The sequence below is a fragment of the Triticum aestivum genome, chromosome 6A (genome assembly GCF_018294505.1).
Source record: "Triticum aestivum cultivar Chinese Spring chromosome 6A, IWGSC CS RefSeq v2.1, whole genome shotgun sequence".
Lineage (NCBI taxonomy): Eukaryota > Viridiplantae > Streptophyta > Magnoliopsida > Poales > Poaceae > Triticum > Triticum aestivum.
Window position 1 is genome coordinate 499456479 of NC_057809.1, and position 144179 is coordinate 499600657.

The window sequence follows — 144179 nt, forward strand, 5'->3', positions numbered from 1 at the left end:
GTGATTTGCAGTTTGTATGTTCATCATAGATAAAACTCGTGGACAAAGGAAAAAGGAAATTTGGACCCCCCCCTTCAATCTTGGTGATTTCCCCCTTGAAACCATGAAACTTCCTCGGTGATGGTTTGATTTATGAAAGGCGTGCATCACGACATAAGGAAAACATTCTCCAATTTTTACCAGGGCATGGTGAGGCCATACCATGGCACCAAGCCAGGCGTCATGTTCTCCAACCATGTGTTTCATTTTCTGTATAGTTGTTAACCGAGTAAATGACGCGTTTATGGTTGACTATTGCCACACATTTCCTTGAAATATCTGCCCATTCCTTGTAAAAGGCATGAGAATGTGCTAAATAACACGAGCATGGTTTTCTAGACCGTTCTTGTGCACCTTTTCATGCATCGATTGTTCGAATTTGAATTATGTCCATTAATGCCAAGAAAATGCACATAATCCCCTAAATATTGTAAATGAGCCTGGGAAAATGTCAAATTTGAACACATTGCATTTGAGGCGGTATGTTGATCGTAGGAAAAAAACTAAATGACAAACTAGGACAGAAATTAGGATTCCCCTTCAATCTTGGGGATTTTCCCTCTCGAAACCATGGAACTTCCTCGGTGATGGTTCGATTTATGAAGGGCGTGCATGACGACAGAAGCCAAACCTTCTCAAATTTTTACCAGCGCATGGTGAGGTCATACCATGGCACCATGCCTGGCGTCATGTTTTTAAGCATTTATTTCATTTTTTCTATAGTTGAAAACCCAACAAACAAACATTTGTGGTTGACTATTACCACACATTTCATCGAAATATCCGTCCATTCCTTGTAAAAGGCATGAGAATTTACTAAAGGGCATGAGCATAGTTTTCTAGGTCGTTCTTGTGAACCCTTTCATGCATCGATTGTTTGTACTTGAATTATGCGCATTAATGCCTAGGAAATGCACATAATCCCCTAAATATGGCAAATGAACCCGAAAAGTGCCAAATTTGAACACGGTGATTTGCAGGTTGTATGTTCATCATAGAAAAAACTCGTGGACAAAGAAAAAAGGAAATTTGGACCCCCCCCTTCAATCTTGGTGATTTCCCCCTTGAAACCATGAAACTTCCTCGGTGATGGTTCGATTTATGAAAGGCGCGCATCACGACATAAGGAAAACATTCTCCAATTTTTACCAGGGCATGGTGAGGCCATACCATGGCACCAAGCCAGGCGTCATGTTCTCCAACCATGTGTTTCATTTTTTGTATAGTTGTTAACCGAGTAAACAACGCATTTATGGTTGACTATTGCCACACATTTCCTTGAAATATCTGCCCATTCCTTGTAAAAGGCATGAGAATGTGCTAAATAACACGAGCATGGTTTTCCAGACCGTTCTTGTGCACCTTTTCATGCACCAATTGTTCGAATTTGAATTATGTCCATTAATGCCAAGAAAATGCACATAATCCCCTAAATATTGTAAATGAGCCCAGGAAAATGTCAAATTTGAACACGTCGCATTTGAGGCGGTATGTTGATCATTCGAAAAAAACTGAATGACAAACTAGGACGGAATTAAGGACCCCCCTTCAATCTGGGGATTTTCCTTCTCGAAAGCATGGAACTTCCTCGGTGACGGTTCAATTTATGAAGGGCGTGCATGACGACATAAGCCAAATCTTCTCAAATTTTTACCAGGGCATGGTGAGGTCATACCATGGCACCATGCCAGGCGTCATGTTTTTAAGCATTTATTTCATTTTTCTATAGTTGAAAATCCAACAAACAAACATTTGTGGTTGACTATTGCCACACATTTCATCGAAATATCTGTCCATTCCTTGTAAAAGGCATGAGAATTTACTAAATGGCACGAGCATGGTTTTCTAGGCCGTTCTTGTGGACCCTTTCATGCATCGATTGTTTGAACTTGAATTATGCACATTAATGCCTAGGAAATGCACATAATCCCCTAAATATGGCAAATGAACCAGGAAAAGTGCCAAATTTGAACACGGTGATTTGCAGGTTGTATGCTCATCATAGAAAAAAACTCGTGGACAAAGGACAAAGGAAATTTGGACCCCCTTCAATCTTGGTGATTTTCCCCTCCAAACCATGAAACTTCCTCGGATGATGATTCATTTTATGAAAGGCGCGCATCACGACATAAGGAAAACATTCTCCAATTTTTACCAGGGGCATGGTGAGGCCATACCATGGCACCACACTAGGCGTCATGGTTTCCTACCATGTGTTTCATTTTTTGTATAGCACGAGCATGGTTTCCAGACCATTCTTGTGCACCTTTTCATGCACCGATTGTTCGAATTTGAATTATGTGCATAATTAATGCCTAGAAAATGCACACAATCTCCTAAATATTGTAAATGAGTTCGGAAAAATGTCAAATTTGAACACACTTCATTTGAGGCGGTAGGTTGATCGTAGGAAAAAACTAACAGACAAACTAGGACGGAAATTTGGATTCCCCTTCAATCTTGGTAATTTCCCTCTTGAAAGCATTGAACTTCCTCGGTGATGGTTCGATTTATGAAGGGCGTGCATGATGACATAAATCAAACCTTCTCAGGTTTTAACCAAGGCACGGTGAGGCCATTGTTGGGGAACGCAGTAATTTCAAAAACATTCCTAGACACACGCAAGATCACGGTGATGCATAGCAACGAGAGGGAAGAGTGTTGTCTACGTACCCTCGTAGAACGTAAGCGGAAGCATTATGACAACGCGGTTGATGTAGTCGTACATCTTCACGATCGACCGATCCTAGCACCAAAGGTACGGCACCTCCGCGATCTGCACACGCTCAGCTCGATGATGTCCCACGAACTCACTATTCAGTAGAGCTTCGAGGGAGAGCTTCGTCGGCATGATGGCATGATGATGGTGATGATGATGCTACCAGAACAAAGCTTCAACTAAGCACCTCTACGATATGACCGAGGTGGATTATGGTGGAGGGGGCACCGCACACAGCTGGAAACAATCAACTTGTGTGTTATAGGGTGCCCCTGCCCCCGTATATAAAGGAGAAAGGGGGAGGCCGGCCGGCCTTGGGGCGCGCCAAGGAGAGGGGGAGTCCTCCTCCTAGTAGGAGTAGGACTCCCCTTTTCCTATTCCAACTAGGAAGGGGGAAGGGGGAAGGAAGGAGAGGGAGAGAGGGAGGAAAGAGGGGGCGCCGCCCCCTTCCTTGTCCAATTCGGACTCCCAAGGGGGGGCAGCCCTAGGCCCTCTCATCTCTCTCCCACAAGGCCCATGTTGGCCCATTAGTTCCTCCGGGGGTTCCGATAACCCCTCTGGCACTCCGATAAATATCCGGTTACCCCCTGAACTCATCCAGTGTCCGAATATAGTCGTCCAATATATCAATCTTTATGCCTCGACCATTTCGAGACTCCTTGTCATGTCCGTGATCATATCCGGGACTCCAAACTATCTTCGGTACATCAAAACACATAAATTCATAATACCGATCGTTACTGAATGTTAAGCGTGCGGACCCTACGGGTTCGAGAACTATGTAGACATGACCAAGACATGTCTCCGGTCAATAACCAATAGCGAAACCTGGATGCTCATATTGGCTCCTACATATTCTACGAAGATCTTTATCGGTCAAACCGCATAACAACATGCGTTGTTCCCTTTGTCATCAGTATGTTACTTGCCCGAGATTCGATCGTCGGTATCTCAATACCTAGTTCAATCTTGTTACCGGAAAGTCTCTTTACTTGTTCCGTAATGCATCATCCCGCAACTAAATCATTAGTCACAATGCTTGCAAGGCTTATAGTGATGTGTATTACGGAGAGGGCCCAGAGATACCTCTCCGACAATCGGAGTGACAAATCCTAATCTTGATATATGCCAACCCAACAAACACCATCGGAGACACCTATAGAGCACCTTTATAATCACCCAGTTATGTTGTGACGTTTGGTAGCACACAAAGTGTTCTTCCGGTATTCGGGAGTTGCATGATCTCATAGTCATAGGAACATGTATAAGTTATGGAGAAAGCAATAGCAACAAACTAAACGATCATCGTGCTAAGCTAACGGATGGGTCAAGTCAATCACATCATTCTCTAATGATGTGATCCCGTTAATCAAATGACAACTCATGTCTATGGTTAGGAAACATAACTATCATTGATTCAACAAGCTACTCAAGTAGAGGCAAACTAGTGACACTCTATTTGTCTATGTATTCACACGTGTACTAAGTTTCTGGTTAATACAATTCTAGCAGGAATAATAAACATTTATCATGATAGAAGGAAATATAAATAACAACTTTATTATTGCCTCTAGGGCATATTTGCTTCAGTCTCCCACTTGCACTAGAGTCAATAATCTAGATTATATTGTAATGATTCTAACACCCATGGAGTATTGGTGCTGATCATGTTTTGCTCGTGAGAGAGGCTTAGTCAATGGGTCTGCAACATTCAGATCCGTATGTATCTTGCAAATCTCTATGTCTCCCTCCTTGACTTGATCGCTGATGGAATTGAAGTGTCTCTTGATGTGCTTGGTTCTCTTGTGAAATCTGGATTCCTTTGCCAAGGCAATTGCACCAGTATTGTCACAAAAGATTTTCATTGGAACCGATGCACTAGGTATGACACCTAGATTGGATATGAACTCCTTCATCCAGACTCCTTCATTTGCTGCTTCTGAAGCAGCTATGTATTCTGGTTCACACGTAGATCCTGCCACGACGCTCTGCTTGGAACTGCACCAACTTACAGCTCCACCATTTAATAAAAACACGTATCTAGTTTGTGACTTAGAATCGTCTGGATCAATGTCAAAGCTTGCATCAACGTAACCATTTACGACGAGCTCTTTGTCACCTCCATATACGAGAAACATATCCTTAGTCCTTTTCAGGTATTTCAGGATATTCTTGACCGCTGTCCAGTGATCGACTCCTGGATTACTTTGGTACCTCCCTACTAGACTGATAGGAAGGCACACATCAGGTCTGGTACACAGCATTGCATACATGATAGAGACTATGGCTGAAGCATAGGGAACACCTTTCATTTTCTCTCTATCTTCTGCAGTGGTCGGGCATTGAGTCTGACTCAACTTCACACCTTGTAACACAAGCAAGAACCCTTTCTTTGTTTGATCCATTTTGAACTTCTTCCAAACTTTATCAAGGTATGTGCTTTGTGAAAGTCCAATTAAGCGTCTTGATCTATCTCTATAGATCATGATGCCCAATATATAAGCAGCTTCATTGAGGTCTTTCATTGAAAAATTCTTATTCAAGTATCCTTTTATGCTATTCAGAAATTTAGTATCATTTCCGATCAGCAATATGTCATCTACATATAATATCAGAAATGCTACGGAGCTCCCACTCACTTTCTTGCAAACATAGGCTTCTCCAAAAGTCTGTATAAAACCATATGCTTCGATCACGCTATCAAAGTGTATATTCCAAATCCGAGAGGCTTGCACGAGTCCATAAATGGATCACTGGAGCTTGCACACTTTGTTAGCACCTTTTGGATCACCAAAACCTTCTGGTTGCGTCATATACAACTCTTCTTTAAGATATCCATTAAAGAATGCAATATTTACATCCATTTGCCAAATTTCATAATCATAAAATGCGGCAATTGCTAACATGATTCAGACGGACTTAAGCATCGCTACGGGTGAGAAAGTCTCATCATAGTCAACTCCTTGAACTTGTCGAAAACCTTTTGCTACAACTCGAGCTTTGTAGACAGTAACATTATCGTCAGCGTCAGTCTTCTTCTTGAAGATCCATTTATTCTCTATGGCCTGCCGATCATCGGGCAAGTCAACCAAAGTCCACACTTTGTTCTCATACATGGATCCCATCTCAGATTTCATGGCCTCAAGCCATTTTGCGGAATCTGGGCTCATCATCGCTTCCTCATAGTTTGTAGGTTCGTCATGGTCAACTAACATGACTTCCAGAACATGATTGTCGTACCACTCTGGTGCGGGTCTTACTCTGGTTGACCTACGAGGTTCGGCAGTAACTTCATCAGAAGTTTCATGATCATCATCATTAGCTTCCTCACCTACTGCTGTAGGAATCACTGGAACTAATTTCAGTGATGAATTACTTTCCAATAAGGGAGAAGGTACAATTACCTTGTCAAGTTCTACTTTCCTCCCACTCACTTCTTTCGAGACAAACAACTTCTCTAGAAAGGATCCATTCTTAGCAACGAATATCTTGCCTTTGGATCTGTGATAGAAGGTGTACCCAACAGTCTCTTTTGGGTATCCTATGAATACACATTTCTCCGATTTGGGTTCGAGCTTATCAGGTTGAAGCTTTTTCACATAAGCATCGCAGCCACAAACTTTAAGAAACGACAACTTGGGTTTCTTGCCAAACCACAGTTCATAAGATGTCGTCTTGACAGATTTAGATGGTGCCCTATTTAACGTGAATGCAGCCGTCTCTAAAGCATAAACCCAAAACGATAGCGGTTAATCAGTGAGAGACATCATAGATTGACCATATCTAATAAAGTGCGGTTACGATGTTCGGACACACCATTATGTTGTGGTTTTCCAGGTGGCATGAGTTACGAAACTATTCCGCATTGTTTCAAGTGAAGTCCAAACACATAACTCAAATCTTCACCTCCATGATTAGATTGTAGAAACTTGATTTTCTTGTTACGATGATTTTCCACTTCACTCTGAAATTCTTTGAACTTTTCAAATGTTTCAGACTTATGTTTCATTAAGTAGATATACCCATATCTGCTCAAATCATCTGTGAAGGGGAGAAAATAGCGATATCCGCCACGAGCTTCAATGTTCATTGGACCACATACATCAGTATGTATGATTTCCAATAACTCAGTTGCTCGCTCCATTGTTCCGGAGAACGGGGTTTTAGTCATATTGCCCATGAGGCATGGTTCGCAAGTACCAAAGTGATTCATAATCAAGTGATTCCAGAAGTCCATCAGAATGGAGTTTCTTCATGCACTTTACACCAATATAACCTAAACGGCAGTGCCACAAATAAGTTGCCCTATCATTATCAACTTTGCATCTTTTGGCTTCAATACTATGAACATGTGTATCACTACTATCAAGATTTAGTAAAAATAGATCACTCATCAAGGGTGCATGACCATAAAAGATATTACTCATATAAATAGAACAACCATTATTCTCTGATTTAAATGAATAACCGTCTCGCATCAAACAAGATCCAGATATAATGTTCATGCTCAACGTTGGCACCAAATAACAATTATTTAGGTCTAAAACTAATCCCGAAGGTAGATGTAGAGGCAGCGTGCCGACGGCGATCACATCGACTTTGGAACCATTTCCCACACGCATCATCACCTCGTCCTTAGACAATCTGAGCTTAATCCGTAGCCCCTATTTTGAGTTACAAATGTTAGCAACTGAACTAGTATCAAATACCCATGCACTACTATGAGCATTAGTAAGGTACACATCAATAACATGTATATCAAATATACCTTTCACTTTGCCGTCCTTCTTCTCTGCCAAGTACTTGGGGCAGTTCCGCTTCGAGTGACCAGTTCCTTTGCAGTAGAAGCACTCAGTCTCAGGCTTAGGTCCAGACTTGGGTTTCTTCACTTGAGTAGCAACTGGCTTGATGTTCTTCTTGAAGTTCCCCTTCTTCCCTTTACCCTTTTTCTTGAAACTGGTGGTCTTGTTGACCATCAACACTTGATGCTCCTTCTTGATTTCTACCTCCGCGGCCTTTAGCATTGCGAAGAGCTCAGGAATCGTCTTATCCATCCCTTGCATATTATAGTTCATCATGAAGCTCTTGTAGCTTGGTGGCAGTGATTGAAGAACTCTGTCAATGACACTATCATCAGGAAGATTAACTCCCAGTTGAGTCAAGTGGTTGTGGTACCCAGACATTCTGAGTATATGTTCACTCACAGAACTATTCTCCTCTATCTTGCAGCTATAGAACTTATTGGATACTTCATATCTCTCAATCCGGGCATTGGCTTGAAATATTAACTTCAACTCCTAGAACATCTCATATGCTCCAAGATGTTCAAAACTTCGTTGAAGTCCCGGTTCTAAGCCATAAAGCATGGCACACTGAACTATCGAGTAGTCATCAGCTTTGCTCTGCCAGGTGTCCACAACATCTGGCGTTGCTCCTGCAGCGGGTTTGTCACCTAGCGGTGCTTCCAGGATGTAATTCTTCTGTGCAGCAATGAGGATAATCCTCAAGTTACGGACCCAGTCCGTGTAGTTGCTACCATCATCTTTCAACTAAGCTTTCTCTAGGAAGGCATTAAAATTCAACGGAACAAGAGCACGGGCCATCTATCTACAACAACATAGACATGCAAAACACTATCAGGTACTAAGTTCATGATAAATTAAAGTTAAATTAATCAAATTACTTAAGAACTCCCACTTGGATGGACATCTCTCTAACAATCTAAGTGATCGCGTGATCCATATCAACTAAACCATGTCCGATAATCACGTGAGATGGAGTAGTTTTCAATGGTGAACATCACTATGTTGATCATATCTACTATATGATTCACGCTTGACCTTTCGGTCTCAGTGTTCCGTGGCCATATCTGCATATGCTAGGCTCGTCAAGTTTAACCGAGTATTCTGCTTGTGCAAAACTGGCTTGCACCCGTTGTATGTGAACGCAGAGCTTATCACACCCGATCATCATGTGGTGTCTCGGAACGATGAACTGTAGCAATGGTGCATACTCAGGGAGAACACTTATACCTTGAAATTTAGTGAGAGATCATCTTATAATGCTACCACCGAACTAAGCAAAATAAGATTGCATTTCGTTGTTGTCTCGCCAACTATTGCTTCTATGACTATCGCTACCGCTTAGTGATAAAGTAAAGCAATTACATGGCGATTGCATTTCATACTGAGGGAGTCCTGGATTAGGGGGTCTCCGGACAACCGGACTATATCCTTTGGCCGAACCGTTGGACTATGAAGATACAAGATTGAAGACTATGTCCCGTGTCCGGATGGGACTCTACTTGGCGTGGAAGGCAAGCTAGGCAATACGGATATGTATATCTCCTCCCTTGTAACTGACCTTGTGTAACCCTAGCCCCCTCCGGTGTCTATATAAACCGGAGGGTTTTAGTCCATAGGACAACAGACAATCATACTATAGGCTAGCTTCTAGGGTCTAGCCTCTACGATCTCGTGGTAGATCAAATCTTGTAATACTCATATCATCAAGAACAATCAAGCAAGACGTAGGGTATTACCTCCATCAAGAGGGCCCGAACCTGGGTAAACATCGTGTCCCCTGCCTCCTGTTACCATCCGCCTTAGATGCACAGTTCGGGATCCCCTACCCGAGATCCGCCGGTTTTGACACCGACATTGGTGCTTTCATTGAGAGTTCCACTGTGCTGTCATCATAAGGGGGGATGTCTCATCTCGTTGTCAAGGACAACATCACTTCTGGGGGAGCCCTGGCTGTAGGCCAAACTCTCCGATTAGGCGGCTTTGTCATGACCGCCCGCTCGGCCATTGTGCCGACGATGACTTCTCGGGTCATCGAAAATAGCCTCCACATCGGCTCAAAATTCTCCGAGCATATGGACCGAATAGAGCTCTCCTCTTTGAACGAGCTCTTGGATCGCATCGCCGCTCTGGGAGTCGCTATGGACTATGATCGGATCGGGCTTAAACCCGACCAAAGGGAGATTAACTCTCTGCCGGTCACCCATCAAATAGCGGTGGTGGAGGAGCAACGCGGCGGTTCTCCCTCTATCCCAAGGACAAACTATGTCCGGATTCCCGAGCTCTCTGAGCCAGATACCCGCTCACGGGAGGACATCACCCTAACCCTGAACCTAGAATTAGGTCGCATACCGAACCCGCGGAGCAACATCTCGGAGCCCGAACTTCCAAGATCAGAAACTCCCCTGCCCCAGGATCTCAGATGGGGTCAAGGTCTGGACTTAAATCCACCCACCCACCCAGATACAAATGATCTTTCCCACATTAGGCAAGCGCCCCAAGAGACAGTACATCACTATTGGGCCAGATTCCTCCTTGTAATGAACAAGGTCAAGGACTGTCGCGAGGAAGATGCAAATTCGTTCTTTTGCAACAATTGCATAGACAAGGGAATCCTTAACGCCATAAGTCGCCGTGACATAGCAAACTTCACTGACTTGGCGGCCATAGTACGGAAATACTGTGCGATGGAAAGCGCTTGGAAAACCCAAACACAAATTTGGGACAATCCGGCTATGACAAAATCCCCAGTCCGAACTAAAAGGGTGCACTCTCATAAGTCACCCGACTTAATTACAAAGAAGCAAAAGCCCACTACAGGGCGTGGAACCGTATTGGAGGGATGGCTCAACGGGCCCTGTAAAATTCATAGTATGGCGGACACCATACCAACACATAGCCTTAGAGCATGTTGGGTACTCCGGCAGGTGGCCGAGAGCAGTGACGATCTCCTCATCCAAAACACCCCAGAACACCCTCCCACGGATAACAATACAGTATTAACAGTCTTCGAGACCTTCGCCTCAAATAATAGGCGTAAGCGAGCACTCCGCAGCCTTGCCGAAGTCTGCCACATAGCAGCAATAAATCCATGGAGCGACACGACCATTACTTTCAATGCCAGTGACGAACCTAAATTCCAAACAGCCCGAGCACCAGTCGCTCTGGTCCTTAGTCCAATTGTGGACGGCTTTCGGCTCACTAAAGTGCTCATGGACGGCGGCGGCGGATTAAACCTCATTTATGAGGAAACTCCTCAAAAAATGGAAGTAGACAGCAACCGTATTGAGCAAAGCACCACGACCTTCCGAGGAATCATCCCTAGTCGGGAGGCACGTTGCCCCAGGAAAATCACACTAGATGTGGTATTCGGCACTCCGAAGAATTACAGGTCCGAAGAAATCACATTCCAAGTGGCCCCATTCAGTAGCAGATACCACGCCCTTCTAGGGCGGGAGGCATTCACGATTTTTCAAGCCATACCCCATTTATGGGTACATGAATCGCAAAATGCCCAGACCCAATGGAGTCATCACTTTAGCTAGTGATCCGGACATAGCACTCTGCGCCGAGAACAAAACAGCCACACTGGCCCTCGAGGCATTATCTGAAGCCCTTGTGGCGGAGGAGTTAACCGCGCTGCCCTCCACAGTGGACAGTGACGACGTGATACTAGACAAAAGATCCAAGTCCACCTCCTATAAACCAGCGGATGAAATATTCAAATTCCAAGTCCATCCAACGGACCCCACAAAAACAGCGTCTATTGGGGCACAGTTAAACCCCACCGTAGACACCGCACTACGGGAGTTCCTGCGCGAGAATTGGGACATATTCGCCTGGCATCCTTTAGACATGCCAGGAATCCCATGCAGGCTAGCTGAGCATAGCCTTAACATTCTAAAAGGGTTTAGGCCGATCAAGCAGACTCTTCGGCGTTTATCCGAACCTAAGTGACAAGCCATGGGAGATGAGCTAGCCAAATTACTGGAGGCCGGATTCATTACAGAAATAAAGCATCCGGACTGGCTAGCAAACCTGGTGATGGTGCCAAAGAAGGAAAAATCCTCGCGCCTATGCGTCGACTTCAAGGACCTTAATAAGGCTTGCCCAAAGGATCCCTTCCCCCTCCCTCGCATCGACCAAATCATCGACGCTACCGCAGGACACGACTCATTATGCTTCCTCGAAGCATACTCCAGTTACCACCAAATTAAGATGGCGGAGTCCAACCAAGCCGCAACGACATTTATCACTCCATACGGCCCCTTCTGTTTCAACACAATGCCCTTCGGGCTCAAAAACGCCGGCGCAACGTATCAACGCATGATTCAGACATGCCTGGAAAAGCAGACCGGCAAAACAGTGGAGGCATACGTCGATGATGTGGTCGTTAAAACCAAACACGTCGACTCCTTAATAGACGACTCGAGGCTCACGTTCGACAATCTCTGAACATATGACATTAAGCTCAATCCGGAAAAATGCGTTTTCGGCGTACCCGCCGAAAAGCTCCTGGGCTGTATCGTCTCCAGCAGAGGAATTGAAGCAAATCCGGCCAAAATCTGGGCTCTGTCATAGTTGGCCATCCCAACTGACCTCAAGCAAATCCATAAGTTAACTGGATGTGTGGCGTCTTTAAGCCGCTTTTTCTCCCGACTAGGAGAAAAGGCACTCCCCCTTTATCGCCTTCTTTGGTGCATCGAACACTTCGAGTGGACGGACGCAGCCACGGCCGGACTGGAAGAAATAAAAGCCATCCTGGCCACCAACCCAATCTTGGTTGTGCCAACTGTTGGCGAACCAATGCTATTATATATAGCGGCAACTCACCAAGTTGTAAGCGTAGTGCTCGTCATCGAACGAGAGATGGACGGACATAAATTCCCACTTCAAAAGCCGGTATATTATGTATTCACCGTCCTCACTCCATGCAAATCATGGTACCCACATTATCAAAACATAGAATACGCGGTATTCATGGCATCCCGGAAATTACAACACTACTTTCAAGAGTGTTCAATTACAGTGGCCTCTGAAGTACCACTCAACGACATAATAAACAACCGCGATGCCACGGGCCGGATTGCCAAATGGGCTATCGAGCTCCTCCCGTTTGACATAACATATAAACCACGGCGAGCCATTAAGTCGCAAGTACTGGCTGATTTCGTAGTCGAATGGACAGAAGCTAAACTCCATAAAGAGTACGGCGCATACTCCAATTAGATCATGCACTTCGACGGCTCTAAAATGCTGGCTGGTCTAGGGGCTGGCGTCGTCCTGACGTCCCCCACCGGAGATACAGTGCAATGCGTACTCCAAATACTATATACATACTCCAATAACGCAGCCGAATACGAGGCCCTATTACATGGTCTCTGGATGGCAGTCTCCATGGGAATTCAACGCCTGGAGGTGCGTGGGGACTCGAACCTCGCAATATCCCAAATAAATGGAGACTTCGATGCCAAGGATCCGAAAATGGCGGCATATCGCAACGCCGTCCTCAAAATGTCAGCTTGGTTCAAGGGGCTTGAATTCCACCATGTGGCTCGGGAAAAAAACAACCAGGCGGCGAACATCTCCGCCCGTATCGGCACTAAACGCGACCCTGTCCCACCGAACATCTTCCTGGAAAAACTGTTTAAACCATCCATGGTATGGGAAGGGGACACCAGCAACAATAGTCCGGACCCGACCACAACCCTAGATACTGAACACTCTGACACAATCGGAGGCTCTGCCATCGAAATAACACCTTCAGCAAACGTAATAATGGCCGTTATCGCCCCGTGGACAGAACCATTCCTGGCCTACCTAACCAGGCAGGAACTACCCGAGGGCCAAAATGAGGCACGCTGCATAGTGCGGCGATCTAAAGCCTACAAGGTCCACGAGGGAGAGCTTTATAAGAAAAGCACTACCGGAGTCCTTCAAAGGTGCATCTCCGAAGAGGAAGGGCGGAAGCTTTTGTCAGAAATCCATACCGGACTTGGCGGCCATCACGCCGCAGCCCGGGCCCTTGTAAGAAAGGCCTTCCGTATAGGTTTTTATTGGCCGACGGCCCGGGCATATACGCAACATCTGGTCCAGCATTGCGTCGGTTGCCAGCTATTAGCAAACCAAAGCCATATGTCGCCTACCGCTCTCCAAACTATCCCCATTACTTGGCCCTTTGCAGTTTGGGGGCTTGATATGGTCGGACTTCTTAAAGGGGGAACCCATAAGAAAAAATACTTACTGGTCATGGTGGATAAATTCACCAAATGGATAGAAGCCAAACCTGTCAAAATGGCTGAATCCGGACCGGTGATAGACTTCATATCCGGGGTCGTACACCGTTATGGCATCCCCCACAGCATCATCACTGACAATGGCACGAACTTTACAGCCGACGAGGTGAAACTTTGGTGCAACAACATGGGCATCAAGCTCGATTATGCTTCTGTCTATCACCCGCAAACTAACGGTCAAGTCGAGCGAGCGAATGGTCTTATCATGAGCAGCATTAAACCCAGATAAGTGCGGTCCTTAAAGGATTCAAACACGCACCGGGTAGAGGAGCTCGACTCCGTACTATGGGGGCTGCGGACCATGCCGAATCGCACTACCGGATACACACCGTTCTTCATGGTGTACGATGCAGAGGCGGTTCTGCCTTGCGACATAATTCATGACTCACCTCGAGTGCGCATGTACGAAGAAAAAGAGGCCGAGCTCGGTCAGCAGGATAGTTTGGATGCCCTGGAGGAGGAGCGCGACGTGGCAAAGGCCCGTTCCGCATTCTATCAGCAACAGGCTCGAAGGTATCAAAGCAGAGAAGTACGGGCAAAAACCTATAACGTCAGTGAACTAGTTCTATGCCTGGCGGAGAAGAAAAAGAACAAGCTCAAGCCCAAATGGGAGGGTCCCTTCATTATTGACCACGTTCTGACCGGTGGAGCATACCGTCTGCGGGATGCATCGGATAATCGACTCGAGCCAAACCCATGGAATGCATCCAGACTCCAAAGATTTTATGCCTAGCGCCGGACTCTATGTTCGTCTCCTAACCTCCGTCAATTTTTTGCATATCTGTCTTTTCTCTCTTTCTCCCTTTTTACTCTCTTCAAGGCCCTTCAAGGCTATACTTGTGTCCTGGTTACACAATCTTGACGCGCTAACCGCGCTCATTATACCTGGGGGCTTCTTATACAGAAGCTTAACTAACTATTTTCGTGGGCTTTACATCCCATACATGTGTTATTCTTCCGCATGTACCTTTTTTCGCCATTATATGCATCGATATGACTTAAGTTTTGGCCAAGCTGGGTTGCCTGGCTCTTGTATTTATGCCCTATGTTCCCGTTAATTCGGCTAGGGCATAAGGGGAGCACCTCTACGATTGTTACTGCTGGGTCAGCCGGATGTGTACCTCAGACTGGGTGAAGCCAAAAGCTAGCGTTCTTAAGGGAATATTTGGTCGGTGAATAAAAGATGAATTTTATCTAATTCGAAACATGCCCCTAGATTTTTATATCCTGCGTCTCTTTCGCAGTTCTGACATGCACATTAGGGCATGCGTACCCAGGGAAAGGAACCCATAACGGAACTATTCTCCCTGGAAGATGTTTCTTACTACCTATGTAATATAACATAACTAGTTGGCTACTTGTCTGTTCAAACACTTATGACCCCTATGCCTGGTCTCCATGCATGGCCCAGTTTTTACATAACCGAGCGGGTATTCGGTGTCGGTGTTATGGGAACGGGGGTCCCCAGACTTGCTTGCCTGCAGACTGCGGCGTGACTCAAAGGAGGGCCCAGCATGGCCCGTCTTCACCAACACAAACCCAAGACCCTCGTGAGGGGCCAAGCCTCACGGGGCGGACGACGCGGAGCTTCCTCAGGCACGGCCTCGTTAGGCTGGCTCACGAGGAGGCACAGATATCAAGGTGGGGTACCTCACGAGGTGCCTGTGACGCAAGCCATGACGACTCAGGGCGCCAGGCGGGTGCCAGCCCGCGCAGCGTCCTCCTTCCCTCTTTGGTGCAAAGGGGGCAAGCGCAGCCGCGGAGTACCGAGGCATCAGGCAAAGGTTGCCATTTCGGTGCAACGAGACCAAGACCAGGAGGACTACGAGACGGAGGTCACCGTGGAGCCCAAGACGGCGTCGTCACCAGAGCTTTGCACAGGCGAAGACTGCTTTTGTCAGATAGCTGATACTTGCTGTCCCCCTTCAAATTAGCCTACCATTGTTGGCTCCCTTCCCGCTCAATATTTGGGGAGAGGACCAGGGCCTCTATAAATAGGACTAGCCACCCCCAGGGTAGAGAGGATCGAGAATCAGCCAACCCAGAAACAAGCTGGGGTCAAAATCAGGGTCGGTCAGTTGGAGGAAAGCAGAGAGAGAGAGAAAAAGGTGACTGAACTCCTCCGAGCAGTTCATCGCCCCAGCCAAGAACAGACCCTCGCGAGGCTGTTCTCCCTTGTATTGTTCATCATCATCATCCCAAGAGGCAATCCACCACACCACACACTGGAGTAGGGTATTACACCACAACGGTGGCCTGAACCAGTATAAACCCTGTGTCTCTTGTGTTGTTCTTTCCTTAGTTTAGATCCTAGCATGGCGGAGGGGTGCAGGTAGGTAGGGGGCGAAATCTCCGCGCGCACCCCAGTGTTCGAACCTCAAGGGTCTGCCGGAACCCGAAATCCGACATTTGGCGTGCCAAGTAGGGGTGCGCCAGAATTCGTCTTCCACCGCTCTGTGCCCCGTCGCGTCGTCATCACCATGCCCGGCGACCAGGAGGGCAACCCAGACCCATGGGCGACATGGCCCGCCCGCGCAGAGCTGCTCGCCTCAGGCGATCCCGTGCCCCAGGCAGCTCGCGGTCCGCAGGGCGCTGCGGGCCGCGGGCGACGCGGACAGGCTTCGACAGCTCTCACACCGCGGCAGGCGCGGTCGGCAGCAAGGGCCTCCAATCACGCCGCGACCACGACACCGTACACCCGCCGGGAGCAAGCGAACTCTAGGGCCGCGCTCACGGTCGCCCGAGAGCTGCTGCAGTGCAGACTGCTGGAGGGCGGCTGCGACGTGCTGCTGGAGCGGGTGGCAGAGCTCCTGGGCTTTGCCGCCTCAGGGGCTCACCCCTTCTGCACCCCGCTCCCATCTCCAACCCAGGGCGGCCCGCGCGGGGGCCCCGCGCGCGCCCGCGGGCTCCAAGGCTACTCCAACACCAGCGAGGCTGTCAGCACCAGACCGGCGGCGGCGCAACCCCCGCTCCTGGTCCGCGAAGAAGAAGGGCTCGATGCGACCCGCGGCCCCAGTGGACAGCCGCGCTGCCACCCCGCGGTAGGCACGTCAGGCAGGACCGCATGGCGCGTAGAGCACTACGGCGTGGCCTTCGGGGTGGCGGCGCCAGATGAATACGTGCCCGTCATGATGGACCAAGGACACTCACACGAGGGCGTACCAGGCTCGCTCCTCAGCCCAAGCCGGGGGGACGAGGCGCCAGAAGCTGAGCCCTTCCAGGAGTCTCGAGACGGTCCCACTGGGCACGCTGGAAGCAACGATTATCGGGTACCGCTAATTCTTTAGCAGGCATATGCTAACCATGGATCGCAGGAGGTGCAGGTTGCCACAGCGGGCAACTGCCCTGCTCCCACAACCTCCTACCCCTCGGGAGGAGGGCGCAGGGGGCTGCAGGAGAGGGGCAGGGATTCGACATCACCACTGCGGCGTTCGAAGCAAGGTGTTCTCAGGAGGTAGGCCCTCCGCTGGGGAGGTGCCCCAGGGCCTGCCCCCGGCGGAGGACCCGTGGTCGTCGGGGGAACCGCTGGCGACTGCTCTACCCCATCGGCGGCGTCCTGGTTTCCGGTCATCATTGATGGCACTAGAGTGTGGTGCAAGGCGGGGCCCTCATTTGGCGATATGAAGCAAGGCCAGTACCTGTGAAGAAGGCCCAGTGCCTGTGAAGCTCGCCGCCCCATGACACTCTCATGTAATAATGAGTGGGGCTGTACACGCCCCGGAGTCTCAGGGGTGCCGGCCTCAGGCCCTGGGACTCCCTCCCATGCCCAGTAGCAGCACTTAGCTCCGCGCTGGTGAGAAGACGTCCAAGACTAGACTAGGTGCCGGACGCGGCCATTTGTTTGCTTTCGTTGCTCTTCCCCTTGGTTGTCGCTTTCCCCCGTTGGATTCAAGTTGGATTCGAATTTGAGATTTGCGTGTGTTCGGGGAAGGGGTGCTTAGTCTCGTTCGAGCAATTTCTCGCGTTTTGGTTACCACTTCGCCTCAGGCGCCTCCCCTCGTGAGACCCTCGCGAGCCGGGTCAGGCCTAGCTTGCGCGCAGCCAAGACTGCTGCCGCCGCGTCCTCTTAGGAGGGTGTTTTACTGCAGATCCTACGGATTCAATCAGGGGACACTCAGGACACCACAAGCCCCCGCGGGCTGCCTCAGGGCCAGCGCGGAACAAAGGTATACTAGCCGACCAGCGCGTCGCTTAAGCCAGCCACTTGGCGTGGGCGCATGTGTGATGTAGCTTCTACTGATACGATAAACACAAGTTTTACATCAGGGCCCCCCCTCCAAAATTCTCTCACAGTCATCAGGCCAAAACCTGAGTTCTATTCATGCAGGGTAAGGAAGCAGGAACGATGTACAGTCAGTCAGACGAATCCCCCAATTCGTCCTCAGGAGCACCAACTGAGCCGTTGCTGGCGTCGCTGAACTCGCCATCGCTGTCCGCGTCGCCGCCAGTGGCATAAGGGCCGCCCATCGCGCCGTCCTCGTCGGCCGCCACGATCGCATCATCATTGTCTGAGGCGAAGGCCCTGATAAGAGCATCCACATTGTCCTCCACCCAGTGCGCCAGGTCGCCTCGGACAGCCTGGGGGACTGGGGCGATGGCGGCATCAAAATCAAAATGGGGATCCATGTTCCGGAGGTGACTGAAGACGCGGGAGAAGGCGCGCCTGAGCAGGGCGCGGCTCCTCTCCTCCACCAACCTGTCAGCCCTGGTCGACTGCGCCTCCAGCTGCGTCACCACATCAGTGAAGAACTGGAGATTGCCCGCGTAGTTGACTGCGTGCGGCTCGCCGATGGCCTCCTCACAGATGTTGCCCAAGGCCGCGTTGGCTCTCTCCCGGAGAGCGGTGAGCATGGGGCCGTGCTCATGCTCCAAGATCCGCCACTAACGTATCTCATCCGCATTATTACGCGCGACGGCCTCAGCCTCCTCCACCCGCTGGCGAAGAAGGAGCACCTCAGCCTGGGAGGTGGTTAACTCACCTCGTGCCACCTCAAGGGCGGCTCGAGAAGCATCGGCCCGCTGCGCCGCCTCCTCCAGCTTGGCCCTCAAGACGGCAGTCCTGCCTTCAGCTTCGGCCCGGATCAACCCCAGCTTCTATTCAAACTCGTGCTCGAGGTTCAAATGCGCCATCGCCACTCGACGTCCGACCTCCTCCAGGACGCGGGCTTCCTGTGCAGCAACATCATCCTCCTCCTGCGTCACCAAGCGCTCCCTCGTCTCCAGATGCTCGTACTCGCGGGTACGTTCGGCGGCTTCCAGTGTCAGCGCCTCCTCACGCTTCTGGAGCTCTGCTGAGTCGCCAGAGGCCACCTTCATCGACGCGAGGGCTGTCTCGCGCAGCTCCACCTGCTCCTCCAGCGAGTGGCACCAGGCCAGAAGCTCCCGAGCCCGCTCCTCCGCAGCCGTTCGCCACCGGTCAGCTTCCCGAGCCTCCTCAGCGGCCCGAGACCGGGCCTCCCGAGAGGCCACAAAAGACGCCTTGGCCTCTGCTTCATCAAGATCACGCTGACGGCGTGCAAGGGCGATGGCGCCCTCCAGCTCGCGCCTCTCTGCAGCCAGGCGCAGGCCCTCGGCTTCAAGGCGCGCGTCCTCATCAGCAACCTCCTCACCAAGCAGGCTCACTGTGTCAGCCGCCCTTCGGAGGAATCCTTGGCGGAGAGCGCGACGCTCCCGAGCGCGCTCGAGCATGTCTTCCACACCATCATCCGCCCCAAGCAAGCGCCGAGGGCCGCGAGTCAGCACTCCCCCTCTGGGCTGGGGGCTGGGGGCTAGCACGCTCGCGACGGCCGGGCACGCCGCATCAGAAGCCCGGCCTGGGGCCAGCCCGTCCTCAGGAGAAGAGCGCAGGAAGCGCCGCAGCCAATCGCAGTTCATGACCAGGCGAGAGGCCCATGGCAGGCTGGCTATGCCACGAGAAGGCCCGCGGAGGAGGATCGCGAGGTGCGCGGGGCCACGGTGCGCCTCGGGATGGTTCGCCTCTTCGATCGCCCTCACCACAAGGGCTCCGCTGCTCGGAGCGCTTGAGGACGGTGGAGGGGGCGAAGCCAAGGGGGACGGCTCCTCAGCCGTCTCCACAAGCTCGGCTGGAAGGGGCCTGCGGAGCAAGGGTCAGTACAAGTAACAGAAAGATCGGGAGCTGGGAAAGGAGAAGGCTTACTCATCAATGGCGAAGTACTTCCTATGCTTCAGCAGGCGACAAGGGTAATCATCGCCCAGGGCCTCCCTTCTCTTCCGGAGAGCCTCGAAGTTCACGCGGAAGCGGCCCAGGAGTTGGGCGCATGGATCAACCTTCGACGAAGACGGAGCGTCAAGGCGATCTGCGGCAGAGGCGCCTGCCTGATGTGCGCTGCCAATCGCCTCCCAAGAGACGCAGCTGGAGCCTCAGGGGCCCCAGTCGCAGGCACTGAGGGAGCTGCTCGCCACCCTCAGCCTCAGCGGCACGGGCCCCAAGAGCTGCTTCCTCGTGAGCCTCGCCCGACGCTGTCACCGCGCCGGGAGCCCCCTCGGCCTCTGGTGCCTCGTGCCTCCCTGCTCCGCCACTCGAGGATGAGTCGCCTTGGCCGACTGGAAGGGCAGTCACCACCACTGGGTTCTCGCAAGGCCCCTGAAGGCTGGCGGGGCGCGGCCCCCACTCATCAAAGATAGGCATCTGCTTCACAAAGTCGCCCTTGCTCTGGCAGAGGTACAGCAAGGCCCCTCCCTGCCGGACGCTACCGGGGTTGGGTTCCCCAGCCAGGGTCAAGAGCGCCGTCCTCAGCACCTCGGGAGTCAGGTCCTCTTCTTGGAGCCTCATACGATCCTCGCACCCACGGAAGGCCCACATCCGGCGAGAGTGGCATTGAAGAGGAGCAACACGGCATAGTAGGAACTCCTTCACCACATTGGGCGCTGTCACACCAAGCGACCTCAAGAGCGCGAAGCGGCGCCAGACAAAGACGAGCCGGGGGCTCTCAAGCGTCTCCTGGCCCCAACCCGAATTGGGGACGGCAGGTGAGGTCAGCTCCAATAGCAGGGGGCTGGGCACCCCTGCGTCCACATACAGCCACCGCTCGCGGAACCCAACCACGGGTAGGGGGAGCTTGAAGTCAATCCTAGAGGCCGCCATCTCAGGCACGGCAACGAAGCTCACGCAAGCCCAACGTTGGGTAGGGTCGACAAGATGCAACAAGAAGAAGTGGCGCAGCAAGGCAACCGAAGGAGGGATGCCCACCATAGCTTCGCAAACAAAGGCGAAGACTGAAAGGAGGGTGATGGATTTAGGACCCAGATGCATCATGTGGATCTGATAGTGGGAAAGCACGGCGTTGAAGAAATCGGAAAAGGGGGGAACCAGACCCGCCCACAGGGCGTCGGCAAGATACGGGACCTCGGTGGCTGTCCTGTCGATGGAGAAGTGGGACGCGGGCCAGGCCATCGTCCTCCCACATTCATTGAAGATGGTGGCCAGAGCCAAGCTGACCTTGCCCAAGCCCTCGGCGGGGGCCACCGACGGCGGCGGGCAAGGCAGAGACACGGGTTTCTTCCCTCTCCCCTTCTTCGTCGGAGCCATGGCGATGGGAAGGGGGAGGGAGGTTCGAGATTGAGTTGAAAACAGAAACCGGAGTTCGAGCGGAGGAAGGACAGAGGGCGCTCGAGCGATAAATGGGGAACAGCTGTGTACGACTACGGGTCCGCCTAGCACGGCGCAAGATAAGGAGGGCGTGGGGGAACAGTGCCGCCCACGTCCAATCAACCGCCATGCGGTGCCCAAGGCCGCAGGTTGTTAGGGCCCGCGGCGCTTCGCTCTTGCCCTTCCGCCTCCCTGCACGTCCAAGCCCGAGTGCGCCTTGGGCCCGGGGGCTACTGTCGGCGTTCTGGGAACGGGGGTCCCCAGACTTGCCTGCCTGCGGACTGCGGCGTGACTCAAAGGAGGGCCCAGCATGGCCCGTCTTCACCAACACAAACCCAAGACCCTCGTGAGGGGCCAAGCCTCATGGGGCGGACGACGCGGAGCTTCCTCAGGCACGGCCTCGTCAGGCTGGCTCACGAGGAGGCACAGATATCAAGGTGGGGTACCTCACGAGGTGCCTGTGACGCAAGCCATGACGACTCAGGGCGCCAGGCGGGTGCCAGCCCGCGCAGCGTCCTCCTTCCCTCTTTGGTGCAAAGGGGGCAAGCGCAGCCGCGGAGTACCGAGGCATCAGGCAAAGGTTGCCATTTCGGTGCAACAAGACCAAGACCAGGAGGACTACGAGACGGAGGTCACCGTGGAGCCCAAGACGGCGTCGTCACCAGAGCTTTGCACAGGCGAAGACTGGTTTTGTCAGGATAGCTGATACTTGCTATCCCCCTTCAAATTAGCCCGCCATTGTTGGCTCCCTTCCCGCTCAATATTTGGGGAGAGGACCAGGGCCTCTATAAATAGGACTAGCCACCCCCAGGGTAGAGAGGATCGAGAATCAGCCAACCCAGAAACAAGCTAGGGTCAAAATCAGGGTCGGTCAGTTGGAGGAAAGCAGAGAGATAGAGAGAGGAAAAGGTGACTGAACTCCTCCGAGCAGTTCATCGCCCCAGCCAAGAACAGACCCTCGCGAGGCTGTTCTCCCTTGTATTGTTCATCATCATCAGCCCAAGAGGCAATCCACCACACCACACACTGGAGTAGGGTATTACACCACAACGGTGGCCCGAACCAGTATAAACCATGTGTCTCTTGTGTTGTTCTTTCCTTAGTTTAGATCCTAGCATGGCGGAGGGGTGCAGGTAGGTAGGGGGCGAAATCTCCACGCGCACCCCAGTGTTCGAACCTCAAGGGTTTGCCGGAACCCGAAATCCGACATTCGGATACACTCCGGACTGTCGGGTCCAGAGGTCGAAGCAAAAAGGTCCGCCATGACAAATGATTTACAATCTGGCTAGGGACATTACATATGTCACTTGAACTACACTATCGCTAAGACTGATTCAATTCTTCTTCTATACCATCCAACAGGCTGTCTAGCCTACAGTCCTGTTGGGAATACTTTGCGGCTAATTCTACTTGATCATACACTAAACTGACGGGGATCTCTTTCCCATCGGGCCCCACAGGTCCGACCTCGGCCATGTGATTTGGGTCTGCTTTGGTATATTGTGTCTTCACCATAGCCCAGGCTACCCTTGCACTTGTCGGCAGGCTGATATCTTCCATAATCGGAAGCGCCGCCGTGCTCCCTTGAGCTTCTCTATAAGCTCCCCCATGCCTCCTGGCAGGGACGCGGATGGCCACAAGGCTTGGGCAATGCCCTGCATCACCTGCCGAACTTGCTCATGCAATTGTGAGAGCTCTAGTAGAAGATCACCCGAAGACCCGGGCATATCCTCCGCGGGATGACCCGTCAGCATACCTGTAGACATAACGCTGTTAGCCGGCTTCTTCGCCGAACTCCTTTAAAAGTTCGTTCAAGCACTTACTAAAAATGCCGCGCTGAAGCCGTTTATTCTCCTTCACGGAGTCCGCAAGCTGGGCTCGGACATCTTTCACTTCCACGCCCAGCCGGATATTGGAGTCTTGGAGATCATTTTTCTCCTCCCTGACTCGTGTCAGCACGCGCTCGCCAGCATTTCGCTGTCGATCATCACGTGCCGCATCCGCCTTCACGGCCTCCGGATTCACTCCGGGGCCACCTGCAACATCTATTGTTAGGTTTTCATACATGTCGCATACTACCTGGTACCCGTATTCTTCGCAACAGATACAAGTGTTACTAGGGGGACCCTTCTTGGACACCTTCAACGCGGGAACAACGGCCCCTAGCAGGGCCTTGCACTCGTCCAACTCTTGAGACAATTGGGAATTCTTCTCTATAAGAACCTGCACAAATAATGATCCTTAAACCAGTTGTGTCAACTGTTTCAAATCTTAGGGGCTACTGATACATATAATCATCAGATTTGCTTACACGTATATCCCTTACATACTGGTATGTGGCTCTGGCTAGACCATTTTGAGCAGCACAGATGTACGCGTCTCCGGAATTGAAGGCATCAAATGCCTCTGGTGAGAGACAAGCGTCACGGAGTACGACCCGGCGACGCCTGTGATTCATGGCGCTCTCCACTTCGGAATTTTGTAGAGGATAGTCTGTCTGCATCCTCTGTAGGAGGATCATCTGGCGTCTGCCCCACATGAGCTTGCCTCCATGCAGCCCTGAGCCGACTATGAGGCTTCGATTCCGATATGTAGCGTTTCTCGTGCTTAGAGCGCACAGGGTAGTTGAAGCTTGTGCTGGAGTCTCCATGAGCCTCCTTTTTGCCCCGCCGCCCTGGGCTGCGGGGCACGTGTAGGATCGAAAGTATGTCTAGAGGGGGGGGTGATTAGACTACTTGACCAAATAAAAACTTAACCTTTTCCCAATTTTAGTTCTTGGCAGATTTTAGCTATTTTAGGACAAGTCAAGCAATCATCACACAATTCAAGCAAGCATGCAAAGAGTATATTGGCAGCGGAAAGTAAAGCATGCAACTTGCAAGAATGTAAAGGGAAGGGTTTGGAGAATTCAAACGCAATTGGAGACACGGATGTTTTTCCCGTGGTTCGGATAGGTGGTGCTATCCTACATCCACGTTGATGGAGACTTCAACCCACGAAGGGTAACGGTTGCGCGAGTCCACGGAGGGCTCCACACACGAAGGGTCCACGAAGTAGCAACCTTGTCGATCCCACCATGGCCATCGCCCACGAAGGACTTGCCTCACTAGCGGTAGATCTTCACGAAGTAGGCGATCTCCTTGCCCTTACAAACTCCTTGGTTCAACTCCACAATCTTGTCGGAGGCTCCCAAGTGACACCTAGCCAATCTAGGAGACACCACTCTCCAAGAAGTAACAAATGGTGTGTTGATGATGAACTCCTTGCTCTTGTGCTTCAAATGATAGTCTCCCCAACACTCAACTCTCTCTCATAGGATTTGGATTTTGTGGAAAGAAGGTTTGAGTGGAAAGCAACTTGGGGAAGGCTAGAGATCAAGATTCATATGGTAGGAATGGAATATCTTGGTCTCAACACATGAGTAGGTGGTTCTCTCTCAGAACATATGAGTTGGAATGTGTATGTGTTCTGATGGCTCTCTCATCGAATGAGAAGGAGGTGGAGGGGTATATATAGCCTCCACACAAAATCCAACCGTTACACACAGTTTTCCAATCTCGGTGGGACCGAATCAACAAACTCGGTCGGACCGAAAAGGTAAACCTAGTGACCGTTAGAGATTTTCGGTGGGACTGACATGCAACTCGGTAGGACCGATATGGTTAGGGTTTGGGCATAACGTAATCTCGGTGAGACCGATTACACAAACTCGGTGAGACCGAGTTTGGTAATTAGCTAACCAGAGAGTTGGTCAGGCAAACTCGGTGGGACCGATTTGCTCTTTCGGTGACGAGGACTCGGAAAAAGTTACAAAAGGGAAACACTGAGTTTACATTGCAATCTCGGTGGGACCGATTCGCTCTTTCGGTGAGACCGAAAAGTTACGAAAGGGAAACAGAGAGTTTGCAATCCCATCTCGGTGAGACCGAGATCCCTATCGGTAGGACCGAATTGCTAGGGTTTGGCAGTGGCTTATGACAAGTGAAACTCGGTGGCGCCGGATAGAAAGAATCGGTAGGACCGAGTTTGGCTTAGGGTTTAGGTCATATGTGGATATGGGAAAGTAGTTGAGGGTTTTGGAGCATATCACTAAGCACATGAAGCAAGAGGCTCATTAAGCAACACCTCATCCCTCCTTGATAGTATTGGCTTTTCCTAAAGACTCAATGTGATCTTGGATCACTAAAATATAAAATGAAGAGTCTTGAGCTTTTGAGCTTGAGCCAATCCTTTGTCCTTAGCATTTTGAGGGTTCCACTTTCACATCCATGCCATGCCAATCATTGAGCTTTCCTGAAATAGTCATCTTGGAATAGCATTAGCTCAATGAGCTATATGTTGTTATGAATTACCAAAACCACCTAGGGATAGTTGCACTTTCAATCTCCCCCTTTTTGGTAATTGATGACAACATATAGATCAAAGCTTCGACAAATGATAATAAGCATGAAATATATCGTCGCTTTGAGAAGTATGTGACAAGTAAGAGCTCCCCCTAAATTTGTGCATATTTAAAATTTGCTTTGGACTGCAAATGCACAAAGAGTTAGAGTCATGGGTTACTCTTCCATGTCACATACATCTTGGTGGAGCGCTTAAAATGATAAGAATGAAATACATGCACTCATCACCAAGAATAGTGAATGATCACATAAGATAGATAAGATGATAATATTAAGCAAACATTAAGTGTAGCTTATGATCAAACACATGATCATCAATGTCTCACGAGCAATGACATAGTATCTCACACAAAAGCAAACAAGTTCGAAAAACCACCAAATAAACAAGAGAGAATAAAGCAACACTCTCTCTCGAAGCCTATGATCTATACATTTTCTCCCCTTTGGCAACAAGTTACCAAAAAGTTCCTAGAAAATGCATAGTGCTAAGTCGACACTCAGGCTTGATCTTCAGGTGGTGGTGGAGTCCGGAGCACTCCAAGGACGAAGGCTTCGGTAGATGCTGAAGTAGACGCTGGAGTTGGAGCTGAAGTAGATGCTGGAGCTGGTGGAATTGAGGCTATGGCTGGTGCTGAGGTGGTGGCTCTGGTGTCAGCAACTGGCACGGCAGATGACCTCGGGCCTCGTGGCACTCTGGCAAAGGTATGAGTGGTAGTCCTGCCTCTCCTCTCCTGCATGTCCTCCTGGAGCTGCTCCACTGTAGACTGAACTTCTGTTACCTTGACATCCAAGTCATAGAACTTCTGTTCCATGATTCTCTCTAGGCTTTGCTGATTCTGAGTGAGAGTGGCTAGACTTTGCTCAATCCTCAGCGTGGATGCAATCAAGTAACCAAGCTGCTCTTGTTTAGTCTTCAAGAAGTATTCAGATGCCTCCTCTTGGGTAGGCATCTTGGCAGCTTTTCTCCTTCCTTGCCTTCTCCTTCTTTGCAAATGCTTGGGCAGATGATGGCTCGTTCTCAGTCATGACAACTTGATTGTCCTCGAAATCTGGACGGATGGGCAGGTGTTCCTTGTCCAATAAGTATATGCCCGTGCCCATCTTAGAGTTGATGAGCTCCTGAATCTGTGGGGCATATCCACAGCTCCTCTTCTGGTCTGCTGCTGTCCTCTTGATTGTTTCAATCATAAGGCTCATGACTTTGAATTTCTGTGGCACGTCAAAGATATGAAGCAAGTTGATCGCATGGCCCTGATCATCTTGTGATCTCCAGACTTGGGCAATAGGGTGTGCCTAAGAATCCAGTTGATGGTTGGCAGCCCTGACAGAAGATAGTGTACTGAGCCAAACTTGAACGTATCAAGTGCTTCATTTGGAATCTCCTTGTACATGTTTGACATTGAGTTGTGGTCCATCTTCTTCTTGGCATAAATGTCCAAGTCATCGTCATGCTCTTCTGGGGCATTAATCAGCTGAGCCCATTCAGCAACTGTAGACTGGTACCTCGTACCCTCTGACATCCATACAATCCTGCCATCTGGATAGAAATGGGCTGTGGAGTAGAACTGCATGATAAGCTCCTCGTTCCACTTGGTGAGCTTCTGCCCAACAAAGTCGCTACTCCACAAGCTATGAAGCTGTCCTGCACTCTAGGATAGTGCTCCTCATTGTCCTTGATGTATGTCCAATCAACCCAACACATATCACAGACAATGGGCTTCTTATCTAACATCACAGTCTCATAGAAATCCTGCTGCTCCTTGGTGTGAAACCTGTAGTCCACGGCAGTCCTTCTCCTTGAAGCATACAGGTCTGCTTCTCTCCACTTTCTCAGCCCTGAATCTCTCCTGAGCTTCATGTCCTCAGCCACAGGATGAGCATCGTTGTGGTCTGGGATCTTGGGCTTTAGCTTTCTCAGGACATTTTCTTCTTCTTCTTCAGCAACAGTCTCAGGCACTGGGGCCTTGTTCTTTTCAGCTGCAGGAATGCTCCTTGTATTCCTCTTTGGTTTGGCTTGGAGGCAGCTTGGTCCTTAGATGCAGTAGCCCCTGACCTTATGGCATCACCCATTAGCTTGGGTGCCTTGGGCGCTGGTGCAGCTACCTCTTCTTCCTCTTCTTCTTCCATGATGGAAGCTTTTCCAAGCACTCTAGCAACAGTCTTCTTCACCCTTTCCTTTCTTTTCTTGCCCTCAGCTGCAACTGGCTCTTGGGGAGTGGGGCTTCTCAGTTGAGGCTCTAGCCTTTGACATGGGCTGCCTGCCTGCTGGCCTTTTGATTTTTAGACCTGGCTTAGTGCCTTGAGCTGGCTCAATTCTTTTGGAAGTGGCCTCTTCCTCTGCCACATAGTCCTCATCTTTAGAGTCTGAAGTTTTCTTCTTCCTTTGTCTCGTGGCAGCCTTTGGCAAATTGCTAGGAGTGCTCCTGCTGCCTTCATCAGATGAACTGGAGGGACTAGTGCCCTCCACTCATCACCACTTGCTGCTCTGACATATTTTGGCTATCACTTTGATCAGACATGCTGCAAACTGACTGCTGACCCTGTGAATAGATTATAGATGAGATAGAGTGGATGAGCATCACAAAATGCAGAGATTTTTGCAAAAGAATAATTCAAAAACTTAGTTTTAGTTTCCCACTGAAAGCATCTCGGATCTACCGATTTCTAAACTCGGTGATACCGAAAGCAGTTTTTGGCACCTAAACTAGTGAACTCGGTCAGACCGAGTCACAGTTCGGTGGCACCGAGACTGCTAGGGTTTCACAGAGTTCCAAAATCGGTCACACCGATAAGTAATTCTCGGTCAGACCGAGTCTCACTTGTGCAATGGCATAAGCCAAATCGGTGGGACCGAGTTTTTCAACTCGGTGGGTCCGAGATGGTTTCGGCGGAAACCTAACCCTAAAATTTTCGAATTAAACCTAATCTACGAGTTCATTGACTGGATAGAAGTTTACAAACGTGGCAAGAATCATGATGATCACAATGTGCTAAGAATCGGATTGGGGAATAGCACAAAGATCGAGTCCATACCCTAGTTCGGCGGAGACTCGCTACGGCGGCAACGGCGGGGTTGAATTTCCGTTGACGGCGATGGAGACCAGCGACTGGAGGCGGCTGGCAGCGAGGAGACGATCCGGAGACCAAGTTGGCAGAGCAGGCTATCGCGCGGGCGAAGGGGTTCGGAGAAATTTCCAAATTTTTGCCCGTGACTATATATAGCCCGACCCTGTCGGTGTGACCGAGTGGAACAACTCGGTGGCACCGAGATGCAAAACTGTATACAGTTGTTGCAACTCGGTGTGACCGAATGGTTCAAATCGGTTGCACCGAGATCGAAAACCTAGATCAACTTAATGATCTCGGTAGGACCGAAAGTAGGGTATCGGTCAGACCGAGAATCATAAAGAGGTTTTGGAAGTTTAAGTCTATGACGAATCGGGGACTCCGAGCGCTCCTCACACAGAGTGGTTCGAATCTGACTTGATCAAATTTTGTGATGTAGCATGAATAGAGTTTGAGACGAGAAAAGCATAGATAGCTAGAGGAGGTTCTTAGGCATTCTTGTCCATCCACTTGGCAAAAGGAAATAAAACCAAACAATCAAAACAACAAGTGGATGTCCTCGAATGAGTAAAATATGCAACCAGCATGCTCACACAATAAGATGGCAAATGAAATATGTGACAAGGCATGCACAACCAATTCTAGCATCTATCAAGCAATTTGCATGACAAGGTCATCTATATATGAGTATATTGACTTAGGAGTCAAGTGAGAACACTTGATCATAGGTCATACTCATCGTTTAAGCTCAAGTGGGGTTACCACTTTTACATAAAGCATTGTTGTGTTCACATCTTTAGAGTTGCTTTAGCTCAAGTCTTAGAGTAAAGCTCCCCCTAGATGTGATATCCCCCCTTAGAGGGATGAACTAACCTTGGGTTTTGTCGATGATGACTTCATGTAGATGTTGAAGATGTGGATGCTCAATGTTGATGTAGATCACTTGGAGCTATCCATTTGAGTGAATTGCACTTTCAATACCTACATGGGTTAGTCCCACAAGGAACAAACAAGGATATCCATAGATATAGAGTGATGCACACACAAGATGATGTCCATGAAAACTTTTAGGTTACCTTGTCCCTTGTCTTACCAACAAGAGGGTTTGTGACTCCTTGAACTAGTGCAAGATGTGGAAGTTGATTGCACTTGTTCTTGCCAAAATGATAAGAGTGAAGTATGTTGGCGGAGTCACCCTCAAGAACTCTCTAGTTCTTCTTCTTTTGGATCCACACCATCTTGATGGGAATCCTTGGATTTGTAGTCATAGTTGATGAAGTGGAACTTGAAGTAGTCTTGGGAATCCACTTGACTAAGGTCTTAGGAGCTTCTTCAAATGCATCAATTTCCTCTTGAAGCTTGTCCTTGCCTTTTTGCTTGTAGTCTTGTGGTGGAAGATCATCTTGAGCTTGTGTCCCCTTGAAAGAAGTATCATACTTCTCTTGTTGAGGAACAAACTTTGTCTTGGGGTATTGATATTCTTCCCACTCAACTCCATTGGCATTGAACTTTCGTTCAAAACCAACACCTTGATTCTTCCGGTGCATTCCTTGCTTGCGCACAATTTCCTCGAATTGCTTACTCCCGGCGAGGCTTTTGTACACTCCTTTCTCTATAATTCCCTTCAATAAGCTATTTTCTTGCTCAAGTGTAACTTGGCTAAGAGAATCATTAGTGGAATCAAGAGAACTACTAGAAGCAACAATATTGGATTTAGCATGATCATTGTTACTGCTAGAGGAAGAATCTTTCTTGTTCTTGTTACTAGACTTGACTTGAGGCATGTAAGTGGATAAGAGTAAACGCTTGGCAATGTAAGAAGAACTTTTCTTGCGGAGATCATCATTGATTGCTTTTAAGAACTCATGCTCTTGCTCAAGATTGAGCTTTTCAAAGCGTAATTTCTCATGAGCTCTTAAAAGTTCTCGATGATCTTCGAAGATAGTTTCATGAGCTAACTTAAGAGTGTTTAGTTCTTTAGTTAGAGCCTCAATCTTCTCCTTATCATTGTCATTCATTTTATCTTGATTAGCATGATTAATTGACGTTTCATCATAGTATTGATCACTAGAGTTGTCAACAAGCAAATCATCACCTAACAAGTCATCTTCATCACTATTGAAATCAACATACTCGGGGTGTGTTACCTTAGGACCTTTGGCCATGAAGCATCTTCCAATTCCTTCATTTGGTGAGTCAAATATATCGTAGGAGTTGGTTGACACAAGTGCTAGACCGGCAACACCTTCATCTTGAGTATCTTCGGAGTCGGAGTGATAACTTCTCTCGGAGTGGCTGTCGGAGTCGGAGCCGGATACACATTCACCAACATGAGCTTGATGTCTTCGTTTTGTGTAGCTCCTTGATGAGTTTTCCTTCCTTTCCGAATCCTTGCTTCTCCGTGAGTATCTTTGTTCATAACGATCATCTCTACTCCTTCTCTCTCTTGGTGGTGATTCTTTGCTTCTTCTTTTTGGAGAATCTTCTCTTCTCTTGCAGGGAGCCGTACACTCATTGGAATAGTGTCCGGGTCTTCCACAACTGTAGCAGTTTCGCTCTCGACTAGAAGATCTTTTGTCATTGTAGGACCTTGACTTGAAGCTTCTATCTTTGCTTCTACTCTTGTAGAACTTGTTGAAGTTCTTCACCATTAAGCTCAATTCTTCATTGAAGTTTTGTTTCTCACTTGATGATGTAGGGGCTTCACATGAGGCTTTGTAGGCACCACTTGATTTGTTGTGAAGTTCCTCTTTATCCTTAAGTGACATCTCATGAGCAACAATTCTTCCAATCACCTCCGTTGGCTTGAGATCTTTGTAATTGGGCATCATTTGGATCAATGTGCACACGGTATCATATTTTCCATCCAAGGCTCTTAGAATCTTCTTGATGATGAATCTATCAGTCATCTCTTCACTTCCTAAGCCGGCAATCTCATTTGTGATGAGAGCAAGCCTAGAGTACATTTCAGCGACACCTTCACCATCCTTCATTTTGAACTTGTCAAGTTGACTTTGAAGCACATCTAACTTGGATTCCTTGACGGAGTCGGTACCTTCGTGCATATCAATCAAAGTGTCCCAAATTTCCTTTGCATTCTCAAGACAGCTGATTTTGTTGAATTCTTCGGGGCACAATCCGTTGAAGAGAATATCACAAGCTTGAGCATTGTATTGCAACATCTTCAACTCATCCGCGGTAGCTTCACGGTTTGGTTCTTTCCCATCAAAGAAGTCACCTTGCAAACCAACACACACAATAGCCCAAACGGCAGGGTTATGTCCAAGAATATGAATTTTCATTTTATGCTTCCAACTAGCAAAATTAGTACCATCAAAGTAAGGACCTCTACGGTGATAATTTCCCCCGCTAGACGCCATACTCTCCTAGGTTGTGAAACCAAGGCTATGACCACCAAAAGCTATGGAGATCAAAGCAAATGGAGACCAAAGCTCTGATACCACTTGTAGGATCGAAAGTATGTCTAGAGGGGGGTGATTAGACTACTTGACCAAATAAAAACTTAACCTTTTCCCAATTTTAGTTCTTGGCAGATTTTAGCTATTGTAGGACAAGTCAAGCAATCATCACACAATTCAAGCAAGCATGCAAAGAGTATATTGGCAGCGGAAAGTAAAGCATGCAACTTGCAAGAATGTAAAGGGAAGGGTTTGGAGAATTCAAACGCAATTGGAGACACGGATGTTTTCCCGTGGTTCGGATAGGTGGTGCTATCCTACATCCACGTTGATGGAGACTTCAACCCACGAAGGGTAACAGTCGCGCGAGTCCACGGAGGGCTCCACCCACGAAGGGTCCACGAAGTAGCAACCTTGTATATCCCACCATGGCCATCGCCCACGAAGATGGTCGCCGCGCAGGGTGTTGCCCCGAGGGTGACGACCGTGGCTGGGAACCCAGCTCCGGCGATGATGGAGAGGGCAGCGCTCACGCGGCTGGCGGCGCTCGGGGTTCCTCAAGCTTCTTCGGTTCTTCATCAGGCGGCGACTCTTCTAGCGGTGGCCGCGGTCAGCCTCCACGCCGTCGTATCTGCTTGGGAGGTGGCAACGTGTCCGCCCGCCGTCGCGCCCTGGTGAAGCGTGAGAGGGAGTCCGCCTGAGCTCCGGAGGCAGCTCGGACCTTCCCTGTGGGCCGGTGTGAGGCGAGCTGCACCAGATTTGTCCTTTCTTTTCCTTTTTCCTGCATAACAAAGACAGTAGCGTGGAGCCCCGCGGGGGCGTGTTTGGGTTATTGCTGTTAATCATCATTTTGCTTTTGTTATTGTACCTTCCGGCTACCCGCCCGCGCGTGGATAATTCTCGGCCCCGGCCGTGGGGGGCGACCGACCCAGGCCCTTTGTTTGTGTCGCGGTGCCCATGGGGCACGGACTGGAGGGGTGCTCCTGTGATGGGCCCAGGTCGCGAACCCTTTGAATGACCAGGGTAGGAACACTCGCGAGGGCGCTCGGCTGCCCCCTCGCGAGGCCTTGCACAAGAGAAATCGAGGTAGGGGAGCGAAAAGACGGAGAACCACAAGCCAAAGACGGCAACAACTTCAATAAAACTTCGAATGAGAAGGAACGAGCCAACTGCGGAATACAAATGAAAAGCCGCATCCGGCACCTAATCTAGTCTTCGATGTCTTTTCACCAGCGCGGAGCTAAGTGCTGCCACTGGGCGTGGGAGGGAGCCCCAGGGCCTGAGGCCGGTGCTCCTAAGACTCCGGGGCATGTACAACCCCAACTCATTATTACGTGAGAGTGTCATGGGCGGCGAGCTTCACAGGCGTTGGCCTTCTTCACAGGCTCCGGGCCTTTTCCAAAACGTGATAGCTTCATAGGCATTCGCCTTCTTCACAGGCTTCGGGCCTTTTCCAAAATGCAATAGCTTCACAGGCATTCGCCTTCTTCACAGGCTCCGGGACTTTTCCAAAACGTGATAGCTTCATAGGCATTCGCCTTCTTCACAGGCTATGGGCCTTTTCCAAAACGCGATAGCTTCATAGGCATTCGCCTTCTTCACAAGCTCCGGGCCTTTTTAGGGGTAGAACCTCCAGAGGTGCAGGATGTTCCATGCGTTCTGGACTGGCACCCCCTGCTGAGTCTCCAAGCGCGCGAAGCCGGGCCTGGAATCATGAACAACTTTCAACGGGCCCTCCCACATGGGAGAGAGCTTGTGCAGCCCCTCCCTGGAGAGAACCCGCCTGAGCTCGAGGTCTCCTACCTCGAGAGTTCTGGGTCGGATGTTGCAGCAGTGATATTGCCGCAGTGCTTGTTGGTACCTCGCTCGTAGCGCGGCTTCTCGGCGATGTTCCTCCCCCAACACGAGGTCCATCCCCCGCATGGCGTCCTGCTGCGCCTCGGTGAACGCCAGGACCTGCGCGGAGCGACATCTGACCTCGTGAGGGAGGACCGCTTCGGCTCCGTAAACCAGGAAGAACAGGGTCCCTCTAGTCGGCTTGGTCGCGGTTGTGCGGATGGACCACAACACGGACTGAAGCTCGTCGTACCAACCTCTGCCGCAGGCCTCCAGCTTCTTCTTGAACGTCCTGGTCTTGAGGCCCATTAGGACCTCCGTGTTGGCTCACTCGGCCTGGTCGTTGCTTCGGGGGTGCGCCACCGAAGCGTAGCATATCTGCGTTCCAAGGTTAGCACAGTATGTTTTGAAGAGGTTACTGGTGAACTGCAAACCGTTGTCCGTGATGATGCGATTCGGCACCCTGAACCGGCTCACGATGCCCTTGATGAACTTGACCGCGGAACCCGCGGGAATGGTGCGGACAGCCTCTACTTCAGCCCACTTGGTGAACTTGTCCACGACGACGTAGAGGTAGCGGTAGCCCCCGGGCGCCCGAGGAAATGGGCCCAAAATGTCCAGCCCCCAGACTGCGAATGGCCATGAAAGGGGTATAGTCTGCAAGCCTCTTGCTGGCTGATGGATCTGCTTGGCGTGGAACTAGCAGGCCTCACAAGCTTTCACTAGTTCGACGGCGTCATTGAGCGCAATGGGCCAATAAAACCCACTGCAGAACGCCTTGCCGACGAGGGTCCGTGATGATGAATGATGTCCACAGTCTCCGCCATGTATATCTTCCAGCAGTTCCTTCCCTTGCTCCCTGGAGATGCAGCGCAAGGATACATCGTTTGGCCTCTTCCGGTAGAGCTCTCCATCCTTGATGCAGTATGCCGTGGCCTGGCGTGCCACTCGCTCCGCGTCCTCCTCCTTCTCCGGCAGGGCCCCTTGCGTTAGGTAACTCCGAAGCTCCGTGATCCAACATCCCTCCCGAGGTTCCGTCGTCAGGAGCAGGCGTGCTCCTGAGGCCGGGCCACAGGCCGGAGCCCCTGAGGTAGGTGGCTGGCGGAGCTCTTCCCGGGGCTAAGCTATGTTCGATAATGACGGCAGGGCTGAGGGCTTGAAGAGCCGCTCCTCGAAAACGCTAGGCTCCTGAGGTAACCGCCTGGACGCCCGTTTGGCGATGTCGTCGGCCTCCTGGTTGGTGCCACGAGGCACATGCTGCAACTCCGACCCCCAGAACTGCTTCTCCATCCTGTGGACCTCCGCTAGGTAGGCTTCCATGTGCTCATCCTTCGGCTCGTACACCTTGTTGGAGAAATTGACAAGGAGCTGCGAGTCACCCTTGATGGTGAGGAGTTTCACCCCCAGGGCAGCTGCGGCCTTCAAGCCCGCTATTAAACCTTCATACTCCACTATGTTGTTGGAGACCTTTTCACCTTGCTGGGAGCAGAGCTGCACGGCGTAGTAGAGCTTGTCCTGAGTGGGCGATATAAGCACCGCCCCAGCCCCAGCGCCATGCCTGGAGAACGCCCCATTGAAGTACATGACCCAGCCTTCTGGCACTTCACTTCCCTGGGATAGGGACCAATCCTCGCCGGCCTTGAGGCCTGGCGCCTCCGTCCATTCTGCCACAAAATCCGCCAACGCTGATCCTTTGATGACTCTGTCGTGCTGAATCCGAGCTGAAACGCTTGCAGTTCTATGTTCCACTCAGCGACCCTTCCAGCTGAATTAGGGATCCTGAGCACTCTCTCCAGGGGGTATGATGAGACGACCTTGATGGGGTGACCCTGAAAATAGTGCCGCAGCTTGCGCGAGTCCACCAGTAGTGCGAGGAGGAGTTTCTGAGGCATGGGGTACCACACCCTTGCATCCCGCAACACCGTGTTGACGAAGTACACTGGGTGCTCAACGAGGTGGGGTGCGTCAGTGCTGGTGGCTCCCTTCGGAGACCATGGCGCCTCTTGAGGCAATGAGGCCTCCTGAGACTGGCCATCTGGGAGAGGGGCCCCTTCCGCCTCCGGTGCGCCCCTCTGCGGTGGCTGATCCTCCTCAGCCGCGGTGGCAGTTTCTGCGGGCCTTCCTTGTCCCTGTTCTGCCTTGTTCCGGGCTGCTACCGCGGTTTTGATTCGGCGCTCCTCTCTGACTGCCACCAAGGCTGCGCTGGCGGAGTAGGGAGTGGCGGCGAGGTAAAGCACCAGGGGCTCTTGAGGGCACGGAGCCACCATGACCGGTGGGCTGGTCAGGTATCTCTTGAGATCGTGGAACGCCTTGTCGGCCTATTTAGTCCACTCGAAGGGCCCCTTTTTCTTCATTAGCTGGAAGAAAGGCAGCGCTCGTTCCCCCAACCTGGAGATGAAGTGCCCTAGCGCGGTCACGCGCCCTGTGAGCTTCTGCATTTCTATGAGGGTCTTTGGCGGGCTCATGTCTTCCACCACCTTGACCTTCTCCGGGTTAGCCTCGATGCCTCGGTGGGGCACGAGGAAACCCAAGAGCTTGCCCGAGGGGACTCCGAACACACACTTCTCTGGGTTGAGCCGTAGGTTCACTGCGTTGAGGCTCGTGAAGGTTTCCTCCAAGTCTTGTATTAAGGTCCTGGCCTACCGAGACTTTACCACAATGTCATCGACGTAAGCCTCAACATTCTTCCCGAGCTGCGGGCCCAAGGTGATGTGCATCAGCCGCTGGAAGGTCGCTCCTGCGTTACGCAGCCTAAATGGCATGCATGTGTAGCAGTACACTCCACATGGGGTTAGGAAGGCTGTCTTCTCGACGTCTTCTCGACGTCTTCTACCGCCATCATGATCTGGTGATACCCAGAGAATGCATCCAAGAAGCATAACAGGTCACATTCCGCAGTGGAATCAACGATCTGGTCGATGCGGGGGAGCGGGAACGGATCTTGCGGGCATGCTTTGTTGAGGTTGGTGAAGTCGACACACATGCGCTCCTTCCCTCCCTTCTTTGGCACAACGACAGGGTTGGCCAACCAATCCGGGTATCGGACCTCACGAATGACCCCAGCGGCTTCTAATTTGCGGGTCTCTTGGACGATGAAGGCCTGCTTTTCTATGGACTGCCGCCTGGCCTTCTGCTTCACAGGGCGAACATTGGGGCATACGTTGAGATGATGCTCGATTACACCCCTAGGGATCCATGCCAACTGGTCAGGCTCCCAAGCGAATACCTTCTTGTTTGCGCGCAGGAACCCGTCCAGGGCCTTCTCCTGCTCGGGTTCGAGGTCGGCGCCTATGGTGAAGGTGGCGTTGGTGGACCCGTCCTCATCGACGGGTATCTGCTTGGTTTCTGCCTTGTCTTGGGTGAACAACTATTTCTTCTTGGTGGGTGCAGCCCCCTTGGGCCCGGGGGTCTCCAAGTCGGCGGGTTGTGCCGATGCCGCCGTCTTGAAGGCGAGCTTGAGTGCCCGCAGTGCGTCTTCGGTGTCCCCATGCACAGTGAGGACACCGCTGCTCCCGGGCATCTTCATGAGGTTGTACGCCGGGTGCGTCGCGGCCATGAACTGGGCAGCGCTGGGTAGCCGAGGATGGCGTTGTAGGGGAGGCCGATGGGGGCGATGTCGAAGTCGACCAGCTCCGTGCGGAAGTTGTCATAGGTGTCGAAGGTTACTGGGAGCCGGATCTGTCCCAAGGAGCTGGACGACTCGCCCCCAACGCCTGAGAAGGGCCGGCTGGGTTGTAGCCGTTCCAGGGGTATGCAAAGGAGGTTGAAGGCCTTGACCGAGAGCATGCTGAGGCCCGCGCCGCCATCAATGAGGGTCCTGGTGACGGCCACCTGGCAGATGGTGGGGGTGCACAGCATGGGGAGCGCACCCGAGCAGGCTGAGTTGAAGGGGTGGTCCTCCGAGCTGAAGGTCAGGCCGGTCTCGGGCGCCGCCCGGTCCAGGGGAGCCCCTGCCGCGTGGAAGCGGCGCTGACCCGGCAGATGAACGGCTTGACGTGGTGACTCGTAGGCGGCGCCTGCGAGCCACCCAAGAGGGCCGCGATGACCGGGGGTGTTGGTGCAGCGCGATGGGCGGGGGAGAGGTTGCGAGGCTCCATGGGCGCGCGGAGCGCGCGGGACGAAGAACCAGCTGGGGTGAGCGAGGGAGTTGCGGTGTGGCCGCCTTGCCGCACGGACAGATGCCGGGACAATGCTTTCCGCTCGTCCCCCGCCGGGCCGGTGGCAGCGTTGACGGCAGGTGACGGGGAACGGTGAGGACGCCCGCCGACAGGGGCCGTCTGGGCGACGCTGGAAACGAGCGCGGCCCGGCGCTCGATGCGGGCCCGACGAGCGTCAGACATGGGCGTGATGGTTGGAGGAGAACGGGGTGGTGGAAGACGAATCCCGGCGCACCCCTACCTAGCGCGCCAAATGTCGGATTTCGGGCTCCGGCAGACCCTTGAGGTTCGAACACTGGGGTGCGCGCGAAGATTTCGCCTCCTACCTACCTGCACCCCTCCGCCTTGCTAGGATCTAAACTAAGGAAAGAACAACACAAGAGACACATGGTTTATACTGGTTCAGGCCACCGTTGTGGTGTAATACCCTACTCCAGTGTGTGGTGTGGTGGATTGCCTCTTGGGCTGATGATGATGAACAATACAAGGAAGAACAGCCTCTCAAGGGTCTGTTCTTGGCTGGGGCGATGAACTGCTGGGAGGAACTCAGTCGCCCTTCTCTCTCTCTCTCTCTCTTTCTTTTGCCCTCGGTCCCCCTCCGATGTGGGTGGCTGGTCCTATTTATAGAGGCCCTGGTCCTCTTCCCAAATATCGAGCAGGAAGGGAGCCAACAATGGCGGGCTAATTTGAAAGGGGACAACTAGTACTAGCTATCCTGACAAAAGTAGTCTTCGCCTGCGCAAAGCTCTGGTGATGACGCCGTCTTGGGCTCCATGGTGACCTCCGTCTCGTAGTCCTCCTGGTCTTGGTCTCGTTGCACCGAAATGGCAACCTTTGCCTGATGCCTCGGTACTCCACGGCTGCACTTGCGCCCTTTGCACCAAAGAGGAAAGGAGGACACTGCACGGGCTGGCATCCGCCTGGCGCCCTTGGTCGTCATGGCTTGCGTCATGGGCACCTCGTGAGATAACCCGCCTTGGCCTCTCCGCCTCCTCGTGAGCCAGCCTAACGAGTCCGTGCCTGAGGAGGCTTCGTGTCATCCGCCCCGCGAGGCTTGGCCCCTCGCGAGGGTCTTGGGTTTGTGTTAGTGAAGATGGGCCGTGCAAGGCCTCCCTTCGAGCCACGCCGCAGGCCGCAGGCAGGCAAGTCTGGGGACCCCCATTCCCAGAACACTGACACCCCTGCCTCCTGTTACCATCCGCCTTAGACGCACAGTTCGGGACCCCCTACCCGAGATCCGCCGGTTTTGACACCGACACATACAATAAAGCGACAACCATATGGCTCCTGCCAGTTGCTGATAACTGTGTTACAAAACATGATCATCTCATGCAATAAAATTTAGCATCATGTCTTGACCATATCACATCACAACATGCCCTGCAAAAACAAGTTAGACATCCTCTACTTTGTTGTTGCAAGTTTTACGTGGCTGCTATGGGCTGAGCAAGAACCGTTCTTACCTACGCATCAAAAACCACAACGCGGTATAGTGATTGCTTTTTGATCTTCAGAAAGAACCCTATTCATTGAATCCGATTCAACTAAAGTTGGAGAAACTGACACCCACCAGCCACCTATGTGCGAAGCATGTCGGTAGAATCAGTCTCGCGTAAGCATATGAGTAATGTCAGTCTGGGCTGCTTCATCCAACAATACCGCCGAATCACGAATCAACTAGTGACGGCAAGCAATATGTATATACCCATGCCCACAACTCCTTTGTGTTCTACTTGTGCATACAACATCTACGCATAAACCTGCTTGGACGCCATTGTTGGGGAGCGTAGTAATTTCAAAAAAAATCATACGCACACGCAAGATCATGGTGATGCATAGCAATGAGAGGGAAGAGTGTTATCTACGTACCCTCTACATTGTAAGCGGAAGCATTACGACAACGCAGTTGATGTAGTCATACGTCTTCACGATCGACCGATCCTAGCACCAAAGGTACGACACCTCCGTGATCTGCACACGTTCGGCTCAGTGATGTCCCACGAACTCCTGATCCAGTAGAGCTTTGAGAGAGAGCTTCGTCAGCACGATGGCGTGATGACGGTGATGACGATGCTACCGGAATAGGGCTTCGCCTAAGCACCGCTACGATATGACCGAGGTGGATTATGGTGGAGGGGGCACCCCACACGGCTGGAAACAATAAACTTGTGTGTTCTAGAGTGCCCCCTGCCACCGTATATAAAGGAGCAAGGGGGGAGGCCGGCCGGCCTTGCGGCGCGCCAAGGAGAGGGGGAGTCCTCCTAGTAGGAGTAGGACTCCCCTTTTCCTATTCCAACTAGGAAGGGGGAAGGGGGAGGAAGGAGAGGGAGAGATGGAGGAAAGAGGGGGCGCCGCCCCCTTCCTTGTCTAATTCGGACTCCCAAGGGGGGGTGCAGCCAGCCCTAGGCCCTCTCCTCTCTCTCCCACAAGGCCCATGTTGGCCCATTAGTTCCCCTGGCTGTTCCGATAACCCCTCCGGCACTTCGATAAATATCCGGTGACCCCCGAAACTCACCCGGTGTCCGAATATAGTCGTCCAATATAGCAATCTTTATGTCTCGACCATTTCGAGACTCCTCGTCATGTCTGTGATCATATCCGAGACTCCAAACTATCTTAGGTACATCAAAACACATAAACTCGTAATACCGATCGTCACCGAACGTTAAGCGTGCGGACCCTACGGGTTCAAGAACTATGTAGACATGACCGAGACATGTCTCCGGTCAATAACCAATAGCGGAACCCGGATGCTCATATTGGATCCTACATATTTTATGAAGATCTTTGTCGGTCAAACCGCATAACATTTGTTGTTCCCTTTGTCATCAGTATGCTACTTGCCCAGGATTCGATCGTCGGTATCTCAATACCTAGTTCAATCTCGTTACCAGCAAGTCTCTTTACTCGTTCTGCGATGCATCATCCCGCAACTAACTCTTTAGTCACAATGCTTGCAAGGCTTATAGTGACGTGTATTACCGAGAGGGCCCAGAGATACCTCTCCGACAATCGGAGTGACAAATCCTAATCTCGATCTATGCCAACTCAACAAACACCATCGGAGACACCTATAGAGCACCTTTATAATCACCCAGTTACGTTGTGACGTTTGGTAGCACACAAAGTGTTATTCCTGTATTCGGGAGTTGCATGATCTCATAGTCATAGGAACATGTATAAGTTGTGGAGAAAGCAATAGTAACAAACTAAACGATCATCATGCTAAGATAACAGATGGGTCAAGGCAATCAAATCATTCTCTAATGATGTGATCCCATTAATCAAATGACAACTCATGTCTATGGTTAGGAAACATAACCATCATTGATTCAACGAGCTAGTCAAGTAGAGGAAACTAGTGACACTCTATTTGTCTATGTATTCACACATGTACTAAGTTTCCGGTTAATACAATTCTAGCATGCATAATAAACATTTATCATGATATAAGGAAATATAAATAACAACTTTATTATTGCCTCTAGGGCATATTTCCTTCTGCCATACCAGGGCACCATGCCAGCCGTCATGTTTTTCAAGCACATATTTCATTGTTCTATAGTTGATAACCCAGTAAATGACGTGTTTGTGGTTGACTCCATTGAAATCTCTGCCCATTCCTTGTAAAAGGCTTGAGAAATTACTAAATACCACGAGTACGGTTTTTCTAGACCGTTCTTGTGCACCCTTTTCATGCACCAATTGTTTGAATTTGAATTACGTGCATTAATGCCTACAAAATGCACATAATCCCCTAAATATTGTAAATGAACCCAGAAAAGTTCAAATTTGAACACGGTGATTAGCAGGGTTTATGTTCATCGTAGAAAAAACTCATGGATGAAAGACAAAGGAAATTTGGATTCCCATTCAATCTTGGTGATTTACTATCGCACACGGTTCATCTCTGTCGCCTCTGCGAACCATGTGTGTTCACTCACACATGCAAAAGGAAAAGAAAACCCTCGCCCACTTCGTCCCCACTCACTCGCCGCGGACTCCTCTGCAACTCTGCACCCTAAGCTCGACGGCTGTTGGCGGCGGCCGTAGGTCGCGCTCCAAACGGCACCGGATTTCGCCTCCACCGCTTTCCGCCACCTATCTGCACCAACATTCTAGACTCTAGTCGATTTTGGTTTTCTGTGGGATTGGGACGGGGATTTTTCTCATGGAGAAGGTAATCAACTTAATTACCTAAATATTCGCTCATCTCTTATCGCAGTCCGTCCGTCGCTGTTAATCCACCAGCGGAAATCATCATGGAATCATTTTTATTCTAGCTGATTCATGGGTGTTCATTCATGTGTGCACAATGCACTTACAAATCGGGCAACTGTGGTCATGGCCAGTCAGAAACGAAGTTCTATCTCACCATTCGGGATGACTTTAGGGAGCACTCGGTATGTTCAATCTCAACCTACCACGATCGGCATGGCCTAAATTTGTGAACATATACCATCTGTTGCTACATTATCTATATATTTGCATCAAATCTTTGTTACATTATCTATTTTTAATTCTATATTTTTGTACTTTGCTTGCATCTATATATGGATATGTTCTATCAGTTACTCCCATATTTGCATCTTTCTCGGTTGTTTCAATATATCTAATTTACGATCTTAATTTTAATTTCAGGCAGTACATCCCTTGCTTTGCAAGAACAGGAGTAGAAGGAAATCTTGGGCTTTACTTTGCTGATGACTCCCAGGATGTCATATTGACAACGCAACATGGGTTTACAATGACGGTTAGCGTAAAACTTGATAAAGATGGTCACTCCTATTTTAATGCGGACCTTTGGGGAAAAATGTCTAAGTGTTATGAACTGAAAGCTGGCAATAAAATTCTAGTGCGTGCACCACAACCTGGTCTAATTAACATGGATGTTTACTTCCCCAACGTCATTAGCCGATCAAAGTCTGATCGAGGTTAGTGTCCTTTCAACTTTCTCCATGATGTCATATTACTATTTAAGCAACCAATTGATCATTATTCAAGCAACCAATTGTGATATCATATTTTGACTCCGTTCCTAGGCAGTAACAAATTATGTTTACAAATTTATGCGCACTATATATTCTGATGCCATGTTCTGAATAAATAATACCTTTCCACCTTTTAAGCAGGATATGTTGGATGCATAGTGAACGATCTGTATGTTACGTACTAAGTGTACCAAATTTCACTGGAAGGACTTGAAGCATGTCATAAACTTTGTTGATAATCTGACAGAGATAGCACAGCGTATGAACGCTGGATTTTGGATGGGATTAATTAGACCTATGGTGCACACACTGAACATGACCAATTGTGTGCACAAAGTGCTGGTAAAAAGTCTTATTTTAATGTTGATGCTCATAAACTATATATATGTTCAACGATATGTTAGAATTGTTTTTTATTCTACATGTCAACAGAAATTGCCCCTTGTAGCCGTTCCTGGATCGATTTCCCGGCGTGGTCGAATTACACTTGTGCCTGCTAATAACGCCAAAGTGATTGCAAGGTACTGCATTTCCCGCAAAAATGGAACCATTCAAATTAACAAGTTCTCGTTTCTTGTGGCAATGCATCCATATTGGAAAATTGGAGACACTGTTCTAATCATGCTCTACCAAGGCACATGTGGGCTCTTCCTTTTCATTGACGAGATGCCGAGTCGCCCTGATCAAGCTGCTTCCAGTGGATAGTTGTGGTTGTTGGCCCTCAGCCTCTTAAAATGTGCTAGCTGTTACTATATATGTTAAGTATGTAGATATGGACCATATGGTTGTTGGCCCTTAGCCTCTTAAAATGTGATAGTTGTTACCATGTTAAGGATGTAGATATGGACCATATGGTTGTCAAAACCGTGTTACGAAGATGTGTAACCACTATATATATATGTTACTCAAATGCTGTTACCCAAGTTCATAAATTTTCATGGAAAGTATTAGTATCGTATGCAGTTCATTGAGTTTAAGTGTGTGCCCGATGTCCAGAAGGCATTTGCATATTAACTGTCCATATTGCAAATTCACACACATTTTCACATAAGGAAACGTATGTGTAACATACTAATCATTGCACACGAGTACTCGCAGACGCATCGTGTGCGATACTCCTAGCTACCGCAAGCAACTAGTTTGCATTTTTCAAAGTTTTTTGTACACACAGAATCACACACGAAGTAACTGTATTGACTGTCTGTGTTGTAATTTATCATCGCAAACAGTTCATCTGAGTCAGCTGTTTGCCATTTATCACACACATCTTGTTTACACGACTCGTTTGTGTTCTTTTGGCTCATCGCAAACAGTTCATCCATGTGAACTGTATGTTGCATATCACACACATCTTGTTAAGTTGAACCGTTTCTATTGTTGAAAGCACAAGTGCTCCCTAGGTGGTTTTGGTAATTGATGACAACATATCTCTTGTTGGACTAATGTTTCTATCTATTATGTTTCAGATAAGTTCAACAATGGAGTGGCATGGACTAAAGGTTGTGGGAACTCCTTCAAGATGCTAAGGACAAAGGATTGGCTAAAGCCTCAAGCTCAAGACTCTTTATTTTACATTTTAGTGATCCAAGATCACATTGAGTCCATAGGAAAAGCCAATACTATCAAGGAGGGATGAGGTGTTGCTTAATGAGCCTCTTGCTTCATGTGCTTAGTGATATGCTCCAAAACCATCAACTACTTTCCCATATCCACAAATGACCTAAACCCTAAGCCAAACTCGGTCATACCGATTCTTTCTATCCGGCGCCACCGAGTTTCACTTGTCATAAGCCACTACCAAACCCTAGCAAATCGGTTCTACCGATAGGGATCTCGGTCTCATCGAGATGGGATTGCAAACTCTCTGTTTCCCTTTCGTAACTTTTCGGTCTCACCGAAAGAGCGAATCGGTCCCACCGAGATTGCAATGAAAATTCAGTGTTTCCTTTTTGTAACTTTTCGGTCTCACCGAAAGAGCAAATCGGTCCCACCGAGTTTGCCTGACCAACTCTCTGGTTAGCTAATTACCAAAATCGGTCCCACCGAGTTTGTGTAATCGGTCTCACCGAGATTACGTTATGCCCAAACCCTAACCATATCGGTCCTACCGAGTTGCATGTCAGTCCCATCGAAAATCTCTAACGGTCACTAGGTTTACATTTTCGGTCCGACTGAGTTTGTTGATTCGGTCCCACCGAGATTGGAAAACTGTGTGTAACGGTTGGGTTTTGTGTGGAGGCTATATATACCCCTCCACCTCCTCTTCATTCGTGGAGAGAGCCATCAGAACACATACACAATTCCAACTCATATGTTCTGAGAGAGAGCCACCTACTCATGTGTTGAGACCAAGATATTCCATTCCTACCATATGAATCTTGATCTCTAGCCTTCCCAAGTTGCTTTCCACTCAAATCTTCTTTCCACAAAATCCAAATCCTATGAGAGAGAGTTGAGTGTTGGGGAGACTATCATTTGAAGCACAAGAGCAAGGAGTTCATTACCTACACACCATTTGTTACTTCTTGGAGAGTGGTGTCTCCTATATTGGCTAGGTGTCACTTGGGAGCCTCCGACAAGATTGTGGAGTTGAACCAAGGAGTTTGTAAGGGCAAGGAGATCGCCTACTTCGTGAAGATCTACCGCTAGTGAGGCAAGTCCTTCATGGGCGATGGCCATGGTGGGATAGACAAGGTTGCTACTTCGTGGACCCTTTGTGGGTGGTTGCTTCTTCGTGGACCCTTCGTGGGTGGAGCCCTCCGTGGACTCGCGCAACCGTTACCCTTTGTGGGTGGAGCCCTCCGTGGACTCGCGCAACCGTTACCCTACGTGGGTTGAAGTCTCCATCAACGTGGATGTAGGATAGCACCACCTATCCGAACCACGGGAAAAACATCCGTGTCTCCAATTGCGTCTGAATTCTCCAAACCCTTCCCCTTACATTCTTGCAAGTTGCATGCTTTACATTCCGCTGCTCATATACTCTTTGCATGCTTGCTTGATATGTATTGTGTATGTTGAAATTGTGCCTAAAACTCCACTCAAACCAAAAGGGCCTAAAAATTGCAACTTTAGCACTAAGTGTCTAATCACCCCCCCCCCTCTAGACACATCTACTTCTGGATCCTACAGTTGTGTTCCCTAATCGAAAATAGTTCGTCCGATTTAATCGTATGCCGTATATCACACACACATTGATATGGCTGCCCATTTCTGTTGTTCAACCTCATCGCAAACAGTTCGAATGGATTAACCGTGTGTTCTGCATCGCACACACATTGTTATGGCTGCCCATTTCTGTTGTTTGGCCTCATCGCAGACAGTTTGGATGGATTAACCCTATGCCCTTCATCGCACATGCAACTAAAACCTGAACCGTGTTTGATGCACACATCATCGCAAACATTTTGCACCTTTTTGGCGGTTTTTTTACACGACCGTTTGCGATTATTGCATCGCACGCAGTTTCGGCAAAGGGTCTCTGATCGTAGTGTCGCGTTAGCAGTATCCTGCAGCAGTGCCTACTCCTACTAGGAGTAGGTTTCCCCCCTTTCCTAGTCCTAATAGGAGGGGGGAGGAAGGGGAAGAGAAGAAGAAGGAAAGGGGCCCCGGCCCCCTCCCAATTCGAATTGGGCTTGGGGGGGCACCCCCACCTCTTGGCTGCCTCCTCTCTCTTCCACTAAAGCCTGTGTAGGCCCATTATGTCACACCCTAGCTAGTCATGCATCAGAGTGTGTGCATCATGTTTAAAATTCCATTTAATTGAAATGGGGATCTGTGAAACCCTCAGAATCATTTTGAAAATGACCCAAATAAAAATTTCTCCAAAAGGGTCCAAGAAAATGCTCATGTTGCTCTCTGAAAATATTGGACAGAGATAAAAGTCAAACCAATATTTTTAAGAGCTCATAGGTATTTATTTTGGGCATTTGGAATTAATGCATAAATATTTGCTTTGGAAATATATTAATTATATATATTAATATATGTCCAAATATTATGCCATTTATAAAGGAGCTCTGAAATATAATATCTAGCCCCTGCAAAAATTGGCATAAGTTAAATAAATGATTTAATATATTATTTAAATCAAAACAAATGTCAGAAATTAGAAAACAGAAAAAAAATAAAAGGGAGAAGCTTACCTGGGCTCCTCCCTGTGCAGCCCAGCCAGCTGGCCGGCCCAGCCAGCAGCCGGCCCAGCCCACCTCCCTCCTCTGTCGTCTTCGTCCTCGACAGAGGGAGGGGAGTGTGGCCGGCGCGCGCGCGCGCCACCGCGCCACGCCACCTCTCTCCCTGCTTGCCTGCCCTCCCCTCCTCGCTCGATGCCCCGGACGACGCCACACGTCCCCCCTGCTCTCTCTCACTCTCCCCCGGCTCTTCCCTCCTCTCCCTCGCTCTCTCTCTCTCACGGCCGAACACCACCGTCGCCGCCGTTCGCCATAGCAGCCGTCTCCGGCCACCCCTCGCTCCCCCGACTAGCTCAGAAGCTCCGCCACAACCCCCTCTTCCTCCCCACCACTCCACGGGCCTCCGGAAGCCCTGCATCGCCGCCACGTCGCCGTTCCCCTCTTCGGGCTCCGACCATCATCGCCGTCGAATTCGCCGTCTCCAGCGCGTCTCCGAGCCCGCTTCGACGCCCACTGCAACCGCGGTGAGCCCCCGAGTCGTTTCCCCCTTCTCCCCTGGTCTCGTTCGATCTCTAGGCCTTAGCCCCACCTTGGCCGAGAGCTCCACGCCGCCGGCAATGTCGCCGTCGTGGCCACGGTCACCGTAGCGCCCAACCGAGCACACTATCGTGCTCCACGCCTCACTAGGAGCACGCAGCACGCACCAACGCCTGCCCAAACACCCTGCAACACCGACTCCGACCGCACCCGAACTCCGGCCGCCGCTCACGAGCTCGCCGTCGACGGTACCGGCCACCCCGGGCTCGGCCACCACCACCGTTCGACGCGCGGGAGCAAGAGCTCTCCAACGAGCCCAAGCACGGCCTCGCCCGTGCCCTGTAGCGCGATCCCGCGTCGCGCCGCCGTCTCGGGCCTCGCCGGCGTCGTGTCACCGGTGGGTTTGACCCACTTTGACCACAGCAGGACCCCCCCTGAGTCCCTGACAGGTGGGCCCAGCCCTGTAGCTAATTAGGATTAGCGCTAACCACTGTTAGTTAACCCCCTGACACTGACCAGTGGGCCCCAGCGCCACTAATCCCTAATTAGGATTAATTTAAACCTGTTAAACCCCCCTGTCACTGACGTGTGGCCCCCACACGTCAGGTTTGACCTCAGCCAGCCGCAGTTGACCACTGTCGTCATGCTGACGTCATGCTGGCGCAATAATTATATTTCTGGATTTAAATTTAATCAGGAAATTCCAGAATATTATTTAAACTTCAAAAATTCATAACTTTTATTCTGTAACTCCAAATCAGACAAATTATATATGAAAAATGATCAGAAAAATCCAATCTATCCATCTGTACTATTTTCATGCATGATCAAACAAGTTAAATTGATGTTTTAAGCAGAACAAGGAAAAGCACTTTAAGAGGCCATATTTGAATTTGAAATTTGAATCTTTGATTCAAATTTGTTCAAATCCTTCTGGTTTTAGTTGCATTAGCCCAACACACTCATATTGCTATGTTTCATGCATGCATCATATTGTTGCACATTGTTTGGTGATGGTTGTGTATCGGTGTCCTTTGCGACAGGTTCTGCCTCCGAGGAGTATCGTGATTACCCTAACGAAGAACCGTATCAGTGCATCGAACCATCAGGCAAGCAACCAGCCATTTGATCATATCGATACAATCCCATGTTCTCGCTCCTGCTCTCTTTTACTGCATTAAGACAACGCGTTTCAAACTGCTGTGTGCTACGGTAGTTGAACCCATTTCCTCTGCATGACCTGTCATTGCCACAGTAACTAGATGAAACCCACTAGCATGTGTAGGAGTTGATTGAGCCATATGTATGTGTTGTTCCTACCTTGCTATGCCTGCTATGCTTAGAGTCGTGTCAGGTCTGGTTCATCTGGGTGATGGCTAGAGTGAAATGATTATGTCGGAAATGAGAGTGGTGTGGTGAACACGATTTGGTAAAGGTATCGATGAGAGGCCATGTAGGAGTACATGGTGGGTTGTTTCATTGAAGCCGACCTTAAGCACTGAGATCTGTATGTGTGATTTAAGATACAGCTACTACCATGCATTGGGCCCTGAAATATGACCCCGCTCGACTTCTTATTCACCCTAGCTCTCTGTCCAGGAGTTGCAAGTAGTTTCTGGTGTTTGTAGCCTACTGGAGGCCGTGGACAGCGCTGACCGTAGGGGTGGGCTGTGATGCGGTAGGTACGTGGCCGGGTGTACCGAATACCCGTTAGGTATCTCGGGAAACCTGTTCACATCGTTCGGGGCCGTATGGGAAACCTCGGCCGGACTCCCTGCGGATGGAACCTGAATAGGCGATAAACCTGGACTAGAGGCTTAAGTGTTTAGGTAGGTCGTGGTCTACACCCACGTCGGCTTTCGCTTGAAGTCTGCCGAGCACATATCGTGTGCAGACGCTAAGTGGTGGAAACATGTATGAAGAAGTACACCCCTGCAAGGTTATCATGATCTATTCGAATAGCCGCGTCCGCGGTAAAGGACTACTTGGTTGCCTATACAGTTCATAGACAAGTAAATGGAAACTACTAAAAGCCTCAAGATAAGTGTGAGTGCCGAGGATGGCTCTTCCGTAGGAAGACGGAGGTGGATCCTCGGTAGTGTATTGAAGTGGTGAGTAGTGGACTCGTGTGCGCAAAACCATTTCAAGTTGGAGTATCGTAGGATAGCCTAGCCAAGAGTCAAAGCTGGCTTGCTGCAATAACTCCACCAACCCTTCTTGATAATGTGCATGTATGTAGGATCTGATGTAAGTCTTGCTGAGTACCTTTGTACTCATATTGCTATAATCTACATTTTTACAGAAGACGCTGCAACCCCTTCTGATGGGTTCTATGTAGACGTTGACATCAACGAGTAGGCTAAAGACCCAGGTGGTGACCCTGAGCTTGTGAAGGACCTTGTAGTATAGCTAGGCTTCCAAGCCTCCTTTATTTTACTAGTTGTCTGTACTCAGACAAGTTACTTCCGCTGCTGGCTTGTATGACTGTATGACTTGAATGCTGGGTCGTGTGACCCGTACCTTTGTGTATGTTATGTATGGCTCCCTGAGCCTTAAATAAAGTACTTGTGTCGTAGAGTCATGTTGTGATGCTTCGTTGTATTCGCACATATCGAGCATATTGTGTGTATGATTGAAATGCTTGGTATGTGTGGGATCTGACTATCTAGTTGTTTATCTTTAGTAGCCTCTCTTACCGGGAAATGTCTCCTAGTGTTACCGCTGAGCCATGGTAGCTTGCTACTGCTCTGGAACACTTAGGCTGGCCGGCATGTGTCCTTCTTCGTTCCTGTGTCTGTCCCTTCGGGGAAATGTCACGCTTTGAGTACCGGAGTCCTGCTAGCCCGCTACAGCCCGGTTTACCGGAGTCCTGCTAGCCCAGTGCTACAGCCCGGACCCACTTGCTGATGACCGACACGTTCGAAGCTGGGTCATGGATGCCTGTCCCTGTAAGTCTGTGCCACTTTGGGTTTACGACTAGTCATGTCAGCCCGGGCTCTTTATCATATGGATGCTAGCGACACTATCATATACGTGAGCCAAAAGGCGCAAACGGTCCCGGGCAAAGGTAAGGCGACACCCGTGGGGATACCGTGCGTGAGGCCGCAAAGTGATATGAGGTGTTACCGGCTAGATCGATGTGACATCGAGTCGGGGTCTTGACGGCGTTGGCATCTGAGCCGGACTGCCTGTAGGTTCTCCAAGCCAAACTGGTCGATGTTGAGTCTAGAAATTCTTTAGTTATATGTAGGGGAATTGTTTGTGGGTTGGAACGTAAGGCTCTTTTTACTCCTTTATCTTATGACATTCTGATCTGAGTCAGTCCATTCTTCCACCGGGGGTTAAGGAATTAGGATCTATACTCTCTATCAGGATCACGTGTTACTAATCAGTAGTACCTTATAAGTTTGATGGATACAAGCCTAGTTCAGTTCTACTACCACATTATGTTGTTAGAATGGATTCAGAACTTTGACATGATGATGTTGAGTGTGTACGAAATCCTTTGTCAAATGTCTCAAAATCCTTCTTGAGCATTTACAGCTGTTATGCTGCCGAAATTTTGCTAGAAATTCTAATGCCTTTGCATTATGATTGTGCTTTCAGATGGCCACTCGCGACCCCAATCAAGTGGTTCGCCTGACTCGATGCCTAGATGTACCCGGCCATACTGCCAAGTTGGTCAGGGTAATGACTGAGGCTGGATACCGCTGGTATCCCGAGTACACGGTCGAAGAGCAATTCCGAGACTTTAATCAAAGCCAGTATCTCTGCACTGTCAGGATATTTCCATCTTATCCTGGATCCACCGAGCCTCTTCACTGCTCCTATGGACTCGGGGTTACTGTTGAGATGGCTGTGCAGGACGCCGCCTACTCTATGATGACCATTATGCGAGTCAGATCTGGTCTATTTCGGGACTCTGATTTCCGGTATATGCCAGGATCACTTCCGGGAGCACAAGGGTATCTCCAGGCTATCTATGCTGACCCCACTCAGGAGGATTCACGGACTTGCACCACTGCTGAGATGCTCGAGGATAAGGACCGTGAAAATCGGGCCTTGAGGTTAGAGCTCTTCAATACCCGTGCTGACCACTGGGCCACTTTGACTCGGTTCGCACCGGCGGTGCAAGCTGGATTTTCAGATATGCGCGATCTCTATCCTGTGAGATCTGCTCTGCCAGACGTGATGGGTTGGCGTGATGTAGGAGGCATCACCCCACCTCGCGGTCCCCGCAGGCCACCGTCTGTTGGTCCAAGGCCTCATCCTAGCCCCTATGGTCCACAAGCTCCGCAAGATCGTCTGTTTCCGGATGATCATGTTGAGCTTCCAGGCTATGGAGGTGACTTCTACGAGGACTACTACGGATCGGTCTGAGTTAGTGGTAGTATCACTAGTTCGCACTAGTTGTGTCGTCTATCGTCCCGCGTGACTCGTGGGATATGACCTAGTTTGTACTCTTTCCGGAGGTGTAGAAAAATAATGTATAGGAGCTTGGAATGCCTCCGATGAGATGTAATCCTCTTTTCACCGTAATAGTACTTTGTTTGGTCTTGTACTAAACCCTGTATGGTGTGTATGACGATGGAATAAAAGAAGCAGTTTCTGTATCTACCATGTCATACGGATGATCATCTTGCATTTCGAGTTATTCCTTACATTTTTATCCTTTGTCGGAATTTTATCATTCTGACTAAATCATCGTCTTGTTTACCTAGGATGGTCAACACGCGCACTAACCCTGCTCCTCAAGAGTAGGCCGAAGGCAGTGAAGGCAGGAATGAAAATCTGCCTCATCCTCCTTCACTAGCCGAGGTTATGATGGAAGTTGAGAGAAACAAGCGGGAGACCAACCGTTTGTTGGAGCGTATTGAACAGAATACAGCGCACCATCAGAGGACTAACGTGGTGTCACTCAGTGATTTCATCAAATTACATCCACCCACGTTCCACCACTCCGTCGAGCCTCTCGACGCTGATGACTGGCTTCGCAGTATTGCTCACAAACTGCGTTCCGCACTGGTAGCGGAGGCTGACAAGGTCACCTTTGCTGCATATCATCTTGAAGGCCCCGCCAGTCTATGGTGGGAGAATTATGGAGCTATGCGCCCAGCGGGCCATGTCACTACTTGGGCTGAGTTCAGCGAGGCTTTCCGTGAACATCACATTCCGGAGGGTCTCATGGACCGTAAACGTGAAGAATTTTGCAGTTTCACCCAAGGCCGACTTTCTGTGGATGCTTACAGCAGGGAGTTTGGTAATCTCGCACGATATGCAACCGAGGAAGTTTCCACTGACGCCAAGAAGCAAGCAAGGTTCCGTAAGGGCCTTAGTCCTGAGCTTCGCCGCGACCTCCGTCTGCATGAGTGCACATCTTTTCAGAAACTTGTCAACAAGGCCATCAGTGCTGAGACTGGTCAGACTGACTATGACGCAACACGCAAGCATGGCCGTGATATGGGTTCCTCATCCGGTGCTGGTCCTCAGAAGCGCCGCGTGTGGGTGCCCAACACCGCCCTGCCACCCAGGTTCACACCGAGGCCATCTTTCCAGGCGCCTCGCCCTGTCCAACAGTCTGCACCGGCCAAGCCCTATGGGGGTCCAACTAACAATGCTCCTCCACGTACCAGTTCCGTGACTTGTTTCAAGTGTGGGGAATCTGGTCACTATATGCGTGAGTGTCCCCAGACCAACCCCAATCAATCTGCTAAAGCTGTTGGCCGTGGCAAGCCGACAGGGAAAGTGTTCCACGCCAAACCGGTCACCGCTTCACGTGGCCATGTCAACTGTATCTCTGCCGAAGAAGCTCAAGAGGATCCCAACGTCGTTCTCGGTACGCTTCTTGTTAACTGCCACCCGGCATCTGTTCTTTTCGATACAGGAGCCTCTCATTCATTTATATCCGAGAACTATGCTCGTTTGCATAACGTTGCATTCTGTGACTTGCCATCCACTATGGAAATTTCTACTCCCGGGTCTAGATGGCAGACCTCTAGGGTAAGTTATGGAAATGAAATCCAAGTCGACAGACTTGTTTTCCTTGCATCTTTGATAGCCCTTAAATCTTCAGATATTAATATCACTTTGGGTATGGACTGGATGTCAGCTCATCAAGCCAAAATTGATTGCTTCTCTAGGACTGTTCAACTCACCCATCCTTCGGGGAAGATAGTCAATGTCTTGACCCGAATAGCCAAGCGACAATTATATTCTCTTAACGCCAGCCCTTTGCCAGACCTTGAGGACATTCCGGTAGTCCGTGACTTCCCGGATGTTTTTCCAGAAGAATTGCCAGGTGTTCCACCTGACAGGGATGTTGAGTTCGTAATAGACCTCATTCCAGGAACTGTTCCGATTGCCAGAAGACCTTATAAGATGGCACCCCTAGAACTAGCCGAGCTTAAGAAACAACTCGATGAGTCCTTGAAAAAGGGTTTCATCCGACCTAGCTCATCTCCGTGGGCTTGCCCCGTCCTCTTCGTCAAGAAGAAGGATGGTACGGACCGGATGGTTGTAGATTACCGACCTGTCAATTTGGTCACAATCAAGAACAAATATCCACTTCCCAGGATCAACGACCTGTACGATCAGCTCGCTGGATCCTCAGTCTTCTCCAAGATGGATTTGAGGTTGGGCTACCATCAAATCAAAATCAAAAACGGGGACATTCCTAAAACGGCCTTTGTTACTCGTTATGGCCAATACGAGTACACCGTCATGTCCTTCGGTTTAACCAACGCTCCAGCCACCTTTTCTCGGTTAATGAACTCAATCTTCATGGAGTATTTGGATAAATTCGTCGTAGTTTATCTCGATGATATACTCATCTACTCCAAGAACGAGGAAGAACATGCCGAACATTTAAGGCTAGTGTTGAAGAAACTTCGAGAGCATCGCCTTTATGCCAAATTTTCGAAATGTGAATTCTGGTTGTCAGAAGTGACCTATCTGGGTCATGTAATATCTGGTAAAGGTATTGCTGTTAACCCTGAGCGAGTTCAAGCCGTCCTTAATTGGACTCCACCTGAATCGGTCAAGCAAGTTCGGAGTTTTCTGGGCTTAGCGAGCTATTGTCGTTGCTTCGTCGAGAACTTCTCCAAAGTTGCTAAACCTCTAACCGAACTCCTCAAGAAAGATAAGAAGTTCGAGTGGACTCCACAATGTGAGCACAGTTTTCAGGAACTGAAAAGACGCCTGACCTCTGCTCCCGTACTGGTACCGCCAGACTTCTCCAAGGACTTTGTTATCTACTGCGACGCCTCGCGACAAGGACTAGGTTGCATTCTCATGCAAGATCGACACGTAATTGCCTACGCTTCACGGCAATTGCACCCACATGAGGAGAATTATCCTACTCATGATCTAGAGCTTGCAGCCGTAGTCTATGCACTTAAGACCTGGCAACATTACCTCCTCGGTAATCGTTGCGAAATATTCACTGATCACCAAAGCCTGAAGTACATCTTCACCCAACCGGATCTGAATCTCAGGCAAAGACGTTGGGTTGAATTGATCACAGACTTCGATTTAGGAATAACCTACACCCCAGGGAAAGCCAACGTCATGGCTGATGCGCTAAGTCGTAAATCTTATTGTAACAACCTGATGTTACAACAAAGTCAACCGCTTCTCCATGAGGAATTTCGGAAGCTTAACCTTCACATTGTACCTCAAGGTTTTCTTTCCACCTTGGTGGCGAAACCTACTCTTACGGATCAAATCATCGCTGCCCAAAAGCGAGATAAGGGAATATCTAAAATCAAAGAGAACATTGCTAGCGGAGGTGCTAGTTGTTTCTCCACAAATGATCATGGTGTTGTGTACTTTGAGAACCGTCTAGTGGTTCCCAAGAACCAGCATCTACGGCAGTTGATCCTTAAGGAGGCTCATGAATCTCCTCTCACTATTCATCCCGGTAGTACTAAGATGTATCAGGATCTACGCCAGAGGTTCTGGTGGACTAGGATGAAGAGAGAAATTGCTCAGTATATTGCTAATTGCGACGTCTGTCGTCGTGTAAAAGCAGAGCATCAACGGCCTGCTGGCACCCTTCGACCCCTAGCTATTCCTGAATGGAAATGGGATAAAATTGGTATGGATTTCATTACCGGTTTTCCCAGGACCAAGAGAGGGAATAATGCTATTTTCGTCGCGGTCGATCGTCTTTCCAAAGTAGCCCATTTCCTACCTGTTCGTGAGAGTATAACCGCTAGTCAGCTGGCAGACTTATACATCTCCCGAATAGTGTCTCTCCATGGTGTTCCTTTGGAAATTAACTCGGATCGAGGAAGTCTTTTCACCTCTCGATTTTGGGAAAGTTTCCAAAATGCTATGGGAACCCGTCTCTCCTTTAGCACCGCCTTCCACCCTCAGTCGAGTGGTCAAGTGGAACGCGTCAACCAAATTCTACAAGACATGCTTCGAGCCTCTGTTATCTCGTTCAGAATGGACTGGGAGAAGTGCCTTCCATTTGCCGAATTCGCTTACAACAACAGCTATCAATCTAGCTTGGGTAAAGCCCCTTTTGAAGTTCTCTATGGACGACGGTGTCGAACACCCCTTAACTGGTCAGAGACCGGGGAAAGACAATTCTTTGGCCCGGATATGATTCAGGAAGCAGAAGAACAAGTTCGTATCGTTCGTGAAAAGCTGAAAACAGCCCAATCCCGTCAAAAGAGTCAATATGACCGAAAGCATAAGGCTATGACTTTCTAGGTTGACGAGAAGGCTTATCTTCGGGTCACCCCTCTGAAGGGAACCCATCGTTTCGGTATCAAAGGCAAATTGGCTCCTCGTTACATTGGACCTTTTCGCATTCTCGCCAAACGAGGAGAAGTTGCCTACCAGCTGGAACTACCTCCGCATCTCTCCAGAGTCCATGATGTCTTCCACGTTTCTCAACTCAGGCGTTGCTTCTCGGATCCTATCCGTGAAGTGGACCACGAAACGCTTGATCTCCAAGATAATCTTACATATCGAGAGTACCCCGTTCGTATCCTCGATCAGGCCGAACGTATCACCCGACGTCAGAACATCAAGTTCCTCAAAGTACAATGGTCGCACCATTCTGAGGATGAAGCAACTTGGGAAAGGGAGGATCGTCTTCGACTCGAGTACCCCACCTTCTTCCCGGAGGAACCCAAATCTCGGGACGAGATTCTTTTGAGTGGGGGTGAGTTGTCACACCCTAGCTAGTCATGCATCAGAGTGTGTGCATCATGTTTAAAATTCCATTTAATTGAAATGGGGATCTGTGAAACCCTCAGAATCATTTTGAAAATGACCCAAATAAAAATTTCTCCAAAAGGGTCCAAGAAAATGCTCATGTTGCTCTCTGAAAATATTGGACAGAGATAAAAGTCAAACCAATATTTTTAAGAGCTCATAGGTATTTATTTTGGGCATTTGGAATTAATGCATAAATATTTGCTTTGGAAATATATTAATTATATATATTAATATATGTCCAAATATTATGCCATTTATAAAGGAGCTCTGAGATATAATATCTAGCCCCTGCAAAAATTGGCATAAGTTAAATAAATGATTTAATATATTATTTAAATCAAAACAAATGTCAGAAATTAGAAAACAGAAAAAAAATAAAAGGGAGAAGCTTACCTGGGCTCCTCCCTGTGCAGCCCAGCCAGCTGGCCGGCCCAGCCAGCAGCCGGCCCAGCCCACCTCCCTCCTCTGTCGTCTTCGTCCTCGACAGAGGGAGGGGAGTGTGGCCGGCGCGCGCGCGCGCCACCTCTCTCCCTGCTTGCCTGCCCTCCCCTCCTCGCTCGATGCCCCGGACGACGCCACGCCTCCCCCCCTGCTCTCTCTCACTCTCCCCCGGCTCTTCCCTCCTCTCCCTCGCTCTCTCTCTCACACGGCCGAACACCACCGTCGCCGCCGTTCGCCATAGCAGCCGTCTCCGGCCACCCCTCGCTCCCCCGACTAGCTCAGAAGCTCCGCCACAACCCCCTCTTCCTCCCCACCGCTCCACGGGCCTCCGGAAGCCCTGCATCGCCGCCACGTCGCCGTTCCCCTCTTCGGGCTCCGACCATCATCGCCGTCGAATTCGCCGTCTCCAGCGCGTCTCCGAGCCCGCTTCGACGCCCACTGCAACCGCGGTGAGCCCCCGAGTCGTTTCCCCCTTCTCCCCTGGTCTCGTTCGATCTCTAGGCCTTAGCCCCACCTTGGCCGAGAGCTCCACGCCGCCGGCGATGTCGCCATCGTGGCCACGGTCACCGTAGCGCCCAACCGAGCACACTATCATGCTCCACGCCTCACTAGGAGCACGCAGCACGCACCAACGCCTCCCCAAACACCCTGCAACGCCGACTCCGACCGCACCCGAACTCCGGCCGCCGCTCACGAGCTCGCCGTCGACGGTACCGGCCACCCCAGGCTCGGCCACCACCACCGTTCGACGCGCGGGAGCAAGAGCTCTCCAACGAGCCCAAGCACGGCCTCGCCCGTGCCCTGTAGCGCGATCCCGCGTCGCGCCGCCGTCTCGGCCTCGCCGGCGTCGTTTCGCCGGTGGGTTTGACCCACTTTGACCACAGCAGGACCCCCCTGAGTCCCTGACAGGTGGGCCCAGCCCTGTAGCTAATTAGGATTAGCGCTAACCACTGTTAGTTAACCCCCTGACACTGACCAGTGGGCCCCAGCGCCACTAATCCCTAATTAGGATTAATTTAAACCTGTTAAACCCCCCTGTCACTGACGTGTGGCCCCCACACGTCAGGTTTGACCTCAGCCAGCCGCAGTTGACGTCATGCTGGCGCAATAATTATATTTCTGGATTTAAATTTAATCAGGAAATTCCAGAATATTATTTAAACTTCAAAAATTCATAACTTTTATTCTGTAACTCCAAATCAGACAAATTATATATGAAAAATGATCAGAAAAATCCAATCTATCCATCTGTACTATTTTCATGCATGATCAAACAAGTTAAATTGATGTTTTAAGCAGAACAAGGAAAAGCACTTTAAGAGGCCATATTTGAATTTGAAATTTGAATCTTTGATTCAAATTTGTTCAAATCCTTCTGGTTTTAGTTGCATTAGCCCAACACACTCATATTGCTATGTTTCATGCATGCATCATATTGTTGCACATTGTTTGGTGATGGTTGTGTATCGGTGTCCTTTGCGACAGGTTCTGCCTCCGAGGAGTACCGTGATTACCCTAACGAAGAACCGTATCAGTGCATCGAACCATCAGGCAAGCAACCAACCATTTGATCATATCGATACAATCCCATGTTCTCGCTCCTGCTCTCTTTTACTGCATTAAGACAACGCATTTCAAACTGCTGTGTGCTATGGTAGTTGAACCCATTTCCTCTGCATGACCTGTCATTGCCACAGTAACTAGATGAAACCCACTAGCATGTGTAGGAGTTGATTGAGCCATATGTATGTGTTGTTCCTACCTTGCTATGCCTGCTATGCTTAGAGTCATGTCAGGTCTGGTTCATCTGGGTGATGGCTAGAGTGAAATGATTATGTCGGAAATGAGAGTGGTGTGGTGAACACGATTTGGTAAAGGTATCGATGAGAGGCCATGTAGGAGTACATGGTGGGTTGTTTCATTGAAGCCGACCTTAAGCACTGAGATCTGTATGTGTGATTTAAGATACAGCTACTACCATGCATTGGGCCCTGAAATATGACCCCGCTCGACTTCTTATTCACCCTAGCTCTCTGTCCAGGAGTTGCAAGTAGTTTCTGGTGTTTGTAGCCTACTGGAGGCCGTGGACAGCGCTGACCGTAGGGGTGGGCTGTGATGCGGTAGGTACGTGGCCGGGTGTACCGAATACCCGTTAGGTATCTCGGGAAACCTGTTCACATCGTTCGGGGCCGTATGGGAAACCTCGGCCGGACTCCCTGCGGATGGAACCTGAATAGGCGATAAACCTGGACTAGAGGCTTAAGTGTTTAGGTAGGTCGTGGTCTACACCCACGTCGGCTTTCGCTTGAAGTCTGCCGAGCACATATCGTGTGCAGACGCTAAGTGGTGGAAACATGTATGAAGAAGTACACCCCTGCAAGATTATCATGATCTATTCGAATAGCCGCGTCCGCGGTAAAGGACTACTTGGTTGCCTATACAGTTCATAGACAAGTAAATGGAAACTACTAAAAGCCTCAAGATAAGTGTGAGTGCCGAGGATGGCTCTTCCGTAGGAAGACGGAGGTGGATCCTCGGTAGTGTATTGAAGTGGTGAGTAGTGGACTCATGTGCGCAAAACCATTTCAAGTTGGAGTATCGTAGGATAGCCTAGCCAAGAGTCAAAGCTGGCTTGCTGCAATAACTCCACCAACCCTTCTTGATAATGTGCATGTATGTAGGATCTGATGTAAGTCTTGCTGAGTACCTTTGTACTCATGTTGCTATAATCTACATTTTTACAGAAGACGCTGCAACCCCTTCTGATGGGTTCTATGTAGACGTTGACATCAACGAGTAGGCTAAAGACCCAGGTGGTGACCCTGAGCTTGTGAAGGACCTTGTAGTATAGCTAGGCTTCCAAGCCTCCTTTATTTTACTAGTTGTCTGTACTCAGACAAGTTACTTCCGCTGCTGGCTTGTATGACTGTATGACTTGAATGCTGGGTCGTGTGACCCGTACCTTTGTGTATGTTATGTATGGCTCCCTGAGCCTTAAATAAAGTACTTGTGTCGTAGAGTCATGTTGTGATGCTTCGTTGTATTCGCACATATCGAGCATATTGTGTGTATGATTGAAATGCTTGGTATGTGTGGGATCTGACTATCTAGTTGTTTATCTTTAGTAGCCTCTCTTACCGGGAAATGTCTCCTAGTGTTACCGCTGAGCCATGGTAGCTTGCTACTGCTCTGGAACACTTAGGCTGGCCGGCATGTGTCCTTCTTCGTTCCTGTGTCTGTCCCTTCGGGGAAATGTCACGCTTTGAGTACCGGAGTCCTGCTAGCCCGCTACAGCCCGGTTTACCGGAGTCCTGCTAGCCCAGTGCTACAGCCCAGACCCACTTGCTGATGACCGACACGTTCGAAGCTGGGTCATGGATGCCTGTCCCTGTAAGTCTGTGCCACTTTGGGTTTATGACTAGTCATGTCAGCCCGGGCTCTTTATCATATGGATGCTAGCGACACTATCATATACGTGAGCCAAAAGGCGCAAACGGTCCCGGGCAAAGGTAAGGCGACACCCGTGGGGATACCGTGCGTGAGGCCGCAAAGTGATATGAGGTGTTACCGGCTAGATCGATGTGACATCGAGTCGGGGTCCTGACACATTAAGCCCCCGGGAGGTACCAGTAACCCCCCGGTACTCCGGTATATGCCCGAACTCATCTGAAACCATTCCAGTCTCCAAACATAACCTTCCAATATATCAATCTTCATGTCTCGACCATTTCGAGACTCCTCGTCATGTCCGTGATCACATCCGGGACTCCGAACTACCTTCGGTACATCAAAACACATAAACTCATAATACCGATCGTCATCAAACGTTAAGCGTGCGGACCTTACGGGTTTGAGAACTATGTAGACGAACGTCTTCATGATCCAACTGATCAAGTAGAGAACGAAGGCACCTCCATGATCTACACACGTTTAGATCGGTGACATCCCTTGAACTCTTGATCTAGTTGAGGCCGAGGGAGAGTTTCGTCAGCACAATGGCGTGGTGACGGTGATGATGAAGTTACCGACGCAGGGCTTCGCCTAAGCACTATGACAATATGACCGAGGTGTAAAACTGTGGAGGGGGGCACCGCACACGGCTAAAGATCAACTTGTGTGTCTATGGGGTACCCCCCTCCCCCGTATTTAAAGGATGCGAGGAGGAGGCCGACCGGCCCTAGAGGGCACGCCCAAGGGGGGAGTCCTTCTCCAAGTAGGAATCGACTCCCCCCTTTCCTAGTCCAAGTAGGAGAAGAAGGAAGAAGATGGAGAGGGAGAGGGAAAGAGAGGCCGCGCCCCCTCCCCTAGTCCTATTCGGACACCCCTTGGGGGGGGCACCACATCTTGGCTGCTGCCCTCTCTCTCCCCTAAGGCCCATTACTTTCCCGGGGGGGGGGGGGTTCGGTAACCCCTACGGTACTCCGGTTTTATACGAAACTATTCGGAACACTTCCAGTGCCCGAATAACATGGTCCAGTATATCAATCTTTATGTCTCGACCATTTTGAGACTCCTCGTCATGTCCGTCATCTCATCCGGGACTTCGAACAACCTTTGGTACATCAAATCACATAACTCATAATAAAAATCATCATCAAAAGTTAAGCGTGCGGACCCTACGGGTTCGAGAACTATGTAGACAAGACCGAGACACATCTCCGGTCAATAACCAATAACGGAACCTGGATGCTCATATTGGTTCCTACATATTCTACGAAGATCTTTATCGGTCAAACCGCATAACAACATACGTTCCTCCCTTTGTCATCGGTATGTTACTTGCCCGAGATTGGATCGTTGGTATCATCATACCTAGTTCAATCTCGTTACCGGCAAGTCTCTTTACTCATTCCATAATGCATCATCCCACAACTAACTCATTAGTCACATTGCTTGCAAGGTGTATAGTGATGTGTATTAACGAGGGGGCCCAAAGATACCTCTCCGACAATCGGAGTGACAAATCCTAATCTCGATCTATGCCAATTCAACAAACACCATCAGAGACACCTATAGAGCATCTTTATAGTCACCCAGTTACATTGTGATATTTGATAGCACACAATGTGTTCCTCCGGTATTCGGGAGTTGCATAATCTCGTAGTCATATGAGCATGTATAAGTCATGAAGAAGGCAATGGCAATAAAACTAAACGATCATAATGCTAAGCTAACAGATGCGTCTTGTCCATCACATCATTCTCTAATGATGTGATCCCGTTCACCAAATGTCAACACATGTCCATGGCTAGGAAACTAACCCATTTTTTATTAACGAGCTAGTCAAGTAGAGGCATACTAGGGACACTCTATTTGTCTATGTATTCACACATGTACTAAGTTTCCGGTTAATACAATTCTAGCATGAATAATAAAAATTTATCATGATATAAGGAAATATAAATAACAACTTTATTATTGCCTCTAGGGCATATTTCCTTTAGCGTCCCACTTGCACTAGAGTCAATAATCTAGATTACACAGTAATGATTCTAACACCCATGGAGTCTTGGTGTTGATCATGTTTTGCTCGTGAGAGAGGCTTAGTCAACGGGTCTGCAACATTCAGATCCGTATGTATCTTGCAAATCTCTATGTCTCCCTCCTTGACTTGATCGTAGATGGAATTGAAGCATCTCTTGATGTGCTTGGTTCACTTGTGAAATCTGGATTCCTTTGCCAAGGCAATTGCACCAGTATTGTCAAAAATATTTTCATTGGACCCAATGCACTAGGTATTACACCTAGATCGGATATGAACTCCTTCATCCAGACTCCTTCATTTGCGTCTTCCGAAGCAGCTATGTATTCCGCTTCACACGTAGATCCCGCCATGACGCTCTGCTTAGAACTGCAGCAACTGATAGCTCCACCATTCAATAAAAATATGTATCCGGTTTGTGACTTAGAGTCATCTGGATCAGTGTCAAAACTTGCATCGATGTAACCGTTTACGACGAGCTCTTTGTCACTTCCATAAATGAGAAACATATCCTTAGTCCTTTTCAGGTATTTTAGGATATTCTTGACCGCTGTCCAGTGATCCACTCCTGGATTACTTTGGTACCTCCCTACTAAACTAATAGCAAGGCACACATCAGGTCTGGTACACAACATTGCATACATGATAGAACCTATGGCTGAGGCGTAGGGAATGACTTTCATTTTCTCTCTATCTTCTGCAGTGGTCGGGCATTGAGTGTGGCTCAACTTCACACCTTGTAACACAGGCAATAACCCTTTCTTCGACTGATCCATTTTGAACTTCTTCAAAACTTTGTCAAGGTATGTGCTCTGTGAAAGTCCAATTAAGCATCTTGATCTATCTCTATAGATCTTGATGCCCAATATATAAGCAGCTTCACCGAAGTATTTCATTGAAAAAATATTATTCAAGTATCCTTTTATGCTATTCAGAAATTCAGTATCATTTCCAATCAACAATATGTCATCCACATATAATATCATAAATGCTATGGAGCTCCCACTCACTTTCTTGTAAATACAGGCTTCTACAAAAGTCTATATAAAACCATATGCTTTGATCACACTATCGAAGCGTATACTCCAACTCCGAGAGGCTTTCACCAGTCCATAAATGGATCGCGGGAGCTCGCGCACTTTGTTAGCACCTTTAGGATCGACAAAACCTTCTGGTTGCATCATATACAACTCTTCTTTGAGATATCCATTAAGGAATGCAGTTTTGACATCCATTTGCCAAATTTAATAATCATAAAATGTGGCAATTGCTCACCTGGTTCGAACAGACTTAAGCATCACTACAGGTGAGAAGGTCTCATCATAGTCAACTCCTTGAACTTGCCGAAAGCCTTTCGCAACAAGTCGAGCTTTGTAGACAGTAATATTACCGTCAGCGTCAGTCTTCTTCTTGAAGATCCATTTATTCTCTATGGCTTGCCGATCATCGGGCAAGTCAACCAAAGTCCACACTTTGTTCTCATACATGGATCCCATCTCAGATTTCATGGCCTCAAGCCATTTCGAAAAATCTGGGCTCATCATCGCTTCCTCATAGTTTGTAGGTTCGTCATGGTCAAGTAACATGACCTCCAGAAACGGATTACCGTACCACTCTGGTGCGGATCTTACTCTGGTTGACCTACGAGGTTCGGTAGTAACTTGATCAGAAGTTTCAAGATCATCATCATTAGCTTCCTCACTAATTTCTATGGGAATCACTGGAACTATTTTCTGTGATGAACTACTTTCCAATAAGGGAGAAGGTACAGTTACCTCATCAAGTTCTACTTTCCTCCCACTCACTTCTTTTGAGAGAAACTCCTTCTCTAGAAAGGATCCATTCTTAGCAACGAATATCTTGCCTTCGGATCTGTGATAGAAGGTGTACCCAACAGTCTCCTTTGGGTATCCTATGAAGACACATTTCTCCCATTTGGGTTCGAGCTTATCAGGTTGAATTTTTTTTCACCTAAGCATCGCAACCCCAAACTTTAAGAAACGACAACTTGGGTTTCTTGCCAAACCACAGTTCATATGGGGTCATCTCAACGGATTTCGATGGTGCCCTATTTAACGTGAATGCAACAGTCTCTAAAGAATAACCCCAAAATGATAGCGGTAAATCAGTAAGAGACATCATATATCGCACCATATCTAATAAGGTGCGGTTACGACCTTCGGACACACCATTACGTTGTGGTTTTCCAGGTGGCGTGAGTTGCGAAACTATTCCGCATTGTTTCAAACAAAGACCAAACTCATAACTCAAATATTCACCTCCACGATTAGATCGTAGAAACTTAATTTTCTTGTTACGATGATTTTCCACTTCGCTCTAAAATTCTTTGAACTTTTCAAATGTTTCAGACTTATGTTTCATCAAGTAGATATACCCATATCTACTCAAATCATCTATGAAGGTCAGAAAATAACGATACCCACCGCAAGCATCAACACTCATTGGACCGCATACATCAGTATGTATTATTTCCAATAAGTTTGTTGCTTGCTCCATTGTTCCGAAGAACAGAGTCTTAGTCATCTTGCCCATGAGGCATGGTTCGCAAGCATCAAGTGATTCCAAAAGCCCATCAGCATGGAGTTTCTTCATGCGCTTTACACCAATATGACCTAAATGGTAGTGCCACAAATAAGTTGTACTATCATTATTAAACTTATATATTTTGGCTTCCATACTATGAACATGTATATCAGTACTATAGAGATTCAATAAAAATAGACCACTCATCATGGGTGCATAACCATAAAAGATATTACTCATATAAATAGAACAACCATTATTCTCTGATTTAAATGAATAACCGTCTCGCATCAAACAAGATCCAGACATAATGTTCATGCTTAACGCTGGCACCAAATAACAATTATTCAGGTCTAAAACTAGTCCCGAAGGTAGATGTAGAGGTAGCGTGCCGACCGCGATCACATCGACTTTGGAACCATTTCCCACGCGCATCGTCACCTCATCCTTAGAGAATCTTCACTTAATCCGTAGCCCATGTTTCAAGTTGCAAAAATTAGCAACAGAACCAATATCAAATACCCAGGCGTTGTCAGCATCATGGGAACGGGGGTCGCCAGACTTGCCTGCATGCGGCCCATTGCGTGGCTAAGCCAGCAGGCCGTACGGCCCATCTTCGTCAACAAGGCACCCAAGACCCTCGCGGGGGGCCAAGCCTCACGAGGTGGACGACACAAGACCTCCTCCGGAGCGTCCAAGTCAGGAAAGCTCACGAGGAGCGGAGATTATCAAGGTGAGGCGAACCTCACGAGGCTCTCGTGACGTGAGCCATGACGATCGACACCAGGCGGACGCCGGGTGGGTGCTAGCGCGCACAGCGTCCTTGTTTCCTATTTGGTGCTAAGGAAACCAGCGCATGCGAGGAGTACCGAGGCATCAGGCAAAGGTTGCCATTTTGGTGTAACAAGACCAAGACCAGAAGGACGACAAGATGGAGGTCATCGTGGAGCCCAAGACGGTGTCACCACCAGAGCCTTTGGCAGGCGAAGACCACTTTTGTCAAGATAGCTTGTGCTAGCTGCCCCCCTTCAAATTTGCCCGCCATTGTTGGCTCCCTTCCTGCTCAAGACCAGGGCCTCTATAAGTAGGACTAGCCACCACCATAGGCGGGGGACGAGATCTTAGATCACTCTCACCCACACAAGTTAGCCAAGCACAAGAACACCTCAACCTCAGGAGGCTGCTCTTCCCATTGTATTGTTCATCATCAGCCCAAGAGGCAATCCACCACCACCACACTGGAGTAGGGTATTACACCACAACGGTGGCCCGAACCAGTATAAATCTTGTGTCTTTCCATGTTGCGAGTTCATCGAGTTCATCCACGAGATCTTAGCGAGTTAGGGCGTAGATCGGTGGGAGGAAAAGACTTCGCGCCCACCCCAGTGTTCGAACCTTAAGGGTTTGCCGGAACCCCACATCTGACATTTGGCGCGCCAGGTAGGGGTGCGTCGGAGCTTCTTCTCCGACAACCGACTTGCAGACGCTCTGCGGCCGCTATGTCCGACGACCCAAGAGCTGACTCCGACCACTGGGCGGGCTGGCCAGCCCGACCGGCGCCGCCCGCCTATGAAGACCTCAACACCGCGCTCCAGGAGGCACGAGCGCCGTCCAACCCGGCGGGGCGCGGGCGACGAGGAGGGGCGTCATCTACCCCCACTCCATGGCAAGTGCGGGCCGCAGCCAGAGCAGCAAGCCATGCCGCAGCGACGGCGCCGCTCTCACGGTGGGAACAAGCAAACACGCGGGCAACACTCACCGTGGCAAGGGAGCTGCTGCGGTGCCGGCTGATGGAAAGCGGCCAGGACACACTGCTGGAGCGCGTCGCCAAGCTGCTGGACGTGACGGCCTCGGGAGCCCCGCCCTTCTGCCATCAACTTTATCCTCAGGCCGCTACAGAGATTCTCAGCGGGCTACGCCGCGACCATGCACCATCAGGCACGCCAGGGGGCTTCGTCAACACCAGCATGGCCGGCAACGTCGGGGGCTCTACCACCCCCGCACCGCCTGCAGCAAGCATGGGCACAAGCGTCGCCTTCCATGGCCCAAGTGGGATGCCACGCTACCACCCCCAGGACGTCACGCTGGGCCGGGCGACATGGAGTGTGGGGCACCACGGTGAGGTGTTCGGGGTAACAGCCCCAGAAGCCTATGTGCCCGGCATGACGGACCAGGAGTACACGCCAGAGGATGACCCCGACTCGTTCGTTGGAGAAGATTGGGAAGAAGGGACGCTAGGAGTTGAGGCCTTCCAGGAGCTGCCGGGGAACCACCACGACCGCGCGTGCGACGACCACTACAGGCTACCCCTAATCCCTCAGGAGCAAGCTTATGCTAACCATGAGTCGCAGGAGGAGCAGGTCACCGCAGCGGCAAGCGGCCCCAGCTCGACGGCCCCCTGGCAGCGGGAGGATCGCGTTGGGGGCTGCAGGAGAGAGGCCGGGAGCCAGGCCCCTCCCCAAAGCGTACAAGGCTAGGGGATACCCGGAGGTAGGCCCTCTGCCGGGGAGGCTTCGACGACCCTTCCCCCGGCAGAGGACCTGTGGTCGCCGAGGGAATTACTGGCATCCCCTTTCCCTCCTTTGTGTCATTGTGGTGACCGGTCGACATAGGGGAGGTCGAGGGCGGCGCAAGGAAGGGCCCTCGTCTGGTGATATGAAGCAAGGCCGGTTCCTGTGAAGAAGGACCAGTGCTTGTGAAGCTCGCTGCCCGTGACACTCTCACGTAATAATGAGTTGGGGCTGTACACGCCCTAGAGTCTCAGGAGCGCCGACCTCAGGCCCTGGGGCTCCCTCCCACACCTAGTGGCAGCACTTAGCTCCGCGCTGGTGAGAAGACTTGAAGACCTGAAAACTAGACTAGGTGCCGGACGCGGCATTTTGCTTTGGATCTCTCTTTCTGTGGCTTTGCTTTCTGGATCTGGATTATGTTGAAGCTCAATTTTTATCGATGTGCGTGGGGGGTGCCTTTTCTCGTTCGATCCATTTCTCGCCTTCCGTATCTCGTTTGGTTTGGGACTCATGTCCATCGCCTTTCCCTCGCAAGCTCCTCGCGATCTAGACTACGCAAAGCGCACGCTCGTCAAGCACGCGCTAGCGCTGCGGCTGACGCTCACCTCTTGAGGGGCCCCCTCAGACGGAACGATAAGCTCCACAGGATTCTTAGAAGCTCGTCGCTTCACGACCCAACCCAGAGCCGGTGCTGACTAAGGTAAACCACGACGGGAAGCTCACCCCCGGCCTCATGAGTTCACGAGGACACATACCCACATCGCATAGGAAAGTAAAAACTGCAATTTGCTTACATGAGGGGCTCCCCCTCTCAAAATGCTCTTACAAGTCTTCCAGGGACGTGCCCGAGTTCTGTGTACAGGATGAAACAACAGGAGAACATGGGATCAGCCAGAAATATCACTCGCTACATCACCCGCGGAGGCATCACTCTCGTCATCGTCATCTTCGTCGGTGTCGTCCCCGCCGTCGGCGACGCCCCCATCGCCGTCGTCAACCACGTCGCCTTCGTCTGCGACAACCACCACCGCGTCATCCTCCTAGGTGAAGGCCCTGACCAACGCGTCCACATGGTCCTCTACCCAATGCGCCAGGTCGCCCCGGATGGCCGTGGGTACGGGGGCAATGGCGGCTTAGAAGTCAAAGTTGGGGTCGGCATTCAGGAGGTGGCTGAAGACACGGGAGAAGGCATGTTGAAGCAGGCCACGACCCCTTTTGTCCACAAGCTATCGAGCCCTGGCAGATCGAGCCTCCAGGCACGTCACCACCTCGGTAAAGAAGGTCAGGTGGCTGGCATAGTCGTTCGAGTGGGGGGCCGGAGCATTCTCGTCACAGATATAACCCAGGGCGGTGTTGGCCCTGTTCCGGAGGCCTTGAAGCATAGGAGCATGCTCGCTCTCTAGCGTCCGGTGCTGGAGCACCTCCTCCCTGTTTTGCCGTGCGATGGCCTCGGCACCGTCAACCCGGTTCCGGAGAGAAAGCAGCTCAGCGCGGGCGGAGTCCAAGTCCTCCTGCGCCAAAACCAGAGCAGCGGTTGTGGCCTCCGCACGCCTCTCGGCCTCATCCAACCTAGGCCAGAGGGCGGTGGCTCTGCCCGCATCCTCCAGACCCACGAGCTTCAGCTTCAAGTCGTACATGCCCTCTAGATCTGCGTGAACCTCGGCCACTCTGTGATTGATCTCCTCCTCGACTCCGGCCTCGTGGTCCCCGACAGTGTCTTCTTCCTGAGCAACTTGATGTTCCCTCGTCTCCAGTTGCTCAAGCTCGAGGCTGTGCTGCACGGCTTCCAGGGCCAGCGTCTCCTCGCACTTCTGGACCTCCTCTTCCTCCGCGAGCGTCCCCCTCAGCGATGCAAGAGCGGCCCCGCGTGCATCCACCTGCCGCTCGAGGGACGCGCTCCAGGCCTGGAGCCCCCATGCACGCTCTTCCGCTGCCTCGCGACGGCGATTGGCCTCGCGAGCCTCTTCTAAGGCTCGCGAGCGGGCTTCATGGGAGAACTTGAGGGACGCCTCAGCCTTTGCGTTCTCGAGGTTACGCTGGTAGTGACCAAGGTTGATGGCCACATTCAGCTTGCGCCGCTCCTCCACCAGCCGGAGACCTTCAGCCTCACGACGCGAATCGACACCAGTAAGCTCTTCACCAAGGCGGCTCATCGCGCCCATCGCCTCCTGGAAGAGCTCATGACGAACCATGCTCCATCGGCGCTCAAGCTCGAACGATCGACCCGCCTCGTCCTCCACCTCGGGTGCAGTGGGTGGAGCATCAAGTGGTGCGCCACCTCCCGGCGAGAGGCTGGGGGCTGGCGCCGCGCCTGACGTCAGCCCGTCCTCGCGAGGAGCCCAAGCTGATCAGTGCCTGCCGCTTGAAGAGGAACCGAAGATCGAGGTCAACCAACGGATGTTCAGGAGCAAGTGAGGAGTCTTGGGAACGCCCGCCGAGCTCCACACCAGGTCGTGGGGGAGGGGCAGCCGAACCGCGGACTCAGCACGCCACGAAGGAGAGGACGCTCCCCTGACCGCCCCTGCTCCAAGGGCGGCTGGCAGGCTAGGAACGCTCAAGGTTGATGGGGGAGTTGATGAAGGAGGAGGCAGCCTCTCGGAAGATGCAATAGCTTCAACGGAAGGAGCCCTGAAAGACAGACGGCAGAATAAGAAGACCACACGCAGGAAGCCACAGCAATGAGATGCTTATGCGTCAATGGCGATATACTTCCGTCGCTTCAACGACCCGAAGATATTGCTGCCACTGGGGATCCCTTCCTCTTGCGGAGATCCTCGAAGTCCACACAAAGACGACCAAAGCGCTGGACGTGACGGCCGGTGCACGGCGGACCCGAAGAAGAACCAAGAGGGATGGCTCCAGAGGAGCTCGATCGTGGCGAACATCCCTGCGCCCTCTCACTGCAACCTCCCGAGGCTCCTGGAGCCTCAGCCTCGGGAGCCGCATGCCGCTTCTCCTCAGCAACCAACGCCTCAGGAGGGGGTTTGCAGGCCCCCGAGGACGACGCCCCCGGATCACCGCTCGTCATGTGCTCCTCGGCACTTGAGCCGCTGGCCCCCGTCGGAGCTGCCCCCCCCCCCGCACCATCACTTGGGGCGAGCTCGGCACCGGTGGCAGGGAGGGGGACCACGATGATGGGGTTCTCGCGGGACCCCGTCAAGCCGACTGGGCGCAGCCCCCACTCATCAAAGGAAGGCATGTTCGCGGCAAGTGTGACTTTGTTCTCGCAGCAGTACAACAGGCAGCTATTCCTGAGCATCTCATCCAGCAGAGGGACACCTGATAGGACCGTGAGCACTATTTGCCACGCCGCAAGAGGAAGCCCTTCCTCCTGAAACCTCATGTTGTCCTGGCTGTGGAGCAAGTCCCACATCGGGCGGATTGGCGCTGAAGTGGAGCGACTCGACGCCTGACAAACTCCCTCACCACCATGGGCGCAGTCACGCCGAGGTCCTTCAACCACCTCATCCTGGCCCAAACAGGGGCAAGGCAGGGGCTGGTGAGCTTCTAATGACCCTAGCCGGAGTTCGGAATAGCAGGCCCCACCGGAGCTTGGAGCAGAGGGTTGAGCACGTCGGCATCAACAAACATCCATCGAGTATGGAACTCGCTCGTGGATGAAGGAAGCTTGAAGTCGATCCCCGCATCTGCCGTCGCAGCCATGGCCTGGAAGCCCACGCACCTCGAGCTCTGTTGGGGACGAGTGAGATGCAGCGAGAAGAAGTGGTGGAAGAGTGCCACGAAAGGAGCGATGCCCACCATGGCCTCGCACAAGAAGGCGAAGATAACAAGAAGGGTCACGGATTGAGGGTCGAGATGGAGCATGTGGATCTGATAGTGCTCAAGCACCGCGTCGAAGAAAGCAGAGAAGGGAGGAATCAGGCCATCCCAAAGGGCCTCTATGAAGATCGGAACCTCGGTGGCTGCCTGAGCCATGCGAGTGCGAGACGCGGGCCAAGATGCCATCCCTCCTCACTCGTTGAAACTGGAGGCAAGCCTGGGGCGCACCTTGTCCATGGCCTCGTCGTTGAGCACCCGGGGCCGGCCGAGCACCGGCTCGAAGGATGGAGGCGCAGTTGGCGAGGACAGAGGTTTCTTCCCCTTCTCGGTTTGTTTCGGCGCCATGGCGGAGAAGCAGGCGGAGCGCAATCAGATTGGGAGGATGGAGCAGGGCCTCGAGGACGTAGGGAGATTGGAAGAGTCAGGCGCGGCGAAGGAAGAATAACTGAGTAAGAAGCAGGGGCCGCATAGCCAGGCGGATTCAAGGGCAGCGTGGGGAAGTGGAGACGCCCACGTCCAATTAGCCACCACGCGTCAACCAAGGGCGCGGGATTTTGGGGCCCTTGGTGCTCTGTACTTGGCCCTTGGCTTCACCGCGAAGCCAAGCCTGAGCGCACCTTGGGCCCGGGGGCTACTGTCAGCATGCTGGGGACGGGGGTCCCCAGACTTGCCTGCTTGCGGCCCGCTGCGTGGCTAAGCCAGCAGGCCATACGGCCCATCTTCGTCAACAAGGCACCAAAGACCCTCGCGAGGGGCCAAGTCTCGCGAGGCGGACGACACAAGACCTCCTCTAGAGCGGCCAAGTCAGGCAGGCTCACGAGGAGCGGAGATATCATGGCGAGGAGAACCTCACGAGGCTCTCGTGACGTGAGCCATGACGATCGACACCAGGCGGGTGCCAGTGCGCACAACGTCCTTGTTTCCTCTTTGGTGTTAAGGAAACCAGCGCAGGCGAGGAGTACCGAGGCATCAGGCAAAGGTTGCCATTTTGGTGCAACAAGATCAAGACCAGAAGGACGGCAAGACGGAGGTCATCCTGGAGCCCAAGACGGCGTCACCACCAGAGCATTTGACAGGTGTCGGTGTCAAAACCGGCGGATCTCAGGTAGGGGGTCCCGAACTGTGCGTCTAGGATCGATGGTAACAGGAGGCAGGGGACACGATATTTTACCCAGGTTCGGGCCCTCTTGATGGAGGTAAAACCCTACGTCCTGCTTGATTACTCTTGATAATATGAGTAGTACAAGAGTTGATCTACCACGAGATCAGAGAGGCTAAAACCCTAGAAGCTAGCCTATGGTATGATTGTTGTATATGATCTATCGACTAGCCTGGCCACGGTTTATATAATGCACCAGAGGCCTAGGATAACAACAGTCCTAGCCGAATATGCCGGTGGGGAGGAGTCCTTGTCTTGATCACCAAGTCTTGTGGAATCTTCCATGTATGCGGCAGCTATCCGAACTGGCCCATGAGTATACGGCCATGGGGGTCCTCGGCCCAATCTAACAGATCGGGAGACAACATGGTGAGTACACCCTAGTCCAGGACACCGTCAGTAGCCCCCTGACCGGTCTTCAAGTTAGGGACGCTCCTCAATTCTTCTGAACCGTTCTTCATCTTCGGTTGTCGGTCTTGAAAACTGGTTCAACAAATCTTCTCATCTTCGATCTTGAGGATCGCCGAAATGCATTCGACGAGTTTGCACGTCGGGTATCTGAGGAGCCCCTTTAAGTTTCCGGCCTTTATCAATGCCTTGTTATTTTTATGCCACACCTCGGGTTTGAAGTTGTTCCCAGGAGGCAGTGTCCTCTTGCGTCCGAGCTCTAACGCTGGACTGCATTCGAGATATCCTTTGCAGCCGAGCACCAATGCCGGACTACTTCCGAGCTCCAACACCGAAATGTATCCGAGCTCCAACGCCGGACTGTGTCCAAGCTCCAACGCCGGACTATATCCAAGATGTCATAAATCATCTTGGTCCAAAAAAGTTGAAGGAGTTTAGCCGAGCTTAATGCTAGAAATGCCCTCTATGGAGCCAGCCACTAGCGCCCGAGCTTTATGCCGGACTGCTTCCGAGGTGGTGCACCACCCCGACTGTGGGCCAATTTTTTGTCAATATTTTTGATTGGTGCAATTTATTCTCTGCCGAGATATATAGCCAGTAACCCTCAACGTGTGTATCGTTTTAAAACCCGAGATGCACTTGAAGGATGATGTAAGACCACTGATCCCAGTAGCCACTTAGACTCAGGTTGATTTGCAAAATCGGCTTGAGGATCAAGTCCTAGCTCGGCAGAATACTTCGGGATACAAAAAGCGGTGTGCTCAGTCCTCGAGACTCAGATTGGGTGCGCCGACCAACCTGAGGATCATAATCTCCTCAAAAACTATATTGCACTTAAAATTTTCTGCATTGGACAGGCAATGCAGTAGCCCCCGAGACACTGGTCGGGTGGCAACACCATATCAGGGGATCGATGTGCCCCTTTAATATTTGTAAATAATAAGCCCAAAGCCCAGTAGCCCCCGAGCCTTAATGTGGGCACGGGTGGCCAAATTAAGGATCGATATCCATAGCAAAATCACAAACTATGTGTAATGACCCTATGTATCCAAGTACTTTACATCCTTAATGCTTGGATCCGCATTGTACAAAACTTTGTTGACCGACCATCGGCTTCCACCTCCTCGGCTAGTAGCCGAGGAGTGTTTGTCCTACTTTATAAAGCCTTTATGAGGGCAAAGATTTATGACAAACAAGGCAATCTGGCCATGCGGTTTTATAAACAAAGGTACGCAGACAGATATGTTATATTATTGTTTAACATAAGAAATGTCTTCCAAAGAAAATAGTCCCGCTATTGGTTCCTTTCTTTGGGTTGTCATGCTATGCATGATTATGAAACCTCAGCTCTAATGTAAGAGCAAAATATGGAGGATTTAGTTTGGGAGGCCAGTTAGTAGCCCCCGGTAGTGTTCGGCGACAGTCGAGGTCAAGCCGTAAACACTTCGGCCATTGTTATGAATGGCCCGTCATTTAACACCGTCACCGGATCGCTGACCAGTTTACGCTTATTGTGACAGTCAGTTTTTGGCTTTCTCCACTGAGGTGCTTAACCATGTGAGCTGGAAGCACAATCGCAGTGGTTCTCCCTTTGCACACCTAGCTGAACAAAGCGGAACGTAGGAGACAAGCGCAGGAGCCGGGCAACCCAACTATTGACCGAAGACACAATTCGAAACCAATGCATCTATTGTGAGAACCGAGAATGTTTTTGCCGAATCTATAAAGGTGGCTGGCATTGCATTGTGAGACTTGTGCTAGAAACACACAAATAGTTTAAAAGTGCCAAAAAGCTTGGAAAACCAAAAAATGCCAGTAAAAACATGACGTCCGAACAAGATCAAGTTTTCGGTGCCAATCCAAAAATTGGAAGAGAAAGAAAAAATTGTGCTTCTGTCGTGTTTTGACAACGACCAAGAAGAAAACACATTTACAGCTCATATATAAATTTTAAGAGCCCCCAAGTGACTTGGGTAAGAATTTTATGTATAATGATTGTATGTAACCGAAGTACTTATATCATATTTGTGTTCACCCGAACTTTAAACGCGTCTTAACCAACCATCGGCTTCTCCCTCTTCGGCCAAGGGTCGAAAAGTGTCATGTACTCCGCCTGTCGAGAGTATCGACGGTGTTTCTGACGACCAGGCAATCAGGCCATAAGGCTGTAACAGACAAAGCACGCTCAAGGAACATATGCTACATTACTAACGAAGTGTAAGAAGCATCTTGGAAGAAAATAGTACCCCCCACCGATACCTTTCTTCGGTGCTCATTATTACTATGAGACTTGTGCAATAGATTTTTTGTACTCATGAGTTCCGTTGTGTGCCGACCATGATTGAAAACAATAAGAGCGCTAGCTTTCGGCTTCACCTAGTCTGAGGTCAAAGCTCGGATGACCCGGTCGTGACAATCGCAGAGGTGCTCCCTTTACTCCCTAGCTGAACAATCGGGAACGTAGGGGTAAGCACAGGAGCCAGGCAACCCAGCTTGCAAATCGCTTAGGTTAATATGGTACATATTATGGCGTAATACACGAACAAGGAACGAAGCCGTACAAGTATAATCATATGCAAGAGGAAAAGCTCCATCAAGGGAGCCCCCAAGTAAACGGGGTATTTGAATTTGTGTGTCACAAACAAAGTTTTGACAAGGAGATTCTCTACAAGCAACTTTCTTTTCAAAAAGGTATAATGCTTGTTCGAACCGAACACAAGTTAAAAATTTAAAACTTTGAGCATGAAGGCAACTTAGCTGGTTAATGTGTTCGGTATTGATGACGCGGCCCGAGCTTGATGCGGGACAAGGTTCCATCCCCCATGCCGGTCCCAAGGTGGCGGAGCAAAGAGCTCGGCACTCCGAAGTGGTGACATAGCACGGTCAATGCGGGCCAGTAGAGTGATTCCGAAGTCCCTGGCATGGGGTAATGAAGTGTTGACGAAGCCCCCCGTCCAGCCGAGGTGACGTGGTATGTCAGTACGCAGAGTTGACGATACTGCCCAACCCGAATCATTTTCCTGTGCACAAAAAATAGTGCAAACCGGAGATAACAGTAATAATAATAAATAAATAAAAATCGTTGCATAATAAATAATTTATGCAAAGTGAGTAATAAAATAAATAAGGCCTAGCGCCGAAGTCAATGTCGATGCAGGGCGTCGGTGTGATGCGGTAAAGGCGTGGCAAAGCCTGAATTCATAGGTTGGTCCGAGTTCCGGATGCGGCGTTCGCCGGACCAAGTACGGAAACTGACCGAACCACCATGCGATCGTCGTTAATGTGGCCATGATTTGATAGACCTGTGTACATATGATGAACAAACCAGAGTAATAATTCCTTGGGAAAAATGAACCCGAACAAGCAAAAAATACTAGGATTAATAGCATCTGGTTTATTTGTTGTAGCAATTCGAGGAAAGGTGATTCCGAAAATTGGGACTCAATCCGCACACCCATTGCCTGATGGGTGATAAAGCGACGGTATGGCGATGCTGGCAAAAGGTTGGCTCGCCGAGGCAAAGCCCTCGATCCAGTTAACGTGACGGAGCTGGTCGACTAGTGACGCCGAAGTCTCCAGAGTAGGTTGATGAAGAGATGGCGAAGCCCCCGGTCCAGCCGAGATGTCGAAGCCTCGATGTCAGCCAATGAGTCGAAGTAGGTCGGTGTGATGGACACCAGCTTGAAGAAGCAATAGTGCGGCCCTGCAGATGCAGGTCGTGACGTGGTCGATGTCGGCTTGATGAAGTGACCATGCGGCCATGCCGGTATGCCCGCTCCGTGTAATTTGTGGGGCGGCGATGTTGGTGATGATTTATCCTACGCGATGTCAGACTCTTGTTCGGCTTGCCGAGATGATGATCCGAAGAAGTTGAGCTTGGCTCAACAAAGTGACGACGTGTCTAGCGCAGGTCGGCAGCCTTGGAGCAATATTGCCGGACTGGTTTGACACCAGCATGATGATGAAGATGACCTCAGGGGAGGCTTAAAAATTTGCGGGCATGTGTTTAAAAACAACGCACAATACCCTAGAAGAGAATTCCTCTAAAAAGGTTGTCCAATATCACGATCATAAAGAAACATGAATTCGGGTCGGATCCGTATTCGCGCAGAAAACAGATTCGAAAATTGGTCCACTCATCGGAAGGTTTCCGGAGTTTGAACCGTCGGATCGAGCTGAAATTTGGAAGGGTGGTAGATACGGGAATTCCGCAGTAGATGAACGGTTGGATCTTCCAAAGGACCTCCGAGATGGGCTCTGAAGACCACGCCCTAAACTCATCCAGATTCCCGTCCAGATTTGACAGGGCTCCGGTATATCGTAGATAGTCAGAGATTCCTCCATCGGAACTCGACGAAATTTTGCATGGCTGTTGTAGACGTAATTCCGCACTATTCCACTGAAGCAATCGTCAAACCGACGCTCGAGAAGGTGGTGACGGCGAATACAAGTTCGCTGTCCATAAAAACAGCACGGCCGCCCGAGTGCAATGTTGACGTTGAGCCCTCGAGCTCCATGGATGACTCCTCTATGATCATGATAGAGATCAGAGTTGATGTTGAAAAAGTCCCCCGTCCGAACATGATGATCGGAGATGGAGCACGGTCCTCGGTCGAGCCAAGCTGACTAGTCGAGCCGGCGACGAAGTTGCTGGCCTCGCGGTTGACCTGCGGGTGAGCCTCTCCCGATCACATAGCGGAACTCTCAATGAAAGAATCAATGTTGTTGTCAAAACCGGCGGATCTCGGGTAGGGGATCCCGAACTGTGCGTCTAGGATCGATGGTAACAAGAGGCAGGGGACACGATGTTTTACCCAGGTTCGGGCCCTCTTGATGGAGGTAAAACCCTACGTCCTGCTTGATTATTTTTGATAATATGAGTAGTACAAGAGTTGATCTACCACGAGATCGGAGAGGCTAAAACCCTAGAAGCTAGCCTATGGTATGATTGTTGTATATGATCTATCGACTAGCCTGGCCTCGGTTTATATAATGCACCAGAGGCCTAGGATAACAAGAGTCCTAGTCGAATACGCCGGTGGGGAGGAGTCCTTGTCTTGATCACCAAGTCTTGTGGAATCTTCCATGTACGCGGCAGCTGTCCGAACTGGCCCATGAGTATACGGCCATGGGGTCCTCGGCCCAATCTGACAGATCGGGAGACGACGTGGTGAGTACCCCCTAGTCCAGGACACCGTCAGTAGGCGAAGACCACTTTTGTCAGGATAGATTGTACTAGTTGTCCCCCTTCAAATTTGCCTGCCATTGTTGGCTCCCTTCCCGCTCAAGATTTGGGAAGAGGACCAGGGTCTCTATAAGTAGAACTAGCCACCACCATAGGCGGGGGACGAGATCTTAGATCACTCTCACCCACACAAGTTAGCTAAGCACAAGAACACCTCAACCTCAGGAGGCTGCTCTTCCCATTGTATTGTTCATCATCAGCCCAGGAGGCAATCCACCACCACCACACTAGAGTAGGGTATTACACCACAACTGTGGCCCGAACCAGTATAAATCTTGTGTCTTTCCGTGTTGCAAGTTCGTCCGCGAGATCTTAGCGAGTTAGGGCGTAGATCGGTGGGAGGAAAAGACTTAGCGCGCACCCAGTGTTCGAACCTTAAGGGTTTGCCGGAACCCCACATCCGACATGCGCTACTATGAGCATTAGTAAGGTACACATCAATAACATGTATATCAAATAAACCTTTCACTTTGCCATCCTTCTTATCCGCCAAATACTTGGGGCAGTTCCTCTTCCAGTGACCAGTCCCTTTGAAGTAGAAGCACTCAGTCTCAGGCTTAGGTCCAGACTTGGGATTCTTCACTTGAGCAACAACTTTCTCGCCGATCTTCTTGAAGTTTCCCTTCTTCCCTTTGCCCTTCTTCTTGAAACTAGTGGTCTTGTTGACCATCGACACTTGATGGTCCTTCTTCATTTCTACCTCCGCAGCCTTTAGCATTGCAAAGAGCTCGGGAATTGTCTTATCCATCCCTTGCATATTATAGTTCATCATGAAGCTTTTGTAGCTTGGTGGCAGTGCTTGAAGAACTCTGTCAATGACACTATCATCAGGAAGATTAACTCCCAGTTGAGTCAAGTGGTTGTGGTACCCAGACATTCTGAGGATATGTTCACTGACATAACTATTCTCCTCCATCTTGCAGCTATAGAACTTATTGGAGACTTCATATCTCTCAATCCGGGCATTTTCTTGAAATATTAACCTCAACTCCTCGAACATCTCATATGCTCCATGACGTTCAAAACGTTGTTGAAGTCTCGATTCTAAGTCGTAAGGCATGCCACACTGAACTGTCGAGTAGTCATCAGCTTTGCTCTGCCAGACGTTCGTAACATCTGGACTAGCTCCTGCAGCGGGCTTAGCACCTAGCGGTGCTTCCAGTACGTAATTCTTATGTGCAGCAATGAGGATAATCCTCAAGTTACAGACCCAGTCCGTGTAGTTGCTACCATCACCTTTCAACTTAGCTTTCTCTAGGAACACATTAAAATTCAAAGGAACAGTAGCACAGTCCATTTATCTACAACAACATAGACATGCAAAATACTATCAGGTACTAAGTTCATGATAAATTAAAGTTCAATTAATCATATTACTTAAGAACTCCCACTTAGATAGATGATGTCTACTACAACCTTCTTCTTGGAGACGTTGTTGGGCCTCCAAGTGCTGAGGTTTGTAGGACAGTAGCAAATTTCCCTCAAGTGGATGACCTAAGGTTTATCAATCCGTGGGAGGCATAGGATGAAGATGGTCTCCCTCAAACAACCCTGCAACCAAAAAGTAAAGAGTCTCTTGTGTCGCCAACACACCCTATACAATGGTAAATTGTATAGGTGCACTAGTTCGGCGAAGAGATGGTGATACAAGTGAAATATGGATGATAGATAAAGGTTTTTGAAATCTGAAATTGCAGCAAGGTAGCAAGTGGTAAAAGTGAGCGTAAACGGTATTGCAATGTTAGGAAACAAGGCCTAGGGTTCATACTTTCACTACTGCAAGTTCTGTCAACAATAATAACATAATTGGATCATATAACTATCCCTCAACATGCAACAAAGAGTCACTCCAAAGTCACTAATAGTGGAGAACAAACGAAGAGATTATTGTAGGGCACAAAACCACCTCAAAGTTATCCTTTCTGATCGATCTATTAAAGAGATCGTACTAGAATAACACCTTAAGACACAAATCAACCAAAACCCTAAAGTCACCTAGATACTCCAATGTCACCTCAAGTATTTGTGGGTATGGTTATACGATATGCATCACACAATCTCAGATTCATCTATTCAACCAACACAAAGAACCTCAAAGAGTGCCCCAAAGTTTCTACTAGAGAGTCAAGATGAAAATGTGTGCCAACCCCTATGCATAAGTTCACGAGGTCACGGAACTTGTAAGTTGATCACCAAAACATACATCAAGTGGATCATGTGAATATCCCATTGTCACCACAGATAAGCACATGCAAGACATACATCAAGTGTTCTCAAATCCTTAAAGACTCAATCCGATAAGATAACTTCAAAGGGAAAACTCAGTCCATTACAAGAGAGTAGAGGGGGAGAAACATCATAAGATCCAACTATAATAGCAAAGCTCGTGATACATCAAGATCGTGCCGAATCAAGAACACGAGGGAGAGAGAGAGAGATCAAACACATAGCTACTGGTACATATCCTCAGCCTCGAGGTTGAACTACTCCCTCCTCGTCATGGAGAGCGCCGGGATGATGAAGATGGCCACAGGAAAGGGATTCCCCCCTTCGGTAGGGTGTCAGAACGGGTCTAGATTGGTTTTCGGTGGCTACTGAGGCTTGCGGCGGCGGAACTCCCGATCAAGATTATTTTCTGGAGGTTTCTGCATTTATAGGAATTTTTGGCATCGGGAACAAGTTAGGGGGGTCCCCGAGTCGTCCACGAGATAGGACGGCGCGCCCAGGGGGGTAGGGCGCGCCCCCACCCTCGTGGACGGCCCAGGACTCTTCTGGCCCAACTCTTTTACTTCATGGGCTTCTTTTGGTCCATAAAAAATCAACAAAAATTGGCACGTCAATTGGACTCCGTTCGGTATTCCTTTTCTGTAAAACTCAAAAACAAGGAAAAACAGAAACTGCCACTGGGCTCTAGGTTAATAGGTTAGTCCCAAAAATCATATAAAATAGCATATAAAACATCCTAGATGGATAATATAATAGAATGGAACAATAAAAAATTATAGATACGTTGGAGATGTATCAAGCATCCCCAAGCTTAATTCATGCTCGTCCTCAAGTAGGTAAATGATAAAAACAGAATTTTTGATGTGGAATGCTACCTAACATAATTTCAATGTAATTTTCTTTATTGTGGCCTGAATATTCCGATCCGAAAGATTCAAGACAAAAGTTTAATATTGACATAAGAATAATAATAATACTTCAACCATATTAACAAAGTAATCATGTCTTCTCAAAATAACATGGCCAAAGAAAGCTATCCCTACAAAATCATATAGTCTGGCTATGCTCTATCTTCATCACATAAAATATTTAAATCATGCACAACCCCAATGACAAGCCAAGCAATTGTTTCATACTATTGATGTTCTCAAACTTTTTCAATCTCCACGCAATACATGAGCGTGAGCCATGGACATAGCACTGTAGGGGGAATAGAATGGTGGTTGTGGAGAAGACAAAAAGGAGAAGACAGTCTCACATCAACTAGGCGTATCAATTGGCTATGGAGATGTCCATCAATAGATATCGATGTGAGTGAGTAGGGATTGCCATGCAATGGATGCACTAGAGCTATAAGTGTATGAAAGATCAAAAAGAAACTAAGTGGGTGTGCATCCAACTTGATTGCTCACGAAGACCTAGGGCATTTTGAGGAAGCCCATCATTGGAATATACAAGCCAAGTTCTATAATGAAAAATTCACACTAGTATATGAAAGTGACAACATAAGGGACTCTCTATCATGGAGATCATGGTGCTACTTTGAAGCACAAGTGTGGAAAAAGGATAGTAGCATTACCCCTTCTCTCTTTTTCTCTCATTTTTTATTTGGGCATTTTCTCTTTTTTTATGGCCACTTTTTTATTTGGTCGCCGGAGGAGGAATTCTGCAGCCCTCCGCCGTGTCTGGCCTCGCCGGCGTCGAGTCACCGGCAGGTTTGACCAAGTTGACCAGGGTTTGACCCCCCTGGGTCATTAACATGTGGGCCCGAGGCCCTGCTAATTTAGTTTAGATGCTAATTAAATTTTAGCTAACCACTAACTCGCTGACTGTGGGCCCCGGCCCTTCTAATTACTTTAGTTAGGATTTAACTAAACCTTGGTTAGCACTGAGTCAATGACAGGTGGGCCACACCTGTCAGGTTTGACCTGGACGGTCCTGTTGACCAGCTAACGTTAGCATGACCTAATGCTGACGCAATAATACATTTTCTAGATTTATTAATAATCAGGAAATTCCAGAAAATGCCCAAAACTTCTAAAAATCATAGAAATTCAACCGTAACTCCAAATGAAAAGATTTATATATGAAAAATTATCAGAAAAATTTAAGGAATCCATCTGTACCATTTTCTTGCATGTTTGAACAATGTTTGTCATCTGTTTTGGACAAAACAAATAAAGGGCATTTAAATAATCATATATGGAGTTGGAATTTGAATCATGTATTCAAACCAACTTCATTTAAATCATAGCTAGATGCATTAGCTCAAATCACAGCATATTGCCATGTCATGATCATGCATCATATTTGTGGCATTGCATTGATTGTGTTCTTTCTCAGTTGCCGGTGTTTGTCCCCTCTTGATAGACGTGGTTCCGACAATGTGATCGATGATACCGATGAAGAACTATACTATCTTCAGAAGTGCCAGGCAAGCAAAACCCCCTTGCTCATTCCGATACAATCCCACTCTCTCGCTCCTGCTCTCTTTTACTACATTAGGACAACAATGATTCAACTGTTACATGCTGCGGTAGTTGAACCCCTTTTCCTCTGCATGACCTGTCATTGCCACAGTAAATAGATGAAACCCACTAGCATGAGTAGGAGTTGTTTGAGCCCTGATGTGCCTACTCATTCGTGCTTGTATGTCATGCCTGCTACTGCTTAGAGTTGAGTCAGGTCTAATTCATCGGGGATGAATTGGAATGTGGTGAACATGTCCTACCGTTGAGAGCTAAGTGTGTGAACACGATTTGGTAAAGGTAGCGGTGAGAGGCCATGTAGGAGTACATGGTGGGTTGTCTCATTGCAGCCGTCCTCAGGAACTGAGTTCTATGTTTGTGATACATGACTAGTTACTACCACACATTGGGCTCCGGGCGCTCCAAGCTCTCTCGACTTATTAATCAACCTGATCTCTGTCCAGGAGTTGCAACTAGTTTTTGGTGTTTGTAGGTAGTGCTAGTAGTCTACTAAGTGGCACCCGGTATAGGTGGGCTTGGGACAGACTAGGCACAGTGGCACGGTGTACCAAGTGGCACCCGGATGGTGGGCTTGGGAACCCTGCTCACATCGTTTGGGGCCGTGAGCAACACCCCGGCCGGATCTCCTTGTGGATGGAACCCGAATAGGCGATAAACCTGGATGAGAGACTTGTTGGTTAGTCAGGTCGTGGCCGACTCCCTCGCTAGGCTTCCGCTTGAAGGTTGCCGAGATACACGATGTGTACATGGTGGTAAGTGGTGAGAGCATGTGTTAAGAAGTACACCCCTGCAGGGTTATCATTATCTATTCGAATAGCCGGATTCCTCGGATATGGAAACTTGGACCCCTTGCATAGTTCATAGACAAGTGAAAGTGGATACTCTAAAATGCGCAAGATAAGTGTTAGTGCTATGGATGGCGTTCTCGTATGGAGACGGGAGTGGATCCATAGTGGAGTATTGATATGGTGAATATGTGGACTTGTGTGCGCCACCTCAAAGAGTTACTTGCAGTCGTAGTTCAGGATAGCCACCGAGTCAAAGCTGGCTTGTTGCAGTCAAATTCCACCACCCCTTTGTTGATACCGATGCATATATAGTTAGTTCTGATGTAAGTCTTGCTTACATTTGTACTCATGTTTGCTTATTTTATGTTTTTGCAGAGAGACTTCAGTCTCGCTAGTAGTTCCATGTGAACTTCGACGTTTAGCTTGTTACCTCAGCTACGATCTTGTACCCTTGGGAGGGTCTTATAGATAGTCAGGCTTCACAGCCTTGTTCATTTGTAGACGTCTGCACTCAGACATGTTAAGCTTCCGCATGTGCTTGTTGCTTGTATGCTCTGTATGTTGGGTCATGAGACCTGTTGGTGTCAAAACCAGCGGATCTCGAGTAGGGGGTCCTGAACTATGCATCTAGGACGGATTGTAACAGGAGGCAAGGGACACGAAGTTTTACCCAGGTTCGGGCCCTCTTGATGGAGGTAAAACCCTACGTCCTGCTTGATTGATATTGATGATATGGGTGTTACAAGAGTAGATCTACCACGAGATCAGAGAGGCTAAACCCTAGAAGCTAGCCTATGGTATGATTGTATGTTGTGATTGTTGTCCTACGGACTAAAACCCTTCGGTTTATATAGACACCAGAGAGGGTTAGGGTTACACAAGGTCGGTTACAAAAGAGGAGATATCCATATACGTATTGCCTAGCTTGCCTTCCACGCCAAGTAGAGTCCCATCCGGACACAAGACGAAGTCTTCAATCTTGTATCTTCATAGTCTAACGGTCCGGCCAAAGGATATAGTTCGGCTGTCCGGAGACCCCCTAATCCAGGACTCCCTCAGTAGCCCCTGAACCAGGATTCAATCACGATGAGTCCGGCGCGCAGTTGTCTTCGGCATTGCAAGGCGGGTTCCTTCTCCAAATACGTCAGAGAAGAATTTGAATATGAGGATAGTGTCCGACCCTGCAAAATAAGTTCCACATCCCATCGTAGAGAGAATAACGTTTTCACGGATCTAATTTGCTAGCTTGTTGCGGCAACATGACGTCATGCCATGGACCGGTGATTATTCGAACCGTTTCTTTTAACCAGCCCCGCACATAACGCGAGGCAGTTTTTCGACACGTCTTGTCAAAGCAGAGATCGTGTCCCCTTATTATGGGGTTCTCATTGATACGGGCGTGGGTAACCCAACCGCGCCATCAATTGCCGCGCTTGGGGGATAAGCGAGTTTGACCAGGCAAGTGGGGATGCTTAATTTTGTCCGCCCATATAAAGGGATAAGGATTCACCTTTCTATCCATGCCTTCTTCCTCCTCTACTCATCCGCTCCCGCACACTCGAGCTCTAGCGCCCAAGCTCTCACTTCCATCTCAACCTTCTCCAACCATGTCCGGAGCGGGAGACAAGTGGATGGTCTCCTCCGTCACGGAGGGAGACGTCAAGAAACTGAGGAGAGCCGGATACCTGCCCGACGACATCGCGCACCGGCTCCCAGATGAGGGACAGCTCATCCCCACCCCCAAGCCCCATGAGAGGGTGGTATTCCTCACCCATTTCCTCCGCGGACTGGGATTCCCTCTCCATCCCTTCGTCCAGGGGCTCATGTTTTATTACGGCCTGGATTTCCATGATCTGGCCCCGAACTTCATCCTCAACATCTCGGAGTTTATCGTCGTGTGCGAGGCCTTCCTCCGCATCAAGCCCCACTTCGGCTTATGGCTGAAGACCTTCAACGTCAAGCCGAAGGTAGTGAGCGGCCTCCAGGCGGATTGCGGAGGTGCCATGGTGGGCAAGATGCCCAACATCACATGGCTCGAGGGCTCCTTTGTGGATACCATAAAGGGGTGGCAATCGGGGTGGTTCTATATCAACGAGCCGCGCGACCCCGCATGGGTAGCGGCCCCCGAGTTCCGATCTGGCATCCCCATGCGGCTCACCTCCTGGAAAGAGAAGGGCCTGTCCTGGGGTAATTCAAAAGAGCCGACCGGACTCCAGACATGTATTCAAAACATGGTGGACAAGAAGCTCAAGCTCATCAACATAGTCCAGGTTATGCTCATCCGCCGGATACTCCCGTGCCAACAACGGGAGTTCACCTTGTGGGAGTTCAACCCGGCACAGCACCAAACTCTGAATAGGCTCTTCGACACGACTCATGAAGATGCCTGGAGGGTGCTATTCAAGGGCGCCGCGGTCCCTCCCCCCATTACTGAGGATCGCGGATTCAGCGCGAACCGCCAAGCCAGTGCGGTCGATGATAGTAGCAGCCATCAAGCCTAACGGCGACGACACAGAGGAACTCTCAATGAAAGCACCAATGTCAGTGTCAAAACCGGCGGATCTCGGGTAGGGGGTCCCGAACTGTGCGTCTAGGCCAGATGGTAACAGGAGGCAAAGGACACGAAGTTTTACCCAGGTTCGGGCCCTCTTGATGGAGGTAAAACCCTACGTCCTGTTTGATTGATATTGATGATATGGGTGTTACAAGAGTAGATCTACCACGAGATCAGAGAGGCTAAACCCTAGAAGCTAGCCTATGGTATGATTGTATGTTGTGATTGTTGTCCTACGGACTAAAACCCTTCGGTTTAAATAGACACCGAAGAGGGTTAGGGTTACACAAGGTCGGTTACAAAAGAGGAGATATCCATATACGTATTACCTAGCTTGCCTTCCACGCCAAGTAGAGTCCCATCCGGACACAAGACGAAGTCTTCAATCTTGTATATTCATAGTCTAACAGTCTGGCCAAAGGATATAATCCGGCTGTCCGGAGACCCCCTAATCCAAGACTCCCTCAAGACCCATGTTTGTAGTATCTCGCTCCTCGGAGCCTAATGAATAAATACTCTGAGTCGTAGAGTCTTGTTGTGATGCCATGTTGTATTGCACATATTGAGCATATTGTGTGTATGATTGAAATGCTTGGTATGTGTGGGATCTGACAACCTAGTTGCTTATCCTTGGTAGCCTCTCTTATGGGGAAATGTAGTCTTGTGCTTCCATGAGCCATAGTAGTCCGCTACAGCCCGGTTCACCGGAGTCCTGCTAGCCCAGCACTACTGCTCCGGAACACTTGACTGGCCGGCATGTGATTCACTTCATTCCTGTGTCTGTCCCTTCGGGGAAATGTCACGCAGTGACATCCAGAGTCCTGCCTAGCTTGCTACAGCCCGGTTCACCGGAGTCCTGTTAGCCCAGTGCTACAGCCCGGATTCGCGCGCTACTGACCGACATGCTCGATGTTGATTCATGTATGCCTCTCCCCGTAAATTAGTGCCACTTTGGGTTCACGACTAGTCATGTCGGCCCGGGTTCTCTGTCATATCGATGCTAGCGACACTATCATATACATGAGCCGAAAGGTGCAAACGGTCCCGGGCCATGGTAAGGCGACACCCGTGGGAATACCGTGCGTGAAAGATCATGGATGTCGCCTAGAGGGGGGTGAATAGGCGTTTTAAAATAATTACGATTTAGGCTTGAACAAATGCGGAATAAACCTAGCGGTTAATTTGTCAAGCACAAAACCTAAAACAACTAGGCTCACCTATGTGCACCAACAACTTATGATAAACAAGATAAGCAACTATGTGATAGCAAGATATATGACAAGAAACAATATGGCCATCACAAAGTAAAGTGCATAAGTAAAGAGCTCAGGTAAGAGATAACCGACGCACGCGGAGACGATGATGTATCCCGAAGTTCACACCCTTGCGGATGCTAATCTCCGTTTGGAGCGGTGTGGAGGCACAATGCTCCCCAAGAAGCCACTAGGGCCACCGTAATCTCTTCACGCCCTCGCACAATGCAAGATGCCGTGATTCCACTAAGGGACCCTTGAGGGCGGTCACCGAACCCATACAAATGGCAACCCTTGGGGCGGTCATCGAACCCGTACACTTTTGCAACCCTTGGGGGCGGTCACCGGTACCCGTCAAATTGCTCGGGGCGATCTCCACAACCTAATTGGAGACCCTGACGCTTGCCCAGAGCTTTACATCACAATGATTGAGCTCCGAACAACACCAACCGTCTAGGGTGCCAAGGCACCCAAGAGGAACAAGCTCTAGGGTGCCCAAACACCCAAGAGTAATAAGCTTCTCAAACTTCACTTCCACGTATCACCGTGGAGAACTCAAACCGATGCACCAAATGCAATAGCAAGGGCACACGGAGTGCCCAAGTCCTTCACTCTCAAATCCCACCGGAGCAACTAATGCTAGGGAGGAAAATGAGAGGAAGAACAAGAAGGAGAACACCAAGAACTCCAAGATCTAGATCCAAGGGGTTCCCCTCACATAGAGGAGAAAGTGATTGGTGGAAATGTGGATCTAGATCTCCTCTCTCTTTTCCCTCAAAAACTAGCAAGAATCCATGGAGGGATTGAGAGTTAGAAAGCTCAAAGAAGGTCAACAATGGGGGAAAAACGAGCTCAAGAGATAAGGTTCATTGGGGAAGAAGACCCCCTTTTATAGGTGGGGAAAAATCCAACCGTTATGCTCACAGCCCGCATAGAGCGGTACTACCGCTCCAAGGAGCGGTACTACCGCTAGGGCAGAAGTACCCCTTTGAAAAACAACAGCGAGGAGGCAAAAGGCCAGAAGAACTGCCGGAGCAGTACTACCGCTCGTCCTCACGGTACTACCGCAAATGGTATCGGTACTACTACCTGCAACCGGTACTAAAAAAATACATCCGGGCCTACCACCGCAAGACTTGGGATGAGTTTTTGGTCCGGAGCGGTACTACGTTGTAGGAGCCGCGGTAGTACTGCTCTGGAGCGGTAGTAAAAAATCACATCCGATCCAATTCGCGGTAGTACCGCTGCAGCCATTTCAGAACACTAAAACTGCCACAACTTTTGCAAACAGACTCCGAATTCGATGAAACCAAGTTTGTTGGAAAGCTAGAGACAAGGGCTAAAACAATCTTCAAAGAAATGTCAATAAGAAGAAAATGAGAAAAGGCCCATAAGAAAATGGTGAGAACCCTTCCTCGTAAAAGACCGGTAAAACCTCCAACACCGAAAACATCATAGAAGATGCATGCGAACTACGTTTTCGATGAACTCAAGCTTGTCATCAAGATGACCATAAGCTCTAAGACTCACAAAGAGAACCATGCAATGGTTTGAGCTCTCTACTAATGATACGATCAAGCTACCAACTTGAGAGCCCCCCTTGATAGTACGACAAACGATGGTATTGAAGAGGAATACAATCAGTCAGAATGACTATGTAATTTAATTGAAATTTATAATGCCTTCTAGCCGGATTATAGATCGTTTGTCATGGCCGACCTTATCGCTTCAGCCTCGAGACCTGACGGTCCGGAGTGTGTCCAAATTTCCATGCGGTTATATAAGAACCGGGGAATGCATGGAGACCAGGCGTAGGGTTCATTAGTTAGTAAGAAACATCTTCCAGGGAGAATAGTTCCGTTAGGGGTTCCTTTCCCTGGGAGGCATGCCCTAAAGTGCATGCCCACTCTGCGAAAAAGACGCGGTAAAAAGCATCTGGGGGTGCATAAATAAATAAGTGAAAAGATCATCTTTTAGGTCACCGACCGAATATTCCCTTAAGAACGCTAGCTTTCGGCTTCACCCAGTCTGAGGTACACATCCGGCTGATCCGGCAGTAACAATCGCAGACGTGCTCCCTTTACCGCCTAGCCGAATAATCGGGAACGTAGGGGTAAGCACAGGAGCCAGGCAACCCAGCTTGGCCAAAACTTAAGTCATATCGATGCATATAATGGTGAAATAAAAGGTACATGCGGAAGTGTAACACATGTGTTGGGCATGAAGCCCGTATAAATAAGCTTCTGTTAAAAGAAGCCCCCGGGTTTAATGAGTGCAAATAGCACGTAATTTGATGAGCCTCTAAAGGCTATGAGAGAAAGGAAGGGGAGAAGGAGAGAAATGTAAGACAGAGGAAGGAGACGAACACAGAGTCTGGCGCTAGGCATAGAATCTTCGGAGACGGGCTGCGTTCCATGGGTTCGGCTCGAGTCGGTTATCCGATGCATCTCGCAGGTTGTTTGCTCCACCAGTCAGGACTTGGTCAATTATGAAGGGACCTTCCCACTTGGGCTTGAGTTTGTCCTTTTTCTTGTCCGGCAGGCGTAGAACTAATTCGCCAATGTTGTAATTTTTGGCCCGTGCTTCTCTGCTTTGGTATCTTCGAGCCTGCTGTTGATAGAATGCGGAACGGGCTTTTGCCACGTCACGCTCCTCCTCCAATGTGTCCAAACTGTCCTGCCGATCGAGCTCAGTTTCTCTTTCTTCGTACATGCGCACTCGAGGTGAGTCATGAATTATGTCGCAAGGCAAAACTGCCTCTGCGCCGCACACCATATAGAATGGTGTGTATCCGGTGGTGCGATTTGGCGTGGTCCGCAGCCCCCAGAGTACGGAGTCGAGCTCCTCTACCCAGTGCGTGTTAGATTCCTTGAGGGACCGCACTAATCTGGGTTTGATGCTGCTCATGATAAGACCATTTGCATGTTCGACCTGGCGGTTAGTTTGTGGGTGATAGACGGAAGCATAATCGAGCTTGATGCCCATGTTTTTGCACCAGAGTTTTACCTCGTCGGCCATAAAGTTCGTGCCGTTATCAGTGATGATGTTGTGGGGGACGCCGTAACGGTGTACAACCCCGGATATGAAGTCTATCAGCGGTCTGGATTTGGCCGTCTTAACAGGCTTGGCTTCTATCCATTTGATGAACTTATCCACCATGACCAGTAAGTATTTTTGCTTGTGGGTTCCGCCTTTAAGGGGCCCAACCATGTCAAGCCCCCAGACCGTGAAGGGCCAAGTGATGGGGATAGTTTGGAGGGCGGTGGGTGGCATATGGCTTTGGTTTGCAAAGAGCTGGCCACCGACGCATCGTTGGACTAAGTCCTGGGCGTCTGCCCGGGCCGTCGGCCAATAAAATCTTGTACGGAAGGCCTTGCTTACAAGGGACCGAGCTGCAGCGTGATGACCGCCGAGTCCGGCATGAATTTCAGCCAGGAGGTTCCGCCCTTCCTCTTCGGAGATGCACCTTTGAAGGACTCTGGTAGTGCTTTTCTTATAAAGCTCTCCCTCGTGGACTTTGTAGGTTTTGGATTACCGCATTATGCAGCGTGCCTCATTTTGGTCCTCGGGGAGCTCCTACCTAGTAAGGTAGGCGAGGAATGGTTCTGTCCACGGGGCGATGACGACCATCATTACATGGGCTGAAGGTTTTATTTCATTGGCAGAGCCTCCGATTGTGTCAGAATGTTCGGTGTCGGGCAGTGTGGTTGGGTCCAGGCTGTTATTGTTCGGCTCCCCTTCCCATACTACAGATGACTTGAATAGCCTTTCCAAGAAGATGTTGGGGGGGACTACATAGCGTTTTGCACCGATGCGTGCTAGGACATCTGCCGCCTGATTATTTTCCCGGGCTATATGGTGAAATTCAAGCTCCTCGAACCGAGCTGACATTTTTAGGACGGCGTTGCAGTAAGCTGTCATTTTTGGATCCTTGGCATCGAAGTCTCCATTTATTTGGGATATTGCAAGGTTCGAGGCCCCGCGCACCTCTAGGCGTTGAATGCCCATGGATACTACCATCTGGAGACCATGTAAAAGGGCCTCATATTCGGCTGCATTGTTGGAGTCTGTGTACATAATCTGGAGTACGTATTGAACTGTGTCACCTATGGGGGATGTCAAAATGACGCCAGCCCCTAGTCCGGCCAACATCTTGGAGCCGTCGAAATGCATGATCCAATTTGAATATGTGTCGTACTCTTTAGGGAGTTCGGCCTCCGTCCATTCTACGACGAAGTCGGCCAAAACTTGCGACTTGATGGCTCGCTGTGGCTTATAAGTTATGTCGAACGGGAGGAGCTCAATGGCCCATTTTGCAATCCGGCCCATTGCGTCACTGTTGTTTATAATATCGTTAAGTGGTACTTCTGAGGCTACTGTTATTGAACACTCTTGAAAGTAGTGTCGTAGCTTCCGGGATGCCATGAATACCGCGTACGCAATCTTTTGATAATGCGGGTACCGTGATTTGCACGGAGTGAGGACAGTGGACACATAATAGACCGGCTTTTGAAGGGGGAATTTGTGTCCGTCCGTTTCTCGTTCGACGACAAGCACTGCGCTTACAACCTGATGTGTTGCTGCAATGTACAATAGCATTGGTTCGCCAATGTTTGGCGCAGCCAGGACTGGGTTTGTTGCCAATATGGCTTTTATTTCGTCGAGTCTGGTCGTGGCTGCATCCGTCCATTTGAAGTGTTCAGTGCGCCAAAGGAGGCGGTAAAGGGGTAGGGCCTTTTCTCCCAAGCGGGAGATAAAGCGGCTTAGAGCCACCATGCATCCAGTTAACTTTTGTATTTGTTTGAGGTCCTTTGAGATATCCAATTGTGACAGAGCTCGGATCTTGGCTGGATTTGCTTCAATTCCTCTACCGGATACAATGAAGCCCAAGAGCTTCCCGGCTGGGACGCCGAAAACGCATTTTTCCGGGTTGAGCTTGATGTCGTATGTTCGGAGGTTATCAAATGTGAGCCTCAAGTCGTCTACTAGATATTTGACATATCTTGTTTTGACGACCACATCATCTACATATGCCTCCACTTTTTGCCGATCTGGTTTGCCAGACATGTCTGAATCATGCGCTGATATGTTGCGTCGGCGTTTTTGAGCCCGAAGGGCATTGTGTTGAAGCAGAATGGGCCGTATGGTGTGATAAATGCCGTTGCAGCTTGGTCTAATTCTGCCATCTTGATTTGATGGTAGCCGGAATATGCGTCGAGGAAATACAACGAATCGTGTCCTGCGGTAGCGTCGATAATTTGATCGATGCGGGGGAGGGGGAAGGGATCCTTTGGGCAAGCCTTGTTAAGGTCTTTAAAATCAACGCACAGGCGCCAGGATTTGCCCTTCTTTGGTACCATCACCAGGTTTGCTAGCCAGTCCGGATGTTTTATATCTCTGATGAATCCGGCCTCCAATAGCTTTGCTAGCTCCTCTCCCATGGCCTGTCTCTTATGTTTGGAAAAACGCCGAAGAGCTTGTTTGACAGGTTTGAATCCTTTTAGGATATTTAAGCTGTGCTCGGCCAGCCTGCATGGGATTCCTGCCATGTCTGAAGGGTGCCAGGCAAAAATGTCCCAGTTCTCTCGTAGGAACTCTCGCAGTGCGGCGTCTACATCAGGGTTTAACTGTGCCCCGATGGAAGCTGTTTTATTGGGGTCCGTTGGATGGACCTGGACTTTGACTATTTCGTCCGCCGGTTTAAAGGAGGTGGACTTGGATCTTTTGTCGAGTACCACATCGTCCCTATTCACCGTGGAGCGCAGCGCAGTCAGTTCCTCAGCCGCTAGGGCTTCGGATAGTGCCTCGAGGGCCAGTGCGGCTATCTTGTTTTCGGCGCGAGTGCTATGTCCAGATCACTAGCGAGAGTGATGATCCCGTTAGGCCCGGGCATCTTGAGCTTCATGTACCCGCAATGGGGTATTGCTTGGAAGACTGTAAACGCTTCCCGCCCTAGCAGAGCGTGATAACCGCTGCTGAACGAAGCCACATGGAACGTGACCTCTTCGGACCTGTAATTATCCGGCGTGCCGAACACCACATTTAGTGTGATTTTTCCTGTACAGCGCGCTTCCCGACTAGGGATTATTCCTCTAAAGGTTGTGCTGCTTCGCTCAATGCGGTTCCAGTCTATTTCCATTTTTTGAAGGGTTTCCTCATAAATGAGGTTCAATCCGCTGCCGTCATCCACGAGTACCTTGGTAAGACGAAAGTCGTCCACTATTGGACTGAGGACCAATGCGGCTGGTGCTCGGGCTGTTCGGAATTTAGGTTCATCACTGGCGTTAAAGGTAATTGTAGGATCTAGAAGTAGATGTGTCTAGAGGGGGGTGATTAGACACTTAGTGCTAAAGTTGCAATTTTTAGGCCTTTTTGGTTTGAGTGGAGTTTTAGGCACAATTTCAACATACACAATACATATCAAGCAAGCATGCAAAGAGTATGTGAGCAGCGGAATGTAAAGCATGCAACTTGCAAGAATGTAAGGGGAAGGGTTTGGAGAATTTAAACGCAATTGGAGACACGGATGTTTTTCCCGTGGTTCGGATAGGTGGTGCTATCCTACATCCACGTTGATGGAGACTTCAACCCACGAAGGGGAACGGTTGCGCGAGTCCACGGAGGGCTCCACCCACGAAGGGTAATGGTTGCGCGAGTCCACGGAGGGCTCCAACCACGAAGGGTCCACGAAGAAGCAACCACCCACGAAGGCTCCACGAAGAAGCAACCTTGTCTATCCCACCATGGCCATCGCCCACGAAGGACTTGCCTCACTAGCGGTAGATCTTCACGAAGTAGGCGATCTCCTTGCCCTTACAAACTCCTTGGTTCAACTCCACAACCTTGTCGGAGGCTCCCAAGTGACACCCAGCCAATCTAGGAGACACCACTCTCCAAGAAGTAACAAATGGTGTGTTGATGATGAACTCCTTGCTCTTGTGCTTCAAATGATAGTCTCCCCAACACTCAACTCTCTCTCATAGGATTTGGATTTTGTGGAAAGAAGATTTGAGTGGAAAGCAACTTGGGGAAATCTAGAGATCAAGATTCATATGGTAGGAATGGAATATCTTGGCCTCAACACATGAGTAGGTAGTTCTCTCTCAGAAATAGGATGCTGGAAGTGTAGGCTTAGTCTGATGGCTCTCACCACGAATGAAGAGGAGGTGGAGGGGTATATATAGCCTCCACACAAAATCCAACCGTTACACACAATTTTCCAATCTCGGTGGGACCGAATCAACAAACTCGGTCAGACCGAAATAGGAAACCTAGTGACCGTTAGAGATTTTCGGTTGGACCGACTGGATCAACTCGGTGGGACCGATGTGCTAGGGTTAGGGTAAATCCAAAACTCGGTTTGACCGATTACTCAAACTCGGTGGAACCGATTTGGGTAATAAGTGAAACAGAGAGTTGGCCAAGCAAACTCGGTGGGGCCGATTGCATATCTCGGTGGGACCGAAAATATTGCAATAGGTAACAGAGAGTTTGCAAGCCCATCTCCGTGAGACCGAGATCCCATCGGTGAGACCGAACTGATTAGGGTTTCTGGCAGTGGCTATGACAGGTGAAACTCGATGGCGTCAGATAGGAATAATCGGTAGGTCCGAGTTTGGCTTTGGGTTTAGGTCATATGTGGAAGTGGGAAAGTCGCTGAGGATTTTGGAGCATATCATTAAGCACATGAAGCAAGAGGCTCATTAAGCAACACCTCATCCCTCCTTGATAGTATTGGCTTTTCCTATGGACTCAATGTGATCTTGGATCACTAAAATGTAAAATGAAGAGTCTTGAGCTTGAAGCTTTAGCCAATCCTTTGTCCTTAGCATCTTGAAGGAGTTCCCACAACCTTTAGTCCATGCCACTCCATTGTTGAACTTATCTGAAACATGCTAGATAGAAATGTTAGTCCAACAAGAGATATGTTGTCATCAATTATCAAAACCACCTAGGGAGTACTTGTGCTTTCAGTAATAGCCGTGTCGCTCCATGGGTTTATTGTTGCTACTTGGTAGACTTCGGCAAGGCTGTGGAGTGTCCTTTTTTGCATATTATTTGATGCGAAAGTCTCGAAGACTGTTAATACCGTATTGGTGTCTCTGGGGTGGCTTTCTGTGGCCTCCAAAATTAGGAGATCTTCGCCAATTTTGGCCACCTGCCGGAGTATCCAACATGCTCTAAGGCTGTGAGTTGGTGTGGCGTCCTCTGTACTATGAATTTTACAGGGTCCATTAAGCCATCCTTCCAGTACGGTTCCATGCCCTGTAGAGGGTTTTTGCTTTTTAGTGTTTGATCCGGGTGTCTGGCGATGATGCACCCTTTTATTTCGGACTGGGTTTGTATTCAGGGCTGGATCGTCCCAAAATTTCATTTTGGATTTCCAGGCGCTTTCCATCGCATAGTATTTTCATACAATGGACGCCAAGTCAGCGAAGTGTGTAATATCACGGCGACTTATGGCGTTGAGGATTCCCTTGTCCGTGCAATTATTGCAGAAGATTGAGATTGCGTCTTCCTCGCGGCAGTCCCTTATCCCGTTCCTAACCAGGAGGAATCTGGCCCAGTAATGATGTACTGTTTCTTCGGGCTCTTTCCTGATTTGGGATAGATCGCTTATGTTCGGGTGGGTGGGTGGAATTAAATCCGAAGCCTCACCCAATCTGAGGCTCAGAGGCCGAGGAATTTCCGAACTTGAAAATTTGGATTCCTCGATGTTGTCCAGTGAATCCAGCCCGTCGCCTGACTCTAAGTTCAGGTCTTGAGTGATATCCTCCCCTCCACGGGTATCCGGCTTGGAGGGATCGGGAATCCAGACGTAGCTAGTCCTTAAGATAGATGAAGGGTCGCCGCACTGTCCCTCTACCACGGCAACGTGATGGGTGACTTGGGAGAGTTAATCTCTCTTAGATCGGGTTTAGGCCCAATCTGGTCGTAATCTGTAGCGACTCCCAGGGGCGACGATGCGATCCAAGAGCTTGTTTATGGAGGAGAGCTCCATTGGATCTAACTGCTCGGCGAGTTCCGAGCTGACATGAAGATTGTTTTCGATGGCTCGAGAGGTCATCGTCGGCGCAGAAGCCGAACAAGCAGTCATAAGAAAACCACCTAGCCGGAGGGTTTGGCTGACAGCCAAAGCTCCCTTAGCAATGGTGCCGTCTTTAAAGACGGGGCGAGGCATCCTTCCTGATGGCGACGACACAGAAGAACTCTCAATGAAAGCACCAATGTCGGTGTCAAAACCGGCGGATCTTGGGTAGGGGGTCCCGAACTGTGCGTCTAGGCCGGATGGTAACAGGAGGCAAGGGACACGAAGTTTACCCAGGTTCGGGCCCTCTTGATGGAGGTAAAACCCTACGTCCTGCTTGATTAATATTGATGATATGGGTAGTACAAGAGTAGACCTACCACGAGATCGGAGAGGCTAAACCCTAGAAGCTAGCCTATGGTATGATTGTTGTTCTGTATGTTGTCCTACGGACTAAAACCCTCCGGTTTATATAGACACCGGAGAGGGTTAGGGTTACACAAAGTCAGTTACAATGGTAGGAGATCTACATATCCGTATCGCCAAGCTTGCCTTCCACGCCAAGGAAAGTCCCTTCCGGACACGGGACGAAGTCTTCAATCTTGTATCTTCATAGTCCAGGAGTCCGGCTGAAGGTATAGTCCGGCCATCCGGACACCCCCTAATCCAGGACTCCCTCAACCTTCTTCTTCAATGGGCAAGATCTAACATGATGCCCTTCTACTTTGCACTTTAAGCAAACAATCTTGGCCGAATTCTTGACTTGTTCTTGGCCCTTCTTTTTGTTCACTTTGGACTTATTCTTCTTGTTGGAGTTGAATCCAAGTCCACCTTTGTCATTGGGGGATTTTTGCACACTCAAGATATTGTTGAGTGTGAATTTTCCTTCATGACTCTTTTCCAAGTCTTTCTTCAAAGAAGTGACTTGGGCCTTGAGCTCTTTGATTTTCTCTGCATGGTTAGTCTCAACACAAGTACTAGAGGAAGTATAAGCTTCATCGTTAGAGCAACAAGGCAAGGAAAGCAATTCATCACAAGATGTACCAATGTTATGCATGGATGAATCGTGAGGACTAGCACAAGGCAATATAGCATTTTGACCAAAAGTAGTGCTAGTATCCACATGAGGCTCACTAGATGTTACCTTAGCAAGCATGTCCTCATGAGCTATCTTTAGCACATTATGTGATACAAGAAGATCATCATGAGAGCTTGTGAGGTTTACATGATTTTCTTCCAACGTCCCATAATTGCTAGATAGCAACTCAAGTTGAGCCCTTAGCTCAACATTCTCCTTTAATATGGATGCTTCACAAGAGATAGAGTTAGTAGCACAAGCATCATCATTAGCAACAAGAGGAGAAGACAACTTGGCAAGCTCTTTTGAATATGAAGCTTTAAGTTGAGCATGAGACTCGGTGAGTTTGATGAGCTCACCCTTGATGACCCTTGTGCCATTTTTAGTTTTGAAATCATTGGCCACCTCGAGTGCTCTATCATGAGGTTCCTTTATTCTAGATAATTCTAGAGCAAAGGTCTCCTCAAGAGATTCGGATGTGGTTTGTTCATGTTCAAGAGCTTGAGATAGCTCCGCGATCTCATTTGCATAACCACGCTCATGAGCTTCCATTTTCTCAATGGTGACCTCATTCTCCTCTAGATGAGATTCCAACTCCTCAATGTATTTCTTGCCTTCAATGGCAAGAGACATGATTTCCATGAAGTTGGAACGAGCAAGTTTATTTTTGTGAAGAGCTTTAAAAATCATTTCCCCCTTAGTTTTTAAGGAGGCAACATTATCATTCTCTTCATCATAATCAACATCATCATCACTGTTGCCATCATCACAAGATATATTGGGATTCAAAGTGGGAGATACCTATGAAGCCTCGACCATAAGGCAAAATGCAATAGATGATGATGAAGGATCCGTTGAAGCACTATTCAAGACCACATCTTGTTCCATGGGGTGTTGGGTTTCCTCTACATTGTTATCACAACAATTCGAGCACATATATGCATTTTTATCATGGCAACAAGACATAGTAAACATATCATCATGGGATTTAGTCAAGCAATTTCTACATGATATGCAAGGACTATCAACACAAGCATGTGAAACATTTGGAGTGCTAGAAGTGTTAAAGCCCAAAGAAGGAGCATTGCAATAAGATAGTGATGAAGGATCATCCACAATAAACATACTATCATCATTGCAATGACCAACACTACTCACCATATCATTACCTTGTGGAAGCCACATGTAGGTGAAGTAGAAGAAGTTGAGAAGACTATACGGCCGGATGTGGAGGGAGAACAATCATCCCCACAAAACTTGGACACGCCATATTTATCTTGAAGCTTTGTCCACAACTCATGAGCATCCCGGAACGGCATGAGTTGAAATATAACTACATTGCTCAAAGCATCGAAAAGCACATTAGAAGCTTGAGCATTGAGATAAGAGTTTTTCTCATCCTCTAAAGATAATCTTTGAGGATCCTTTGGAGGAGAAAAACCCATATCTACAATTCGCTCTAAATTTGGGTCCATGACCCTAAAGAGATTAAGCATGCGAATTACCCAAACATCAAAATGTGTGCCATCGAAACTAAGAGTGTGAGAGAATCCTAATCCCCTAGTCGACATCTTTACTCTCTAGGCGGTTAAGCCTAACAAAGAGAGACGAGGCTCTGATACCAATTGAAAGATCGTGGATGTCGCCTAGAGGGGGGTGAATAGGTGTTTTAAAATAATTACGATTTAGGCTTGAACAAATGCGGAATAAACCTAGCGGTTAATTTGTCAAGCACAAAACCTAAAACAACTAGGCTCACCTATGTGCACCAACAACTTATGATAAGCAAGATAAGCAACTATGTGATAGCAAGATATATGACAAGAAACAATATGGCCATCACAAAGTAAAGTGCATAAGTAAAGAGCTCAGGTAAGAGATAACCGAGGCACGTGGAGACGATGATGTATCCCGAAGTTCACACCCTTGCGGATGCTAATCTCCGTTTGGAGCGGTGTGGAGGCACAATGCTCCCCAAGAAGCCACTAGGGCCACCGTAATCTCCTCACGCCCTCGCACAATGCAAGATGTCGTGATTCCACTAAGGGACCCTTGAGGGCGGTCACCGAACCCGTACAAATGGCAACCCTTGGGGGCGGTCACTGAACCCGTACACTTTGGCAACCCTTGGGGGTGGTCACCGGTACCTGTCAAATTGCTCGGGGCAATCTCCACAACCTAATTGGAGACCCCGACGCTTGCCCGGAGCTTTACACCACAATGATTGAGCTCCGAACAACACCAATCGTCTAGGGCGCCAAGGCACCCAAGAGGAACAAGCTCTAGGGTGCCAAACACCCAAGAGTAATAAGCTTCTCAAACTTCACTTCCACGTATCACCGTGGAGAACTCAAACCGATGCACCAAATGCAATGGCAAGGGCACATGGAGTGCCCAAGTCCTTCTCTCTCAAATGCCACCGGAGCAACTAATGCTAGGGAGGAAAATGAGAGGAAGAACAAGAAGGAGAACACCAAGAACTCCAAGATCTAGATCCAAGGGGTTCCCCTCACATAGAGGAGAAAGTGATTGGTGGAAATGTGGATCTAGATCTCCTCTCTCTTTTCCCTCAAAAACTAGCAAGAATCCATGGAGGGATTGAGAGTTAGCAAGCTCAAAGAAGGTCAACAATGGGGGAAAAACGAGCGCAAGAGATAAGGTTCATTGGGGAAGAAGACCCCCTTTTATAGGTGGGGAAAAATCCAACCGTTATGCTCACAGCCCGCACAGAGCGGTACTACCACTCCAAGGAGCGGTACTACCGCTAGGGCGGAAGTACCCTTTGAAAAACAACAGCGAGGAGGCAAAAGGCCAGAAAAACCGCTGGAGCGGTACTACCGCTCGACCTCACGGTACTACCGCAAATGGTAGCGGTACTACTGCTTGCGAGCGGTACTAAAAAAATACATCCGGGCCTACCACCGCAAGACTTGGGACGATTTTTGGTCTGGAGCGGTACTACCGATGTAGGAGCCACGGTAGTACTGCTCTGGAGCGGTAGTAAAAAATTACATCCACTCCAATTCGCGGTAGTACCGCTGCAGCCTTTTCAGAACACCAAAACTGCCACAACTTTTGCAAATGGACTCTGAATTCGATGAAACCAAGTTTGTTGGAAAGCTAGAGACAAGGGCTAAGACAATCTTCAAAGAAATATCAATAAGAAGAAAATGAGAAAAGTCCCACAAGAAAATGGTGAGAACCTTCCTCGGAAAAGACCGGTAAAACCTCCAACACCGAAAACATCATAGAAGATGCATGCGAACTCCATTTTCGATGAACTCAAGCTTGTAATCAAGATGACCATAAGCTCTAAGACTCACAAAGAGAACCAAACAAGAACCAAGAAAGATGATGCAAGGATGCAATGGTTTGAGCTCTCTACTAACGATACGATCAAGCTACCAACTTGAGAGCCCCCCTTGATAGTATGGCAAACGATCCTATAACCCGGTCTCCAAACTACCACCATGAGACCGGTAAAATAGAAAACCTATCAAGGGCAAATCTTTGCCTTGCACATGGTCCACTTGAGCTAGATGATGACGATCTTGACTCCCTCAAGTTGGATCACCTTTCTTGATTGCGTTGGCTCGATGAAGACTAGATGATTGCTCCCCCATAGTCCACTATGGGTGAGCCACTCTTCGGCACATCTTCACAAGTCCATTGTCACCACAATGGACGGCAAGCTTCAAGCACTTGATCTCTTCGCGATGATCCACTTGAACTTGCACACGGCAATCTTGATGACGATCACCACTTGATGTCATCCTCTCCATGGGTTGAGTGATATCTTCCTCTTGACACAAGCCCATGAACACGTACCTAACCCCACGTAGAACTCTCACATAGACCATGGGTTAGTACACAAAGCACAATGGACAATGCTTACCAAACCATGGGATCACTTGATCCCTCTCGGTACATCTTCTACGCTTTGTGAGTTGATCAACTTGATTCACTCTTGACTTAGTCTTGATCAACCTTGAATCTTTCCAACTCTCTTCATTTGGATGATGTCTTGAAGGTAAACATGAATGATCACACAATCTTCTTCTTCAAGACATGCTTGCAATAAGCTCAACTCTCACATGACCAAGCTTTGGATAATTCCTTAATAGCACCTTGGTCAACACAAACTCTCCTTGAAACCAACACATGTACTCTGATCACACGATCTTCTTCTTCTTCAAGACATGCTTGCAATAAGCTCAACTCTCACATGACCAAGCTTTGGATAATTCCTTAATAGCACCTTGGTCAACACAAACTCTCCTTGAAACCAACACATGTACTCCAAGAAAAGCCTATGGACAAAACCTTCAAATATAACTCAAGGCAACCATTAGTCCATAGAGATTGTCATCAATTACCAAAACCAAACATGGGGGCACCGCATGTTCTTTCAATCTCCCCCATTTTGGTAATTGATGACAATCACTTTCAAGAGAGTTTATACAAGTAATTATGCATCACCATGCACTGCAACAACCAATAATGCATGCGAATGAGATGCAAAAGCTAAGGAAACATAAACCAAAGCTTCTCCACACAACTCTCTGAAACTTCTCCCCCATTGGCATCGATTGCCAAAATGGGCGAAAAGCTTAGAGGGCCAATATAGATTGTGGTCCTCCATAAATTGTGTATTTCTCAACAAGAGAGTGGAATGCAATACACACATCCAACGGTAAATACTTGGAGGAAGATAAACTATATTGAGGCCCAAAGATTGCAAAAGGAAGATATGCCACAAAGACATAACAAAGAGAGAAACAAGCAATCAAGCAATCAAAAGATATCTATTGAAGCAAGCTAACAAAAGATACCAATTGAACCAACTAGGCCAATGATCCTACGAGCCACATGAATAAAAGATATTATGATATGAGCAAAGGAGTGTTCTAAAGAAACTAGAGAGGCTCCCCATGATTTGTGCACACATAAAAATATTTGAATATGGAAACAAAGTGCACAAAATAGGATCATAGCTCCCCCAAAATCAATAGAAACTTACAACAAGTGCAAGTGAGCATATAGGAAACTAAGCCTAGTACATGTAACAAACACATGGTTGAGCAATAAGTGAAAGAGGCAACTTAAGAATGGGCTCAACCAAAATGATGTGTGTGAGTCAAGGCAATGCACTTGAGAAGACTAATGTACGGATGAGCATTAACCATCAATAAAGTCTTGAAAGAATGAGGCAACACAGTGCAAGGCCTATCATTCCCACACACAACAAGCAAATGGGTTCACAAGATTACTAATAAGCATATAGAGAACCTATGCTTGTGACAACCCGCGGTGAACATAGAAGATGAAAGGCGCGTCAAGACGAGGGATGCCAATTAAGATGGAAAAAACCTCGTAAAGAAAAGCATGAGGAAAATAATGTTCACCACACAAGAGCGCATCAAGATGCAACGATAGAAGACACGCACTCAAGGCAAAAGCTTTCACGGAGCCACCAAAGAAATAAGATAAGAAAGACAAGGTGGACATGAAAGAAAGGATATCAACTAGATATGCAACTTATCTCAAGTGTATAAGATTCTAGGTAGAAGAAATCATGATGATATATATCTACAAAGAAGGATGTACACCCGAAATAGTTACAACACGAGGAACAAGATATCCAAAGGGAGGTCATACATATACCAATAAGATATTTGCTTGGAAGTATAGCACATGGCTAGATATGGTCTTATAGTATATAAATGAATTCCTACCACACACCCATCAAAGACATCACAACTAGCAACAAGACATCATTGTTGGGATGCTTTGAGAAAGGAAACAAGTATCACAAGAAAGAATGGATAACATGCCATGATACAACCTACACAAGGTTGATGCAAGAAATGTGTGCATGAAGTATATGAAGATACTTGTTACCGAGATAATATTGGAAGGATGTAGTAGATACCAATTGAAGGTACAAAGTAGTTAATTGATCATCCTAGCTTGACTCCAATAAGCACATGGTGACAACACCTTCCTTGTGAGTGAGCCGAGCATCCAATGCATCTCCACTTGTTCCTAGAACAATAACACAAACAAAATGGTACCCAAACTCATTGGGACCAAAGAGTTAGAGAACCAACAACACATAGGACAAACTCCACATAAATATGTGCATATAGATATGAAAATGAATTTCATGCACATCTCATCCAATTTGAGACTTGGTGGAGTTTCCCCTATATATTGGGTCAAAGAAAGAAAGCATGCCAAAGATACTACACAAAGTTAATATGCATGCTCAAGACTTTCAAGAACCGATACCAAATGACAAGGAAAAACCAAGTGAAGAAAAGATACCAAATGAATAAAACATCACTTGGAGGATATCCATAAAAGATACATCAAGGAATGAGATATCCATTGATACACTAAAAAAAGGTATCAAACTCCCAAAATAGAGGATGGTTCCAAACAAACCAAGCTCTCTACAAAGTTTCATGATGGCACAAAGTACCAAAATGAAAACGGCTTGCCTTCCACCAACACACACTTGATAAGGATCGCAAGACAAGTGTTTTATAGAAAATAGGATAGCTCCCCCAAGACTAGTGCATTGAGAGAATTTGCATTTGAATACAAAATGCACAAGGTGGGATCACCACTTTCACTATATCTAGAAAACACTAAACAAGATCCACAAGTGGTATGGAAGACAAAGGGAGATGATACAAACCTTGGAAAGAGAAAAGGCAAATAAAAAACAAAAGCCAATGTAAAGATGATCAATAAATTCTACCACAAAAGTGAGTACCAATTGTCAAAAGACAAGAAGTAAATGGAAATAATTCCCGGTGGTAGATAGCAAGGATATTCGACATCATCTCACACCATAAAAAAAGCAAATTGCAACTAGTAGAGCTAACATGCCACCTAGGAACAAGATAATTTACAATATCAACTCTAGATGACAATATCTCAAATGTACACATTTTCTAGGCTAGTAATATACACATAGCTTATTACTTCTCCATAATGTGATACCAATTAAAGATAGACAAGAGGCAATTAAAGGATCCAAAAAGAGATAATTAATGGACTATTTATAATTTGAATTTCTCATGAGAAGACATACCACATAGTGACTAGATAAGCTTGCAATATCAATACTAAGTGGCATTCCCCATGTACCCACCTTTATAGGATTGTGAAGTGCACAAAGCACATCACTCCCCCATAATGGGATATTCCATTAATCTCTCACAAGAGCCAACTAAGAAATAAACAAGATGCAAAAGGCTCAACGCATGACACACACGTACATGATGTGCAAACCAACACACACATACTTGATTGCTCAAGATAATCAAGTTGGAAGCACAACATATACAAACACATGCAAGGAACAAAACCAAAACATGCAAGGGGGCAAGTAACTTTCAATGTAAGCAATTGAGGTACAAGTTACCGCAAGGAGGCACATTGGATATAAGATATAATCTTGATGATTCAATTGACTTGGCTTGAGACAATTAGAATGATGAAGTCCCCTTAATTCTTCATAAAGTAGCCAAGTCTCCAGTGCCCTCCAACAACACCTATTGATCAAGTTTGAGCTTGTTGGTCCCCAACCAAGTTGGGTCCTAACAGGTTAGTCACAATAGGCTTGGCTACCCAAATGGTTCTCTTATTGACACCACTTTGAGTACCAACAACTTTGGCAAACACATTGCCAACCTTATCCTTCCCAAGAGAATAGATATCATCAATAATAATTGGGTTGGATAAGTTACCACTAGTGCATTAAGATGCGAGGTGACCTTTCTCACGACATAAGTAGCAACGTCTACTCTTCACTTTCTTCTCACTTGATTTCTCAACTTGAGAAGCATTAGCTTGAAGATTCTTGGGAAGAGGACTTTCTTCAACTTGTGGTTGAGCATGAGATCGAACTTGTGGCTGCTTCCCTTGTTGCTTGTCACTAATGGCCTTTGTCGGTGTCAAAACCGGCGGATCTCGGGTAGGGGGTCCCGAACTGTGCGTCTAGGCCGGATGGTAATAGGAGGCAAGGGACACGAAGTTTACCCAGGTTCGAGCCCTCTTGATGGAGGTAAAACCCTACGTCCTGCTTGATTAATATTGATGATATGGGTAGTACAAGAGTAGATCTACCACGAGATCAGAGAGGCTAAACCCTAGAAGCTAGCTTATGGTATGATTGTTGTTTTGTATGTTGTCCTACGGACTAAAACCCTCCGGTTTATATAGACATCGGAGAGGGTTAGGGTTACACAAATTCGGTTAAAATGGTAGGAGATCTACATATCCGTATCACCAAGCTTGCCTTCCACGCTAAGGAAAGTCCCTTCCGGACACGGGACGAAGTCTTCAATCTTGTATCTTCATAGTCCAGGAGTCCGGCTGAAGGTATAGTCCGACCATCCGGACACCCCCTAATCTAGTACTCCCTCAGTAGCCCCCGAACCAGGCTTCAATGACGATGAGTCCGGCGCGCAGATTGTCTTCGGCATTGCAAGGCGGTTTCTCCTCCAAATTCTATGTACCTATTGAATAAAGTCCGGTTTCTTGTAAATGTTGCGCTCCTTGGCTTCTACACCCAATAATGGCCGTCTCCCACGTGTCAAACGAATATGAAAAGTCTGATTGTTTTTACATCCACACCCCTAGCCGCGTAAATGAGCCGCCCATTTAAGGGGACGAGGATTTAGATCCAAACCACACCTTCTCCCCTTCGCGAGTGTTCATCAGAGCGCATCCGACAAAGGTCCATACCACCATGGCCAACCGTCGCAACTCCTCCTTCCGCCCTTCCAGCCCTCAGCCTGGATATTGGGAGAGATGCTCCATCCCGCATAGCGAGCTAGTGACGTCCAGACCAAGGGATTTCTCCCCCCGGCCTATATGGTCCCGGTTCGAGCCGGTCTTGCCATCTATAATGGCGAAGAGCAAGCAGAGAGTGCCCCTAATCCCTCCAAAGGAGAGCGGGTATGCCTCGTCCCTTATTTAATAAGAGGGCTCGGATTTCCAATCCATCCATTTCTCCGGGGGCTCCTGGAGTTCTACGGCCTCCAGCTACACAATCTTATGCCTGCCTCCGTATTGCATATCGCGGGCTTCATAGCCCTCTGCGAGCTATTTTTGGGTGTTGAGGCTCATTTCGGGCTGTGGAAAGAGCTATTCTACCTTGTGCCCCATTCTCAGAAGGGGTCGATATATCAAGTGGGCGGAGCCGAAGTGTGGCGCATCGCCGGGACCGGATATCTATCCGGAACCCCAAAGAAGGCGTCCGAGGACTGGCCTTCGGAATGGTTTTACATAGAGGATGTCCCGTTGCCGGATCATGTCCGGATCGACCTCCCTGAGTTCGATAGTGCTCCACTAAAGAAGCGCCTAAGTTGGCGTCCACGGAGCCCTCAGAGGGAAAGTGACAAGGACGTCCGTTACCTAATGGGCCGGATAAGATTGTTAGCTCATTCCGGACTGACCATGATCGGGGTCATGGCCGCATGCATCATGCGAGGGGTGCAGCCGCTACAGTACAGAGGCCACCCCATGTGGGATTTCAACGGGGAGGACGACGCCACCCGCTACGGCCGTAAGGGACCGGATTCGGCTGCGGCCCTAACAAAGACCTTGTCCGCTTTATACAAGGGAGAAGAGGAGGAATTTCTCCGCGTCAACCCACAGGGTGGATTTTCTATGTACAATCCCCCAAGCTGGGTAAGTGGTTTACTTTCCCATCTGTTTTATATTCCCATTGTTAAATATTCAGTCTAACGACTTTAACGCAAGAACTGCGCCAGGCTGTTAAAGAAATAAACAGCCCTCCTCCACAACCCGAGGACCCAGGACGGTCCCTCGACCCGGCCTCTCAAGAGGATCCGGACTTATTTGTGGAGCTGATTGATGGAGTTTTCCATCAATTGAGCATGGACAACGCCTTGGTGGCCATTACGGCCGATTACCCAGGGCTAATCCCGGCCTCCCAGGTAACTGAGATCGAAATCCCAGTACCCCGAATAGGGGTCCGCCCTCTCGTGTTTTCAGTTTCCTGATTACAACCGAGCTTTGCAGGGGAGGTTTTCGAGACGGGAGGCCGAACCTGTGCTGACAAGCCAACGAGGGGCCGCAGGGCCCCGTGGGCAGAAAAGAGGTGCAGTCCAGACCGAGGCGTCAGCGCAAAGGTATGGCGTGCCCCCTTATCCCAGGTGTTATACATTCAAGGCATATTAACACTCGTGCTCTCTTCAGGACAAAGAGACCTTGCCGGACTATATCCGGAGAGGCTGCCAATCGCGCCTCCACCAGCCAGGCTCCAAAGCCTGGTCCGGAGGTGGAGGCGAACACAAGGCGCGCACCGGACGCTCCTCCGACGAAGGATGTGGACAGGTTGTCTGCCACCAACTCTGAGGTGGAGAGTGCCATGAACCACAGGCGTCACCGGACAATTCTTCGCGACGCTTGTTTCTCCCGAGAGGCATTAGATGCCTTCAATTCGGGAGATGCGTACCTCCGTGCCGCTCAAAATGGTCTAGCCAGAGCCACGGAGCAATATGTAAAATACATACGGGTAAGAAAATTTTGGTAATTATATATATATATATATATATATATATATACTAGTAGCCCCCGAGACTTGAAACAGTTAGAATAACTGATTTAAGGATCATTTGTTATGCAGGTTCTTACAGAAAAGAATTCCCTACTGTCCCAGGAGCTGGAAGAGTGCAAAGCCCAACTTGAGGCCGCACTAGCCGTGGCAGGGGAGCCCAAGGAGACCCCCTCTGGTAATATACACTTCGAAAGATAAGTATTTTGCGAAGCACGGCATGGGTGCGAATCTGACAAATGAAATTGCAGATGGCGCCGGATTGAGTCCGGAAAGGCAACAACTCCTACGCCAGCTGAAGGCTGGTGAGAAGGTGCTGACAAAGGTGAGGCGGGAGAAGAACAATCTCCAAGATGCCAACACCAAGCTGGGCGTCAACCTGAAAGATGTTCGTGCCCAGCTGTCAAACTGCGTAAAGGAGAATCAGCGGCTTCGGCGCGGCATATTTAGTAAGTGCTTGAACGAACCTTTGAAAAAAAGTTCGGCGGGGAAGTCGACTAACAGAGTAATGTCTGTAGGTGTGCTAACAGGTCGTCCTGCAGAGGAGATGCCCGGTTCTACGGGTGACCTTCTTCCCGAGCTCTCGCAACTGCTCGAGCGAGTTCGGCAGGCGATGCAAGGCGTCGCCTAGGCCTTGTGGCCATCCATCTCCATGCCTGAAAGTCTTGGAGAGCTTGCGGAGAAGCTAAAGGGAGCACGGCGGCGCTTCCGATTGTGGAAGATATCGGCCTGCCGTCAAGGCGCTAGGGAGGCCTGGGCCATGGTGAAGACGCGGTACACAAAGGCTGACCCCAACCACATGGCCGAGGTCGGTCCTGTGGGGCCCGATGGGAAGGAGATCCCTGTAAGCTTAGTATACGGCCAAGTAGAATTGGCCGCAAAGTATTCCCAGCAGGACTGTAAATTAGACAGCCTGTTAGATGGTATTGAAGAGGAATACAATCAGTCAGAATGACTATGTAATTTAATTGACATTTATAATGCCTTCTAGCCGGATTGTAGATCGTTTGTCATGGCCGACCTTTTCGCTTCAGCCTCGGGACCTGACGGTCCGGAGTGTGTCCGAATTCCCATGCGGTTATATAAGAACCGGGGAATGCATGGAGACCAGGCGTAGGGGTCATTAGTGCGTGAACAGACAAGTGCCCGACTAGTTATGTTATATTACATGGTTAGTAAGAAACATCTTCCAGGGAGAATAGTTCCGTTAGGGGTTCCTTTCCCTGGGAGGCATGCCCTAAAGTGCATGCCCATTCTGCGAAAAAGACGCGGGAAAAAGCATCTGGGGGCGCATAAATAAATAAGTGAAAAGATCATCTTTTAGGTCACCGACCGAATATTCCCTTAAGAACGCTAGCTTTCGGCTTCACCCAGTCTGAGGTACACATCCGGCTGATCCGGCAGTAACAATCGCAGAGGTGCTCCCTTTACCGCCTAGCCGAATAATCGGGAACGTAGGGGTAAGCACAGGAGCCAGGCAACCCAGCTTGGCCAAAACTTAAGTCATATCGATGCATATAATGGTGAAATAAAAGGTACATGCGGAAGTGTAACACATGTGTTGGGCATGAAGCCCGTATAAATAAGCTTCTGTTAAAAGAAGCCCCCAGGTTTAATGAGTGCGAATAGCACGTCATTTGATGAGCCTTTAAAGGCTATAAGAGAAAGGAAGGGGAGAAGGAGAGAAATGTAAGACAGACAGTATATAAAAAATGGACAGAGGAAGGAGACGAACACAGAGTCCGGCGCTAGGCATAGAATCTTCGGAGACGGGCTGCGTTCCATGGGTTCGGCTCGAGTCGGTTATCCGATGCATCTCGCAGGCGGTACGCTCCACCAGTCAGGACTTGGTCAATTATGAAGGGACCTTCCCACTTGGGCTTGAGTTTGTCCTTTTTCTTGTCCGGCAGGCGTAGAACTAATTCGCCAACGTTGTAATTTTTGGCCCGTACTTCTCTGCTTTGGTATCTTCGAGCCTGCTGTTGATAGAATGCGGAACGGGCTTTTGCCACGTCACGCTCCTCCTCCAATGCGTCCAAACTGTCCTGCCGATCGAGCTCGGCTTCTCTTTCTTCGTACATGCGCACTCGAGGTGAGTCATGAATTATGTCGCAAGGCAAAACTGCCTCTGCGCCGTACACCATAAAGAATGGTGTGTATCCGGTGGTGCGATTCGGCGTGGTCCGCAGCCCCCAGAGTACGGAGTCGAGCTCCTCTACCCAGTGCGTGTTAGATTCCTTGAGGGACCGCACTAATCTGGGTTTGATGCCGCTCATGATAAGACCATTTGCATGTTCGACCTGGCCGTTAGTTTGTGGGTGATAGACGGAAGCATAATCGAGCTTGATGCCCATGTTTTTGCACCAGAGTTTTACCTCGTCGGCCGTAAAGTTCGTGCCGTTATCAGTGATGATGCTGTGGGGGACGCCGTAACGGTGTACAACCCCGGATATAAAGTCTATCACCGGTCCGGATTCGGCCGTCTTAACAGGCTTGGCTTCTATCCATTTGGTGAACTTATCCACCATGACCAGTAAGTATTTTTGCTTGTGGGTTCCGCCTTTAAGGGGTCCAACCATGTCAAGCCCCCAGACCGCGAAGGGCCAAGTGATGGGGATAGTTTGGAGGGCGGTGGGTGGCATATGGCTTTGGTTTGCAAAGAGCTGGCAACCGACGCATCGTTGGACTAAGTCCTGGGCGTCTGCCCGGGCCGTCGGCCAATAAAAGCCTGTACGGAAGGCCTTGCTTACAAGGGACCGAGCTGCAGCGTGATGACCGCCGAGTCCGGCATGAATTTCAGCCAGGAGGTTCCGCCCTTCCTCTTCGGAGATGCACCTTTGAAGGACTCCGGTAGTGCTTTTCTTATAAAGCTCTCCCTCGTGGACTTTGTAGGCTTTGGATCGCCGCACTATGCAGCGTGCCTCATTTTGGTCCTCGGGGAGTTCCTGCCTAGTAAGGTAGGCGAGGAATGGTTCTGTCCACGGGGCGATGACGGCCATTATTACGTGGGCTGAAGGTGTTATTTCATTGGCAGAGCCTCCGATTGTGTCAGAATGTTCGGTGTCGGGCAGTGCGGTTGGGTCCGGGCTGTTATTGTTCGGCTCCCCTTCCCATACTACGGATGGCTTGAACAGCCTTTCCAAGAAGATGTTGGGGGGGACTACATCGCGTTTTGCGCCGATGCGTGCCAGGACATCTGCCGCCTGATTATTTTCCCGGGCTATATGGTGAAATTCAAGCCCTTCGAACCGAGCTGACATTTTTAGGACGGCGTTGCGGTAAGCTGCCATTTTTGGATCCTTGGCATCGAAGTCTCCATTTATTTGGGATATTGCGAGGTTCGAGTCCCCGCGCACCTCTAGGCGTTGAATGCCCATGGATACTGCCATCCGGAGACCATGTAAAAGGGCCTCATATTCGGCTGCATTGTTGGAGTCTGTGTACATAATCTGGAGTACGTATTGAACTGTGTCTCCTGTGGGGGACGTCAAAACGACGCCAGCCCCTAGTCCGGCCAACATCTTGGAGCCGTCGAAATGCATGATCCAATTTGAATATGTGTCGTACTCTTTAGGGAGTTCGGCCTCCGTCCATTCTGCGACGAAGTCGGCCAAAACTTGCGACTTGATGGCTCGCCGTGGCTTATAAGTTATGTCGAACGGGAGGAGCTCAATGGCCCATTTTGCAATCCGGCCCGTTGCGTCACGGTTGTTTATAATATCGTTAAGTGGTACTTCCGAGGCTACTGTTATTGAACACTCTTGAAAGTAGTGTCGTAGCTTCCGGGATGCCATGAATACCGCGTACGCAATCTTTTGATAATGCGGGTACCGTGATTTGCACGGAGTGAGGACAGTGGACACATAATAGACCGGCTTTTGAAGGGGGAATTTGTGTCCGTCCGTTTCTCGTTCGACGACGAGCACTGCGCTTACAACCTGATGTGTTGCTGCAATGTACAATAGCATTGGTTCGCCAATGTTTGGCGCGGCCAGGACTGGGTTTGTTGCCAATATGGCTTTTATTTCGTCGAGTCCGGCCGTGGCTGCATCCGTCCATTCGAAGTGTTCGGTGCGCCGAAGGAGGCGGTAAAGGGGTAGGGCCTTTTCTCCCAAGCGGGAGATAAAGCGGCTTAGAGCCGCCACGCATCCGGTTAACTTTTGTATTTGTTTGAGGTCCTTTGGGATATCCAATTGTGACAGAGCTCGGATCTTGGCTGGATTTGCTTCAATTCCTCTACCGGATACAATGAAGCCCAAGAGCTTTCCGGCTGGGAACGCCGAAAACGCATTTTTCCGGGTTGAGCTTGATGTCGTATGTTCGGAGGTTATCAAATGTGAGCCTCAAGTCGTCTACTAGAGATTCGACATGTCTTGTTTTGACGACCACATCATCTACATATGCCTCCACTGTTTTGCCGATCTGGTTTGCCAGACATGTCTGAATCATGCGCTGATATGTTGCGCCGGCGTTTTTGAGCCCGAAGGGCATTGTGTTGAAGCAGAATGGGCCGTATGGTGTGATAAATGCCGTTGCGGCTTGGTCTGATTCTGCCATCTTGATTTGATGGTAGCCGGAATATGCGTCGAGGAAACACAACGAATCGTGTCCTGCGGTAGCGTCGATAATTTGATCGATGCGGGGGAGGGGGAAGGGATCCTTTGGGCAAGCCTTGTTAAGGTCTTTAAAATCAACGCACAGGCGCCAGGATTTGTCCTTCTTTGGTACCATCACCAGGTTTGCTAGCCAGTCCGGATGTTTTATATCTCTGATGAATCCGGCCTCCAATAGCTTTGCTAGCTCCTCTCCCATGGCCTGTCTCTTAGGTTCGGAAAAACGCCGAAGAGCTTGTTTGACAGGTTTGAATCCTTTTAGGATATTTAAGCTGTGCTCGGCCAGCCTGCGTGGGATTCCTGGCATGTCTGAAGGGTGCCAGGCGAAAATGTCCCAGTTCTCTCGTAGGAACTCTCGCAGTGCGGCGTCTACATCAGGGTTTAACTGTGCCCCGATGGAAGCTGTTTTATTGGGGTCCGTTGGATGGACCTGGAATTTGACTATTTCGTCCGCCGGTTTAAAGGAGGTGGACTTGGATCTTTTGTCGAGTACCACATCGTCCCTATTCACCGTGGAGCGCAGCGCAGTCAGTTCCTCAGCCGCTAGGGCTTCGGATAGTGCCTCGAGGGCCAGTGCGGCTGTCTTGTTTTCGGCGCGGAGTGCTATGTCCGGATCACTAGCGAGAGTGATGATCCCGTTAGGCCCGGGCATCTTGAGCTTCATGTACCCGTAATGGGGTATTGCTTGGAAGATTGTAAACGCTTCCCGCCCTAGCAGAGCGTGATAACCGCTGCTGAACGGAGCCACATGGAACGTGACCTCTTCGGACCTGTAATTATCCGGCGTGCCGAACACCACATCTAGTGTGATTTTTCCTGTACAGCGCGCTTCCCGACTGGGGATTATTCCTCTAAAGGTTGTGCTGCTTCGCTCAATGCGGTTCCAGTCTATTTCCATTTTTTGAAGGGTTTCCTCATAAATGAGGTTCAATCCGCTGCCGCCGTCCATGAGTACCTTGGTAAGACGAAAGCCGTCCACTATTGGACTGAGGACCAATGCGGCTGGTGCTCGGGCTGTTCGGAATTTAGGTTCATCACTGGCGTTAAAGGTAATAGCCGTGTCACTCCATGGGTTTATTGTTGCTACTTGGTAGACTTCGGCAAGGCTGCGGAGTGTCCTTTTTCGCATATTATTTGATGCGAAAGTCTCGAAGACTGTTAATACCGTATTGGTGTCTCTGGGGTGGCTTTCTGTGGCCTCCGGAATTAGGAGATCTTCGCCAATTTTGGCCACCTGCCGGAGTATCCAACATGCTCTAAGGCTGTGAGTTGGTGTGGCGTCCTCTGTACTGTGAATTTTACAGGGTCCATTAAGCCATCCTTCCAGTACGGTTCCATGCCCTGTAGAGGGTTTTTGCTTTTTGGTGTTTGACCCGGGTGTCTGGCGATGATGCACCCTTTTATTTCGGACTGGGTTTGTATTCAGGGCCGGATCGTCCCAAAATTTTATTTCGGTTTTCCAGGCGCTTTCCATCGCACAGTACTTTCGTACAATGGACGCCAAGTCAGCGAAGCGTGTAATATCACGGCGACTTATGGCGTTGAGGATTCCCTTGTCCGTGCAATTATTGCAGAAGATTGAGATTGCGTCTTCCTCGCGGCAGTCCCTTATCCTGTTCCTAACCAGGAGGAATCTGGCCCAGTAATGATGTACTGTTTCTTCGGGCTCTTGCCTGATTTGGGATAGATCGCTTATGTTCGGGTGGGTGGGTGGAATTAAATCCGAAGCCTCACCCAATCTGAGGCTCAGAGGCCGAGGAATTTCCGAACTCGAAAATTTGGATTCCTGGATGTTGTCCAATGAATCCAGCCCGTCGCCTGACTCTAAGTTCAGGTCTTGAGTGATATCCTCCCCTCCGCGGGTATCCGGCTTGGAGGGATCGGGAATCCGGACGTAGCTAGTCCTTAAGATAGATGAAGGGTCGCCGCACTGTCCCTCTACCACGGCAACGTGATGGGTGACTTGGGGAGAGTTAATCTCTCTCAGATCGGGTTTAGGCCCAATCTGGTCGTAATCCGTAGCGACTCCCAGGGCGGCGATGCGATCCAAGAGCTCGTTTATGGAGGAGAGCTCCATTGGATCTAACTGCTCGGCGAGTTCCGAGCTGACATGAAGATTGTTTTCGATGGCTCGAGAGGTCATCGTCGGCGCAGAAGCCGAACAGGCGGTCATAAGAAAACCACCTAGCCGGAGGGTTTGGCCGACAGCCAAAGCTCCCTTAGCAACGGTGCCGTCTTTAAAGACGGGGCGAGGCATCCTTCCTGATGGCGACGACACAGAGGAACTCTCAATGAAAGCACCAATGTCGGTGTCAAAACCGGCGGATCTCGGGTAGGGGGTCCCGAACTGTGCGTCTAGGCCGGATGGTAACAGGAGGCAAGGGACACGAAGTTTTACCCAGGTTCGGGCCCTCTTGATGGAGGTAAAACCCTACGTCCTGCTTGATTAATATTGATGATATGGGTAGTACAAGAGTAGATCTACCACGAGATCGGAGAGGCTAAACCCTAGAAGCTAGCCTATGGTATGATTGTTGTTCTGTATGTTGTCCTACGGACTAAAACCCTCCGGTTTATATAGACACCGGAGAGGGTTAGGGTTACACAAAGTCGGTTACAATGGTAGGAGATCTACATATCCGTATCGCCAAGCTTGCCTTCCACGCCAAGGAAAGTCCCTTCCGGACACGGGACGAAGTCTTCAATCTTGTATCTTCATAGTCCAGGAGTCCGGCTGAAGGTATAGTCCGGCCATCCGGACACCCCCTAATCCAGGACTCCCTCAACCTTCTTCTTCAATGGGCAAGATCTAACATGATGCCCTTCTACTTTGCACTTTAAGCAAACAATCTTGGCCGAATTCTTGACTTGTTCTTGGCCCTTCTTTTTGTTCACTTTGGACTTATTCTTCTTGTTGGAGTTGAATCCAAGTCCACCTTTGTCATTGGGGGATTTTTGCACACTCAAGATATTGTTGAGTGTGAATTTTCCTTCATGACTCTTTTCCAAGTCTTTCTTCAAAGAAGTGACTTGGGCCTTGAGCTCTTTGATTTTCTCTGCATGGTTAGTCTCAACACAAGTACTAGAGGAAGTATAAGCTTCATCGTTAGAGCAATAAGGCAAGGAAAGCAATTCATCACAAGATGTACCAATGTTATGCATGGATGAATCGTGAGGACTAGCACAAGGCAATATAGCATTTTGACCAAAAGTAGTGCTAGTATCCACATGAGGCTCACTAGATGTTACCTTAGCAAGCATGGCCTCATGTGAGCTATCTTTAGCACATTATGGGATACTAGAAGATCATCATGAGAGCTTGTGAGGTTTACATGATTTTCTTCCAACATCCCATAATTGCTAGATAGCAACTCAAGTTGAGCCCTTAGCTCAACATTCTCCTTTAATATGGATGCTTCACAAGAGATAGAGTTAGTAGCACAAGCATCATCATTAGCAACAAGAGGAGAAGACAACTTGGCAAGCTCTTTTGAATATGAAGCTTTAAGTTGAGCATGAGACTCGGTGAGTTTGATGAGCTCACCCTTGATGACCCTTGTGCCATTTTCGAGGTGCTCAAAATCCTCAAGGAGTCTAGCATGAGCAACTTCAAGCTTAGCATTTTTAGTTTCGAAATCATTGGCCACCTCGAGTGCTCTATCATGAGGTTCCTTTATTCTAGATAATTCTAGAGCAAAGGTCTCCTCAAGAGATTCGGATGTGGTTTGTTCATGTTCAAGAGCTTGAGATAGCTCCGCGATCTCATTTGCATAACCACGCTCATGAGCTTCCATTTTCTCAATGGTGACCTCATTCTCCTCTAGATGAGATTCCAACTCCTCAATGTATTTCTTGCCTTCAATGGCAAGAGACATGATTTCCATGAAGTTGGAACGAGCAAGTTTATTTTTGTGAAGAGCTTTAAAAATCATTTCCCCCTTAGTTTTTAAGGAGGCAACATTATCATTCTCTTCATCATAATCAACATCATCATCACTGTTGCCATCATCACAAGATATATTGGGATTCAAAGTGGGAGATACCTATGAAGCCTCGACCATAAGGTAAAATGCAATAGATGATGATGAAGGATCCGTTGAAGCACTATTCAAGACCACATCTTGTTCCATGGGGTGTTGGGTTTTCTCTACATTGTTAGCACAACAATTCGAGCACATATATGCATTTTTATCATGGCAACAAGACATAGTAAACATATCATCATGGGATTTAGTCAAGCAATTTCTACATGATATGCAAGGACTATCAACACAAGCATGTGAAACATTTGGAGTGCTAGAAGTGTTAAAGCCCAAAGAAGGAGCATTGCAATAAGATAGTGATGAAGGATCATCCACAATAAACATACTATCATCATTGCAATGACCAACACTACTCACCATATCATTACCTTGTGGAAGCCACATGTAGGTGAAGTAGAAGAAGTTGAGAAGACTATACGGCCGGATGTGGAGGGAGAACAATCATCCCCACAAAACTTGGACACGCCATATTTATCTTGAAGCTTTGTCCACAACTCATGAGCATCCCGGAACGGCATGAGTTGAAATATAACTACATTGCTCAAAGCATCGAAAAGCACATTAGAAGCTTGAGCATTGAGATAAGAGTTTTTCTCATCCTCTAAAGATAATCTTTGAGGATCCTTTGGAGGAGAAAAACCCATATCTACAATTCGCTCTAAATTTGGGTCCATGACCCTAAAGAGATTAAGCATGCGAATTACCCAAACATCAAAATGTGTGCCATCGAAACTAAGAGTGTGAGAGAATCCTAATCCCCTAGTCGACATCTTTACTCTCTAGGCGGTTAAGCCTAACAAAGAGAGACGAGGCTCTGATACCAATTGAAAGATCGTGGATGTCGCCTAGAGGGGGGTGAATAGGTGTTTTAAATAATTACGATTTAGGCTTGAACAAATGCGGAATAAACCTAGCGGTTAATTTGTCAAGCACAAAACCTAAAACAACTAGGCTCACCTATGTGCACCAACAACTTATGATAAGCAAGATAAGCAACTATGTGATAGCAAGATATATGACAAGAAACAATATGGCCATCACAAAGTAAAGTGCATAAGTAAAGAGCTCAGGTAAGAGATAACCGAGGCATGTGGAGACGATGATGTATCCCGAAGTTCACACCCTTGCGGATGCTAATCTCCGTTTGGAGCGGTGTGGAGGCACAATGCTCCCCAAGAAGCCACTAGGGCCACCGTAATCTCCTCACGCCCTCGCACAATGCAAGATGTCGTGATTCCACTAAGGGACCCTTGAGGGCGGTCACCGAACCCGTACAAATGGCAACCCTTGGGGGCGGTCACCGAACCCGTACACTTTGGCAACCCTTGGGAGCGGTCACCGGTACCCGTCAAATTGCTCGGGGCAATCTCCACAACCTAATTGGAGACCCCGACGCTTGCCCGGAGCTTTACACCACAATGATTGAGCTCCGAACAACACCAACCGTCTAGGGCGCCAAGGCACCTGTCAGGACCCCGACTCAATGCCACATCGATCTAGCATGCAACACAAATCGACGAGATGACGTTGTGAGATTCTCGGGAAATGAACTACGATAGCAAGCTCCAAAACATGAGCTGGTTCCGCTACAAACATGTGAACACGTTGTTCCAGACAAGCATGACCACAAAGTAGTCTTATAATAAAAACACTACCGAGTTCAGGAGGGGGAACCATCAGCGAGGGTATCGAAGTCCTTACATAATTCCGGATTAGCTCTTATGAAGGAACTCCTTCTCCTTGAACAAATCAATCAGTGGCTTGGTGTGCTAGGGATACATATAGATTGAAGGTTGCAAGTCTTCAAACCACAGAATTCTTTGCACGTGTGCATGACTGATTTGGAATGATTCCAAAGAAAGCAACATTGACTTTCTCGAATCCACGGCGGCAACTTGCATCAGATGCACATGAATTAAAGGAAGTCACTACCTTCATCCAAACATATGCTTCATGAGCTAGCATGAACAAATGCTTTCAAAAGTTTCCAACACTAGCTTAATGTTCAACAAAATCATGGAGGAGATAAGGCTGTTGTCAATGGGCTCAACAACAATTCATCTAGGTTTCCTTTTAAAAGGAATTCCATAGTTAAGTGAACACGGTGATAGCATTGGTCAGACCAAAGATGTAATGGTGTATGCTCGAGGGATCAACCACGAATAAGACAACATTACGAGCATCGTTGGTACTGATTTGATTTGAAGATAGCCCACACTCAAATCAAAGGATTGATAAGACAATAGGTCCAGCAACTGATCACAAGGACCAATCGATGAAGATATCATCTTTCTTCAACACACACTACACAAGAATATCCCTTTGGAACGAACTAAGTCAGGCAAGCTTTTATCTTCCAACTCTCCAAGTTGTTGTCTAGCTTAACCAACTAGCTCAGGGATATCTAACACTGATTCTTGGAGAAAGGGTGGTTTACAAGAAACCAACTTGATCACGAGCTCAACATAGCGGTCAGGTGACAACCTGGTAATACTTCCGAGAAGATCTTCGGAAAATCACGAACCACCGATATGTTACTAAGCTCGAGAACAATCTTGCTTTTCAGGGCAAGATGATATGATCAAATGAGCGAGGACTTGACAAAATCCTAACTCATCAATCAAAGAGTGCACCAGGAAATAAGGACTAGGTAGCACGATCGATCTTAGAATGGTGATTCAATAACCAACACACTAAGAATGAGGTTATTGTCCTTTAACTACCAAGCAACGAGGTTGCTGGGAGTATTGATTTCACACATCACAATTCATTTGTCGGTATTCCGGTTGCATCAACACGAAGACCGAGGAATGACTAATGATGGCAAGAAGTATCACTGTACCAAGATTTCATAGGATGGTGTGCAATTCCTATAACAATCCCGATATAAAGATGGTAATACTCCAAGGTAGAACAGAACAAAAGCTGGATTAGCAATTTGATCTGCGGAGCACAGCTTCTTTGACCCAATCCTGGATATGGAAGAGGTACTGGAGTTTGTTTCTCCTAGTCATTCTGCGATAGAACGGCTTGACGGACCACAAGAGTAATAGGCATCGATAAACGAACGCACGCATACTCTTGACTATCAATTGATAGACGAGGGCCAGAAAACAACTAAAGAGGGACAACTCAAAAGAACATATGATTTTCCAAGTTGTGAATGCATGGACTAGCATGTCGAACGAATTCAACATATTTCTTCCGGATAACCCATGTAGAAAGGTAGAACTGGCAGAGTCACAATATAGAATCGATAACCCATCGAGAGCACTCTGATTGTGATCTTTCGATCAGCGAGGAACATCTGCCATAACGGTTCATAGTATTTGGAAGAAGGAAATACCATGGACCTCGAGGACTAATGCTAGGGTTACTAATATCCTGAAGGAACTAGCAACACTATCAACATGATTTAAGTAGAGTGAATCTCGGTTCAAGAACCCAGGAACAGAATACCTACTACTAAGTAGCATCACGGAATGCTTTCGAGAATAAAGGCCAGAATCTCACACTGGGAACACAAAACGTTGCTAGATTACTAGGTGACTCCCTAAATACCTAGGGTCATAATAGTAACTCCAACATAAATGTCAAGGCAATAGAATACCTCAACTCAACAATTAGTGTGATTGAGCTGGCATAAAGGAACATCGAAACCAGAGGGAAAGGATTTTGCAAATGCATCAGACTATTTAGAAACCTGGAATGACTCGGACAGCATAACGGCTGTAAATGCTCAGAAAAGATTTGAGACATTCACAAAAATGGTGGCATAACCACTCAGAAACACAATATCAAGGTTTCGAGATCAACAGTTAACGTACGGAAGTAGTATAAACTGAACTCAAGCTTAAATCCAACAATCTTATAAGTCTACGGATAAGTAACACGTGATCCTGATAGAAAGAAGAGATAGCCTAGTTCTTAATCCCCGTAGGAAAGATAAGATGACTCAGATCAGAAAGGCATAAGGTATAAGGAGTAAAAAGAGCCTTACGTTCCATCCCACAATCAATTCCCTTATATAGCTAAAGAATTTCTAGACTCGACTTCGACCAGTTTGGCTTGGTAATCCTACAGGCAGTCAAGCTCTGATACCAACGCTGTCAGGACCCCGACTCAATGCCACATCGATCTAGCATGTAACACCTCATATCACTTTGCGGCCTCACGCACGGTATTCCCACGGGTGTCGCCTTACCTTAGCCCGGGACCGTTTGCGCCTTTTGGCACACGTATATGACAGTGTCGCTAGCATCCATATGATAAGGAGCCCGGGCTGACATGGCTAGTCGTAAACCCAAAGTGGCACAGACTTACAGGGACAGGCATCCATGACCCAGCATCGAACGTGTCGGTCATCAGCGAGTGAATCCAGGCTGTAGCACTGGGCTAGCAGGACTCCGGTGAACCGGGCTGTAGCGGGCTAACAGGACTCCGGTATTCATCGCGTGACATTTCCCCGAAGGGACAGACACAGGAACGAAGAAGGACACATGCCGGCCAGCCTAAGTGTTCCGGAGCAGTAGCAAGCTACCATGGCTCAGTGGAAACACTAGGAGACATTTCCCGGTAAGAGAGGCTACTAAGGATAAACAACTAGATAGTCAGATCCCACACATACCAAGCATTACAATAACATACACACAATATGCTCGATATGTGCAAATACAACATGGCATCACAAAATGACTCTACGACTCAAGTAGTTTATTCAATAGGCTCCGAGGAGCGAGATATTACAAACATGGGTCTCATGACCCAACACTCAGAGCATACAAATCAAAGCACAAGCGGAAGCTATCATGTCTGAGTACAGACGTCTATAAATGAAAAAGGCTGAAAAGCCTGACTATCTACCAGATCCTGCCGAGGGCACAAGATCGTAGCTGAGGTAACAAGCTAAACGTCGAAGTCCACGTGGAACTACTAGTGAGACTGAAGTCTCTCTGCAAAAACATAAAATAGGCAAACGTGAGTACAAATGTACCCAGCAAGACTTTCATCAGAACTAACTACATATGCACCATTATCAACAAAGGGGATGGTGGGGTTTAACTGCAGCAAGCCAGCTTTGACTCGGTGGCTATCCTGAACTACGACTGCAAGTAACTCTTTTGAGGTGGCGCACACGAGTCCACATATTCACCATATCAATACACCACTATGGATCCGCTCCCGTCTCCCTACGAGAACGCCATCCATAGCACTCACGCTTATCTTGCGTATTTTAGGGTATCCACTTTCACTTGTCTATGAACTATGCAATGGGGTCCAAGTTTCCATATCCGAGGAATCCGGCTATTCGAATAGATAATGATAAACCTGCAGGAGTGTACTTCTTCACACACGCTCTCGCCACTTACCGCCCTGTACACGTCATGTACCTCGGCAACCTTCAAGCGGAAGCCGGGCGAGGGAGTCGGCCACGACCTGACTAACCGAACAAGTCTCTAGTCCAGGTTTATCGCCTATTCGGGTTCCGTCCGCAAGGAGATCCGGCCGGGGTGTCGCTTACGGCCCCAAACGATGTGTGCAGGGTTCCCAAGCCCACCAACCGGGTGCCACTTGGTACACCGGGCCACTGTGCCTAGTCTGTCCCAAGCCCACCTGTACCGGGTGCCACTTGGTAGACTACTAACACTACCTACAAACACCAAAAACTAGTTGCAACTCCTGGACAGAGATCATGTTGATTAATAAGCCGAGAGGGGTCGAGTTACCGGAACCCAATGTGTGGTAGTAACTGGTCATGGATCACAAACACAGAACTCAGTTCCTGAGGACGGCTGCAATGAGACAACCCACCATGTACTCCTACATGGCCTCTCACCGCTACCTTTACCAAATCGTGTTTACACACTTACCTCACACACAGTAGGACATGTTCACACGCCTCTGATTCATCCCCATGAATCAGACCTGACTCAACTCTAAGCAGTAGCAGGCATGACAAACAAGCATGAATGAGTAGGCACATCAGGGCTCAAACAACTCCTACTCATGCTAGTGGGTTTCATCTATTTACTGTGGCAATGACAGGTCATGCAAAGGATAAAGGGTTCAGCTACCGCAGCAAGTATCAAATATGTCGTTGTTGTCCTAATGCAGTAAAAGAGAGCAGGAGCGAGAGAGTGGGATTTTATCGGAATGAACAAGGGGGTTTTGCTTCCCTGGCACTTCTGAAGATAACATTGAGTCTTCATCAGTGTCAACGATCACAACGTCGGGACATCGTCTACCGGGAGGGAACAGATACCGGCAACAAGGAAGAAATACAATCAATGCAATGCACAATATGATGCATGCTCATGACATGGCAATATGAATGTGCTTTGAGCTAATGCAACTAGCAACAGATTAAATGAAGTTGGTTTGAATATAATATTCAAATTCAAACTCCATATGTGATTATTCAAATGCCATTTAATTGATTTGTGCTAAACAGCAACTATAAGTTGTTCTATCATGCATGAAAATGGTACAGATGGATTCCTTGAATTTTTCTGATAATTTTTCATATATAAATTATTTAATTTGGAGTTACGGTTAATTTTCTATGATTTATTGAAGTTTTAGGCATTTTCTGGAATTTCAGAATTAAATTAAATCCAGAAAACATTACTGCGTCAGCATGACGTTGGCATGACGTCAGCAAGTCAACAGAGGTCGGTCAGGGTCAAACCTGACGTGTGGGGTCCACACGTCAGTGTCACAGGGCTGCTTAGCTCACTGACAGGTGGGACCGGTCAACGGCCACATCAGCTAGGTCAACTCCGACGCGTGGGGCCACTGTGGTTAACTTAAACTAAACAGGGGTTAACCGTGGTTAGTTAAGGGCGTGGGGCCCATATGTCAGTGAGAGATAGGGCTGTTAGCAGGGTCATTAGCGACTAAGTAAGTGCGCCACGTCGGCGTCACCGGAGACCAGCCGGCGGCGACCACAGGACACGGCGGGGGCACGCCGGACTTGCGCTAGAGGCGTCAGCTTGGCGCGCTGAGGGCACCAGGGGATGGCCCTTGCTCTCGCGCATCCAGAGGACCAAGTGGGAGGTCGTGGGGTCGCCGGAACTCATGCCGGCGACGAGCTTTGGCGGCGATGGTGTTCGGTGGCGCTCGGGCGCGTCGCTACGGTGCATCAGTGAGCAAATGGAGAGGCTGGGCAGCACCTGCTAGTCATGGGGAGCACTAAGAGCAGCTCAGTGAGGCCAGGGGAGCACGGAGGCTATGCGTGCAGCAGCAATGGCGGACGGTGGCTTCGGTGCTCGTGGGGAACGGCGCTACGGCACGGAGGGGAGCATGCTGAGTTAGGGGAGAGGGTCAGTGACTCACGGCGATGACGAGGGGACGCTCGGCGAGGTCGGGGACGGTCCGGAGCCGGCGAATTTGACGAAGATGGCCGGCGGGTCCGAGGTAGAAGACGACGGCGATGGCGGCGATGCAGGGCTTCCGGAGGGCTGTGGATCGGTGGGGAGGAAGAGGGGGTCGAGGCGGAGCTCCTGGGTGCATCGGCGAGGCTAGGGGTGGCCGGTGGCCATGGGTACGGCGACGATGACGGCGAGCTCCGCTCGGTCGCGGGAGGGGAAACAGAGGAGCGAGGGGGAGGGAGGTCCAGAGAGCGAGGGAGAAGTGAGAGGGGGTCGGGGACGTCTCCGTGGCGTCGCGAGGAAGTCGGGGAGGCTGCCACGGCGAAGCAGGAGGTGGCCGGCGTCGGCGCGCGTGCGTCCAGCACGCAGCTGCTTCGGGGCGAGGGGGAGGAAGATGACTGGCAGCTGGGCTGCACAGTAACGGGCCGCGCAGAAGCTGGGCCGGCTACAGGTAAGTGGCCCAGGTACGGGTCTTTCTCTCTCTCTCCTTTTCTAATTATCTCAGTTTTCTATTATTCTGTAAATTTAGGGCTTTATTAAAAATACTCAGACACTTTCAAAAATCATGAAACTAATCATGGCTACTGTTTAGAATATATCCAACAGTAAACATTTTAGTTTATGATTATTTGAGCATTTGAAATATTTAATAGCATTTAAATGCCCAAATGAAAATACTATATGATTTAATTCAGTGACCAAATATGTCCTGCAAAAATATAAACCATTTTTGGTAGATGCTTCCACCTCAAACCAGAAATGTTGAACATTTTTAGAGGACATTTTGAGTTCAATGAAAAAGGTTTTATTTTGACCCTAGTTGAATTCATTTGGTGCTAGGGCTTAGTCAATCCCCATCTCAGGTTTAAATGAAATTTAAACATGATGTAACACTCTAATGCATGCACTAGGCATTGTCAGAACTAGGGATGTGACAACTCACCCCCACTAAACAAGAATCTCGTCTCGAGATTCAAGCGTAGGGTAAGGTGAAAGGGGAACGCAAACTAGCATAATCTTCACGATCCAGTTGCACTTCAAATGGACGTTGATTCGTTCACCACCATTGTCTCGAAGTCTTGCTCTGAGAACTCCAACTAACATGACAACGAGAGGAAAAGAGAGACCCTAAAAGAATGGTTCTTCTCGAAGGTCGAACAACTCAGGATTAACTCACGGAATGAGACATAGCAACATCTCTCGAGCTGAGAGGCGAAGCACACATCCATAGGAATGGAGTGAAGCAGATGACGAAGGTTCACTAGGTAGACCACAATTTCACGCTTAAGAAGGTGGTAATCGATTGTCAACGTAGCGAGGAGTTGAGTTGCCATGATACCATAACGATACACCTTAGAGAAGGTGACTCGTAGAGATATCCCCTTAAGTGGCAAAAAGAATTACTTTTGATTCAGAGATCATTGAAACTCTTTAAACCAGCCTAAGGCAATTCTCGAGCGATCATTTGGAGGGGGTCGGTAGAATGGCATCCTCGGACTTGGATGATGTGGATTACCTTGTTGAAGACAACGTAATGGATGAATTTGCTTATCACCGGAAATGGAAGAGACCCATGGTAGAATGGCACATTGGCGGTGCAAGCTGGGAACAAAATGCAAATGCTGGGAATGATTCTGGTAACTGGGGAAGAACCCAACAACAGAGAGTGAATTCACTGTTTGAAAAGATCATAGCATTGCCGAGGAAACTGAGAGCAAACCCAGTTAGTGCCGATGATAACACCTAGCGCTTGTGCGTGCTCTCAAGAACTTGAGCATTTCCATATTCATCAAGGTTTTACCAACATCCGTGTCAAGGATCCTGGCAACACAACATACCACCATGATGAACAACGATGGACGATGCAGATGCATAGGAAGATAACACCTTCTCAGATTTCACCCTTGACGGGGCCAAGGAATAAAATCTGGATGATCGACCGAGAGACATTTAGCACTCCGCTTCTAATGTTCTCCTTGATGTGCTAGTGTACCCATTCATAGATATGGTTTGACATCTAGAACATCAAGTAAAAGGTCGGACTTCAGGAACACAAAAATCCATAGGGGCAACTAGGGAGTAAACCCTACGAAATCCCTATGGGGAGGTGGCCAACTTCCTCAAACAAGATACTACAATAATAGGTCTTTCGGCTGGGTGGTGCTGACCACGACATCCACTTTACCGGTTTTCGAGGGACCGATATTATAGTTCTTGGGAAATGTTCCAAACCATCATATCTGCCTGAGATTCAGATCTGGTTGGTGTCAGGATATTCCAGACTCATCGAGTCTAGGAAGAAAACGGAAAGTTTGCAACACAAATCGACGAGATGACGTTGCGAGATTCTCGGGAAATGAACTACGATAGCAAGCTCCAAAACATGAGCTGGTTCTGCTACAAACATGTGAACACGTTGTCCAGACAAGCATGACCACAAAGTAGTCTTATAATAAAACACTACCGAGTTCAGGAGGGGGAACCATCAACGAGGGTATCGAAGTCCTTACATAAGTCCGGATTAGCTCTTATGAAGGAACTCCTTCTCCTTGAACAAATCAATCAGTGGCTTGGTGTGCTAGGGATACATATAGATTGAAGGTTGCAAGTCTTCAAACCACAGCATTCTTCGCACGTGTGCATGACTGATTTGGAATGATTCCAAAGAAAGCAACATTGACTTTCTCGAATCCACGGCGGCAACTTGCATCAGATGCACATGAATTAAAGGAAGTCACTACCTTCATCCAAACATATGCTTCATGAGCTAGCATGAACAAATGCTTTCAAAAGTTTCCAACACTAGCTTAATGTTCAACAAAATCATGGAGGAGATAAGGATGTTGTCAATGGGCTCAACAACAATTCATCTAGGTTTCCTTTTAAAAGGAATTCCATAGTTAAGTGAACACGGTGATAGCATTGGTCAGACCAAAGATGTAATGGTGTATGCTCGAGGGATCAACCACGAATAAGACAACATTACGAGCATCGTTGGTACTGATTTGATTTGACGATAGCCCACACTCAAATCAAAGGATTGATAAGACAATAGGTCCAGCAACTGATCACAAGGACCAATCGATGAAGATATCATCTTTCTTCAACACACACTACACAAGAATATCCCTTTGGAACGAACTAAGTCAGGCAAGCTTTTATCTTCCAACTCTCCAAGTTGTTGTCTAGCTTAACCAACTAGCTCAGGGATATCTAACACTGATTCTTGGAGAAAGGGTGGTTTACAAGAAACCAACTTGATCACGAGCTCAACATAGCGGTCAGGTGACAACCTGGTAATACTTCCGAGAAGATCTTCGGAAAATCACGAACCACCGATATGTTACTAAGCTCGAGAACAATCTTGCTTTTCAGGGCAAGATGATATGATCAAATGAGCGAGGACTTGACAAAATCCTAACTCATCAATCAAGGAGTGCACCAGGAAATAAGGACTAGGTAGCACGATCGATCTTAGAATGATGATTCAATAACCAACACACTAAGAATGAGGTTATTGTCCTTTAACTACCAAGCAACGAGGTTGCTAGGAGTATTGATTTCACACATCACAATTCATTTGTCGGTATTCCGGTTGCATCAACACGAAGACCGAGGAATGACTAATGATGGCAAGAAGTATCACTGTACCAAGAGTTCATAGGATGGTGTGCAATTCCTATAACAATCCCGATATAAAGATGGTAATACTCCAAGGTAGAACAGAACAAAAGCTGGATTAGCAATTTGATCTGCGGAGCACAGCTTCTTTGACCCAATCCTGGATATGGAAGAGGTACTGGAGTTTGTTTCTCCTAGTCATTCTGCGATAGAACGGCTTGACGGACCACAAGAGTAATAGGCATCGATAAACGAACGCACGCATACTCTTGACTATCAATTGATAGACGAGGGCCAGAAAACAACTAAAGAGGGACAACTCAAAAGAACATATGATTTTCCAAGTTGTGAATGCATGGACTAGCATGTCGAACGAATTCAACATATTTCTTCCGGATAACCCATGTAGAAAGGTAGAACTGGCAGAGTCACAATATAGAATCGATAACCCATCGAGAGCACTCTGATTGTGATCTTTCGATCAGCGAGGAACATCTGCCATAACGGTTCATAGTATTTGGAAGAAGGAAATACCACGGACCTCGAGGACTAATGCTAGGGTTACTAATATCCTGAAGGAACTAGCAACACTATCAACATGATTAAGTAGAGTGAATCTCGGGTTCAAGAACCCAGGAACAGAATACCTACTACTAAGTAGCATCACGGAATGCTTTCGAGAATAAAGGCCAGAATCTCACACTGGGAACACAAAACGTTGCTAGATTACTAGGTGACTCCCTAAATACCTAGGGTCATAATAGTAACTCCAACATAAATGTCAAGGCAATAGAATACCTCAACTCAAAATTAGTGTGATTGAGCTGGCATAAAGGAACATCGAAACCAGAGGGAAAGGATTTTGCAAATGCATCAGACTATTTAGAAACCTGGAATGACTCGGACAGCATAACGGCTGTAAATGCTCAGAAAAGATTTGAGACATTCACAAAAATGGTGGCATAACCACTCAGAAACACAATATCAAGGTTTCGAGATCAACAGTTAACGTACGGAAGTAGTATAAACTGAACTCAAGCTTAAATCCAACAATCTTATAAGTCTACGGATTAGTAACACGTGATCCTGATAGAAAGAAGAGATAGCCTAGTTCTTAATCCCCGTAGAAGAGAAGATGATGACTCAGATCAGAAGGCCATGAGGTATAAGGAGTAAAAAGAGCCTTACGTTCCATCCCACAATCAATTCCCTTATATAACTAAAGAATTTCTAGACTCAACTTCGACCAGTTTGGCTTGGTAATCCTACAGGCAGTCAAGCTCTGATACCAACGCTGTCAGGACCCCGACTCAATGCCACATCGATCTAGCATGTAACACCTCATATCACTTTGCGGCCTCACGCACGGTATTCCCACGGGTGTCGCCTTACCTTAGCCCGGGACCGTTTGCGCCTTTTGGCACACGTATATGACAGTGTCGCTAGCATCCATATGATAAGGAGCCCGGGCTGACATGGCTAGTCGTAAACCCAAAGTGGCACAGACTTACAGGGACAGGCATCCATGACCCAGCATCGAACGTGTCGGTCATCAGCGAGTGAATCCAGGCTGTAGCACTGGGCTAGCAGGACTCCGGTGAACCGGGCTGTAGCGGGCTAACAGGACTCCGGTATTCATCGCGTGACATTTCCCCGAAGGGACAGACACAGGAACGAAGAAGGACACATGCCGGCCAGCCTAAGTGTTCCGGAGCAGTAGCAAGCTACCATGGCTCAGTGGAAACACTAGGAGACATTTCCCGGTAAGAGAGGCTACTAAAGATAAACAACTAGATAGTCAGATCCCACACATACCAAGCATTTCAATAACATACACACAATATGCTCGATATGTGCAAATACAACATGGCATCACAACATGACTCTACGACTCAAGTATTTATTCAATAGGCTCCGAGGAGCGAGATATTACAAACATGGGTCTCATGACCCAACACTCAGAGCATACAATCAAAGCACAAGCGGAAGCTATCATGTCTGAGTACAGACATCTATAAATGAAAAAGGCTGAGAAGCCTGACTATCTACCAGATCCTGCCGAGGGCACAAGATCGTAGCTGAGGTAACAAGCTAAACGTCGAAGTCCACGTGGAACTACTAGTGAGACTGAAGTCTCTCTGCAAAACATAAAATAGGCAAACGTGAGTACAAATGTACCCAGCAAGACTTACATCAGAACTAACTACATATGCATCATTATCAACAAAGGGATGGTGGGGTTTAACTGCAGCAAGCCAGCTTTGACTCGGTGGCTAACCTGAACTACGACTGCAAGTAACTCTTTTGAGGTGGCGCACACGAGTCCACATATTCACCATATCAATACACCACTATGGATCCGCTCCCGTCTCCCTACGAGAACGCCATCCATAGCACTCACGCTTATCTTGCGTATTTTAGAGTATCCACTTTCACTTGTCTATGAACTATGCAATGGGGTCCAAGTTTCCATATCCGAGGAATCCGGCTATTCGAATAGATGATGTTAACCCTGCAGGGGTGTACTTCTTCACACACGCTCTCGCCACTTACCGCCCTGTACACGTCATGTACCTCGGCAACCTTCAAGCGGAAGCCGGGCGAGGGAGTCGGCCACGACCTGACTAACCGAACAAGTCTCTAGTCCAGGTTTATCGCCTATTCGGGTTCCATCCGCAAGGAGATCCGGCCGGGGTGTCGCTTACGGCCCCAAACGATGTGTGCAGGGTTCCCAAGCCCACCAACCGGGTGCCACTTGGTACACCGGGCCACTGTGCCTAGTCTGTCCCAAGCCCACCTGTACCGGGTGCCACTTGGTAGACTACTAACACTACCTACAAACACCAGAAACTAGTTGCAACTCCTGGACAGAGATCATGTTGATTAATAAGTCGAGAGGGGTCGAGTTACCGGAACCCAATGTGTGGTAGTAACTGGTCATGGATCACAAACACAGAACTCAGTTCCTGAGGACGGCTGCAATGAGACAACCCACCATGTACTCCTACATGGCCTCTCACCGCTACCTTTACCAAATCGTGTTCACACACTTAGCTCACACACAGTAGGACATGTTCACACGCCTCTGATTCATCCCCGATGAATCAGACCTGACTCAACTCTAAGCAGTAGCAGGCATGACAAACAAGCATGAATGAGTAGGCACAACAGGGCTCAAACAACTCCTACTCATGCTAGTGGGTTTCATCTATTTACTGTGGCAATGACAGGTCATGCAAAGGATAAAGGGGTTCAGCTACCGCAGCAAGTAACAATATGATCGTTGTTGTCCTAATGCAGTAAAAGAGAGCAGGAGCGAGAGAGTGGGATTTTATCGGAATGAACAAGGGGGTTTTGCTTGCCTGGCACTTCTGAAGATAACATTGAGTCTTCATCAGTGTCAACGATCACATCATCGGAACATCGTCTACCGGGAGGGAACAGATACCGGCAACAAGAAGAAATACAATCAATGCAATGCACAATATGATGCATGCTCATGACATGGCAATATGAATGTGTTTTGAGCTAATGCAACTAGCAACAGATTAAATGAAGTTGGTTTGAATATAAGATTCAAATTCAAACTCCATATGTGATTATTCAAATGCCATTTAATTGATTTGTGCTAAACAGCAGCTATAAGTTGTTCTAACATGCATGAAAATGGTACAGATGGATTCCTTGAATTTTTCTGATAATTTTTCATATATAAATTATTTAATTTGGAGTTACGGTTAATTTTCTATGATTTATTGAAGTTTTAGGCATTTTCTGGAATTTCAGAATTAAATTAAATCCAGAAAACATTACTGCGTCAGCATGACGTTGGCATGACGTCAGCAAGTCAACAGGGGTCGGTCAGGGTCAAACCTGACGTGTGGGGTCCACACGTCAGTGTCACAGGGCTGCTTAGCTCACTGACAGGTGGGACCGGTCAACGGCCACATCAGCTAGGTCAACTCCGACGCGTGGGGCCACTGTGGTTAACTTAAACTAAACAGGGGTTAACCGTGGTTAGTTAAGGGCGTGGGGCCCATATGTCAGTGAGAGATAGGGCTGTTAGCAGGGTCATTAGCGACTAAGTAAGTGCGCCACGTCGGCGTCACCGGAGACCAGCCGGCGGCGACCACAGGACACGGCGGGGGCACGCCGGACTTGCGCTAGAGGCGTCAGCTTGGCGCGCTGAGGGCACCAGGGGATGGCCCTTGCTCTCGCGCATCCAGAGGACCAAGTGGGAGGTCGTGGGGTCGCCGGAACTCATGCCGGCGACGAGCTTTGGCGGCGATGGTGTTCGGTGGTGCTCGGGCGCGTCGCTACGGTGCATCAGTGAGCAAATGGAGAGGCTGGGCAGCACCTGCTAGTCATGGGGAGCACTAAGAGCAGCTCAGTGAGGCCAGGGGAGCACGGAGGCTATGCGTGCAGCAGCAATGGCGGACGGTGGCTTCGGTGCTCGTGGGGAACGGCGCTACGGCACGGAGGGGAGCATGCTGAGTTAGGGGAGAGGGTCAGTGACTCACGGCGATGACGAGGGGACGCTCGGCGAGGTCGGGGACGGTCCGGAGCCGGCGAATTTGACGAAGATGGCCGGCGGGTCCGAGGTAGAAGACGACGGCGATGGCGGCGATGCAGGGCTTCCGGAGGGCTGTGGATCGGTGGGGAGGAAGAGGGGGTCGAGGCGGAGCTCCTGGGTGCATCGGCGAGGCTAGGGGTGGCCGGTGGCCATGGGTACGGCGACGATGACGGCGAGCTCCGCTCGGTCGCGGGAGGGGAAACAGAGGAGCGAGGGGGAGGGAGGTCCAGAGAGCGAGGGAGAAGTGAGAGGGGGTCGGGGACGTCTCCGTGGCGTCGCGAGGAAGTCGGGGAGGCTGCCACGGCGAAGCAGGAGGTGGCCGGCGTCGGCGCGCGTGCGTCCAGCACGCAGCTGCTTCGGGGCGAGGGGGAGGAAGATGACTGGCAGCTGGGCTGCACAGTAACGGGCCGCGCAGAAGCTGGGCCGGCTACAGGTAAGTGGCCCAGGTACGGGTCTTTCTCTCTCTCTCCTTTTCTAATTATCTCAGTTTTCTATTATTCTGTAAATTTAGGGCTTTATTAAAAATACTCAGACACTTTCAAAAATCATGAAACTAATCATGGCTACTGTTTAGAATATATCCAACAGTAAACATTTTAGTTTATGATTATTTGAGCATTTGAAATATTTAATAGCATTTAAATGCCCAAATGAAAATACTATATGATTTAATTCAGTGAGCAAATATGTCCTGCAAAAATATAAACCATTTTTGGTAGATGCTTCCACCTCAAACCAGAAATGTTGAACATTTTTAGAGGAAATTTTGAGTTCAATGAAAAAGGTTTTATTTTGACCCTAGTTGAATTCATTTGGTGCTAGGGCTTAGTCAATCCCCATCTCAGGTTTAAATGAAATTTAAACATGATGTAACACTCTAATGCATGCACTAGGCATTGTCAGAACTAGGGATGTGACAGCACCCAAGAGGAACAAGCTCTAGGGTGCCCAAACACCCAAGAGTAATAAGCTTCTCAAACTTCACTTCCACGTATCACCGTGGAGAACTCAAACTGATGCACCAAATGCAATGGCAAGGGCACACGGCGTGCCCAAGTCCTTCTCTATCAAATGCCACCGGAGCAACTAATGCTAGGGAGGAAAATGAGAGGAAGAACAAGAAGGAGAAAACCAAGAACTCCAAGATCTAGATCCAAGGGGTTCCCCTCACATAGAGGAGAAAGTGATTGGTGGAAATGTGGATCTAGATCTCCTCTCTCTTTTCCCTAAAAAACTAGCAAGAATCCATGGAGGGATTGAGAGTTAGCAAGCTCAAAGAAGGTCAACAATGGGGGCAAAAACGAGCTCAAGAGATAAGGTTCATTGGGGAAGAAGACCCCCTTTTATAGGTGGGGAAAAATCCAACCGTTATGCTCACAGCCCGCACAGAGCGGTACTACCGCTAGGGCGGAAGTACCCCTTTGAAAAACAACAGCGAGGAGGCAAAAGGCCAGAAGAACCATCGGAGCGGTACTACCGCTCGACCTCACGGTACTACCGCAAATGGTAGCGGTACTACTGCTTGCGAGCGGTACTAAAAAATACATCCGGGCCTACCACCGCAAGACTTGGGACGAGTTTTTGGTCTGGAGCGGTACTACCGCTGTAGGAGCCACGGTAGTACTGCTCTGGAGCGGTAGTAAAAAATTACATCCACTCCAATTCGTGGTAGTACCACTGCAGCCTTTTTAGAACACCAAAACTGCCACAACTTTTGCAAACGGACTCTGAATTCGATGAAACCAAGTTTGTTGGAAAGCTAGAGACAAGGGCTAACACAATCTTCAAATAAATATCAATAAGAAGCAAATGAGAAAAGGCCCATAAGAAAATGGTGAGAACCTTCCTTGGAAAAGACCTGTAAAACCTCCAACACCGAAAACATCATAGAAGATGCATGCGAACTCCGTTTTCGATGAACTCAAGCTTGTAATCAAGATGGACATAAGCTCTAAGACTCACAAAGAGAACCAAACAAGAACCAAGAAAGATGATGCAAGGATGCAATGGTTTGAGCTCTCTACTAACGATACGATCAAGCTACCAACTTGAGAGCCCCCCTTGATAGTATGGCAAACGATCCTATAACCCGGTCTCCAAACTACCACCATGAGACCGGTAAAATAGAAAACCTATCAAGGGCAAATCTTTGACTTGCACATGGTCCACTTGAGCTAGATGATGACGATCTTGACTCCCTCAAGTTGGACCACCTTTCTTGATTGCGTTGGCTCGATGAAGACTAGATGATTGCTCCCCCATAGTCCACTATGGGTGAGCCACTCTTCGGCACATCTTCACAAGTCCATTGTCACCACAATGGACGGCAAGCTTCAAGCAAGTGATCTCTTCGCGATGATCCACTTGAACTTGCACACAACAATCTTGATGACGATCACCACTTGATGTCATCCTCTCCATGGGTTGAGTGATACCTTCCTCTTGACACAAGCCCATGAACACGTACCTAACCCCACGTAGAACTCTCACATAGACCATGGGTTAGTACACAAAGCACAATGGACAATGCTTACCAAACCATGGGATCACTTGATCCCTCTCAGTACATCTTCTACGCTTTGTGAGTTGATCAACTTGATTCACTCTTGACTTAGTCTTGATCAACCTTGAATCTTTCCAACTCTCTTCATTTGGATGATGTCTTGAAGGTAAACATGAATGATCACACAATCTTCTTCTTCAAGACATGCTTGCAATAAGCTCAACTCTCACATGACCAAGCTTTGGATAATTCCTTAATAGCACCTTGGTCAACACAAACTCTCCTTGAAACCAACACATGTACTCTGATCACACGATCTTCTTCTTCTTCAAGACATGCTTGCAATAAGCTCAACTCTCACATGACCAAGCTTTGGATAATTCCTTAATAGCACCTTGGTCAACACAAACTCTCCTTGAAACCAACACATGTACTCCAAGAAAAGCCTATGGACAAAACCTTCAAATATAACTCAAGGCAACCATTAGTCCATAGATATTGTCATCAATTACCAAAACCAAACATGGGGGCACCACATGTTCTTTCGGCGCATGAGGCCGCAAAGTGATATGAGGTGTTACCGGCTAGATCGATGTGACTTGGAATCGGGGTCCTGACAGCTTTTGTATCAGAGCCTGACTGCCTGTAGGATTACCAAGCCAAGCTGGTCGAAGTCGTGTGTCTACAAATGCTTTAGTTATATATGGGAATTGATTGTGGAAGGGAATGTAAGGCCCTTTTTACTCCTTATCCTCATGACCTTCTGATCTGAGTCATCTTATCTTTTCTACGGGGTTAAGAACAAGGCTTCTTTTCTATCTCTCGGGATGACGTGTTACTAAACCGTAGTTGCCTAGGATTGTTGAGTTCAAGCCTCAGTTCAGCTCCTACTACTTCCATGTGTTCATAGCTGGCCTCAGAACCTTGATATTGTGATGTTGAGTGGTTATGCCACCATTTTGCAGGATGTCTCAAATCTTTTTGAGCATTTAAAGCCGTTATGCTGTCCGAGTCATCCCAGGTTTCTAAACAGTCTGATGCACTTGCAAATATTTCCTCCATGTTCCCGTTGTATTTTTGGGCCAGATTAAGCACACTAATCGGTGTGTTGAGGTACTCCGTTGCCTTGACGTGTATGTTGGAGTTAGTATTATGACCCTAGGTGTCCTCGAGAATTTAGCAATGCTTTCGTATCCCCAGTGTGATGATTCTGGCCATCATTCTTGAAAGCATCCCGTGATGCCATTTAGTAGTAGGTATTCTACTCCTGTGTTCTTGACCCAAGAATCACTCTGTTCACTTCCTGTTGATATTGTTGCTAGTTCCTTTAGGATATTAGTAACCTTTGCGATAGTCCTCGAGGTTCGTGGTGTCTCATTCTTCCAATACCATGAACTACTTATGGCAGAAGTTACTCATTGAACCGAAAGATCACAACTAGAGTGCTCTTGTTGAGTTCTGGATTCTATGTTGTGACTCTGCCAGTTCTACCTTCCCGTATGGGTTATCTGGGAGAAATATGTTGAACTCGTTCGACATGCTAAACTATGCATCCACAACTCAGAAAGTTATTTGATCCCTGAGTTGTCCCTCCTTAGTTTTTTTCTGACCTTCGTCTAGCAATTGATAGTCAGGAGTATGTGTGCATTCGTGTTCATCGATGCCTAGTATTCTTGTGGTTCGTCAAGCCACTCTGTTCCGGAATGACTAGGAGAAACAAACTCCAGAACCTCATCCATATCCAGGATTGGGTCAAAGTAGTTGTATTCCACAGATCAAAATGCCAATTCAGCTTTTGTTCTGTTCTACCTTGAAGTATTACCCACTTTATGTCAGGAATGTCATGAGAATTGCACCTTCTCTTATGAATGCTTGACATAGTGATACATCTTGCCATCATTATTCATTCCTTGGTGTTGTGTTTTCGCAACCGGAATGCCGACAAGTGAATCGTGATGTGTGAAATCAATACTCCTAGCAACTGTGTTGCTTGGTAGTTAATGGGCAATAATCTTATCCTTAGCGCATTGATTATTGAATCATCCCCCTAAGGTTTATCGTGCTACCTAGCCCTTATTTCCGGTGCACTTATTTTCGATCAATGAGTTAGGATAGTGTCAATCCTCGCCTATTTGATCATATCGTCTTGCCCTGAAAAGCAAGATTGTTCTCGAGCTTAATAACATATCAGTGGTTCGTGATTTTCCGAATATCTTATCGGAAGTATTACCAGGTGTTCCCTGATCGCTATGTTGAGTTCGTGATCATGATGGTTTTTCTCTAAACCATCCATTCTCCAAGAATCTGTGTTGGATACCCCGAGCTAGTTGGTTAAGCTAAACAACAACTTGGAGAGTTGGGAGATGGAAGCTTGTCCGACTTAGTTCATCACTAAGGGATATCCTTGTGTGTGTGTGTGTGTGTTGAAGAAAGATGATATCTTCATAGACTGATCCCCGTGATCAGTTGTTGAACCTATTGTCTTGTCCAAACCTTGATTTGAGTGTGGGCTATCATCAAATCAAGTTAGAACCAACGATATTCGTAATGTTGTCTTACTCGTGGGTGATTCCTCGAGCATACACCATTACACCTTTTGGTCTGACCAATACTATCACATTGTTCACCTAATGGTGGAAGTCCAGTAATATGGAAATTCCAATGTGTTGCTGTTGAGCCCATCATCAGCATCTTGTCTCCTCCATGATTCATGTTGAACATCCAGCTAGTATTGTAAACTTGTGTAAGCATTTTCTTCAAGCCCCGTTCATGAAGTATATGTTTGGATGAAAGTAGTGACTTCCTCTAAACTCACATGCATTCGATGCAAGTTGTCGCCGTGATTTCGAGGGAGCTTGTTTTTGCTTCCTTTGGAATCATCCCAAGTCAGTCATGCATTCGTGCGAAGTACTCTATGGTTTGGTAGATTAATTACCTCCACTCCATAGGTGTTCCTAGCACACCAAGCCACTGATTGATTAGTTCAAGGACAAGAAGTTCCTTTTTAAGAGCTAACCCGGGCTTAATCAAGGACTTTGTTATCCGCAATGATGGTTCCCACCTGAACTTGATAGTGTTTCGTTGTAAGACTACTACGTGCTCATGCTTGTTTGGGACAGCGTGTTCACATGTTTGTAGCAGAACTGGCTCATGTTTTGGAGCTTACCACCATAGTCTATTTCCCGAGAATCCTGCAACGTCATCTCGTCGACTTGTGCTGCAAACTTTCATTTTTCTCTCTAGACTTGATGAGTCTGGAATATCCTGATGCCAACCACATCTGAATCTGAGGCAGATATGATGGCTGGACCTTTTCCCAGGAATTATAATGTTGGTCTTTCTAAACCAGTAAGGTGGATGTCATGGCCAACACACCCAGCCGGAAGACCTATCATTGTAGTATCTTAATTAAGGAAGTTGGCCACCTCCCCATAAGGATTTCCTAGGATTTACTCTAGTAGTTATTCCTTATGGATTCTTGAGCTTCTGAAGTCTGACCTTTCACTTGATGTTCTAGTTATCAAACCATATCGATAAATGGGTTGCGCTAGCACATCAAGGAGAACATTAGAAGCGGAGTGCTAAATGTCTCTCAGTCGATCATCCAGATTTCGTTCCCTTGGCCTCACTAAGGTGAAATCTGAGAAAGGGGTGTCTTTCTATGCATCTGCATTGTCCATCACTATTCGTTAAGGTAGTAAGATGTGTTGCCAGGATCCTCGACACGGATGTTGGTAGAACCTTGATGAATATGGAAATGCTCAAGTTCTTGAGAGCATGTGCAAGCAAAATCATCCCTTGCATTGTCTTCAACCAGGCAGTCCACATCATCCATCCTAGTCCGAGTATGCCATTTCTTCGAGCTATTTCAAACAATCAATTGTAAATTGACTTAAGCTGGTATGAAGAGTTTCAACGATCTATGGATCAAAAGTAATTCTTTTTGCCACTTAAGGGAACAGTTCAACGCGTCACCTTTTCCAAGGTGCCCCGATACGGGATTATGGCAATTATTTCCTTGCCACCTTGACACCATCCACCATCTTTCTAAGCCTGGAATTATTGCCCACCAAATCAAACCCCATCGTTTGTTCTTTCATCCCTCTCTATGTGTTTTGTGTCTCAACTTGAGATGTTTCAACATCTCATTCCGCGAGTTGAGATTGTATAGTTCGATCTTTGAGAAGATCAATTCTAGTAGAGTTTCCTTCTGTCGTCATCGTGTTGGATGAAGTTCTCGAAAGCAAAGACGTCAAGGTTAATATGAAGCAATGAATCAACATCCTCGAGAAGGACATCTGGATTGTGAAGACCATGTTAGTTTGTGCCCCCTCTATCTTCTTACCTCACGTCTTGAATCTCGGTACGAGATTCTTGTTTAGTGGGGGCGAGTTGTCACATCCCTAGCTTCTGGTGCTGCCTAGTGTTTGCATCTTGCTTGCATCATGTTTAAATTTTTGAAACTTGAATTGAGGAAATTTGGAAGCCTCAAATTTTAATTAAAAGAAGGGAAAATAACCCTAAAATTTTCATTCAATGAACCCAAAATGCTCTTCAATGATGTTTGATATTTTTGGCAATGGTCTTGATCCAAACCAAAAATAATGGACAGTTTTGAAGAATAAATTTGGGAACTGATTTAAATCATTATTGTATTTGAATTTGGAATTATATTCATATTATATATAGAATATATTTTCAAATAACTTTGGAATGTTTTATGTGCTTTTGGAAAAGTCCATCTAGCAACATAAAATTGTTCAGAGGATTTTTGGCACTGGTTTGAAACTGTTGGAATTTCAAACAGTGGCAAGATTCAAATCAAAAAAGAGAAACAAAATAGAAAACAGAAAAGGAGAAAGGAACCTACCTGGCAGCCCACTTACCTCGCCAGCTGGCGGCCCGGTAAGACAACCCAGCCCACCAGGGGCAGAGGCGTCTTCCACCTCACGCCAGTCGGATGAAGGGCGTGTGCCCGACGCGCGCGTTTACGCATCGGCCACCTCCTGCTTGCCTGCTCGCCGCTGAACGCCTCTGGGAGACGCCACGCAACCCCCTGACCCCTCTCACTCTTCCGCGTGGCCCTCCTCTCCTCTGCTCTCGCTCTCTCTCTTCCGAAGCCGAGCGGAGCCGTCGCCGCCGTTCGTCGTTGCCGCGGCCACCGCCTCCCCCTCGACCCCTCGCCGTGCCTGCGAGCTCCGTCTCGACGTCCCCGACCCCCTCAACGAGCCGCAAGGCCCCGGATGCACTGCAACACCGCCACCGCTGCTATTTCCCTCATCGACCACCGGAGATCCTCGCTGTCGATTCGCCGCCTCCCGCGCTTCCCCGAGCCCGCTTCGACGCCTGCTGCATCCGCTGTGAGCTGCTGCTCCTCCTCCCCCTCTCCATTTTCTCATTTGCACGTCGTAGCTGCCGCTTCGCCGATGACCGAAACCCACCGCCACCCGGCTTTGTCGCCGCCGTGGCCCGAGCTCGAACCACCCGCGCCCTTGCACCGCATCGCGCTCCTGGTGCCTCGAGGAGGCCCCTAGCCCCTCTACGCGCTCGCCTGCTTGCCCTAGCGCCACGCTCGCACGAAGCCGAGCTCCGACCGCTGCCTCACTCGTCGCCGACGTATCTCTGGCCACCTAACGGTCCGGCCGTCGTGCTCAGCTCCCTCCCCACGCCGCGTAGAGCACGTAGGTGCCCCGCACGAGCCACCCTACCCACCGTAGCATCGACCCCGAGCTCACCCGAGCTCCGGCGACCGCCAAGGTTGACGCTGGTGATGACTCCGGCCATCCCAAGCCCAACCGCTGCCACAAATCGACGTGGATGAGTGCTCGCGTCCCACAGATGCCCTTCGCCGGCCATTTGGTCGCTAGAGGAGGAATTCCGCAGCCCTCCAGCGCGTCTGGCCTCGCCGGCGTCGAGTCGCCGGCAGGTTTGACCGAGTTGACCAGGGTTTGACCCCCCTGGGTCATTAACATGTGGGCCCGAGGCCCTGCTAATTTAGTTTAGATGTTAATTAAATTTTAGCTAACCACTAACTCGCTGACTGTGGGCCCCGGCCCTTCTAATTACTTTAGTTAGGATTTAACTAAACCCTGGTTAGCACTGAGTCAATGACAGGTGGGCCACACCTTCAGGTTTGACCTGGACGGTCTTGTTGACCAGCTGACATTAGCATGACCTAATGCTGACGCAATAATACATTTTCTAGATTTATTAATAATCAGGAAATTCCAGAAAATGCCCAAAACTTCTAAAAATCATAGAAATTCAACCGTAACTCCAAATGAAAAGATTTATATATGAAAAATTATCAGAAAAATTTAAGGAATCCATCTGTACCATTTTCATGCATTTTTGAACAACGTTTGTCCTCTGTTTTGGACAAAACAAATAAAGGGCATTTAAATAATCATATATGGAGTTGGAATTTGAATCATGTATTCAAACCAACTTCATTTAAATCATAGCTAGATGCATTAGCTCAAATCACAGCATATTTCCATGTCATGATCATGCATCATATTGTGGCATTGCATTGATTGTGTTCTTTCTCAGTTGCTGGTGTTTGTCCCCTCTCAATAGACTTGGTTCCGATGATGTGATCGATGACACCGATGAAGAACTATACTATCTTCAGAAGTGTCAGGCAAGCAAAAACCCCTTGTTCATTCCGATACAATCCCACTCTCTTGCTCCTGCTCTCTTTTATTGCATTAGGACAACAATGATTCAACTGTTACATGTTGCGGTAGTTGAACCCCTTTTCCTCTGCATGACCTGTCATTGCCACAGTAAATAGATGAAACCCACTAGCATGAGCAGGAGTTGTTTGAGCCCTGATGTGCCTACTCATTCATGCTTGTATGTCATGCCTGCTACTGCTTAGAGTTGAGTCAGGTCTGATTCATCGGGGATGAATTGGAATGTGGTGAACATGTCCTACCGTTGAGAGCTAAGTGTGTGAACACGATTTGGTAAAGGTAGCGGTGAGAGGCCATGTAGGAGTACATGGTGGGTTGTCTCATTGCAGCCGTCCTCAGGAATTGAGTTCTATGTTTGTGATCCATGAACAGTTACTACCACACATTGGGCTCCGGGTGCTCCAAGCTCTCTCGACTTATTAATCAACCTGATCTCTGTCCAGGAGTTGCAACTAGTTTCTGGTGTTTGTAGGTAGTGCTAGTAGTCTACTAAGTGGCACCCGGTACAGGTGGGCTTGGGACAGACTAGGCACAGTGGCATAGTGTACCAAGTGGCACCCGGATGGTGGGCTTGGGAACCCTACTCACATCGTTTGGGGCCGAGCGACACCCCGGCTGGATCTCCTTGCGGATGGAACCCAAATAGGCGATAAACCTGGACGAGAGACTTGTTGGTTAGTCAGGTCGTGGCCAACTCCCTCGCCAGGCTTCCGCTTGAAGGTTGTCGAGATACACGATGTGTACATGGTGGTAAGTGGCGAGAGCGTGTGTGAAGAAGTACACCCCTGCAGGGTTATCATTATCTATTCGAATAGTCGGATTCCTCGGATATGGAAACTTGGACCCCTTGCATAGTTCATAGACAAGTGAAACTGGATACTCTAAAATGCGTAAGATAAGCGTGAGTGCTATGGATGGCGTTCTCGTATGGAGACGGGAGCGGATCCATAGTGGAGTATTCATATGGTGAATATGTGGACTCGTGTGCGCCACCTCAAAGAGTTACTTGCAGTCGTAGTTCAGGATAGCCACCGAGTCAAAGCTGGCTTGTTGCAGTCAAATTCCACCACCCTTTGTTGATACCGATGCATATGTAGTTAGTTCTGATGTAAGTCTTGCTGGGTACATTTGTACTCACGTTTGCTTATTTTATGTTTTTGTAGAGAGACTTCAGTCTCGCTAGTAGTTCCGCGTGGACTTTGATGTTTAGCTTGTTACCTCAGCTACGATCTTGTACCCTTGGGAGGGTCTTGTAGATAGTCAGGCTTCACAGCCTTTTTCATTTGTAGATGTTTGTACTCAGACATGTTAAGCTTCCGCATGTGCTTGTTGCTTGTATGCTCTGTATGTTGGGTCATGAGACCCATGTTTGTAGTATCTCGCTCCTCGGAACCTAATGAATAAATACTCTGAGTCGTAGAGTCTTGTTGTGATGCCATGTTGTATTGCACATATTGAGCATATTGTGTGTATGATTGAAATGCTTGGTATGTGTGGGATCCGACAACCTAGTTGCTTATCCTTGGTAGCCTCTCTTATGGGGAAATGTAGTCTTGTGCTTCCATGAGCCATAGTAGTCCGCCACAGCCCGGTTCACCGGAGTCCTGCTAGCCCAGCACTACTGCTCCGGAACACTTGACTGGCCGGCATGTGATTCACTTCGTTCCTGTGTCTGTCCCTTCGGGGAAATGTCACGCGGTGACATCCGGAGTCCTGCCTAGCCTGCTACAGCCCGGTTCACCGAAGTCCTGTTAGCCCAGTGCTACAGCCCGGATTCGCATGCTGCTGACCGACATGCTCGATGTTGATTCATGTATGCCTGTCCCCGTAAGTTAGTGCCACTTTGGGTTCACGACTAGTCATGTCGGCCCGGGTTCTCTGTCATATGGATGCTAGCGACACTATCATATACATGAGCCGAAAGGCGCAAACGGTCCCGGG